Source organism: Sphaerodactylus townsendi, linkage group LG11 (genome assembly GCF_021028975.2).
Source record: "Sphaerodactylus townsendi isolate TG3544 linkage group LG11, MPM_Stown_v2.3, whole genome shotgun sequence".
NCBI lineage: Eukaryota > Metazoa > Chordata > Lepidosauria > Squamata > Sphaerodactylidae > Sphaerodactylus > Sphaerodactylus townsendi.
Window position 1 is genome coordinate 31350027 of NC_059435.1, and position 144179 is coordinate 31494205.

General features: G+C 42.4%; 4 protein-coding genes across 5 annotated transcripts; 1 reads left to right on the forward strand and 3 right to left on the reverse strand.

Moving 5' to 3' along the window:
* The first annotated feature begins 10748 nt into the window (after positions 1-10748).
* Positions 10749-32132, forward strand: CMTM6 (CKLF like MARVEL transmembrane domain containing 6). Its single transcript, XM_048511450.1, has 4 exons — positions 10749-11019; positions 27014-27190; positions 29382-29480; positions 31145-32132. The coding sequence occupies exons 1-4, from the start codon at positions 10885-10887 to the stop codon at positions 31295-31297; spliced, it is 564 nt and encodes a 187-aa protein (XP_048367407.1). The 5' UTR covers positions 10749-10884; the 3' UTR covers positions 31298-32132.
* A 7513-nt stretch (positions 32133-39645) lies between these two features.
* On the reverse strand, positions 39646-57961 carry CMTM7 (CKLF like MARVEL transmembrane domain containing 7). 2 transcript variants are annotated; one of them, XM_048511746.1, is made up of 5 exons: positions 57754-57961; positions 50117-50290; positions 47531-47629; positions 46421-46502; positions 39646-39919 (listed from the first exon to the last, which is right to left on the reverse strand). In XM_048511746.1, the coding sequence occupies exons 1-5, from the start codon at positions 57889-57891 to the stop codon at positions 39900-39902; spliced, it is 513 nt and encodes a 170-aa protein (XP_048367703.1). In that variant the 5' UTR covers positions 57892-57961; the 3' UTR covers positions 39646-39899. The 2 variants fall into 2 exon arrangements, with proteins under 2 accessions (XP_048367703.1, XP_048367704.1); XM_048511747.1 differs by having other exon boundaries at positions 39646-45119.
* A 3215-nt stretch (positions 57962-61176) lies between these two features.
* On the reverse strand, positions 61177-101147 carry CMTM8 (CKLF like MARVEL transmembrane domain containing 8). The gene is made up of 4 exons (XM_048511807.1): positions 100499-101147; positions 68109-68282; positions 65949-66065; positions 61177-63727 (listed from the first exon to the last, which is right to left on the reverse strand). The coding sequence occupies exons 1-4, from the start codon at positions 100703-100705 to the stop codon at positions 63632-63634; spliced, it is 594 nt and encodes a 197-aa protein (XP_048367764.1). The 5' UTR covers positions 100706-101147; the 3' UTR covers positions 61177-63631.
* An 18866-nt stretch (positions 101148-120013) lies between these two features.
* GPD1L (glycerol-3-phosphate dehydrogenase 1 like) lies at positions 120014-141173 on the reverse strand. Its single transcript, XM_048511260.1, has 8 exons — positions 141002-141173; positions 135048-135225; positions 133190-133330; positions 131596-131734; positions 130362-130474; positions 126281-126514; positions 124869-124975; positions 120014-123088 (listed from the first exon to the last, which is right to left on the reverse strand). The coding sequence occupies exons 1-8, from the start codon at positions 141046-141048 to the stop codon at positions 122992-122994; spliced, it is 1056 nt and encodes a 351-aa protein (XP_048367217.1). The 5' UTR covers positions 141049-141173; the 3' UTR covers positions 120014-122991.
* Between the last annotated feature and the right edge of the window lie 3006 nt (positions 141174-144179).

A 144179-nucleotide genomic window follows, 5' to 3' on the forward strand; every position in this document is an offset into this window, starting at 1 on the left:
GTATATATAACGTTTTGCCTCTGACCAAGATAGCATTGGTTTCACTCACACTTTTTAAATAAGTTTCTTTTGGGCCAGTTCAGCAAACTTACCATTCCTAAAACAGTATTAACAATTTCTTGTAGACATATGTGTGAAAAACTGTACATTCATTTAGGCTAAATCCTGCTTATATTTAGTGCAGTGTCTTACGCAATATCTCATGCCTTTTATAATGAACAGTTTTAAGCAGGAAGATATTGTTGCTTTTCTTGGACAAGTACTTTTGACTGGGTTTTACAAATCACGGTTTTGAGGTTTTATTCTTTACCACAGCAGAATGTACATCAGTGTGTGTGCGGGGGTATCTCCACAAGTCTTTTGTATAACACATGAAAATGGTTTTATTCTCTTTGAACAACTGGCATGTTACCATGCATGTGTCTTTATTTTTGAAACTTGTGTTTGTTTTAAAAGCAGCTTGGCAAGTGGGACATGGATTTTTAGATCCTGGCAAGTAAGCAAACTGATGCTATGCAATAGAAAGTGCCATCAAGTTGCAGCTAACAGATAGCTACCACATAGGGTATTCAAGGAAAAAGATGAACAGAGGTGGTTTGCCATTGCTCACATCTGCATAGCTACTCTGAACTTCCTTGCTAGTCTCAACCAGGGTCAATCCTGCTTAGCTTCCAAGATCAGGCTAGACTGGGCGATTGAGGTCAGGGCAAAGTGGTGCTATAATGTACTTGAAATGTTGCATTAAACTTTTTCAATACAGGTTAGACTTCTCTGTAGTTCAGAATTTCTGTGCTTTCAGACTGACATAGTGCTTGAAAAACTCATGGTGTGCTTTAGACTTTTTCTTTTGGCTTTACATTTCAGATAGTTTTTTAGACATAATTGGTCAATGTTAAATTCTCCATGTTAAATTTCAACAGAACACTCAAATGTTACTTTTGGGGAGACTGTAGGGGATTTTATAACAATGTGATAGAGAAGAAAACTGAAATAATGTTTTTTAAATGTTCATGAACAAACGCATCACCTGACCAGGAGCAATTTCAGGGAAGACTGATCCAATAAAGACGTTTCTAATCAAATGCATAACACAAATTGTACCTTTGAACAGATTACTAATTGGTCAACACAGTGATCATTTTGATGTGCATTTAAGGTGTGCATGAGTTTATACCACAAATATGGTAAGTAGTATATATCTACTATCTTAATTCCAGTCATAATTCATAGGTATCATTTAACAAACTGTGTCGGTGTTTAAAATCATGTATTTGTGTACTCATTATGCTAGTGCAAGGAGGGTTTTTGGTATCTAACCTCTGTATTCTGATAGAAGATGTTCTATCGAAATACAAGGTCTAAATAAATGGCTTTCATCATGTCCATTACATACTGTGGAGTTCATTAGAATTTGTGTCTTTCTAAAATAGAAAACAAAAATGAAGATAATTTTTCTCTCGACTGGTGTGAAAATTCAGTAAATATTGAATACCGTATATACTCGTGTATAAGCCGAGATTTCCAGCCGCTTGTTGCTGCCCTCCTCGGAGGGTGAAAGGGAACCCTGGCTGGCTGGGCTTCCTCAAACCCCTGGAGGCAGAGGGAGCTCCTTATTTGGGCAGTGACTCCCCCTGATGTCATTGCCCAAATAAGGAGCTCCCTCCACTTCCTGGTTGCCTGGGCTTCCTCAAACCCAGGCTGGAGGTGGGGGGAGCTCCTTATTTGGGCAATGACATCAGGGGGAGTCACTGCCCAAATAAGGAGCTCCCTCTGCCTCCCAGCTTCCCACCTTTGGCTTATACGCGAGTCAATACGTTTCCCCAGGTTTTGGTAGTAAAATTAGGTGCCTCGGCTTATACATGAGTCGGCTTATACACGAGTTTATACGGTAAGCGTTTTTTTTAACATGAAGACGTTTTATTGTAAAATAGTTGTTTGATTTCCAATTAAGCTGTACAGCTAATCTTATAAAAGCAGCTGGAAGGAAGGACAGTAGAAGAAGCAACTTAGTAAAATGGGAAAAGCATAAAGATAAAACCTCTAAAGTTTTAAAAAGCTTACTAATGTAAAGTGCGTTGAGCTTAACACTAACCCCGCAGCTGGTCAAAGAGAAGAAAACATAGTATAGGCTTTAGAATGTGTTCTTTCTCCCTTCCAGGGAAAGGGAGTGTTGAGGAGCCACCATTAAGAAAGCTGTTCTCCATTCCTTCACTCAGACATTGCAAGTGGTTGGTGTCTAATAGATCAGGATCAAGGATTACTATGAGATATAAGGACACAAGCATCTTTTCAGGTAGGTCAGGCCCTAGTTGTTGTTTCAGTGTTTCAGAGCAGATAGTGGCATTTTGGAATATTGATTGTCGCTCTGCCTGTATCTTAGAAAACTTAAAGCCCTCACATGTAATGGAAGGAAAGCTTACTGAAAGGAGGCACTTTATTTTATTATCAACAAGTACAAATCTTGTGAGCTGTGCAAAAAATACTGTTGGTCTAATCTTGCTGTGTAAACATTAGAAAGTGTGTAAAGGTTAGAAAGTGTGACATTAGGAAAACAAAAAAAATGGAGTTTCTTGACTACTTTGGTTGAGATCACGATTAACTGCTTATTCTCCCTCCCCCAATGTATTCTGTTGTCAAATTGTAGGATTTCTTTTTTAAAAGGTGTACCTATAGAACCCAAAACTAGTGAATGTTAACCAGTCAACTGTGTAAATCTATATGATTGATGAAGAAGTCATTGCTACAAAAAGATGCTGTGAAAATTATTTAAAATCAGTTTTAGTAACTGACAGATCAAATAACTCCACATGTAAATGTCATATAGTGAACATGATTCTCAAAACGTTGGCGCTTGAAACGAGCGCTCACTTGAAGAAATCTTGGCTCCAGAACATGCAAATTAACAGTGCATCTGAGCATCTGTAGAATTCCTTCACCATTGAATAATCTCAGCCATCCTTTGCAGACCTAAGAGGGTTTTTTTTGGGGGGGGGGGGGGGAGGCTAGTGTGGTTGCCAGGCTTCTCAGCTTTGGTTTTTCTACCTTAGTAACTAGAGAAGGGATCCTGTTTGCCAGACTTTGAAATCTTCAGACTACTATATATAATGTGAATAAGAATATGTATAGTTGAGGTTTGCAAAGTGGAATCAATACACTTGCATCAAGAAAATCCACTTTTTATCTTATTCTTACTCCTGAATTGATTGTCTGTATCTGTCAAGCATATGGAAACAAAATTGCTGTCTTGATTTAAAGTTGGTGTGGCATTTCTTGGCCTGCATGCCTCATGCATATCTTCCTAATCTTTTTATTTTACCTGTTAATAGAACCTGTCATCTTAGTTGCAGCATAAATAACCCCATTTTATGGTTTCTGATTCTACACAGCACAGTCTAGATTAAATGGTTTTTGAATTCATCTTTTTTTTAAAAAAAACCCCACAGTATTCTCTTCTGTAGTACAACTTGATTATCCATGTATTAATTGTATTCAGCTCTTTTATAGCATTCCTCTTTCCTTAAGAAATGTAATTTCATCAATTGACAGAATCTCCAAAATATAACTTGACGCTTACTTATGGGTTGCACATTACCATTTCCTCAAGTCATCCAGTGAGCTTCCTCAGCAGAGTGCAGTTTCAACCCTGGGTCTCCCAGATCCTAATCTGAAACTCTAACCTTTACACAGCACTGAGTTTCACAGGGTGGCTGCTGTTGAACAGTAGCAAGCAACTGGGCCTGGGCAGATCATGCAAGTTGCCCATGGTTAGTGCTTGGCCTGACCCTGATGAGTTCTCCCTCAAAGGCCAAAAACAGTCCTGGAAAGGGCCCCATTTGTCCCCTACCTTTTACTGACAGAAACCAAGGCTTGAAGGCTGGCAATACTGTTGTAGTTGTCTAGCAATAACTGCTGAGAAAATTATTCTTGTGGGTCCCCCACTTGTACCAACTATAGTATGAAGTCTTCCTTGATGTTACAGCTGTAGTAGCAATTTGCATTTCTTTTGGCTGGATTCCAAATGGCCCACACTGAGACAACAACTACAGCTTCCTACATTTGCTCCAGTAAAGTAAACACGTACTTTGAGATTGGCAAGGGTGTAGTACATTTAAAAAGCTATCCAAATGTAAACAGGAAAAGTCAAATAAGCCTATGAACAAAATACTTGATTTTTTCAAAGATGAAGAATTTCTCCTTTAATGAATTCAGACTTTAGTAACTTGTGTCTATCTAATTGGTACCATGGGGCCTCAGTTAACTTTCAGGGTGGAACCCAATAGAAATTACACAAAAAAAGCTTGCATCAATTGCCGTCTACTTTCAAATGAATTCTTGTTATAAGTATAATACGTGTCCAAAACTACAAACATTACAAAAATTCCACAAGGTATCTGAAAAACAGACCCTAATAACACAGATAAAAATCCTGTGCAGTACAAAACATCCACTAAGCTAACTGGAACCTGGATGTGCACCAGTCTCAAACAAGCTTCAAGGCTAGTGGAACATAAATTCATATTTCTGTGCTTCCAAAATGTAAAAAAGTTTGTTAGAATGGCAGTGATTTGAAACAGTCAGGGACTGCACTCTGCTCTGAAAACTCTGCCTGATGGTTTCAAATCATTGCTGTTCTAACAAACTTTTGTACATTTTGAAAGCACAGACATATGAATTTATGTTCCATTAACCTTGATGCTTGTCTGATACTGGTGCACATCTGAGATGTTTTGTACTACACGGGATTTTTATCTGTGTTGTTAGGGTCTGTGTGGTACTTTTGTAATATTAGTGTACACCTTGTGGTACTTTTGTAATGTTTGTGGTTTTGGACATGCATTATACTTATAACAAGACTTCATTTGAAAGTAGACAGCATTTGCTGCGAGCCTATTTCAGTAGAATTGAAAAATTATACTGTGTGCACTGATCCCCACAATTCAAATGGTGGATTCACTTTCAGGGTGGGGCAGATATTTTAATAAAAGTAGGCACACCTTTTTAACAAAATTTGACTAATAAGTACCTGAAGACTTCAGGAACTTGGTTGCTGGCAAAAGGAAGTGTTATAAACAGCTGAATGGCAGAATAGAGAGAATTTTGTGAAATGTACATGCTGAACTACAGTTCTATAGTCCCTATGCATCCTATAGTCTCTGCCTGTCTAACCTACTTGCGTTGGTTATTTAGAATAGTGGCATGTAAAAGGTGGGGTAGGTGTTTGCATGGAACAGTTGAAGCCAATTATTGGAATTCCACTTAACACTCATTAACAAATAGTGGAAAATGCTGCCATCCAGTATGGCTTAGGTTGAAATGGCTCAAGTCAGGGTTTGTTTAAGATTTCAACCCATTGTTTTCCAGTTAGGATCATAATATGAAGAAAGCTGTTTTAAAACTGGAGTATAGTATTTACTATGTCAGTTCCCAAGTTTGAAAAAAAAAGAAAAGAAATGACGGTGGAAAAGAAGAGGTTATTATACTTTACACCTGATCTAGTGTAAGGTTATATGTTCCCTCAAGATTTATAAATCTTTAAAACTCACATGTGTTGTAACTGTTTTGACAGTTTGAATTTTCACTCAAAAGTACTAACATTTAGGATTAATTCATCACAGAAAGCTTTGAAAGTATAGTGGTACGTTGAACTTACATCCACATTGCAGGTGGTTTCTCAGACACAATTGGGTATTTAAAAGCCTGTTTATAGAAAGCTTTACTCGACTAATGATAAATCCCACTAAATGTATTAGTTCCAAATAAATATAAGATTCTAGTGTTGGGGTCTTTGTATGGAATTTTTAAAAATACAGGTCAGACCTCTAGAAATCCAAACGCTAGTGTGGTTTAATAACAAGGTTTGGCTGTAGTTTCTCCATATGCACCTATAGTGTCCTTCACAAGAATAATACTATAGAAAAAGTGGGTTTGCAAAAATAAGCCCTCCCACATACACACTTTTGGCACAGATTTTCTAAATACACAAGGGCAGGGACTGGCCTCCAGTGATCTGCGTTGCAGTTCGCTTGTGGCAGTGAAGCATCCAGCACTAATTAGCTGCACTGGTGTGAACATAATCAGTGTTCCAGCTTCACAGGAAACAAAAGCTATCAAGCTGCTTGCAGTCCAGATTCTTTGTAGGAAAGGAAAATTGTCAGTTCTGCTCGTTTGGGAGTGAAAGGCAGCACCTTGCACAGTGCTGGAGTAGCTTTGTGGGAGAATGAGCTGAGGGCTGGGGCAGTAGGGGGAGCTAAGGTGGAAAGTCCTAGGGCAGGGGTAGGGAACCTGCGGCTCTCCAGATGTTCAGGAACTACAATTCCCATCAGCCCCTTTCAGCATGGCCAATTGGCCATGTTCCTGAACATCTGGAGAGCCGCAGGTTCCCTACCCCTGTCCTAGGGCAAGGGGGCTGAAGGCAGACTGCTTGGGCATGCAGAAAGAAAGAGAAACCTAAGGAATGAATTAATAGGGAGGAAGCTTTAGGGAAGGGGGGTGCTATTGCAAAGAGAGCCTTTCAAGGAACCTCACAATGTTTGATGGTAAAAAAGCATTGTTTGATATTAGGGCGGAATGCTAGGAAGCAAAGTGACAGTGTGACGAAACATCATGAGATAAAGGGACTGAGCTGAAAAGAAGGCACCTGAGGAAGGTATGGCTGGATGAGCTGTGATGTTGTAGAAAGAGAGAGCCAAGGAAACAGTAGCACTTCACACAGGCCCTCAGCGGGGAGTATGCATCATTGGTCGGAAAGAACAGCTGCAGCTAGTTTGAAGGGGCTGGAGGGCATTCAGCTGCTAAGTCTATCTTAATTTGAAGAGTGCAAACCATCCTATAAACATAGTCTGCCTAGTAATCGTTATGATGTTACATCACCCCATGGGTCAGTAATGACCCAGCACTTATTCAGAGGACTACTTTTACCTTTATAAAACGAAAGAATCCAGGAATGGTAGACTGTCACCAAGGCTACAACCTGAAAATGCTGGGGAGACAGAAGGCAATAAAAGGCCAAAAAGCACAGGCCGTTTCCGCACGGCCAGGATGCGCCCCCACGCCGCCAAGAGTTCTGGCGGCGTGGGGGCGGAAGCCCGTTCGCATGCAAGCATGCAAACGGGCGAAGCGGAGGCCGGCAGACGGCAGAGCCGCCTCTTCTCCCTTCTGCGCCCCACTCACGGTGTCCTCGTCGTCGCCTGCTGGGCGTCGCAGCCCCGCCCACGCTGCCCTCCGACCCCTGGAGGTCGGAGGACAGTGGGCGGCGAGAACTCGGCGCCTAACGGCAACAGCCGTGACAAATAGTGAAGGGAGACAGCGTCTTCCCGGCGGCGCGGAAGACGCTTCCTCCCCAACAACAACCCTCCTTTAAAGGGTTGTTGTTTAGGGCGGCCTGAGGCCGCCCTGGGGGAGGGAAGCGGAGTCAGGTCGCCGCTGCTGCGATCAGAGCTAATCATCCCATTCCTTGGCTACAGTCTTTTCATATACATCCAGTATTCTGGAGCTGCTTCCTACTATATTTGTAGCCAGATTATTCCAGTGTAGAATTTAGGGGTCTGACAAAAACAATTATTGAAAGGGAGAAGTTGATGCAGGAAAAAATACAAGAGTTTCAGATTATACTAAGGAAAAGACTTAGAAGCTTAGAAAGACTTAGAATCATAATTTGGGGATGGATAAAGAGGGAGAGTATAAGTATGTTAATTTAAAAAACTATCCATTATTATAGGACTACGTAAGTTACCCAAGATAACTTTGAAGTAATTGTAGGCTTGTTTGATCAAGTTTTCTAGTTTGTGCTGCTTGTTTTTACTTGGAGGTAAATTCTGAAGCACCTGACCTTGAAGAAAGTCAACTCACTGGCTGGCTAGAAATTGGTAATATGGTGCAATCCTAAACAGTTATACGCCTGTAAGTATACTGATTTCAGTGGACTTAGAAGGGTACAACTCTGCTTAGGATGGCACTGTTAAAAAAATACTATGGAGATTTCAGCTTTACATTTGTACATCATTGGCCTGTCTCTGTGTTTCCTGGGCTTGATGTTGGCTCAGGGAAAGCATGGGGAATTCATTTTGTTTAACAGACACTGCTCTCTAGACCAACTTCCCATTTAGTGTTTCTAGTTTTGAACCTGGAGACAGTCCTTCTGTATGGCTGTATGTGGACTATTCTTGGACTCCTTTGTACACAGATATATACGTAAAAGCAACTGTTTCCTCTATTTTCATCAATTAATTTTATTGATTCCTTTTGACTGAAGAGTCCAATAATATGACAGTTGTCCATTACAGCAGAAAAAGTAGCTAGCAGAAGGTTACCTTTTGTCATTTACTTCCATCTTTTCATATGCAGGATCTGCACTATCCTATACATTTTGGTCAACTGGTACAGTACACCCTATATTACTTGCAAGACCTACTAGAGATTATAACAAAGAAAAAAGTCAATTTACTTTCCTTACACATCCACAAGAGGGAGACCACAAACTTTTGATAGGATTTAAAGAAATCAATTGCTAGTCAGTTCTCAAGTTCCTTTCACATTCATCCACCTTGTATGTATGTTGAGACATTCTCTCAACCATGTGCAATGTGTGTGCTGGATTTTTCAAAGTGTTTGTCCCTAGATACAAAATAGAATAAATGAGTTAAGGTATATGCAAAGCTGTGCCCAACTATAGTGTGTGTGCTTACATCTACATAGCCATGTCCAAAAAGCTGTCTAGGATGCCTATAAAAATCTGTGATGCAGATTATAGAGAAACTAATGTGGTTTGGGCCCTCCTACATAACTGCTGCATTGGATCCCAAGTAGAGGTCACTATTGCAATGATTTTCCAATGTATCTTGGGGCGGGATGCACTACTTATCACTGACTTCTTCCAATTGCAGTTTCTGGAGGTCCTCCAAGCCGCAGGGGTAATTTTTCTGGTAGTACAGGGAGCTGCAGCAGGTGATAAGGCAGGAAAAACCTGTTCTGTGAGTGGAGCTCTGCTTGAAGGTTTTTTTTGGATACACACATATTTAAAAAGTGTTGGACTGGAGCATTGCCCAACTCTTTCAGAGCATAATCATTAATTATATGAAGCTTGTTGTATGATATTGCACACAATCTTTATTTTACCTCCTCTATGCAGTAATGGTTAAAGTACCCCAGGTTTGAATCCTGGATTACCTTGGGCTAGTCGCACACTCTCAGCCTTGACCCTGGCAAGTATTTGGAAGGGAGACCCCCCACAACCCCCCCCCCCGGAATACAAGAGCTGTGACATGGAAGCAGGAAATGGCAAACCACCTCTGAATGCCTCTTGCCTTGAAAACCCCCTGCGGTCACCCTAAATGAGCTGTGACTTGATGGTAAAATGATACAGTAGGTTACTAATCTTCCTATTGTACAATTCTATGCATACTTCCAAGTAAACAAGTTGCATTGAAATTAACAAGAGTGTTTCAGAGCAGGCTACAAGGGAGCGCTTACCCAAGAGCAACTAGCAAAGGTGCAATGTAAATCCAACTCATATTTGTTTTTGCAATAATCATAAAGTATACCCTTTTTTCCCCCAGTGGGGACACCAAGTGACTTACAACATCTTCCTCTCCTCTATCTTATCCTAACAACCTCCTGGAATTACTACTAGAAAATTGTAATGAGCAAAAAAATTAAATGGTCCGCAAAATTAAGCACCTAACAAAATAAGCATTTGGTAAATCCTATGCTTTCATAATCTTTACAATCTATTCCATGCTAGACCACATTCTTACTGCTGTTAATGAAAAGTAATTTAAAGTCTAATGTGCTTTCTGACACATTCCGCTTGTATTATATTTTGTCAAAGATTTTCTTCTGCTCTAACATGTACTGCTACAAGCATTCATTCTAGATGCCACCGCAGAGGTTGTTTTTTTGGCGACACGGTGCTGAACTGGTTCTTCCCCTCCACCCCATTTTCCATGGCTATACTTGGAAAGTAAAACCTATACTGGGACTGGCTCAAATGGCACCATAAACCTGAAAGTATGTAGCCATTTACATGTGAGTGTGACTGGTACTGAAACCACTGAAAAGTGCAGAGTAGGTATCGATATGAGTTTAACAGCTGTAGTTCTGGCAGACCCTACCCCAAGTTCAGCTCTTAGGATGCACATTGCTTCTTTAATAGTAGTGATGGAATGACACACTGAACATGCTCAGAAGAACTCGTCTCACCTTGCACGCTGCTACCATTCAAACAGGTTCCCTGAGGCCCAGTGTAAGCCATTGGTTGCCTTTATAAGCAATGACACAATATATTTACTTACGGAAGGAAAGATTTATATTTTGCCTTTCTCCAATCTCTATCCAAAGTGGCTCACAAAAATCACGAGCAAATGACAAGGAACACATATAACAAAAGTGTAAAACGGGTGTTAAAACAGATCAACTGTAAAGAACAAAACAGCACAAAACAGAACAAAACCATGATTAGCTACAAAAACCTAAAATAACTCCACATTGACTGTATTCATTAACAGTGGCAAGAATGTGGTCTAGCATAGATTGCAAAGATGATGAAAGCATGGGATTTGCCCAATGCTCATGTTGTTGTGTGCTTAATTTTGCAGCCCTCGATGGCTACAAGGCCCAGATGTTTTGCTGAGGGAGCTAGGCGGGCGACGCCCCACCCTCGGCGGGCTGATTACCTTCGCCGGGCGGCCACTGCAATGGGGGAGGCGGGCCGGAAAGTCCCGCCACTTCTCGACTCCGCCTTCTCTGGCTCCTCCTGGAGGAGGTCTCCCCGCTGGAGCAACTCCGCCCGCGGAGGCGAGGCGGGGCCTTCTCTTTTCGCCCCTCTTTCGTTTTCTCGCAGAACTTTTCACCTTCGCGGCGGCTCCTCCGAGCCGTTCCTGGCCGGCCATGGAGAACGGCGGGCGGGTGTACGAAGAAACGACGAGCCCCGCCGAGTCGTCGCCCCAGAAGGGACTCCGCAACTGCGGCTGCACCGCCGCCCACCTGGAGCGGCCCCGCCTCGTCCTCAAGGCTTTGCAGCTGGTAAGGGAGAAGGAGAAGGGCGGGAGGGGGAGCTGATGGCGCCTGGCCCGGATGTGGTTTCCTGGTGGGTCTTACCTGAGCGGGAGAGGAGTAAGGACTAGTGGTCATTCTGGCCGGCACCAGTGGGCCCTTTAAGTCCCGAGTTGGGCAGGAATGAACAGTCGCGTTCTGAGTAACTAGTAACAGAGTAACCCTGGGGAGACGGAAAGGTTTTCTTTTGCCGCATGAAACCCGGGAGTCCAGAGATGAGGAAGCCAGCAGTGCAGCGGCACCGTCTGTTGTTGCATTTGCATAGGCGGCCTCGGCTACCCTGAATGTGAATCCAGTCATTGCCCACCTGCTGCGCCCTGATGCTCTCCTCGTTAAAGACGAAACCAGAAAGCAAAACCACCACCCCCCCCACCCCCAACGCCTTTGCTTTGTGGCTGAAAATGCTCCTTTTGTGCATGGGGAGAGCATGGCTGCAAGGTACAGGAAATCAGCCCCTCAGATGAGTGCCTGGAAGTTCTGTTTCAGCATACAGCCCCTTTTGGGAAGGAGGATGAGATTGGGGGGGGGGGGGGGATGGCAGGAGATGAGGGAGTTGAGGGCAGCTTTAGAGAGAGAAAGTAGTGACAGCTCAGGTCTGGCTCTGGAAAAATAAAAGTAGGGGGGCACTGCAGTTTGATCTCAGTAGTTAGGTCTATATCTGATGATGAGCAGACCTTGTACCATTTAGTCTGACTCTGGGGAAGGGGCAGGTTGGTGTGTCTGCAATCCTGTGTGTGAAAGAGGATCCAACCTAGTGGCTAGTCAGTAACAATCTCCTTGTGCCTGAAGACATTGTGGGAAAGTCTTACTGCTCTGTGTCATAGTTTACATTTCTGTGCCTCTACCAGGTTTCTGCTTTATCTACCTGGAGACCTGCGCTGCTGGTTTGTCGTTTAAAACCAACCTGTAAATAAATGAATCATCTTAGTTGTTTATATATTAATCCCGCCTCAGTGATCTCAATAATCTCCTTGTGCACCACAACACTTACCTCACAGCAGCAAACCCAAAACCTATACACTTGGTTAAGAGTGGTTAAGAGCAGGTGGATTCTAATCTGGAGAACCGGGTTTGATTCCCCATTCCTCCACCTGAGTGGCAGAGGCGTATCTGGTGAACCAGATGTGTTTCCGCCCTCCTACATTCCTGCTGGCTGACCTTGGGCTAGTCACAGCTCTTCGAACTCTCTTAGCCCCATCTACCTCACAAGGTGTCTGTTGGGAGAGGAAAAGAAAGAAGTTTGTTAGCCACCTTGAGTCTCCTTACAGGAGAGAAAGGTGGGGTATCAATCCAAACTCTTCTTTTTCTTCTACCTGTAGAGCACCTGGAAACTGAGGGCAAGATTGATAGTTCAAAATGAACCTTGATCCCAAAAATCTATGGAGGATGTTTGTGTCACCTCAGTAAGAAAAAAAAAAGGCTTGTCGCAAAGGCTTTCTTTGCAGGCATCCTGAAGCTTCACTGTCTCCCTTTGTATAGCAGGTATGCATAGTAGAATAAACATACCACCCATCAAACAGCATGATCCCTTGAGGGATCTTTGCATGGCATATGAGGTTGCTGTGGATTCTTTACTGCACTACAAGTGCAAGCATCTTTACAAAAACCATTCCTGGAAACTTGTATTAGACTTGGTCTCCTGGATATGGGTACGTGCATGTTTAAAATCAAATGTTTATTGGCGTGGCAGAAACATTGGTATGCCTGGTTGCAATTATTCTCTGTGGGAGTGTGGAACCATCTTTGATTTGGGGATGGTGTCCCACTAAAAGCCTTTTAATGGCCTGGCAGGATAATGGATTTAAATTTACCTTTCAGAGACTTGCCACTGAAGCCTGCTTTTTTTCTGTCCCTGGAAAAAATATGTTTGATTGGAATTCTATGGCAGTTTTTAATTCTTGGCAATGAAAGTGAAAGAATATTTTGCCAGAACTGGGGAAACGTTTGTAATCCGTGCCTGCTTGCACCGCCAGCCTCCATGCATAATGTTTACGAATTTAGCAGTGAAGATTGACGAACCGTATATACTCGTGTATATGTCGACCCGCATATAAGTCAAGGCACCTAATTTTACCACAAAAAACTGGGAAAACGTATTGACTCGCGTATAAGTCGAGGGTGGGAAATGCAGCAGCTACCGGTAAATTTCAAAAATAAAAATAGATACCAATAAAATTACATTAATTGAGGCATCAGCAGGTTAAATGTTTTTGAATATTTATTTCAAAGAAAAACAATAAACTTGCTTTGTAAGTGGAAAAGAGGGTCAACAAGAACAATATGGTTTCAACAATAACTGTTTATGTTAGCAGTACCAACATTTCAGTATCTTTAGGAGACCCTCCTGATGATACCACCCAGGTTTGGCGAAGTTTGGTTCAGGGGGTCCAAAGTTATGGACCCTCAAAATGTAGCCCCATCTACTATTAGCTCCCATTGGAAACAATGGGGGATGGGGCACCCCCTTTGGGGGTCCATAACTTTGGACCCCCTGAACCAAACTTTACCAAAACCTGGCTGGTATCATCAGGAGTGTCATCTGATGATACCCTGAAATTTTGGTGCCACTAGCCTAAAAACTGCGCTCCCTAGCGGCCGACAAAGTAAAAACCCTAAAATATTTTTTTAAATACAGCTGACTCGTGGATAAGTCGAGGAGGGCTTTTTCAGCATCAAAAATGTGCTGAAAAACTCGACTTATACATGAGTATATACGGTATTTGTCAGCCTATGCAAGCGAGGTCCTGGCCTCTCCTTCTGTAGCTGAAGGGAGTGGGGGACTATGGTTTCTAGTGGAAACAAGCCTCACGTGAACTGCAGTAAATTGGGTCAGCTGGAGCAGTGCTAAGGCTCACCAAGATTTGCCTTCATGAAAATGTTTTTGAAATTCCTTGTGAAAATACTTTTTATCATCTTAGCAACTGTGCCAGTTTTCCTGAATGGAAAAACAGTGAATGATATACTTTCATTGGGTGTGATGTTGCTGAAGATGTGGATGTAGAAAGTGCTGTTAAGTCACAGTGCCCGATGGCGACCCAGTAGGATTTTCAAGGCGTGAGACGTTCAGAGGAAGTTCACCATTGCCTGCCTCCGTATGGGCTGAGAAACTCCTGAGAGAACTGTGGTTATCCCAAGGTCACCCAGCAGGCCTCGTGTGGAGGAGTGGGGATGTGAACTCAGTTCTCCAGATTAGAGACCTCAGCTCTTAACCACTACACCATGCTGCCTCTTACTGAAGATGCTGAATGTCTTATCTCCATGTTGTTCTCAAGTTTAGCCTGAGGTGAAATTATTTCATCCAGAGCAAAGAGAACCCCAGCCCTTCTTGTTATGAGATGGGGTGAAAAGATCACGTGTAGTGTTTTTTTTTTTTTCCTTTTTGAACTTTGTTTCAAATCTATTTGCATGATTCTCATTTGGTACATGGGGAGCATAATTTGCATGAACTATATCAGTTTACTGCATTACAAAAGGAAAGCATATGTGTTACTTTGTATGGGGTACAACTGTTGGCAGGAGTGGTAGGACTCATCCTGTTGATTATTTCTGAAGTGGATGAGAACAACACTGAAACACAGCATAAATGGGAAGCTAATCCCCACCACCCACGCTTTTCCATCCCGTTTTGTTTTGATTGTTCTTTATGTAGGGTGGGGATTTCTACTTCAAGGCTTTTGTATCGTGCATGCTCATGTATCTGAAGAGTAGCTCAAACCCTTTGTAATCCAGGCATCTAGGACCTGTGTTAGTGCTTGTTTACACAGAGCCATGATGGTGAATGATGTGTACAATCTGCAGAGTTTGCAGGTGGCATACAGGAATGATCTGGTTTCATTTTAAGGCATGTTGGGTGGCTTTCCCCACCTAGCTCGATTTGTGGGTTTGTGCTGCTCGGGGCTCAGAGACTCCTGTGAGTAACATTGCTGATTATGTGTCAACTGAACAGGGTTAACACTGTCACCATTTGCTGATGTGTAGCCCTTGGCTTTCTACATTTCCTCCTCCCACCCTCTGCTTTAAAAACCTATCCATGCCCTGGCAAATAAAACACTGCACTGGAAATCTGTCCCAGAGTCTCGCTTGTGCTCTGTCTCATACCTGATTTTGTGTCTATTGCCTTTGCAGTGAACCCACTTAACCCTGCTTCAGATATTATCACACTTCAATTTTCTTCCCACTAGGTAAGATGGCAAAGCTAGCAAATAGATGTGTGGTGGTGTTCTGAGATCACCAGCCCTAAGACTGGGCTGTGGCTCAAGAGTTGTTGCCTATGCACGGTAATCCCCAGCGTGATGCAAATGACGACAGGGACTCTTTATCTGAAGCAGTGTAGTGTATCAGCCTCACACATAACATGTACAGTGGCAAGCCCCCTTGCAACCTTTCCTGACAATGAGATTTAAATGCTGCCACCATCTCTGCTAGCATCCAGCTTTTCAACCTCTTTTACCCCCTCACCCCAAACTGCTTGCAGATTGACTCCTTTCGAATACCTGCTGTCTGGGAAGCCAGGCAATATTCCAGTCCAGGACCTTCAACTGAGCAAGTTCCTAGTTTGAGAACCACAAATGGCAAGAAGAATTGTTCACAGGAATGTCATGATTCGCAGGTGTCCCCAAGCAGATAAATGGTGAAAAGGCTGATGGTTTCAATGTTGCTTGAGAACTATAAAATATCAAGAGTTCAGTAGGAAAAAACATCCCAGGAATTCTCACCTTTTCAGTTGAGGGTTCAGCAAGATGAGCATCAATCCTCTTGGGCACTGTTTACCCTCTACACAGCCTTGACCACAGATATGAGACGTTACCAGGTGCCTGGGCTACTTGGCACCTAGAAATCTGATGTCACTGCTTATACATTTTGCAGTGCTTATTTTGCCCTGCACAAGGCTGATAAGCTGCATTTGCATATTGTCTTACCAAACAAGTTGTTGGCAAGGAATGTTAAATATTTTTCAGGTTTGCTGAAGCCAACATTATTTAGAGATAAAGAGTATTGCCCTGACCTGGACAGCCTCAGCTAGCCCGATCTTGTCAAATCTCAGAAGCTAAGCAAGGTTACCCCTGCTTAGTATTTGGATAGGAGACCACCAACAAAGTCCAGTGTTGCTACACAAAGGCAGGTCATGGCACATCACCTCTGAACATCTCTTGCTTTGAAAACCTTATGGAGTCACCTTAAATCAGCTGTGAATCGAATGCAAAAAAACAAACAGAAAACCGCATCAGTCCATAAATTGCTTATGAACTACAAGATAAAGCTTGCTAGGCTGGAAAACGCTAAAATGACCTCAGATTTATCCTTTCCTACCTTCCTCGTTTCTGCTTAAGATGTTAGCCATCATGCTTCTGCATTTATTCTTTCTTGGACTTCATGAACAGCTTTACAAAAGAAATCACAACACTGACATTTCACTGAATATTCTGGATAGGAATGTCCAAATACCCTTCTCATTGTTAGTAAGTATAGGCAGAGGACTTGCAAGTAAGAGAAGGGGGAAATAATGAGGAAAATCCCACCTTTGAAAACCTTCACCTCAAGGATTCTTTAAACATTTATGCTTCAGCAGGCTGATTTCTCTATCCCCCACACACCCCTTTTCCTTCCATTGATACTCAACTGCTGTCGATATTCTGTGTCTTCTGAGGCATGTTTAGTCCTCCTCAATCTGTTTTAAAGGTTTTTTTAAATCCTCAGATGCAGTCAAAATTTTCTACACTTGGGGGAGTCCCCTGAGTGCATAGGGAGCCTTTACTCTTTTGTGTTGTGAGTGACCCATTTACAGCCCATTTTCACTTAGATAAAGTGGTTACTGCGGTATTTTCCAGATCTTCCATGACCAAAGCTGCTTGTATGCGGACAGTAGCAATATGCCAAGTAGTTTTGTGACCATCTCTGTTATGATCAGGATTCTGAGGCACTTTTATCATCAGCCTTTAAGTCAGGAAAACATGCAGCGTCCCACATGTCCTTGGAGGTGATTCTCTGAGGAAACTAGAGGATGGGCCTGGTTCCCCTTGTAGGAGAACATAGGCAAAGATTGCCCCTATGCAAACACCAGATCACTTCTGTCCCAAGGAGTGATGTCACATCACAGCATTTACTAGGCAGGCTGTGTTTACAGGGTAGTTTTCCCATTTCCTTCCCCAGTCATCTACACTTTGTCCCAACAAGCTGGTTACTCATTTTACCAACTTCAGAAGGATGGAAGGCAGAGTCAATTTTGAGTTGGCTGCTTGAAACTGACTTTTGTCAGGATCAAACTCCAGTTTTGAGCAGAACTTTGACTTCAGTACTGTATCTTACCACTCTTCAACATGAGAATTTACAGTGTAATTCAGTGGCCAGTCATTGTTGGAAAAGAAAGTAATCTTCCTTTTACATTGCTTTTGGGTGTCTGGAATATCCACTGTCACGGTAAATTAATGTACTAGAACCAAAAAGAATTTCAGAAAACGCATTCTGATGTCATCAGCGGTGTTGCCAAGAAAGTTGTTCATAACCGTTTTCTTAGTGATAGAAAGCAATAAGTTGGCTACGATTTGATGTCACTTGACACATAAAGAAGGAAAGTCCTAGAGTTCTTGTCTTGTAATGAACACTATATGGCAATTTTGAATACAAAATGGAAGCAAGAAGTCACTGTTGTTAGTTCTATATTCTTCTTGTGTGTTATCTGTCACAGAATTTCTCATTACTGCTCTTGCATTCATTCTTGCGCTCTACAGCTCCTTGTTTCGTGTGAGTTGAACTCCATCTAATAGCGTCCCTCTGTCTGGTAGAGGGTTCATGTGTTAACACGAATTGCTGAGTCAATTCTGTAGCCACGTTAGTTGTGGTAAAATAAACAGGCACAGTGGCACCTTAAAGGTGTTTTAGTGCCACTGAACTCCTCTGTTTTATTAATTGTTTTATTCTCCAAGTCACAGTGAATGCATATACCATCCATGTACAGTGTATGCTTGATTTTCCTTTCTACACGCGTTGAGTAATTCTCATGATACAGTGAATGAATGTATAGCTGAACGTGCAATTTAAGTCCCATATCTACGTCCTGGTTTCAGTTGTAAAGTAAATGCTTGCTGTTTCCTACAAACATATATATTCATGTACATTCAGGATGTGTGTGTGTGTGTGTGTGTGTGTGTGTGTGTGTTCCTTGTACCATGTGAATTGGGCTAATGTGCTTAGCCATCAGCTTCCCAAACAACTGCTAGTATAAATATGAGCTAAGACAAGAAATTTTAATATCTTTAATATTTTAAATTATTTTAATGTTGTTAAAATGTATTTATATTTATTATTTGTATGATGATTTTGATCATGTATTATGGAAATGCTGTGAGCTGCTCTGGCATACAAGACCAATAAATAAACAAACAAACAGGGTTTGCATTTAGCGTGTAAACAGGAAGGACATAACTTGTGGCATCTTAAGTGGAATACATTAAGTTTCCTGCTAAGGAAATTAATTTCTGAGATACTGGTGAGATTCCTTTTAGAAGGAGAAATGAAAACTAAATGGGCAAGGAATCCACTTGTGAATTTCTGTAGTTGCACTCTTGCTTCCACCCAGTATTTGGATAACTTGTTCGCCTCTGAAACTTGTCTTAACGCAAGTAATTACCTGTAATTTCCCAGAACTGGTCCACTGAATCATAAACTGTCTGAGACAGCATCTGTCTTTGACCCAGGAACCAGTCTGTGGTTCGGTTGTGCATGCTCACAAGCAACGGCAACAACGCTGACAGAATAATAAAACAACAAAGAGATGGGTTTTGTGTGCTTGGGGGGGTCTCCTTTTTTAAAAAAAGTGTTTAAGCAGGGACACTTCAACCTGTCTCAGCCACAGTGCCAAAGCTGAAAGAACCAGGGTTTGTTTATTGTTTGCATGCTTAGTGGTGCTGTTGTCTCATTATTGCTATGACGACTTTGGTGAATTTTGTGTATGTGTGTAATCATTATCATATTTATATAGTCATTATCATATATGGTCATATATATATTATAACTTTAATGATAATCTGTTAAGTTGTTATGCGGTACATCTGATATTATGGCTCTGCACTTACAGTTTGACAAGGTACCTATATTTATTGCAGAGTTTTTCTTGTGAAATTAGTACATCTGGTGGATGCAACAGAGGAGTGCTGTAGAACAGAGTTCAATCAGTCTCAGGTTCTCTGATGAAGAAGAAGAGTTTGGATTTATATCCCTCCTTTCTCTCCTATAGGAGACTCAAAGGGGCTTACAAACTCCTTTCCCTTCCCCCTCACAACAAACACCCTGTGAGGTAAATGGGGCTGAGAGAGCTCAGAAGAACTGTGGCTAGTCCAAGGTCACCCAGCTGGCGTGTGTTGGAATGTACAGGCTAATCTGAATTCCCCAGATAAGTCTCCACATCTCAAGTGGCAGAGCAGGGAATCAAACCCAGTTCCTCCAGATTAGAGTGCACCTGCTCTTAAACCACTACACCACTGCTGCTCATTATTATTCTGTCAGCATTGTTGCTGTTGCTTGTGTACAAAAACAGCTTTAACTCTGAAAAGCTCATACCGAGAAAATCTTGTTGGTTTCTAAGGTGCTGGTGGATTCGTATCTAGCTGTTCTATTGTAGACCAGCATGGCCATCTCTGAAACTATCCATATAGATTTATATACTACAACAATTGTATTGTGACATCGACACAAATACAAAGGACAATGATCAAGTTTTGTGGGAGAAATCATTAGAAAATGTGAGCGTTAAAATATGAAAAAAGCTGAAAAATTAGTCTGCTTTCTAAATGTTGTGGCTGGCTCCAAATGGAAAGAAAATGTATTTAGGCCCCGATATAGAGCTGGTAAAGATGCTGTATTTCAGGCCTGCCTTGTACAAACAGCTGCTCACTCAGTAAGGTTGATTGACACAAGCAATGGACTTGCTCATAAAAGACTGCCACAGCTATTTGTGTGAACAGACCAAACTCAACAAGAAAGGTTGTTTTTTTCCCCTTTTCTGCAGAAATTTCTTAAGGTGAGTCTAAAAGTATCTGTGGGTGGGGGTGACTTACAAGATCCTTAGCAAATGGGTTATCTTGACAAGGAGCCCCTGGAGTACATTGCATGTGGAGTTCTGACGAGATGCTAATAGGAAGAGTGCAGAAAGGGAAACCTATCCAAACAGTATAACAAAAAAAATACAAATTCACCTTTGTCTTCCTCAACCAGAGCATGTGTTTTGTTAGCCTGCCATTTTATATGTCCCACGGGTTAAAGGGTGTGTGCCAGGGGTGTCCAACTCTGGTGCCCCAGATGGCGGCTGATGGGAATCATAGTCCATGAACATCTGGGGCACCAGAGTTAGACACCCCTGGTGTATGCTCTCTGCCCTCTTCTGCACATGCAGAATAATGCACTTTCAATGCACTTTGCAGTTGGATTTTACTGTGTGGAACAGCAAAATCCATTTGCAAACAATTGTGAAAGTGCATTATTCTGCCCATGTGTAAGGGGCCCCTGTCTCTCATGGAAATAGTCTGGAATCAGAATAAAAATGAAAACATCTTCTGACAAGAATGAGGAACTGGATGGCTGAAAGAAAAACCAAAATGCCCATGATTCAGTATGTTGGTGATAAAGAAGGGCCTGTGGTGACTTTTTTGAATAATGGTGGTAGTTTTGAAACGTTCACTTGTATAAGAAATGTTATTTCAAAGGTAAGGAGCATTAATAGTAACACAGCCTTTTTATCTGGTAGTAATCAAGTGTTGGTTATTAAAGTACTTTCTATGTATCCCTGTGTTATTAGTTATTACTGGTATCCTCCATGAGGCTTGGTTGTTGCCTGGAGACTTGGGCTTGTTTGTATTGAGGTGTCAGGATTTGAGGATTGAAGTATACAAAATGCTGCAGAACATCTGGCTAGCCATCTGTGCTCTCTGCTAATTTGCTTCAACCTGCTGATAGCAGTTAGGTTCTGTAGTGGTGCCTGTTCAAAGACCGATACCCCATCTTTTCAGCTTGCTTCCTCAGCAGCTGATCCAGAAAATTAGCAGAAATCTTAGCCCAGCCTTTCTACCAGTTTGACTGCTGTTCACTGCTTCTCAGAGGCTGTGGTGACTGCAGGCAAAAACTTCTCTCCACCCACCCCCCTCCAGATTGGCACTGAAGAGCCAGATGTTATTCCAGGGAGTGGGCTCTCCCAACCTAAGGCAACTATTTCCAATAGGAAATCTAGGAGGTTAAGGGTAACTCTGCAAAACAAATTAAATAGAATATATCTTTAATCCAGCTGTGCAGTTAAAAACAATACAGGCTTCTTGGCTATAAAGTCACAAAATACGCAATGCACTGTATACCTATTGTGGTTCTTTAAAGTACCACAGATTAATCCAGGAAAACAATATACATGGACCAGATATGGTTCAACCAAAAAAGCCTTCCTCGGTGGTACAGTCTACTAGAACATAAGAACATAAGAACAAGCCAGCTGGATCAGACCAAAGTCCATCTAGTCCAGCTCTCTGCTACTCGCAGTGGCCCACCAGGTGCCTTTGGGAGCTCACATGTAGGATGTGAACGCAATGGCCTTCTGCGGCTGTTGCTCCCGATCACCTGGTCTGTTAAGGCATTTGCAATCTAAGATCAAAGAGGATCAAGATTGGTAGCCATAAATCGACTTCTCCTCCATAAATCTGTCCAAGCCCCTTTTAAAGCTATAAAGGTTTGTGGCCATCACCACCTCCTGTGGCAGCATATTCCAAACACCAATCACACGTTGCGTGAAGAAGTGTTTCCTTTTATTAGTCCTAATTCTTCCCCCCAGCATTTTCAATGAATGCCCCCTGGTTCTAGTATTGTGAGAAAGAGAGAAAAATTTCTCTCTGTCAACATTTTCTACCCCATGCATAATTTTGTAGACTTCAATCATATCCCCCCTCAGCCGCCTTCCAAACTAAAGAGTCCCAAACGCTGCAGCCTCTCCTCATAGGGAAGGTGCTCCAGTCCCTCAATCATCCTTGTTGCCCTTTCTCTGCACTTTTCTATCTCCTCAATATCCTTTTGAGATGCGCGTGACCAGAACTGGACACAGTACTCCAAATGCGGTCGCATTCACTGCTTTATATAAGGGCATGACAATCTTTGCAGTTTTATTATCAATTCCTTTTCTAATGATCCCCAGCATAGAGTTTGCCTTTTTTCACAGCTGCCATGCATTGAGTTGACATTCCCATGGAACTATCAACTAAGACGCCCAAATCCCTTTCCTGGTCTGTGACTGATAGCACTGACCCCTGTAGCGTGTGTGTGAAGTTTGGATTTTTTGCCCCTATGTGCATCACTTTACATTTTGCTACATTGAACTGCATTTGCCATTTCTGAGCCCACTCATCTAATTTATCAAGGTCCGCTTGGAGCTCTTTGCAATCCTTTGTGGTTCTCACCACCCTACATAATTTGGTATCATCTGCAAACTTGGCCACCACGCTACCCACCCCTACTTCCAGGTCATTTATGAATAGGTTAAAGAGCACTGGTCCCGACATCTCTCCATTGTGAGAACTTCCCATTTACACCCACTCTTTGTTTCCTGTTTCTCAACCAGTTTTTAATCCATAGGAGGACTTCCCCTCTTATTCCTTCATTGCTGAGTTTTCTCAACAGTCTCTGGTGAGGAACTTTGTCAAAAGCCTTTTGGAAATCCAAGTAGACAATGTCCACCGGTTCACCCCTATCCACATGCCTGTTTACACCCTCAAAGAACTCTAGTAAGTTTGTAAGACAGGATTTGCCTCTGCAAAAGCCATGCTGACTCTTTCTCAGCAGGTCTTGCTTTTCTACATGTTTTATAATTTTATCTTTAATGATAGATTCTACTAATTTACCAGGAACAGATGTCAAACTGACTGGCCTGTAATTTCCTCGATCCCCCTTAGATCCTTTCTTAAAGATTGGTGTGACATTGGCCATCTTCCAGTCTTCAGGGATGGAGCCTGATTTCAGGGATAAGTTGCATATTAAAGTGAGAAGATCAGCAATTTCATGCTTGAGCTCTTTAAGAACTCTTGGGTGAATGCAATCTGGGCCAGGGGATTTGGTAACATTTAGTTTATCAATGGCTGCCAGAACTTCTTCCTTGTCTACCACTATCTTCGCTAGTTCCTCGGATTCGCCTCCTAAGAAGCTTGGTTCAGGTGCAGGAATGTTCCTCACCTCCTCTTGGGTGAAGACAGATGCAAAGAATTCATTCAGCTTCTCTGCAATCTCCCTGCCATCTTTTAGCACACCCTTTGTTCCTTTGTCATCTAACGGGCCTACCGCTTCTCTTGCTGGCTTCCTGCTTTTGATGTACTTGAAGAACTGTTTGTTGCTGGTCTTGATGTTCATAGCCATGCGTTCCTCATAATCTTTTTTTGCCTCCCTTACAGCTAACTTGCTTCTCTTTTGCCACCATTTGTGTTCCCTCTCATATTCTTCATCAGCCAAACTGGACTTCCATTTTCTAAAAGACATTTTCTTTTTTCTGATAATTTCCTCAACCTCTCTTGTTAACCATGGTGGCTTTCTTTTGGACTGGGTGCTGCCTTTTCTAACCTGTGGAACACATAAACACTAGATAAAGGATAAAATGGTGAAAATCATGCGAGGTCATATGGTTGTGTTTCCAATTGTATACTGAAGTCAAAATAACTTTCAGGATTTTACATTTGGCTCCCCTGAGGGTAACTTTAGACAACTAGGGAAGCCAGTGGCAAACATAGTCTGCCTAGTTAATGTCAGAACGTGATGTCATCCCATGAGTCAGTAAATGACCCAGTGCTTGCATAGGGGGCTGCCTTTACCATGTTCTTGACAGACATCTCAATGGGAAAGTAAAAGTGTGCTCATTCTGGACGCAGCACAGTTTGTGGCCGAGAAGCCTATTATTAAAATATGTTTTCAAGTGCATTGCTGGAATAAAGATATGTATTGACAAAGGCTTTCACAGCTGGATTCAACTGCTTGTTGTGGGTTTTCTGGGCTGTGTGGCCGTGGTCTGGTAGATCTTGTTCCTAACGTTTCAGCTGCATGTGTGTGGCATCTTCAGAGGTGTATCACAGAGGAAATCTGCTTACACACTGGACACAGCCTGAAAAACCCAAAACAACCAGTAAAGATATGTTTAATTCTTTTGTATGGTGTTACCCTCAACCTCCTAATTTTCCAGTTCAGTTTTGGGTTGGGTTTGCCCCTTTTGCTCTGTTGTTAGACTGTTTCCAATAGCCACAATGAGGTTGGTTGGAGCAGCGGGAATGAGATTATGAAGTTCTCCCTCCTCCTTTTGTCCTGGCCGCTGCTTACTGCTGTCTCAACTGCTCAGCTGCGGGAGATCTCATTCTTTCTCTTTCTGTGGGGGTTGTCTGCTGATAGACGACCAGGCTGGTCCACAGGAGAGGCTTCTTTCTCTCTCCCTCTCTGCTGTTTAGGAATTCTTGCTATGCTCGGTGTGGATTTGCTCCAAAAGCAGCATATCTAGCCAACTTCTAATAACACAATTGCACAACCAATTAAATATCCGCTGGCACGAGGAAGCCTGTCCACTTGCACAATGGCCTTTTGAGCACGTCACTAATTTTAAGTCCTTTGTCATCTTAATGTACAAGAATTGAGAGACTGGTCTTCTAAGAAGCAATAGACCAGTTGCTAGGAAGCATCCCTTAGGAGCCCTGCTTATTTGGGAGCATCTGTTGTAGTAGTGTCAGGCATTCTGTCACTAGTAAGTGTGCAACTAACGTTGAGGCATGTATCACATTCCTATCTGTGCATCACCATTGGCTGTGATGCACAGTGGGGCTTCAACAAGCAGTCTGTGAATTCCTATCATAGTAAAAATACCAAGATGGTGATCATCACATCTTCATGTACTGGGTTTTTGTTCTAGTAACAGTCAACAGATTTGTTTGGAAGCAGGTTGCTACAAATGGAAAAAAATTGTATAATTGTCCCGTTTGTTGTTATGCAGTGATGGTTACTAAAATGGGGACAAAGAATACAGGAACTGAAAGTAAAGCAAATGATGAGCTTAAATTGTCCAATGGAAAATCTTCTTTTGTTGCTGGAAGAATGTTTATGTGTCGCTCCGTTTGAGAGCAAATGTGGGAATACTGAAAATCAAAAGCAGCTCAGCCGTAGCTGTGCATATCCGGAAGTGCTTTTTTGTGGGATGGTATGCATTGGTACCAAGACCTTTTCTCAGACGTCTTCAAGTCCTGATCCTTGTGCACCAGCCTGCCCCGCTCAGCCAGAGAAAGAGAGTAGATCCTCAGGAATAGCCTGTACTATTTTCAACAGAAAGAACCAAGTAGAATTGTAATTGCATCCTCCACTTGCTGGACCATGTTTGTTTTAGGATGCTCCACTTGGGTCCTAGTGCCTGCCTAACAGAACTGGATAGGCACTAGGACCCAAGAGGAACAGCAGACCAGATGCTTGGGAGCAGCGGTAGCAGCAGCAGAAGGCCATTGCTTTCACATCCTGCCTGTGAGCTCCCAAAGGCACCTGGTGGGCCACTGCGAGTAGCAGAGTGCTGGACTAGATGGACTCTGGTCTGATTCAGCAGGCTCTTTCTTATGTTCTTATTCTGGGACAAAGATGATTCAGCACACAGCAGATTCTACTTAGTTGCTTTTGTTGAAGAGGGTATAGTGAAGATCTGTAGAGGGAGCAAAGAATTGGTGGAAATCGGCACAACCTTATGTATGAGAACTTGCAGCTATTTTCTTTTTTTTTTTAAATAAAGCTCTGGTATAAACCATATTTTCTTTAGACAGAGGAATTAATGTTAGGCACATTCCTCTAGTAATCATGTCAGTCGCAGGGAGGACATATGACTTGTGGCATGAATCTCCTGCGATAGAAACTGAAATTTGCAAGAATGTGTGTTGCGTAATTTGTCAGGAAATAACAGGCCGCCATACCTAGTTTTCTGCTCCTTTGCGATGTTTCCTGGTTAGCTGCTGCAGCAGTCGGGAAACTGATATCTCTGTGTGTTTCAGGCCAGAACTGCATCATTCTTTCCAGCTTGCTCTTAATTCCCCCCCCCCCCACTTTGCTTTCAATGTTATTTTTTTCCTCAGATTTATTATACTGTTTTTGGTTTCTTGCTGTTATGACCCATGTTACTGTACTGTACAGCCTCACCCATTGTCTTCTGCCCTTTTCATGATTCCATTGGTTGAAAAAGAAAAAAGCAATTGGTTAGCATTCTTAATGTTTCCCTTTCTCCAAGTCTTTCTCCAGTAAAGGAAGGGGTTTTTTAATGATGGAGAAAGGCTTGGCAGGAGAGCATAGTAGGATCCAGATTAATACACAAGTGCTGAATTGCAATGAATTCGCATAGTAAATAATATGGCAAATGTGTGAGTATGTTGTTTTGCAGAACTTTACTGGATGGCAAATGAATTTATATGAAATATAGGACAGCAAACTATTTGTGTAAGTACTCAGTCTGGGTGTCTGCCTGTGTTTCTGCCTCTCCTCTTTTTGCTGGAAGAAGAAAAGAGAAGTCTTTCCCCAAGCTCATTTGATTCCAGTCATGTGACTTCAGCAGTTAACTCTTGCTTGACTGAATGAAGCTGGCACTTTTAAAATCCTAACAAAAAGAGTCAGAGCCCCAGTGTGACAGCTGCAAATTCTTACCTGTTGCCTTGGGAAGTCTTGTTCCTCCAATCCAGAAAGCGTGATGGGACTGATGCACTCAGAAGAGGCAAGTTCAAATTCAGTCTTGGACTTTTTTGATGGGTCTGGACACTTTCTGATCTCTTAATCAAAGTTATGTGTCAGAGAAACGAGAACTTTTAAGCTTATGAGGCTGGGGAAGACGAGGTTTGCGTTGCAAACACTGAAAATACCTAGCGCTATAAACGAATCGCTTCAGCACAGATAACATCCTTCAGATTATTAATTGCACCCTTAAACTGATGCTCTTCTCCTTCCTCCACAGGTTCTGTCTTTCCTGGCCTTCGTATTGGAAGAAGTCATCGAAGTTTGCACCAACTGTAGTGGGCTTTACTTCTTCGAGTTCGTCAGTTGCAGTGCCTTCCTCTTGTGTATCCCAATCCTTGCCATGTATTGTACACCACTCTATGAGAAAGTAGAGAAGCGACAAGTCAAGAATCTGGTGAGGAAAGGTTCTTGTGCCTTTGGTATGGCTATGGTTTTGATAGCTGCTCTGCTCTTCTTTGTGTCTGCTCAAGATCATTCAGTATGGGAATTGCCGGGCAATTGATGCAAAATATGTTTTTGGCAACTGAAAGATTTCATGCCCAAGCATGCTTTAAGAGAATTTTAGTTGGGGACCATAGAACTAGCCAGACAAATACTGAAGGGTCTCTCTCTCTCTCCCCCCCCCCCCCCATTGGCTCTTTTGAAGGGCCAGGAGTATTTGCCTGTGTTCACTATCTCTGCTGTAGTTGGATATCCTAGTTCCTAATCATCATCAGTATGCTTAAAGAGTTGTGGTGTGTAGACCAGAGATGCTCACCAGGTAACATGGAGGTGATGCTTTAGCTTAATTGGCTTAGCATGCCTCTGCAGGAGGGGTTCCAATCTTATTGGGCCTGGGTGTACTTAGAGGATGGGCAGCAGGCATCACCACAAGATGGCTGTGATGGGGTGCTGGAGTCATACAATATCGGAAGCTTGCACACCAAGCTGTAGAGGCATCTATTTCCAAATTGACGCTCTCTGATGATGCCTCCTGGGTTCTTCTGAAGCACCTTCTGCTCGTGTGAAGTGGAGGAAAGCCAGGGCAGGTTCTTTGCTTTTGGGAAAATATACTTTTGTCAAAGAAGCAAATGGGCACAAAGAAACCCACTGCTTCACCCACAGCCTCCATGCTTGGGATCACAGCTCTAAAGTATGTCAAGTGGATATCTATGAAGTAACATAGGCTGGTTAATGATGTGGGGGTGTACTGATCTGAGAAGAAAGGGGGGGAAATCACGGCCTTACGTATCTTGCTGTTTATTTCGTATGGTATTGAATTAAAAAGAACTGCATCTATTAGTACATTTTTTGGATCCCTGGTACAACTTTCCCACACTGAAACTCCTCAGTAATGTATTTATGGATACGTTGGCTTTGATTATAAATGAAGGTTTGCTGCCCTGACCTGGATCGCGCAAGCTATCTGGATCTCGACAGATCTCAGAAGCTAAGCAGGATCAATCCTAGCAAATATTTGGATGGGAGACCAGATCATGATGTGGAGGCAGGCAATGGCAAACCACCTCTGAACATGGCTTGCTTTGAAAATGCCACCAGGAGTCTCCATAAATCAGATGTGACAACAACAAAAAAGTTGCTCATTATGTCAGCTTCCTTTTAATATCTGTAAAAACTTGTGCTGTGGACAAAGAATATATTGCTAAGCGCATAACCCAACCGTTAAAATTGTTGAGTTTAGATGGCTGGTTAAGACTTTTATTTTGGAGGGCATTTGGTATGGTTGATAAGTGAGCAACATTAACAGCCCAATGGGGGACAGATGGGCAAAGAGACTAGGGGAATCAGCATGGGTTTTCACCAACACAGGTGAAACATCTTGCCAGCACAAGTGGCAAATGCGCCGGTGGAAAGGGAAAAGGGGGCAGCAGGCGGGCACTGCTCAGCTCTGTGGCATCCAGCCCAGAAGTAGGCTGAGGCCTCAGAGCTGGGCCAGCCTAAATCTGGTTGTCGTTACGGGAGGGCTAGGGGTGTTTCCCGGGGGCAGAACCAACTACAGTTGGCTTCCATCGGGCCTTTAGTCCAGCAACACTCCCAGCATAGCCCTCGGACTTACGCCACTTAGCCCAAGTTTGTTTTGGGTATGGAAGGATGTCAATTGACCAGGGTTTTTCCTTTTTTGCACTGCCTCCCCACGCCACTTGGAGGCCCTCTGGAGGTGGTGCATCCAGTCGCTGCAATCTCTGGATTATGCTGTAATTCTGTTCTGGCTTTTCTGTAATGTTGTGACTGCCAATGAATGGAACAGAGTGTGGGGGGGGGGGGGAGAGATAAAACTTTTTAATGAATACAGTAGTCAAAAGGAAAGGAGGCTATACTTTGAAAGCCACTGTGACGAAGCAGGTGCAGTGACAGAACGCGTTCTGAGAAAACTGAGTTTCCAGTTTTGCTGATGTTGTGCTCGGCTTCACTTTCTCCATTTGTGAAATGGACTCACCAGCAAGGGGAAAAAAAGGTTGTACAAAAGAAATTCCACTTATTCATATATAATAATGAGACCGATATTTGACTAATGCAATAGGGATGGAATTTTTGAAATGACATTTCTAACGCAAGCTTTAAACTTTTTTTTTTATTATTTGAAGGATTTCGGCATCGTTTCATTAGTGGGGCTCTTTTTCTGGATAGCTTCAATTGTGTTTTCTTCAACCTATGACAAGACGCCAATTGAAATTGCTGCTGTTGTAAGTAGATGGCTCTATAGCGCGTACTTGACTTTCCCAAAAACATCAGTGCAATGCCCTCCCAAACAGGACAGCTTTATAGCTCATCATTGGAGCTGGGACTCTGTGGATCTCTTTGAGGAACCCATTCCACTGTGACTGCAGAAGCTGAAACTTTGGTAGAAAAAGATCTCTCGTTTCTAGGAGGGGGTAGAACTAGCAGGAGCCAGTAAAACCAGTGAAAGGTGTATGGCTGCCTCTCAGATTGGTGGGGCCCACTTATATGGTATGTCCGCCTCCTCCCTTATTTAAAATAATGTCACGTTCTTCAGAAGTTTTTGCATTCTTTAAGATAGGTTGCCCAGCTGGCTTTGACACCTTGTGTGAAAATAGCCTGCCCTCCCAAATTGCACAGAACAGCCAGTTTTTCTGAGAAGAGGCTTTGTATGTATACTGCCGGTAGGATGCAGCCCTGCATAGCTCTTGATGAATGCTGCACAGGTGTAAAGAAAGGAAATGTTCAGTGGTTTTAAGAGACAGGTACATGTGAGTCAATAAACACAGCTGCTGAGCTGGTATAGCGGTTAAGAGCAGGTGGACTCTAATCTGGAGAATGGGGTTTGATTCCCCACTCCTGCACCTGAGTGGCGGAGGCTTATCTGGTGAACCAGATGCGTTTCTGCTCTCCTACATGCCTGCTGGGTGACCTTGAGCTAGTCACAGTTCGTTCAGAACTATCTCAGCCCCACCCACTTCACATGTTATGGGGAGAGGAAAGGAAAGGAGTTTGTAAGCCGCCTTGAGTTTCCTTACAGGAGAAAAAGATGGGGTATGAATCCAAACTCTTCTCTTCTCCTTCTGGTGGCCGATAGGATTCTCAATGCAGTTGGAGCAACTAACAACAGAAAAGCACATTGAGCATGTGTTTGTGGGTTCAAGTCCTGGCATGTGCGTAAAGAAGAGATTCTGATTAAAGAACCAGTGTCTTCCAGCCACGGGTGTACCTGCCAGAAGGACAGGGGGTATCGCTGACCATGGGCGCCACCCATCAGGTCACGGGGGGGCGGGGAATTGCCCCCCACACAATAAAGCCTGCTGTGGGTCCACCAGGCACCCCTCGATTTGAGGAGCACTTCGGCAGACTTGTGGCAGGCTGCCGGCCCGGGACTGGCTTCTGCCGGCCTCCCCACCTTTATCAGAGGCCGGCCTGTCAGCAGGGAGGTCGGAGAATGCAGGAGCCGGCATCAGGCACCCACTGAGGCACTCACCACCTCCCTGCAGGCTTGCAAAGGTAAGTGGCCTGCTGGGGGGGGGGCACCCGAAACTAGTGTTGTCCCCGAGCGCTATTTCCCCCCGATATGCCTCTGCTTCCAGCACATGGTGGCATTCTGACAACCTGGCAATGTCATGCTGATCATTTTTGGCAGCCAGTGCTGCACGGCGTAATGTGGCACAAAGCCAGAGCTACCAGCTGTGGATGACTTTGGCTACAAGTTTTGCTGGAACCCCTTCTCCTGCCCCCCCCACCTCCATTTCTTTTATTGCAGTCCTTATTTGGCAGCAGCACCAAAAGGGTTCTTCAGCACTGGCCATTGACAAATTGTAGACTAATAGAAAGAACAACCATTACAGAATCTGTGCGTGGTTTTTAATGCCTAAATTCCTCCTCTCTTTTTTTTTAACAGACATTTGGATACTTCGCCAGCATAGCGTTTACTGTGGATTTTGTCATGATTCTCTACAAGAGGTGTCATGCCAGAAAAGAGACACCTCCAGAAAACACAGCCAGGCTACCGAATCTAGCAGAGAACCAGCCACTGAATAACCCTCCAGCTTAAGCTCTAACGTGCCGTTTTATTGCCCTGAATCCTAAGTGAAGCTTCCTCAATGGAAGACTTTAATGCAACACTGAATGCTCATAATTGCACCCATTCAACTTTATACTTCTACTCCATTAATAAACATAATGTGGTGTGCTAGGGGATTGCCGGGGCGGGGGGGGGGGGGGGGGGGGGGGGGGGAGATGGGATTACAAAGGAGCCAGGCTTTGTTTCTACTAAAAATGTAGAGAATAGGTTCACAGGTGGAAAAAAGGTAAATGATGAAAAAAATTAAGGGGAAAAAAACTTCCAGTGATCAGGAGGGGATGAAATAGTGGCTGAAATGGGGGTTCATTGAAGGACATCTTTCTAGGCAAACAGGGAAAAATTAAATTTGCACACTTTCATTCGGGAAAAACTAGGAAATAGAATGTCAAAAACAGGAATGAATTATGTATGCTACAACACAAACAATCGTAGCAAATCCCCTCCAATCTAGTCTCTTTCCCTCTTATACCATCAGCCATTTCACCTTATCACAAACAGGAACCAACCCTCTGTATTTTTATTGGCATTAATCTTGAGCAATAAGGATTCTGTAAGTATTTGTGTAGATGGAAATGGCTTATGAAATCAGTGGTTTATGAATTACACTTTTCTAAAATAACATTATGTGCAGATTACCATTGTGTGTGCACTTTTTTTTTTTAAAAAAGTCAGATTTAAATAAAATTAAGTAATTTTCTTTTTTCAAATATCTGTATAAACTAGGAATCTGTGTTGATGTGTTCAACATTCTGGAAAAGCTGTAAAATTTTAGGAAGTGAAAAAAATAAAGGGACTGCAGAGAAAAGATTGAGAAACCATCATTTTCTGTCAAGAGTTTTAAAAAATGGTACAAAAGAGGGGATATGTATATAGAAGTAACAGCACAATCCAGATGGGGAGTGTGTGTGCTGTGGCAGTTGGAAGTGGTGTGGCAAAGGTGGCGCTGTTCCACCTCCAAAGGGGCTTTGGGCAGCACAGAATGGAGAGAAAACAATCCTCCTTCCTGCTGCCCTAGCCGTCCCATAGGCAGCCCTGGAGGGTGGCATTCCTGGCTGTGCACCCAGCCTGCCCCCTCCCACCCCCAATGCTGGCATCTGTTGGGATGTCAGTATAGCTCCTCAGCAGCTCTCATTTCCTGGTCGGTCCGCTGCAGAGCTGGGAGGCAGCCGGTTGCCGAAATGTTTGTTGCCTGTATCAACAAGGTGACCCTTATGCCAGAACAGGGGACAAATGCATCAGCCTGACTCTCTGCTGCTTCCTAAGGCCATTCAGGCCCCTCCATCTGGATGGGACTGCCAGATCGGTTAAGATTAAGAGTATATAAATAGGTGGTCCTGATTTTCCCCAAATCTTCATCAGTAAATATTAGGTTTGGTAGTCATGTACTATCAATTCTGTTGTCTAGTTACCCTCAAACTTAAGAACCTGTACAACTGAGATGTTAAGGGTTGCAGTTTATGAGGTTGTACTAAAAAATTAGGACTGAAGTGTGGATCTTTGCTGTTTCTGGTAATAAATTAGCCAACAAATGCATAAACTCCTGAGTCCAGCAATGGATAGACAAATAAGGGATGAAGCTGGGAAGTAGAAACAGCATAACCAGAAAACGGAACTTTCCATATAGAAAGTTGCAAAAAATAACACCTCCACCAATACACACTTTGGGTATATTTTACAGGTGGGGAAAATGTACATACTACAGCAAGGTAGGCAAAACAGCTCTCCTCAGTCTTGGATGATTCCTCCTGTAGTGTGAAATTGCAACATGCAATTTTCCTCACATTTATCAGGAGAAATTTGTGCATCCTGAAAACTACTGAGGCAAAACCGATTTTAGAAAAGGGGGGTTGCAACTACTAACTAATGAGAAGGGGAAACACATTCAACCCTGACTCAGTGTACGCTATTCACAAGAGTTACATTACAAAATTAAAATCAAATATTTATTACGAGGTATACACAAATAGGCAAATAAAACCTCTTGGTCTGGAATACAAACTGCTAGTGTTACAACAGCTGTAACAACACGATGTACATCGTTGATGTCAATATCAAGTGACCAGCTAAGTCCATGCGTGTTTCAGCTTCAAAAGCCTTCCTCAGTGGTTAAAGGTAAACTACTGTCTACCACACAGAGTTACAGAAAATAATAGAGCAAAAGACTTTATCATATTCTCTGTCTCTCAAATACACAGGGTGCATTTACAAATTTTGTGGCTATTCGTGTGTGTATATAACATAACCTGCTGACCAACTAGAGTCCCTCACACAGCAGCAGCAACATAGCAGCAACACAGTGCCTTCCAACAGCAGCAGCGCCATAGTACCTTCCAAGTGCCTAGGCAGGGAAGGTGTTAAAATTGGAGGCATTTTGCCTTTTCTTTCAAGCTGTCACTGCGCTATAAATTATTAACATGGTATGTATGCATAGGTGAGTTAGTGAAAGTTTTTGCGAGCTGTTTGTTTGCCCGGCTGTCTTTAGAGAGCCAGCGTGGTGTAGTGGTTAAGAGCAGGTGGATTCTAATCTGGAGAACCGGGTTTGATTCCCCACTCCTCCACCTGAGTGGCAAAGGCTTATCTGGTGAACCAGATGTGTTTTCACACTCCTGCATTCCTGCTGGGTGACCTTGGGCTAGTCACAGTTCTTCGGAACTCTCTCAGCCCCTTCTACCTCACAAGATGTCTGTTGTGGAGAGAGGAAGGGAAAGGAGCTTGTAAGTCACCTTGAGTCTCCTTACAGAAGAGAAAAACAGGATATAAATACAAAATCCTCTTCTACATTTTCATCAGCAAAATTTTTAATTGTCAGTAATCAATAAAACATCTATTTTTCAAATGATCTCCCTCTCAGACATGTACATTTATCTTAATTTTTGCTTGCTTAATTCAACTTGTGTGATTGATTCAAACATAATAGCCTGTAGAAATTCCACTGACTATGGTAAAGGCAGTGGAGCTTATTTTTAAATAAGCACAAACTGCCAGGTGGTTTTTAGAGGCAAGACAAGGGATTGGATCCATCAGTGAATTTCCACTAATAGGAAAGGGGTGTTTTTTGTATAATAATTCCTGCAGACTCACTGGTTACCACTTGAGATACCTTGGGTTCCCCGGTCCTTTCAGAGCAAAATTTTGTGGTTTGGGATGTGGGAGGTGGGGAGAGATCATGTTCTGCTGATGGAAATCACCACAAGATCCAACCAAGGCCTTTCAAAATCAGGCTTTCAGATAAACTGGATAGCAGTAATCATCTTGTAAATGCTATCCATACTGTAGAAAAAATTCAGTAACCTTCAGATTTCAAAGGGATGAGACACTTGGAGGAGTTTTTTTGTAGAATTTATAATGAGATTTAAAATAGCCAGAGATGAAATACTTAAAAAATTAATCGTGTATGTTTTGTACTAAAAATATTAGGTAACTTTCAACTATTATAAATGGAATGTGTCTTTAAAGATTTTTGGAGGTCTACAGTGACTTTTTAAAAGACCTCAGCCCTTCCATAAACTGTTTAGTTTGTGTTAGTTTAATTACCATTGATGTGTGCATTGTATATTCTGGCCTGGCCTTTTAAGTATCAATTGTTATTGTGTCTTTGGATTTACTTAATCTTTTTGTAATTACACTTTTAATAAAAGTTGTAGAAAACACTTTGCAGTATTTCTCTTCTTTTTGCTAATCTGAGAGCAAGAAGTCCTTTATGCATGAGGAAGTGTGCAGAAATTGCTTCATCTTTCATCCTCCAGTAGAAAGCGATGATTTTGTGAGCCAGGGAGGGATTTTTTTCCCTTTACACTGAGCATTAGCCATGTGCTCCGTTCTACTGATGTCCTTTTCATCCCAAAGTTTCATGACGTTTCCGTTCAATGTTCCACATTCCTCACATGATGAATATTGCTTTAGGTGGTGGATTCTGTACATTCAATTGTTCTCGCAGTTCCTCAAAAATATAATAGGATTGTTCTGGAAGATATCTTAAAAATGTAAGTTCTTAAGCAACTCAGTGTGACAATGGGTAAATTCTTAAGCAACTTAGTCACAAACTGCCAGGCATACACAATACAGATTTTCTTTTATGGTTAGACACCTGCCCACAAGGTGTAGTTTGAGCCGTTTCCATGACAAATTGGCACCAGTGAATTACTTCCTGTTTCTCTTGATCTCTATCGGATATGTATGCCACATTTTTGTGGTTGAATTTGTGTGATGTCAGACCCACTGTGAAAGATGGCTTCACTTCTAGCAATGAGCTGTGAGTGTGGTGTAAAGACATTTCTTTCTGACCATCATGGCCATAGTACTGCACAACTAAAGTAATGTGTGAAATGAGCACTCTATAGAAAGATACACATAGGCCTAATTTCCCCTCCCTCCCCTGAGATTTTATTTATCAAAGCCTTCCTACAAGAAGCTCAAGGCCGTGTGCACAATTCTCCCCTCAATTCTCCTCACAGCAGCACAGTGAGGTAGGCTAGGCTGAATCGCTATGCCAAGGTAATCTAGTCAACTTCATGACAGTGGGAAATTTGAACCTGGGTCTCCTAGACCCCTCTCTGTTTATAATGATCTCATGAGTGACAAGACTAATGTATGCATGACATACTAAAGTACACATTGGAAAGTGTAACAGAAGAGAGCAGTGTGCATCTATTCAACTCTTGGCACCCAAATCTAAGATACCTGGGTTAGAGCAAGGCCTACAACCATATAACTCTATATGTACTGATCTAATACCATTTCCACTGAAGAGGAAATATTTGAGGTTGGAGACTGACTCTTGTTTTGGTATAAAGACTCCAGGTAAATTGCAATATAGATTCCACAGGATGAGGTGGGAGGATGTATGTGTGAGTGTGTGAAGTGCTGTCAAGTCGTGGCTGACTTATGGCAACTCCATACGGTTTTCAAGGCAAGAGACACTCAGGAGGTTTGCCTGCCTCTTCATAGCAACCCTTGTATTCTGTGGGGGCCTCCCATCCAAATACTAACCAGGACTGACCCTGCTTGGGTTCTTAGATCTGATGAGACCAGACTAGTCTGCTCTCGCTATTACTGGCAGCACTCTCTCACACACACACACACACACACTCACTCACGCTCTCACACACACACTCTTTCACACACACTCTCTCTCACACACACACTCTCTTTCACACACACACACTCACTCACTCTCTCATGTTTTAGTAAGTATTGGTATAGAGTAGTGTGACCATTAGTCCCGTTTTCGGCGGGACCTTCACGCTTTTTAACAATTAGTCCCTCCTCCCGAGGGGTTTTAGAAAAGTCCCGCTTTTTGGAGGCTGCAGCAATCATTTGTTGTTACATTTTCTTCAGTTCGGGAACCGGTTGTTAAAGATTAACTTCAACACCTTTGATGACTCTCCCTTAGTTCTGCAAACTGCCGGTTAATGATTAACTTCACCTTCAACTGACCCAGCATGTCTGTTAATGATTAATCCCCCTCCCCCTCCATGGGAGTTAGTGTTGAGAGGCTGTTTTAAAAAGTGTCGAAGGAAGTAGCCGCTGGAAGAGCGCCCACCTCGCAACCAGCGAGGCGGGCAGGAGACAAAGCCCGTGGCACGGCCTGGCAGGCTGCGGGCGAGGGATGCGCCCGCCCTGCTGCTTGCAGGGCGGGCGAAGATGGGTCCGGCGGCTCGGCCTGGCCGGCCGCCGGGAAAGCGCCCGCCTCGCAACCAGCGAGGCGGGCAGGAGGCAAAGCCCGTGGCACGGCCAGGCCGGCTGCGGGCAAGGGATACGCCCGCCCTGCTGCTTGCAGGGCGGGTGAAGATGGGTCCGGCGGCTCGGCCTGGCCGGCCGCCGGGGAGCGCCCGCCTCGCAACCAGCAAGGCGGGCAGGAGGCTGGGCCCGCGGCGCGGCCAGGCCGGCTGCGGGCAAGGGATACGCCCGCCCTGCTGCTTGCAGGGCGGGCGAAGATGGGTCCGGCGGCTCGGCCTGGCCGGCCGCCGGGAAAGCGCCCGCCTCGCAACCAGCAAGGTGGGCAGGAGGCTGGAAGCCATACGCGGGCGCTGGTGGCCAGGCCGGCTGCGGGCAGGATACGCCACGCCCTGCTGCTTGCAAGGCGGGCAAAGATGGGTCCGGCGGCTTGGCCTGGCCGGCCGCCGTGAAAGCGCCCGCCTCGCAACCAGCAAGGCGGGCAGGAGGCTGGGCCCGCGGTGCGGCCTGGCCGGCCGCGGGCAAGGGATGCACCCGCCCTGCTGCTTGCAGGGCGGGCAAAGATGGGTCCGGCGGCTCGGCCTGGCCGGCCGCCGGGAAAGCACCCGCCTCGCAACCAGCAAGGTGGGCAGGGGGCAAAGCCGCCAGGAAAGCGCCCACCTTAGTAGGAAAGGAGAGGGTCATGGCAGAAACACCAGGAGATTATTGAGCTTGTTCCTCCTGGCTATTAAAGTAAGTGACTGAGTTTTGTTAAACGTTCTGCCCTGGTGGCATGGGGATGGAGAGGGCACAGTTTGCCCATGCCTGGTTTCTGCTGGCAAAACTTTCTGCCCTGGTGGCATGGGGATGGAGAGGGCACAGTTTGCCCATGCCTGGTTTCTGCTGGCAAAACTTTCTGCACTGGTGCCATGGGGATGGGAGGGCAGAGTTTGGCCAGTGCCTGGTTTCTGCTGGCAAAACTTTCTACCCTGGTGGCATGGGGACAGAGAGGGCACAGTTTGCCCATGCCCGGTTTCTGGTGGCAAAACTTTCTGCCCTGGTGCCATGGGGATGGGAGGGCAGAGTTTGGCCAGCGCCTGGTTTCTGCTGGCAAAACTTTCTGCCCTGGTGCCATGGGGATGGGAGGGCAGAGTTTGGCCAGTGCCTGGGTTCTATTGCCAAAACTTTCTATCCTAGTGCCATGGGGAGGGGAGATTTTGCTATAATCTGGCAGAAAAATAGTGAGGATCTGTAATTTGGAACTCCATTTTTGTACTGTAGTGGCACCAAAAAGCATAGGATCCATATTTGGGGTGGGGGTGGGGGGTGGTAGTCTGTGCATATGAACATAATGTGTGATGTGAAGGTGAATTTGGGGTTACCCAGTGCAAAAATCCTGAGAGTCCATGAGGATCTGACTTTGAACCTACCATGGTGCCATGGAGCATGGCATGCAGGATTATTATGTTCAGACATGTGTCTAGGGTATGAGCTGTGATGTTCTGGTGATTTTGGGGTGACCAAGTGGAAGAATCATGAGGATCCATGTTTTTCAAGCAGATTTTTGCGCCACTGCGGCACCACGGAGCATGGGATATGTGATTGTTGTGTTCAAGCATGTGACTAAAGGCTGGAGTTGTGATGTGCTGGCAATTTTGGGATAACTTAGTGCAAAAATCATAAGGATCCATGTTTTTCAAGCAGGTTTTGTGCCACTGCAGCACCACAGAGCATGGGATGCGTGATTGTTTTGGTGCTTCCTGCAGAATAAGACATGTTCTATAATTTTATGGTGATTTCATTTCATTCCAGTGTAAAAATCATATGAATTCATGATGATCTGTTTAAAATCATCTGCATCTGGTTTTTACCCAGATTTGTGAGTTTGGGCATGTTCTATAATGTGATGGCCACTTTGAGATGACCTGGTGCAAAAAAACTTTTTTTTGTCATGGTGGAGGAGGGCGGTTGCCGGGGGCGGGACACTTATATTTTGCCCCAGGCTCAATTTTCCCCAGCTACGCCTCTGGCAGTGCGGCAGCCTCCTGCGCTGCGGCACTGCCTTCTGGGGCACTCCCCTGTTTCCCGCCCTGTGCTCTTTGGCGCAACCCGGTCAATGGTGTCCCACTTTACCAATGTTAAAATCTGGTCACCTTAGTATAGAGGTACACTGTATCTTCCCGCAGTATAATTGCCTACCTGAAAAATGGATTTCCAGAGAAAGCTATTTACCCAGAGTCAGTTAAGAAAATCTTGGTTTTAATTTTACAATACTAGATTACCATTAAGACAAGTAGAGGTATTGTTGATGTTGAGTTTGGCATGCTGTGGCATGTCCTCCCCTCTTCACTTCCATCCTCTTTTGTTATCTGCAATGGGTCGGAATGGTGGTTGTTAATGTGGCATCCAGAGGTGCCCATGTGCCCACTGGAGCTTCTCTTGGCCACCTTCCTATGGGTTCGAGGAAAGTGAATGGGGCCTTTTCATAACAGGCCCTGCACCAACAAAGCTCTTCCTGCCTCACCCACTGCCAATCAACCTGCTGCCACCCAGTTGATGATGCCACCCCCCCCACCCTCGCTAGAGGCTCACCAAGGTTGAGAACCCTGAGGTTAAATGTTCACTTCACCAGTACTGAAAGCATTACCCTGGGAGAGCCCAAAACAGGAACCATATAATATCTTTTATTAGGATCGACCAAAAATTATACAAAACAGTCTGCAAGCTTTTAGCTTCCGTGGATTTATTCATTAGGCTGAATGTTTGTTTCCTAAAAGCCTGATAAACAGCATGAGAGAACTCAGAAGCTTGTGCACAGTTTTGGTTGAGTGAGCTTAATGAAAGATACTGTGTTGTTTCTGGTTTTGCACTTTGCTTTTGCCGATGTAGCAGTCTGCAGCTCCTTGTGACCAGGCTCTTAGAACCTGCGATCTAAGACTAACCAAAAGAAAGCATGATTGATGACAGCAAAGACCCTTGAAAAACAAGATACAGCTTTAAGAACATAAGAAAGAGCCTGCTGGATCAGACCAGAGTCCATCTAGTCCAGCACTCTGCTACTCGCAATGGCCCACCAGATACCTTTGGGAGCTCACATGCAGGATGTGAAAGCAATGGCCTTTACCTGCTAATCAATTGTTCCATTAACTGTGTGCAGCTATTGACTGCCATTGCTACTGCTGGAGCAAAAAGAGAACATCTTTAAAGCAGTGATACACACTCAGAAACAATCTCTGACTCATCTGCATACCATTCTCAAATGTAGCCCACCCACGCATACCAGGAAAGTGATCAAGGTCACTGCACAGCAGAGCTCTTGGTTGGCAGGTGGTTCCTACCTTGAAACAGATGGTGTTCAAACTGGAGGATGGGTAAGCTGTGAACTTCCCAGAGCTGTGAACTTTGGACCAGGGATACACATAAAGGCCTCACTGTTCTCACGCTTATCTCAGCACCCAGGTAATTGCCAGGAAGAGAGCAAGCTGGCAAACATGGGAGGTAGAGCTTTTACTTCCCTTTCTCCACGGCCAACTTTTTCCCTTCAGTCTGGACTCCTTGACCATACATCACATTCTTGCCTGAGCCACTAAGCTCAAGCTGGGGAGAGAGCAGAGGAAATAAGTCCTTCCTTTCACTCCAGAGCCTGGCTCAGGCTCAGCAATGGTGGCGAGTCAGACAATCTTAGGCCCCTTCCGCACACGCAAAATAATGCATTTTCAAACCACTTTCACAACTGTTTGCAAGTGGATTTGGCCATTCCGCACAGCTTCAAAGAGCACTGAAAGCAGTTTGAAAGTGCTTTATTCTGCATGTGCGGAATGAGCCTTACATCCTCAGAGGCACTCTGGTAAATCAAAAGATTATAGCTCAATACTTTGTGTTAATATAGTTGTATCTTGCTGTGTGTATCCGGTAGGGCACTTACTAGTCATGTGGCTTTTTTGGTTGAAGGTGACGTGTACCACAGCTTTAGACCATCTGATGTAAACACATTATAATGTCGCTGCTAAGTTTATGTAACCTTATCTGAAATTAATACTAGTAATAAATCACCTTGCTTCTGGCGTTTTCTGTCACAAGCCATGGAACTTGCAGGTGTAGAAGACAGGTCACTACAGTGCATGTATATTTCCACAGCTGCCCCACGCAGGTGTCCTCCTAGTTATGTGGCCCAGAGTTTTCTTATGCCTCCATGAAACAACAGAATCTCCTAGAAATCTGATTCCAGCATCCCAGAAAAGCGTAATAACCTCTAAACATGCACTGACTATTCATGTGTTTTCAGGGCATAATGCCAAAATAAAAGGCTCCATGTGTATGCTTTCTTCCTTCAATAGTACTGGAACAGGTCATATGTCTGCTTAGATGTTCTGGCTGTGGTTTTTTTCTGGGGGTGTGTGTGTTTGTAATCAAAAGCAGTCAAATTCAGTCTCAATCTCTTATCTACTCAATTGCCACAAAAATGCAAGTATGAAGCCAGACTGTGGAGTCCCGCTGATTCACATGGCAAAACATGCGTGAAAACCTCTGAGAGAAGAAGCAGCAGAACCATAAGGGCATGAACAAGGACCTGGTTAATTGAGGGCCCCCCTATATTCTTCATGATTATAAGAATTTGCTTCCCAGAGGACAAAAATTTCCATGCCTCTATGTAATATGGGGGTTGGAAGAGTTCACAGAACATTCGTGCCTACTGTGTGCACTGCTGAATCCTGCCAAAAGTCTAATTACTTTGCTGTCATGCATGATGAACTGCTGCTGGTGAGATATTAATGGAGGCTTTTGCTTAGCCCCAGAGCGCTAATAGTCTTATGTTCCCAAGTGCTTCACCTAGCCTCTGATCATGCAAACGTAGGTAATCAACAAGGGGTTGATCATGTGAACAAGCTCTGGTTCAAACTTTTTTAAAAAGGTGTCTACTTTGTCTTGTAATGTTTGGTTTTGCTAACTAACGGTGCCAGAATGATAGTCTGACAGGGCGAGTTAAAGCTTAAGCGGCTTGACTGGTCAAGCTTTATCCTGAATATCTTTAAAACCTGCAATGTTAGATGTGTTTGGTCCATACTATTAGGTTCAAGTGCTAAGTCACTCTGGCCATAATTATCCAAGCTCTAGGTCAGACTACTGAAATTCACACTATGTGAGGGGCTGACTTGAAGCGGCTCACAGCCTTCAGTTAGTGCAAAGACTGTAGGCTAGTGCCAGTTCCAGGGAATCTTGACAGAACCACAGAGGATGTGTTTGCTTGTTTACGACCTTAAAAGCTTCTGAAGTAACTGGGGAGCAAGACCTTAAAAGAACATCTGTTACCCTAAATAAAGTAGGAAGCTCTGCTTATCCTTCAGGTAAAGTTAAGTAGGAAGCTGTGCTGTGCATCACCTTGAGAGATGAGTGACTTGTCACTGTGGAACCTATCCTCTGAAACTACTCTGTCTGGCTCCAAGGCAGTTTCTTTCCCCCCATTTTTACTGGTTCCTCCCTGGCCATTCCTCTCCAAGTACTTAAGCTGTTTTAAGTATTTTAATGCTGCTGTTCATTAGAGCACCATTTCATTGCTTCTTCGGAGGTACTGGAAACAGCCTTAATCACTAACATAGCCAACAGTGCAGTGTACAAAGATTTTTAAAGTTGTTTGGAAGAAGGAAGTAAACTGTTTGTAAACTTGTTCAGATAGCTGGTGCAGGTGCAGGGGATCCATCAAGCAAGCCTGTCTATCTTCTCTGCATCTGTCAGCTTCTAGTTACAGCGAACACAGTGTGCCCTCATACTCTTAAGAGCCTTTCCAGAAAGCAAGCCCCAAGCCCTTTTAATATTCCTGTTCGAGTTACTGTTGATCCACCCTTCATTTCTGTTTGAAGGACAACATCAGTAGTTCAGGTGTTACAATCTGACCCATGATATTTAAGTCTCCATTGTATGGGCATCTGTTTTTTCTTCCCTTCATCTTGGACACATGACCATCCAGTCTTATGGCATACTTGCAAGCTACTCGCCAGTCTAGTGTCAGGACTGTGTAGAACAACAGGAGACAAGTTATACCCTGTTCAGCATAAAGATGAGAGCGCAGTCCTGAGTTGCGCACAGGAAGTGACAACAACTTTGGAGCTTGGTGAAGAGAACTGCTGTGGCTCCGGGTGGATTGGGGCTTTTCCAGTTGTCCCGGAGGCTACCAAGGACAGCCACTACTTGCAAGAACTACTTGCAAGAACAAACCCCAAGAGAATTCAGACACTTGCCCAAAAGTTAAATCACTACTGTATGCAAAAGATGCTTTCACATACACAAGGTCAGTGAAAGACATTACATTTTTAATGCATTTTACTGGGAGGGGGGAGGGGGAAACTGGACAAGGTAGGCACTAGGACTGCAGTGGAGCTAAGAAGATCCATGAAGGAGGAGTGGATTGAACTATGATCCAGCTATCATCTTTATCCTGGACAGGGTATAGTAGCAGAATATTTTTATTTTTATTTATTTATTTATTAAACTTTTATACCGCCCCATCCTCTAGGGGCTCTGGGCGGTATAATATGCCCAGACACTGGCCATTTCTCAAGACAACTTGCCGTTTAGATGACTTTATATAATATTTTGTTATTCTTGAGTTTACACATTGCACCAGCATGGGCCTCTGAAATATTTATCTTACAATGCATACTTTAGAAGCTGGTGATACATGTAGGTCTGATATTTTTTCTAACTGCATGGAGGTATTTTATTTCCTACACAGATTCTGTTTTTCTATATTCCAACTCTCTGTGATTTTTCCGGACATGCCTAGGAGACTCATCTCTTTGAAGAACAATCCCTTGGACCTCTTGGTATGCCCTTCCCCTCCTCTTTAAGCCAGGTGTTCCTTCAGAACAGGAGCGAGAGCTAGTGGGAGAGATGGTTGGCTTCAGAGTGAATTAAGCAATGGGCGCATCCCAGCTGCATAAGGTAACAGTGTAGTTAATCAGTGATTATATAGGCACTGTTCAGCAGGGACTAGTGTCATCTTTACAACCCCACAGCACTGTTTAATTGGGGGGGGGGGTGAGAAGGAACAGAGAGAAATCACATTTTGCAGGAACAGAATTGAACACTGACAACTTGCCTGGAAAAGAAGCAGCTTCCAGAAGAGTACTCATTTTTGACACCACTGCTAATGATTCACTGATAAAGCAAAAGCAGACTAGCTGGATGAAGCCTGGTTCAATGGACTCCCTCGAGCTACTCTCCAGAGCAGTCCAAGAAGCTGTCCCAGAACGCCTTTACAGCACAACCATGAAAATGGTATTATAGGAAGTCAAAGGAGGCATATAATGGTATATGCAGTGAGGCTACTATCCCAAGAAATAGAAAGTCAAGTGGATTTTGAGTCAAAATAATGGGATTTAAAATTATTTGGTCATCAGTGAAATACTTAAATTAGACAAGAGAAGTCCAAGACTACAAAGCAAAGTCTGGTTCATTCACAGTAAGACACTCAAGCTGCAATTTATAAAATGCCTCTTCTGGCTACAAGCATCAAAAGCCAAAAAAGAGGCCAAGGTAGCAGAGAGGCTCTTCAGACTATCCACTGTTTACAGTTGCCAATTCATGGTACATCTGAAGCATTTGCCAACCATAACTGTAACTGGGAGAAGCAGATTACATTTTCTATCCAAAGGTTATACAGGTCCTCATTCAGCTGAACTTCCCAGGTGGTTTGAATACTGGTGATGCAAAAAAAAGTTAGGAGTGCACTCCTTGCAATAGCAATAGCATATTACCTAGGCAATGCAAGCTTTCACATTGGTACTTTGGAATCAAAGTACCAGGGGGAGGTGGGGGAAGGCAGAATGCATAAGTACAGCAGCTTCCTACTTGTGGGACTGAAGATCCTTGACAGATAGTCCACTAACTTTGCACAACAGCTGTCAGGAAAATGCAGCATATAGACTACTGGACCCACTTCTAGGTTGAGAACATGAGTGGAGTCAGAAGGTGGAATTCAGCTGGTCTTCCCTTTGATGTTTGGCAGCCATTGTGAAGAAGTCCCTTAAATACTACCAGTGTACTATTCCATCTTGCACAGGTTAGCTGCCTCTTCTTTGGGCTTAATGTAAACTCCCCTCTTTGGTCTAGCAGGGGCAGAAGACTCACACAGCAGCATCTTTAAAAAGACAAACAGAAGGAGGCTAGGCTCTATGTGACTTACACCATCAACACTGTATAAAAAGGTACTATGAATGTTCATATAAATGTTCATAGGCCCTTGGATCTTCTATATTACTTACTCAGAGAATGGCCAGACTTGAGCCATTAGACTAGTTAAATATAATCAGTTTGTGCTGATCAAAATGGACCTTGAAGCAGTTAGTCCTTCCTCCAGATAAATGCAATTTTATTACATGTTGCAACCACAACATTCATTACACTTTTCATACAAATATCAAGATGTGATTAAAAATCTTAAGCGTGAGGTGAAAAAAATGAGACAAAACCCCTAGAAAGATTCTCAGCCCATAGCTGTGAAAGATCACCTGTTATAACACTGCCTAGAATCTGAATGTGATTTTTAAAAGTATATTTAAAACATGTTGTGTCTTTCCTGCACTCAAAAATGCAGATGAGCAAACACATTCTGATTTTTAGCCTCCTGCATTATGTTTAAGGACAAACATACATAACCATATCTTGGTGGCAGAATATCCCAAGTCAGTTGCCACATATTGAGGATATGAGCATACATTGGTTGGCTAAGCATATTTTTCTTTTAAAAGGAATCAATGTACAGGACTATAAACGAGCCATCCTTGCGGCACACGGCATGGCTCTAACATATGGCTTGTAGTATAAATCTTCTGCAGTAGACTTACTTGCAAGAACATGCCTTCAGCAATTCATCAGAAAAAAGCCACCATATTTAGTTATCTACTTGTCTGAGATATTTCTTGGCTTGCCACTGTAACACTGAGGGAGTTGATGTCTGTGTGCACATAAACGCTTCCAAATACATGTTTTAGGACAGAGCTGCCTCATTCCTTCTGGCTTGCTCTTTTTTATATTTTCCTCTATCAGGGCTGTTTTTTCCCAAAAATTATACTTGGGGATTTTTTTGTTGAAATATTTTAGTTCCTGCACCTTGTTTGTCCCCTTACTGCTTCCTGCCTGTTTGGTCTCCCCTTCTCATGATTCCTTGGGCTGAAAGAGGAAAAACACTGTGTTGCATCCCTATGATTCTGTGAAACTGGTTGAAAGTTGAAGCACTTTGGCTCACATGCCATCTCCCCTGCCCTAATGGATTCCAGGCCTGGATGCATCACCATCAATGTGTTCTGGATTCTGGGCAATAATGCAATTAGGCGAACTTCCAACTGGCCATCCTGTGTTTAGCTAACACATTTAAGCCATGTAGATGTAAAGTGGGTAGTGTGCAGTGCTAGACTGCAATGTAGTTGGCTAGATGCTTACCTGTTGACTGAGTCACACATGAAACTTTGTATGATAGCCATATACTTAAGAAGCACAGGAATGTAGCTAAAAATCCAAAGGTCTGTTTAAAAAAAAGAGAGAACAATCCATTCAGTAATCTGTCTGCCTTAGACAATTATAATCATATATAGATATAGATATATACAGTCTGAAAGTTGCACTTAAAAACACTTTGATTTTAATCTATTTTATAAAGCCTCTCCTAAATAAATATTTATCTACCCAAGATTCTGTGCATGCCAACAAACTGATCCAGACTAGACTTTTTGTTTGCTGATTCTGCTGTTACAGAATCTATTGATGTACTGATGATTGTGGAGGCAAAGAGAGGTAATCATAAGAAGGTGTAGTCCCAAACCCTTAAAATACAGGTGATGGAACCATGCTACAGCCAACTTGTACAGACTGACCTTACCAGCAGGGTCTAATTTAAGATTGAGTTTATAGCTATCCTGCTCTGTAAGAAAAAGGAGTGACCATGGCCACAGTCCAAGACTAATGTTTCCTGTATAGATTCCAAAGACTTCGTTGTTTAAGAGATATTTATTATACAACTTCCCTTTTTAGCCATGTTCTTGTGCTCCACTTGCATCACACAGTCATTTGGACTGTGTGAGCTAATCAACAAAAAGTGATTTCACACAATAAGTGGATTCATAATTGGAGAATCAAAATGACCACAAGACAAGGCAGAGTTCAAGACTTGTGTCTCAACCAGCTGCACATCCTTAAACAAACCCCACCTTGTGCCTTTGAATAAACAAGGACAAGGTTTTGTGCAATATCTCTCTGTCAGAAACACTTACAACACCAGGATATGAAGCACACAGTGATAAAACCCAAGCTGTACCATGGATTTGACACTTCACTTCCTTCTGGCAAACATATCAGTAGCCAATTATATTATTTTATTTAATTGGACTTAATATGCCACCACTCCCCTTTTGGGGAAATTAGGGAAAAATCTTGCAAGCACTCTTAGATTTAGGAAAATCTTGCAAGCACTCTTAGATCACATTCCATCAGGCAAAGCCACATAAGAAATTCAGGCAGTGGATTCTTTATACTACTTAAGTCAAACAGCCTCACCGCTCCAGCCACAAGTCCACCTGTGTTGTAACTTTTTGTTGCCGCCACAAAAGATGCAATGAGAAGCAGGCTGGTACCTATCAGGTAATGGAGAAACTCCTTTAAAAAAAGAAAGTGCAATCTAGTTACAAAGAAAATCTTTTCAAATTAACGTTCCGTTATGATACATCTCAAGTAGTTCAATGCTTGTCAAAGAATTCTTGTGGTTGAAAGTAACTGTGAAAAAGTAAAGGTGCAATTGAAAGTGCTCTGTTCATTCTTCCTGGTCTAAGTGATATCTCCCAAATGAAAGGCAGATAGATATATGCTGCTCTGCTGAAACTAATAAGATTATTAGACACATTTTCCAAGCAGTAGAGTCACTTCAGGGGGGTCATGTTGCTCTGCCTGGTTTTGGATTCCTGTGCCGGTCCCTGACATGTCAACACAGCTACCAAGGGCCAAATTATCCTCACGGTATAGCTCCGTGGTGGCGAACCTATGGCACTCCAGATGTTCATAGACTGCAATTCCCATCAGTCCCTGCCAATTGGCCATGCTGGCAGGGGCTGATGGGAATTGTAGTTCATGAACATCTGGAGTGCCATAGGTTCACCATCACTGGATAGCTGGTCTCAGATGGTGACAGCAAGGATGCCCATGACAGACCTTTTCCTGGGACCCCTTCTGCACTCTCTATTTCAGCACCCAACCAGTTGCTCAGGAAGATATAATCTGGGAAATGCCTAATTAATTTCCCAGAGTTTTCTAGGGTGGGAAAGGGAATGAATGCCTAGAACACTTAGCAAGAAAAAATGGACAGAGCTGAGAAGTATGTTAGGTTAGATGAATTAGGGATGAGTTTGAATTTCACATGCTTACTGGTTTGATTTTAATACCGCATTTCAATTTAATTTTGTTTTTGTGCAGACAAGGTATTTTCACACTATTTTATGTTCCCCCATGCCAATTGCTTACCAGTAAAATTTCCCCCATTGTTATTGATGCATCAAAGACATAAAAATGCCATAAAAACAAAGAAAGAAATAACCATCAGCAGCAACAGTCAGGTACAGCACATTGTACATCCACCATTGAAGCACAAACTGCAGTTTGCATGTGAGGAAATGATGCACCTTAATGCCACTGAAGGAAATTCTCCACCCCAGGGAGAGATAATCAAGACGAGCTTTCTCTCCAGCATGCAAAGAGTATGTGATTTTTTCTTTTTTGTTACGGTGATGATGTTTTCTGAAGCAGCGTGGTCTCAAGAACATTTATGTGATGTCGATGGTTCTGAAATATAGTTGTGCTCTGAGTGCCTTGGGGGCTTCACATTTCCATTAGCCACAGAAGACAGGCAATAATGAAGTCAATATCATATAAACAGGAGGAGGCTGAGTGGTAGAGCTCATGAGTGGCATGCAGAAGGTCCCAGGTTCCCAGTTCCAGGCATCTCCAGTTAAAGAATCTAGCAGTAGGTGACAAGAAAAGGTCTCTGTCTGAGACCCTGGAGATCTGTTGCTAGTCTGAGAAGGCAATGTTGTTTCAATGGTCTGTTTCAGAATAGTCAACTTCATGTGTGTTCATCCATATCTTACCAAGACCCACATTTAAAGGGAAATAACAACCACCACCTCACTGGTATAGGTTTTTGCACTGGTACAGATTTTTTTCCCTTGAAATTGAGAAATCCTCTCAGAGTCTGTTCTACACGGTGGCTGAATTATTCTCCATGTTTCCAGGGCAAGTTTAGCTTTTTGTTTTCTCAAAGGGCAACATTTTGCTCTTGCGGCTGAGCAATATCACAGAGCAGGAAACAGCCACATCCTGGCAGACACCAACATGGTAAGTCAAGTTGAGGTAGAAATGGTAGGCAACGTTGCTTTATGTGTGCTAAGCAAGCAATGATATCTGATGAGGAGTCTAGTTCCAACTCTGGCTGAGCAGAGCAGCCCACACCAACCCTATACATGCTGTCAACCGGTACAGTTTCTAGAGCAATATCAAGCTGGCTGAATATGGGAGGTTGCACAGTACTTCTAATCAGAGTTTCTAAGGTGATCTGTACTTGTGTGGAATGCTGTCTCTGCAAAAACCTTCATGTTACAGAAAAAGTTGGAACATAGCACTTGTGAGGAGGCATAATGGAAACATTACTATTTCTAGAGGGATAGTTGCTAAGACTATTTTTGTATTAATAGCACCTGAAAGACTAACAAATGCATTATGGAACAAGCAAAACCTTCACCAGTAGTTTCTGGAAACCTTTACGACATAATTAATCATTTAGTCCCTACAAGTCTTTGTTGTTTTGACTGGAGGAGATTAACCTGACTACCCCACTCTGGCCTTAAACTGAATTAATATATTAAGTAATTGTTCCTTTGTGGGTACAAATATGATCTTTTGTCCAAATTCATTAACAGCAGCTATTTGGAATGGACTAGTGTGACTGAATATTGTATGCTTTGGTGCTGTTCATACAAACATGATATGCCTACACTCATATTGTGTGGCTTTTTATTTACACAGATTTATTTTTTATGGAGTTCTGTTAGTGTGTAGTAATAAACATAATTACTTTAGTTGTGAGCAGGAACTTACCGCAAGCGGCCAGTTGATGCAAGTCAGCATTCGGTAAACTCGGAAAAGGTAAACAATGTAGAAGACAAGGATCATCACAAAGTCACACATGGTGACAATTTCGAAGTAACTGTATGCAGTGTAATCTGTCCATACCGAGCTTGTTATGCAGATGAATGCAATCAGCAACAACACCTGAAAGGCAAGACCCACAAAGGGAGCAAAGTGAACTTAAAACAAGTTGAAGTAGAATAAAGTGAACAATTTAAAAATGTGGGATTGTACTCGAACATGCAGTTCCAAAAACTCCAGATCACTTAAGTGTTTTTAAAAGGTGATTTCCAACTATTTCCCTTGGCCACGGCTATTCCTGAAGGTCTGCTGACACCACAGGAAGAAAATTTCAGGGGGCTCAGTGTGAGCTCCACCAGGAAAAGCAAATAAAAATCACCCCCTCTCTTAAAAAAAAATCTGAAGCACGCTGAATTCTTCAGAACTGTGCAGATGAATACAGATTAAGAAACAACAGCTTCACCTGAACAATGAAATCAGTTAAGCTCATGGGAAAATTATTGCATGTTCTCAGACACAAGCAAATTTTACTACAAGGAAAGCTTCTTTGAGATTAGTGCTGTGTGTTAAAGAGTTCTGAGGGGTCTTTTTTTTTTTGAAAGGCAGACATGGTTGTAGCTGCTTTTCTAACAGGAAACCTATGCAGCCCACAAGTACACCCCACAGTTCTCTCTCCCACTATGCTCTATGTTTAACAGCCAGTATGGTATATAGAGGTTAGAATGTCAGACTGTGATCCAGGAGACCCAGATTCAATCCTCACTTTGCCACAAAGCTTGATGAGTGACCTTGGGTCAGTCACACATTCTTAGTCTAACCTACCTCCCAGGGTTATTGTGAGGCCGAAAAGGAGGAGATGAGAGACCTTCTCATCTTTGGAGAAAAAGCAGCATTGGATTGAAGAAGTTGGACCTCATATTCAAAAATTAGTTTAAAAATGGATTACATTTATGAAACATCCAAAATGTAAAAAATGAGGAAGCATAACAGGTTTCTAAGTATTAACAAGCACTGGTACAAAACTACATTCATTCAGTATAGCCTATTAATGGTTCTTGAGCATTTTACTATGAGGACCAAACAACAAACAAAATAAATTCAGGGAGCAGGGCCCAAGGTATAGGTGTAGGTTATATGGAGCAGCTGCAATTATTTGAGACATCAAAGCCAATTTGTGTACAAAGGAGTTTTCCTTTTACACTGAAAGATAAACAATAGTTGAATTTTCCTTAGTCAAAACAGATAACAAAAAGGACTGTCCATTTAAAAAGATTCAGGAATGATAAATGGAATCTGCTGCCTCTGCGTTTACAGTTCCATAAAGCACTAAGCTGTACATTAGCCTAGTTTATTGCTCTCAGACAACTGTGCTGGGCAGGGTTTTTCCCATTTCTGACAGCACTTCATTCCATGTTTATGAAATTCTTAACGCTTTACAACCACTTGAAAAGACTTTATTAAAACAGTAGGTGAAGAAGGTAGAAGAATTATTAAAGCCTTTTAAAATTCAGATCCAATGGTTACTGAAAACCAATAAAGCATCAATAAAATGACATTGCCACAATAAATCACCAATAAAATCATGTAGACTTTTTGCCACAAATCTGGTTCCTGCTGAATGCAGAAATTGGAATGGAGAGGAACTCAGTACAGGCTGAATCATAACCCTGCCTGCTTGGGACACATCAGTCAAAGCAAGATGAGATGCTCCTGGGTGAAGGGGTATCGGCAGCTAGAAGGTTTGCAGTGAAGAACAGGAGCAGTTTCTGTTTTCTGGGAACTGTCTGGCACACTGTAATATGCCCAGCACAGCAGTGGATAGAATGGGGCAGGAAAGATAGTTGACAGGGAACATTAAACTGCAGCCCTGTGGTGAGCCTCTTGCCCTCTGCTTGGCAGGAGAAGAATTGCAGCCTCTGTTCACTATCAGTCAACCAAGCACTCACCCAGATGACAAATGACAGGTACGCACATGGAGGTACAAAGAAAGAGAAGAGGAAAGGACACAATCCATTGAATGGGCTGATGGTCAAATAAAGCTACAGTTGGGAGCTTTTGAAGAGGGGGTCCATAACCAACCACACACAAACATATATACAAAAACAAGAAAAGCAGAGCAAGGTTTTGAATAGGAAAATGGCCCGAGGATAAAAGGATGAGCAACCCAGACAGCATCACTGCTCTGATCAGATTTGTACACCTGTAGCAAAACATCTGGTTGAAGAAGAGCTTAGATTTATTACTTGGCCTTTCTCTCCTGTAAGAAGACTCAAAGGGGCTTACAAACTCCTTACCCTTTGTCTCCCCACAATAGACATTTTGTGAGGAAGTGGGGCTGAGAGAATGCTGAAGAACTGTGACTAGCCCAAAATCAACCTCCAGGAATGTAGGAGTGGGAAACAAATCTGGTTCACCAGATAAGAGTCCATTGCTCATGTGGAAGAGTGGGGGATCAAACCCGGTTCTCCAGATTAGACTCTACATGCACTTAACCACGACACCATGCTGGAAATTGAACAATTAAATACACAGATTATATTTTTAAATGGCTGTGTTCTGATTAGTCACCGACAAAACCGTGACATATCAATTCATACTGGGTATCAGTGGAACTGTCCATGATTGAATATCCCAAATGTAGACACACTACAATACAATTCTGAATTTTTATACTGGGCGCCTATCATGAAAACAGCAAGAGCAGGCCACCCATGACAAGACATTGGCTTCTATAAACTCAGGGGATCCCTAAAGTATGAAGAAAAATATGACTTTGCAAATTATTGAAAAGAAAAAAATATGCACACAAACAACCCACTCTGATGCAGAATAACGGCATCCAAGAAAACACAGAATGATGACAGCCAACTAAAGCGAGGAGCAGGGTAGAGGAAATCAGCCTGAGAACATAAGAATTCTGGAGGGGGGAGATTTCCCAAATTGTTTCCTTCTTACTCTTTCCCTCATAGCTTGTCTGGATGGTTTGCAAAGTCACGGCATGCGTCCATTTTCATATTCAAACATGAATACAACACACAGGAATCAGTAGATATGGATTGCAGAGAACGCTAGAGAATCCCCTTAATTTAAATATATATAGTATATATATTATATATATATAGTATATATATTATAGTATATATATATATATTATAGTATAGTATATATATATATATATTATAGTATAGTATATATATATTAATATATATATATATATTAATAGAAATATATATATATATTAATAGAAAAGTCACTGGGAAATTTTGCAGCTCCCTGTCAGTGAAAGTGTCTATGCTCTTTCACTCTTCACAACAGCTTACATATGGCAGTCCCAGATCTATAAAAAGAACTTTACTGTTAGTTTGGGTGGATGTTAGCTCTGTAGTCACAAAGCAAAGTCACAATTCCAGAAGTCCACCAGGGTTCTAGATTGTGAAGTATTTTTAAGGTAAAATATAAATGATCCTACCAGGTCAAAAATCTTCAGAACCAGGATTTTCTTAGAAGGCAAAAAGTCAACATGTTATAGGAAATTTCAAAAGAAAAAAAGGGGGAAATCCTTATTTTCCAAGAGAAAGCTGAGTTCCAGCCCTCACCAAGGTTCACAGCAACATGAATTTGCAAGGTAAGAGACTCCGTATAATAGGAAACAGCCTGATCATTATGCATTTGAGAAAAACATCATTTTAAATCTCTCAGCATTTAGGTTCCCATGTACTACAATTGCTTTAATTTGCTCTTTGTTATTCTTTTGCAAGCTCAGAGGAACTAGCTGACAGCAAACCCTCCCTCCCTACTTTTCCAACCTGCTTTTAGACAGGAAACATACTTCTGAGGCTTCCTGTTTTAACCGAGATGATTCCCATCACTACTGCAATAGGCTGTTTTGGATTTTGCAACTCAAATTACAACTTGTTTAAATACCAGAATTGCAGTTTTTGTCTTTTAATTAATTTGCAAATTCATATTTTTCTGCTTACTTGGGAACCCGCTGAGTACCTAGACACCAGTCTTGGCACAGGTGGCCTGCTTCTACTTTTTCATGATTGGTGCCCAATGTAACAATGATACACACTCCTTTTGATGTTACAATTAAACCCATATTCCATTTTATGTGTGAATGGGCCAAGCAGAAACAATACATGCTTTGTGCATGAACAAACAAAGCTTTGGGAACAAACACAACTGACCCAATCACACTATGAAAACACAACAACCAGCCTCAGTATAATGTTTGAAATGGCCAAGGCAGACAGCTCCCTGTTCCTTTTCTTATGACTGTCAAGAAGGCAACAAATAATTTTCAAGAGTCACATTACTGCTAAAAGAAGAGATCGGCTGATATGGATTCCTGTCTGGACTATTTTGACTGTTTCTTATTACAAGCACTGAAAAAAAAAGTCTTAACCTCTCTGTGCTCCCATTGGCACAAAACAGTTATTACAGTAATCGTCTCTCACCATATCTGTTTCTTGAAACAGACTTTTCTCTGTGATACACCTCTGAAGATGCCAGCCACAGATGCAGGCGAAACGTTAGGAACAAGATCTACCAGACCACAGCCACGCAGCCCGGAAAACCCACCACAACCAGTTGAATCCGGCCGTGAAAGCCTTCGACAATACATTACAGTGATCGTCTCTCACCATGACTGCCATCTCCTCATGGCCTTGCTACAATAAGCAGAGAGAAAGAAGACAGATGGTCGTTGAGATGTGCAAACTTTCACACATGTGAATGTGCTACAATGTTCCTAAAACAGTTGCTGATTACAACTTCATTACAGAAAGTAGCACAGTTGTAGTGAGGGGGGCCGGAGCAGGGTCAAGCCCTGGGTGCAACTTCCTTGCATCATTTGGGGGGGCATGTTCGGCTGCCAGCCCTCCTCCCTCTCCACCTCTGCAAGGAACTGGAGCATTGCACTCCCTGTCAAATCTTCCTCCTGTGCCCTCTGCCACCCGCCCTTCGCCTCTGCTGCCACCGCTACCAGCACCCACCCTCTGCTCAGGCTTCTGTTGCCCAGGTTGATGCCTTTCCAGAATTGCAGATCCTGTCTTTCCCAGAACATCATAACATTATTACCAATATTATTAAATCTCAAGAAAGTTCCTCCCTCATACACAATTTTAGCCTTCACAGGCTTTTCTTTTCCAATAAGGGGATACAATTATGAGAACTGTTTCCTTTTGGAAGGGAAAAGGATATAGACAGGGAGATGATCAATAATTGAAAAACATTTCTTGGAGTAGAGATGTCTACTGTACAAGTGGTATTTATTTTATGCCTATGCTGCATATGGATGGAGACACGTGTATGTGTGGAAGTATTTCAGGGAACGGGGGAGTTGCTTTGATACAGTTATCTAAAAATGGATGCCTGATGTTTTTTGGGGAGTGCAATTTTAGTTCTTGCCCTGGGTGCCATTTTCTATAGATACGTCGCTGGAAAGCAGGAAATACAGCTTGCGTCACAATAAAGCACCCACATGGCAGGTTTCCACGTGATTTCCTTCTTCAGCCACTAACCCCCCCCCCCACACACACACACACAATTAAGGACTTTTGGTGTTTCATTTTTTTAAAGTAATTGCTGCTTCGTCGCTACAGCTGTATGTTCAAGCAGTGCAACTGTGCTAGGGCACTCTGGCCCACTGTAGCTTTAATTTGCAAATTAAAACGCAAGCAGGCCAAATTCCAGAGGGATAGCCATGTCAGTCTGCTGCAGCCAGAACAACCAAATGTCCTGTGACACCTTAAAGACTAAATGTTACCAGAGGTCAACGCCTAGTAAATGTATTAACATTTAACCTGCAAAAATGTAGTAGTAGCCAGGATTTTGAAAATAAGCCATTTTTGAATAGGGCAATGATAATTTAGTGTATACTCAGATTGTAGGTATTATATTATCGGTAATTCCAAGTAGATTTTAGAACAAATGATAGTTCATCAGGGCACATATTAGATATAGAAGGATTAATCTAGACTGTTTTGGGACTTTAAAGTATAGTATAAAACTATTCATTCAGGCTAAGGATTAAAACATTGGTCTCTGTCTCAGCATTAAGGCACCAAATAGCTCTTCACACCCGCTCTTCTGCTAGCCTTTCTTGCAAACGGGAAACTAAGCTTCAAAGATAACATTTACTCAGCTAAGGGAATGTTCTCTAAAGTTATCTCCATATGTAACAAAGAGCGGGCTCTCTTTGATAGAAAAACATTCTGAACAAGTGTGAATGACTATTAAAATGTCAACTGACTATCTTTCCTGCCTCAGGAAACCTTGAGACTAAGAGGCTGCCCAGATAAATGGTTGTAAGAAACATGAATTGTTATTCTAAGACCCATACTATTTTGTACAATAGATAAGCAATACCTAAAGTAAAGGCTTTCAAAGTAAACAGCTGCATTTATTATCTTGACCAAAAGGACTCATAGATCTGTCAATAAGCAGTCACATTGTAATTTAGTATGTTGGGACCGGAATGGTTGTACTCTATGCCAGATAACAACAAGGGATGGTTTACTTTAAAGTGTTAATGAAAGGTGGCAATCTTTTGAAATGTATGTATTCTTTATCATTTTATCATGCTTTGAGGGAGATTTCTTCCCAAGCCTTTTCCCCATAACAGAAGCTCACTTTTTGTACTCAGCACGCCTCTCCGGACACTCTGTCAGATTGAATAAAATTATTTTTATAGATATAGACAGATATTGCCTCCTGGTTCTTTCCCTGCCCCCTCCGGGGAGCCGCTCTGTTACTGCTTGTGGTAACAGACATGTGTATCAAACCATCACCTATTTAAATCCAAGTTGGAAATGGATTATTGAAAACAGAAGCCAGTGTAGTGTAGTGTAGCAGATTCAATGTTATATAAACCTCAGTTTAACCACTCTACTGTTTGCTCTGTGATATATCAGACTTGCTGCTCACTTGAGATCCACCTTCTTTACAAAGTAGTTCAAAGTACAAAGTGGGATAACGTATCCATCAGCTGTCCTCTCTTCGGCACAAGGTTGGGATATCATCAGTGACAGAAATTCTAACATCAGCCTTCCATGGAGGAAAGTCGTAAGATTCAAAGCAACCCCAAATATTAGTCACAGCAGGACTGAAAAGAGAACCAACTACTAATTTCCAGACAAAGGCGTGTTGCGGTCCAGGTTGGTCTGAGGTTTTACAGACATCTCTTCGGAAGAGTTCAAAACGTGTTTTGTCTCCGAACTTCAGTGGGGCGGGAAGGCAAAGCTATTCTGCATAAACATTCTGCATACTCTCACCCTTTTAAGTGAATTAAAGGGCACCCTTTGCAGTCAATTTCTGGGAGGAGCCAGAGGAGGCGCCCGGAGGCCGAAGCTGGCGCCTGCCACAAGTCGAGGCGCGACCCAGCCCCAACTAGGAGCGGCGGAAAGTTTAGCTAACTCACGCGCGTGAGTTTTTGCCGCGCTTTAAGGGGGCAGGAGCGCACGCAGGGACGGGGCCTCATACTTTCTTTTGCAAGAAGGGCAGCAGCGGGTGCCGGAGCCGAGCCGAGCCCCCTCCCCCCGCCCCCGCTTCCCCAGGAGTCTCCTGCCCCGCCTCGCCCTTACCATCTGAACCACCTTCAGCATGGCGGTGCAAGAGCGGGCGTAGGCTCGGTCCAGGCAGCCGGGGTCCGGAGGCGGGGAAGAGATCGAGGCGCCCCCGCTGCTGACATCGGTGCGGATCACCCGCGGCCCGCGAGACATTGCACCGCTAGGAGGGAGCCCGGCCGCTGCTGCTGTTGCCGCCGCCTGTGGCTCCGGAGGCGGGACAGGGCGGGACCGGCCGAGAGAGCGCTGTGGCGCACAGCTGGAAAGGAGGGGGAAGGCAAACCGCGGCCGGCCGGGCAGCCCCCTGCAGATTTAAGGGACCCGTCCAGTGTAGCCTAAAAGGATGCAGTCCTACTCAGAAGTAAGATTCAGGTGGGTCACCGGGTTGATCTGCAGCAGCCGAAAAAAAGTTTGACTCCAGAGGTGCTTTTAAGATCAACCACGTGTTATTGGTGATTAAAACACACGTCCTCAGATGCACGGGAAGCGTAACTTTATCTTGCTCACCCGTCGGTCGGGTGCTCTGTGTAGATCACCGTGTATAAAATTTAAGTAATTATATTGTAAAACTGTGTCGCTCTGTCCTTATAATCCTTTTGATTTCTCATTCGTCAAGCGGGGTAGGTTTTTCAGTTTGCGCTGCAAGACAAGAGCACGTCTGAGCATGCCAACTCCTTTATCCGGACGTTCTTGCAAGCGTCCTTCGCAGTTTTGTCGTCTACTGCAGCTGCTTGACTTATTATTATTGGATTAGTAAAGCCACATCTATCCGGGGCATACAGTGATAGGGAAAGCTCTGTACAGTTTTCAAAAGCACAGTACTCTTGGCAACCTCATTCATCTCCGTCCCTGTTGCTATTAAACAAATATATGGAATGTTTTGCACCAGTCCCTGTGTGGGTGAGGCTTAGCCTGGGATCCAGCCCAGCCTTCTTGCTCATTGTTATCAACGACTGTATTGGGAGAAGGCTAAAATCTTCCCCACCTAAAGGGGAGGGCTACAGTCTGCAGGGTTCACAAGGCTCCCCGTCAATGTTGGAGTGAAAACCCACACAAGCTGGAGCTGAAAGGAACTGGAGAACAAGGGTTACCAAGATGACTAACTGCTGACCTGAATCCTGGGAACCAGGGCCCTGAGTGAAAATGGATAGTCTTAAAATATTGAAATCCGGGACACAAAACTGGCTTGTGTTGGCCAGCCCCCGGCAGTGAGGTAGAATGGTGCAAAGTGCCCCATGTAGAGGATCCCTTTCTGTTACTTCCTGAGAACTAGCCACAGGCAAGGCTTGCAACTGGGACTGCTGGCCAAGGAGAACACTCTGCCTCTACAGACTTTCTGGCCTTACTGCTTTGTCACCAGAGCCAATGGAGGATGCCAAATTCCCCATGATGTCTCCTTCTTTGGCTGGGAGAACATGAAGTGTGGGCTCTAGCCCTTCCTTCTCCTCCTGCTATTGAGGAGTTTGCTGCTGACCAAAATGTTTTACCTTATTTCTACTTATGTTTCTGAGGGAAAAAGCAAAGTCCCGCCTGCTATTTCCTACCCCCTTGCTTCAGGGGCGTAACGAGGCAGCCCTGGGCAAACTGTAGCCCTGGGCAAAACCCATGGGCGGCCACTCCACCACGACCAAATTTTTTTGCACCAGGACATTGGTGCCTGCAGGGGGCACATTTTTGGATGTATCGGCACCAATATTTCAGGGTATCATCTGGAAACTGTTCTTATGGTACTCCTGAAGTTTGAATTTGCAGATTTGGTTTAGGAGGAGTCCCAAAGGTTATGGACCCATCCAAATGGGAGTACCCATCCCACATTCTTTGCTAAGGAGATGGGGGGCTACCCTTTTTTGAGGAGTCCATAACTTTGGACCCCCTGAACCAAACTGCACGCAAACAGAAGAGACTACCATCATGAGGCAGTCTCAAGATGATACCCTGAAATTTTGGTGCTGAAATCTGACAAGAATGCTACCACCTCCCTGCAAGAACATCCCAAAATTTGCTTAAAGAGATCTTTGTTCTGCATTGGAGTTTTTTCTGCATTGCTGTTATCCAATGGGGGTTTTGCAGGCTGGGGGGGGGGGGCAGCACATTTTTTGAGGCACAGTCCTCAAAGGAAACTTTCAGGGAGTCTCATCAGGGAGACTGCCTAATGATTCCCCTCAGAAGTTTGGTGCAGTTTGGTTCAGGGGGGGCCAAAGTTATGGACCCTCAAAACTGTAGCCCCCATCTCCTATTAGCTCCCTTTGGAAACAATGGGGGTTAGGGGCACCCCCTTTGGGAGTCCATAACTTTGGACTCCCTGAACCAAACCTCACCAAACTTGTGGGGTCGCATAAGGACAGTCTCTTGATGATACGCTGAAATTTTGGTGCCGCTAGCCTAAAAACTGCGCCCCCTGCAGGCCGAAAATGGAAAACCACTAAAATACCTAAAAACGAACCCAGCATTTTGATGCCCCCCACAAGGTGATGCCCTGGGCAGCTGCCCACCTTGCCCAATGGGCATTACGCCAGTGCCTTGCTTTCTTCCAGTGAGCTACTGGTGAGATGGTCCGGATGCCTTCTGTGAATATGAAGTTGTTTGTCATACTGCCTCAATTACCTTTATCTTGTCTGGAAGATGTCACATGTTCTCCCCACACCCAGGGGAGGGCTCTTGAATAAGGCATGAAGTAGCTGGGTAATGCGTCATTCTTTCCTTCCCTGAGTATCCTGCCCGCAGATGAAGATTCAAGCCTGCATTAGTAGGGTGTTGTAGGGAGCCTATGGGATGTACCATAGTCCTTCATATAGTTGTTTCTTCCATGCTGTGTGGGTGGGTCACAGAGCATGGAGTTGTTAGCATTGGCTTTTTCCATGTATGCCTAGCAGGAGGTCATCAACAATATGCCACACAATGATTGGCAGAGGGACTCCACTGTTTTTGCTATGTTCTGATCTCTATAGAGTGATAACCGTTTCTGTTATTTTTCTGCAAGGGCAGCATATTGAATATTCTAAGGCCACCAGTGTAGCAGGACTTTACAATTGGGCTGTTAAGAGATCTTCCTGTATTCTGTTAGCGTGTATGGGAACCCTTCTGGCACATACAGCAAGATTTGAGTCCAGTAGCACCGTAAAGACCAACTAGATCTGACCCAATGAGTTGTGGGTCTCAAAAGCTTATACCATGGAAATCTGGTGGGTCTTTAAGGTGCTGTTGGACTTGAATCCTGTCCTGCAAGAATATCTTCTACTACAGATCCACATGGCTGCCCATCTAAAGCTAGCTTCTGGTACAGAGTTTGTTTAATTTGCCTGTGCCCTTTTCAGTTCAGTATATGACATTTTCTTCAGAGATGACATTCCATATCCTTTTGATGCATGTCCTGATAATTCAGTTTTCTTTTTCCTACCCCTCTAGAACTTCTGGGAGGAATTTGGGCCATCTGCACTCAAATAAGAGTCACAGTAAATCCACATTTATTGAAACTGCATCACTGATTAGCAAATAAAGTAAGAACAACACCACAATAATGTAACCAGATTTTTTTTTCATTTCCATGTACAAAGATCAGTTTACAGAAAATACAAATCCAGTTCCCTACTAAATATCCAGTGGAGGAAAATTAGTATACTTTTTAGAAGTTAGGCTTGCTAGTCTTAATACACAGGCATAAGGTCATAAGAGATAATTAAAACCAATTCACTTTGACTTCTCCAGTTATATTATAAATCAGTTGCTGGTATCTTACCTAGAATTTCCACAGGCATCAGAAGGATGATTTTTACCTATTATTCCTTGGGGTCTCCCATTTCCCAGCAGTGAGAGGAGAAATCAGGCCCCTTCTTGAGCCAGTGGAAGTTTTAGGTTGAATTCTAACCACTGCTTTTTTCTTTTCTCAGCTTCTAGATCATGAGGCCAGTTTTATGAAGTGAGCTAATTGCTGGTATTTTACATGTTTTGAATAAGAAAGACTTAGCACATCACTGTATCATTACCATTATATCCAGTGGTGGGATTCAAATAATTTAACAACCGGTTCTGGTTGTTTACAAGCACCATTTCAACAACTGGTTCTGCTGAAGTGGTGCGAACCTGCCAACTCCCACCACTGACTATATCACATTTTCAATTTGTTCTTCTTGTTTAAATTTAGGTTTTCCTGCTGCAACAGCTTGCGTTGTTGGGTTCTGGCAGAACTAGGAGGGTCGTTTTGTATAAATTGTTGTGAGTCTGCATTCTATTCATTTGGATAGCAGAGACTTAATATTTCCCCCACATGTTAACTGGGGGGGGGGGGTGCATTAGAGTTGGCATGTTGGCCAGTTGACCAACTACAATTTGTTAATTGGCTACTTATTATTTGATTGCAGTTGATAATCCATGAATGCTGTTGTGCAGACAGCAATTTACCTTTAAAGCTTTAAGCAGAGGAGAATGGAAGCCCTCTTGGCACTCAGCCCTGCAGCTGTAAAAGGCAAGCCAAACAAGTCCAGTAAAGCAGAATCAACTAATTTGTGTTTGTAATTAACCTGTTTGCCATTCTAACAGTTAATGCTGTAATACTAGACTGTTACTTGACGCTACTTGAAAATCTCTCACCAGTCAATTACCTAGAATCCTATGATGCATGATTAGAGTGCTCCAAGAGGAACCTCGTTCAGCTTTCTAAGGGGTTGGATCCAGCCTAAATTTTCCCAACTCTTCTCTCCCATTGCAGCCCACTGTTCTCCACACATGATGACCTTGAGGGGCATCAGGGGGTCATGAGTGAGGTTTGCAGTAAAAAGGGAACATAAGTGAAATTTACCAGTTTGGTCTGGATCCAGCTCTAAATCTGTATACATTGGCTCTAAACTAAGAACATTTTCCTGATTACAGAAAATGTTCTAGTACATATAAAATATTATAAATTATGCTTGCCTGTATCTCAGTGTTTTTGAGATTGTGGCACTTAATACAGAAGTTTTAATAGTTACATTTATGAAATAAGAAAAAATATGTATACTTAGCTGCATTGACAGTTGTTACAATAGAATACATATTGCTTAGGGAAACAAGTGTCTATCACATATAGCATAAAATCTTCCACACATAATACTTCATCATACAGAGAAGAAAGTTGCTTCCCTGCTACAAAAACAGCATGTTTTAAATACATTCCTGTTTCAATTATGCTTATAAAAACACCGTTCATGAGATCTAGAGCTGAAATCATGACACGGCCGAAGTAGCATGGCTGATGCCCACACATTGATGGCTCTCCTCTTTATAGAGTGAATGCCGATCCTATGCAGTCCTGCAGAGGAAAGGACCTACCGTTTGCCATGACATTCAAATTAACCACACCATGGTTATACCTAGCCATGGGCTGTATTCAACCAACTTTTTCTGCTGGTGAAAATGGAAGATGTCCTCTTAAGACTACCCAAAATGGCAATTCTGAGACTCATAAGACTTACATGTACAAAAGCCATGTGGGGCAGGGTTGTAGGATGGAGAGGGATTGGGTGAGAGTCAGTGAAAAACTGTCCATATCCAGCCCCATGGTTTGCTTCCTAACTAGAATCAGAATCCCATGTAGATTGTAGTTATGATTATGATTGTAGTTTAGCAACAAGCTTCAGTTAGCAATAACTATAGTTTGCCAATTTGGATGTCACACCAAATTATGATTATTGTGAACCAAGGAGAGGAAGAAGGCATTGGTATGTCCAGTGGAGGGAGAAAAGGAAACCCGCAATATGTTCTTACTGACCAAATCCTAGTTTGAATGAAAGCATCGTGGCTGTCTTCTGAACATGCAGCACTAGCTACACATATGCTGTTTTCAAAACAAAACAAACTTCAGTAACAAAGTGTAGAGCGTCTTGACACATATTACACCTATGCATGTGTTCTTCTTTCTATTTCAAGAGAATGTTTGTTGCAAGGTCCGCGATCTCCAAGATATAAAACTAAAATAGGTATTTCCAGCATAGCAGAATGTGACAGCAAAGGCAAAGAACTATACAGAGGAGGAAAAGAGAAAAAAAACCTGTTAGAAAACAGCAGGAATCACTTAGCTATTTGTACTCAACAATAATTTACAAAGAGACAATGGAAAGTTTCTGCAATTCACCGTTGTGTGGTCTTACAGGACCCCCAAGAACTGCAATCATTGTAAAAATGCTGACTTTGGCACATAGGCTATTTCTAATGCCACCATCCCACTGACATTTAAGTAGAATCATTGTTGGTCTTTTTTAATTTAGTTCTTAAGTGCATTTTTTAAGTAATGCTGCTTCTGGGTATTCTGTGGTTTGCAAGCTTTGGTCCACAATGCCCAATTCTGCCAACATGAATCATACTGAGATAGTACATTCAACATTCCCAGGTAATATTTTTACATGTTATATTTACATAAACACTGCATTCTTAGACAGCCGTGTGGTTATGAGCTGTGGTTATGAGCTCTGATCTGGAGAACCATGTTTGACTCCTCACTCCTCTACAAGAAGTCTCAGAACTCTCTCAGCCCCACCTACCTCACAAGGTGTCTGTTGTGGGGAGAGGGAGGGAATGCAGTTACCGATATAAGCCACTTTGAGACTCCTCAAGGTAGAGAAAGTGCGGTATAAAAACCTACTCTCCTTCTTAAATCCCGACACTATTCTTGTCCAGTGGAATGCTCCTCTTCCATTGTCTGAACTTTCTCGGCATACTACTAATCTTATGCAACAAAAGATGTATTATTCACTTATTATTTATTTACTTCAATTATACTCTGCTTTCCTCCTTAATAGGGACCCAAAGCAGCTAGCCTTGTTCCCCTTTCCTCCATTTTATTTTCAGAACCACCCTGTGGGTTACTTCGGGCTGAAAGAGTATATCTGACTCAAGCTTGCTCACCATGTTTCAAGGGCAGTGTGGGTATTGGAACCTGGGTCTCCTAAATCCCAGTCTGACGTTCTATCCACCACACCATGCCGGCTGTCAGGGGCATTACATAGGAATGTTGTGCACTTATGCAGTCAGCCTGAAGTTCTGCAGTCAGCCTGAAGTTCTGTCAAGTCCACCATTATTCAACAACTGGGTCTCCATATCTCAGTACATTAAACAGCACCAAGATAATCAACAATAAAAAAGCACATTGAAAGCAGGATGCTCATCCAAGTGATGTCCTCATGGTATAAATATTTCATCCTGAGAGCAAATAACTTTATCCTTGAAACATACTGAGCAAGCTTCAGTCAGATATACTTTTTCAGCCTGAAGTATCAATAGTCATCTTCAGTGTTTATATGACAAAAATTACCAGCCACTTTCATTGTTTTTGCAACTGTAAAGGACTACAGACTATGCTTTCCTGTATGAAATAAAAACTGATTATCGGGATTATACAATATTATATATTCAGAATCAAATATTGCATATATGATTCCATGCACTCATCATACAATGTAAGCCTGGTCCTAGTTTCTATCTCCCAGTTTTAACCTTGGCCCTACATCCAAGGAGTTCTGAATGCTTTCCCTTTCCTCTGGTTTTATCCTCATACAACCTTGTGAGATTGTGTGATTAGGACGAGAGAGAGTGACTAGCCAGAAGTCATTTAGTGAACACCATGGCTGAGGGCGGACTTGGAACCAGCAGTCCACAGTCATGGCCCAACAACTACATTAAGCCAGCATGAGGTCCCAAGGGGGAAAAAACCCCAAGATTTTAGATGGGGAAAAACATTTTTCTGACCATACTTATAATCAGCTATTCTCACAAAAAGACTCAAGGTGGACATCAGATAAAAGGAGTCTGGAAATATAATTATTAGATTAGATTAAAAAGACCCATCAAGGGTCTAACTACTATCATCCCATGACCTGATTGTATGCATCAAAACAGACAAGTGAATTCCACAGATACTCGTTATTCTTCAAGTGGTTGACTCATGTTGCACTCATGTCTTTTTGCATAGTTCTTCTTAATAATGTTAATTTTGATTCCCGATCATACTGTTATATCTATGCATATACACACAACCCCATCTCTCTCACACACATACAACAGCCTGTATCCTGCCACTCCAATTCATCCAAGTTCTAAGCTCCTCCAGCCTGCCTCTAACTTAAATGGCTCCTCCAGTGAAGAAAGAAGGCTCCTTAGGTTGGAGGAAGTGTTCAGACTTTGCTGAGCAGAGAGGAAGCATACAGGCGACTGAATGCTATGAATTAATTTACAATTTAACTTACTGAAGAAGCTGCCCAGCTGTTGTAGTTGTGGCTGTCCAGATCCTCGGTGACTGCACATGCTTCTACAATGGCAGCAATGAGGTACAAAACAAAGGCACTCCCATTAAAGCACAAACCCTACACACAGGCAAAAAAGAGACACTTTTTAATATACATCATTTTATGCACGCTTCTTGCATAAGTGGAAGTCACATGCACAATACAATATTAGAACCTGCAGATATGCTTATAGTCTGTCAGACTGGTCAGTCTCACCTTGGCTGAAAATCCACCTTAGCAGTTCACATCTGACTAAAGCTACACTTTAGGATCTTTTTCCATGTATGCTGTATGAAAAGGCCTCTAGCAACAGTCTGCAGCAGGGGCAGAGCAAGGGGGAATGGTGCCTGGAGCACGCATGCCCCCCCTAACCCCTGCCACACCCCTGGAATGCCCCCCCCAGCCCCATTGGTGCTATGCCACTGGTCTGCAGCTATGACCCTTCCTTGAGCAGATGGGAGCCTTTCCTCCAGTGGGTATATTAAAGACTAGACCAGACTGCTACTTCACAGGCTGTGCTGGGTGGTGCTTTCTCACAAGTAATACTCTGCTAGCAGAGGTGCCTCCCTTTGGTAGAAAGTGCCTCTCATAGTGAAACAGATTTCCAAGATCTAACCTGTTGCCTTATTCCTTACAATACACAACACAATACTCCTCAATTGTGCATGTATAACTTTTCTATATAAACTGGATTTCCTAGTCACTTCAATTGATAGCTATATGTACAAATCATCTTGCAAGCTTAAAGAGTGTCAGAATGCCAGGTCTCAGTCTAAGATGGTCTGAGATAAGGCCAAAAGCAGGGCCCATCTGCTTTTCTAAGAGATCAGGTAAGGTACAGAGAACTGAGATCAAAAGCAGGTATGAATCAGCAATTAGGGAGGGACAAATTTAAATTCATTTTGGGCTAGGTTTTATTTCAGTTGACAAACTGTCCAGATTAGAAGATCATTTCTCCAGTCAGAGACTGAAGTATCCTGATTGGCCTCCTGCTATCATGTGCTGAAGCCCAACCAAGTGATGCTTGAAACTGAACTGGATGAAGCCCAGATGGCACTGTTGGGCTGCACAGACTTCACTTTAAACAACAAACCTGAAGATCTCTGTGTGGTTTAAGTTGTAAAGGGCTGAGGCCTAGTTAGCGGAAGGCCTGATTTCAGTTCTACTTTACCTGACAATGATGCCTGTGGGACAAATCATCAGATTTTTAGAATTTACTCTACTTCTTTAAGACATTTTAAGCCTGCCTTCTCTAATGAATGAACTCAAAGTAACCTTAACCCAACCAACTCCAATTCCTGTAAATCCCCCTTCCCTATTTGCAAGCAGCCTGCCTGCGAGCGTACATGCATATTTCATTCCCTTTGTGAGTTACCAATCCATCAATCCACTGAGCAGCTTTAAAAAATGTTTCCCCTCGTTTCTGTCGAGACTGATTTTAATGCAGTGCTGGTGAGGCAAGACGCAGTTGCCTGTGGGATTTTGCACTCACACCGTGTCTCGTATAACTAGGTTACCATCTGTGCAAGGCGCCCTTTCCCAGCTAATTCCCTTTTTTTTTTCACTTGTCCTGGCCAGTAATTTGTGGCTTGCTTAAAATGTAAACCACCTGAAGAACTTTTTGTTGGAAGGTGACAGAAATATTTTAAATAAGTAAAATACTGATAAGCAGATACTGAAGAGATTTTTTAAAAATAAACTGGGACTTACACACTTATTATACTAGTGGCAAAACAACTACCTTTTGTGATTATGTTGGATCTGTTTAAAACTTGCCTTGGAATTTATGGTAGGGTAGGTTTACTTGCGATCCCATGATAATGAGGCCCTCCATTGATGAATGAGGAAACAACTAATGAATGAGAGTTTGCCTCCCATTGTGATGATAGTATACCTATTTAATTGAAGCAAATATGAACAGCTAAGTCTACTGTCAGTTAAGCCAGAAGACTGAGAACGTGTAGATTCATTTGAGTTATGCTTTCTATATAAATAAACCCCTGTTGATGAAGTGCATTACAGAGTCTAAAGGTTTAAAAGATAACTCACAGCATACATGGCACTGTAGTATCAGAATAATCAAACAAACCATTAACATGGATGGAAAGGTAGTATACGCACCACAGTGGTCCATGGGACCTGCGGAATCCTGGTGTAAGTCATTGTCATGTAGATGATTAAAAAGAAGAGTGTAAGAACCCAATAAAATACAGCCACAAACATCACCCAGCCAAAGGCAGGATACAGGAAATATTCTGTTCCAGCAATCAGTGTCCATACCAGCAACCCCAGAACCTGCAGAAACAAATGAAGAAACATATTGTTATCTAGACTAAAATTAGCACATGTACCAATCCCAAAGATGTGTCTTCAAGGTTTTTTCTCCCCAGATAATATAATCCTATTGTAAAGAGCTGTACTTTGTTACTGCTCCTCAGTACGTGGTAGGACCACAGCCTTCATTCCTGCCGTAATGGAGGATGCTGCCAAACCTATTGACCATTTCCAGGACTGGTGCAAGGCTATTAGTACAGAGAATTACTGCAGAAGTATATGCAAACACTGGGGCTGAAGGGGTTGGGAATCACTTTCCAGAGTCCTATTTCAGTAGCATACTGTTGTGACAACTATAAAGGCACATGCACTGCAATTCTAATCTTCATGATACTACTTTGATTTGTGAAACTAACCACTCAATCCCAAATAGATACGCCCTTCTATGACCCTTTAAATCAATGGGTTTAGAAGGGTGTAACTCTGCTTAGGAGCGTAATGTGGGTCACTGAAATATTGAACAGCTGTTTACTTTTAATCCACAATGTATACCGTGGCCTATCAGATGAGCTTTGAGTGTCCATTCCATGCAATTTTCATTTGCTACCCGTTTTAGAATTTCTTGCGGCAACGCAGAAAGTGTCAATCTAGAAAGACTGGAATGAGCCCTGCGTGTTTCTACTATTTCAGTGAGTTTTTCCTTAGAGGGTGCTTCCCAAGTTAACACTACTGCTCTGGCTGGCAGATGGCTGATGCTTTAAGCAATTTTCTTTGGAGTTGGAGAGTGCTGTGTTCAGACTATGCTGTGTTTGTTTTTTAATGGTGTCATGTGCCTTGTGGATATTTTTTGTAAACTGCTATGAGTTACATGACAAGTGTGAGGGTTTTTTTTGCTGTCGTTGCAGACGACTTATGACGACCCCACAGGGGGGTTTCAAAGCGAGAGGCAAATAAAGCTACAGATACCCACACACAATGTAGATTATAAAGCATGACTGTCTACATTTTTTTCAAAAGCTACCTCTTGCAAAATATTCAGCGTTATAGGAGTACTCTGAATCTCATATATGCATTATCTTTTCTTAGCTTTGCTCTTTAGAAGAAAAAGAGTAGTGTTCCAATCATCCATTCATTTTAATCTTCCATTTTTGTGTGCTAGGTGACACAACATTTTATAGGTAAATTATATAAATGTAAGACATGAAATTATTTGCTTAATTCAGCAGTCAACACAAATAGTCTTTGTTCTTCTTTTCTATAAGATACCTGTCACATAGTTGTTTTTTTACATGTACAGAAAATACACTTCAGCCACTTGAGGTCACTATTGTTCTGCAGAAAATGTTCCATTCATCTGCCGTGTTAAGAAAGCAGTTTTAAAATTGCATTTGATGCAGCTCGTCTACAGTTTTAAGACTTGATATAATCTACATTTCTGAGAAAGATGAGTTCCATATATTCCATGTTGATCACATCTCTAATTGTTTTTTATAATTTCTAATTTGATAAGGTCTGATCAATGGCATTATCTAACACGTACAATCACAAGAAAACACTGCATCCAATACTTGTTTTATCACTACCAACATGTCTTGCAAGGAGTTACCTTTCCTTTGATCCAAGTGCAAATGTATTGGTAGTTTGCAATAAACACAACTACTGTTTGCAAATGGGGAGCTAGATTAAGGAAAGTACCCTCTACATTGTTGAAGACTTTAATGGAATCCACTGGCTGTTGTGGGTTTTCTGGGCTGTGTGGCCATTGTCTGGTAGGTTTTGCTCCTAATGTTTTGCCTGCATCTATGACTGGCATCTTCAGGGGCATGTCACAATGAGATGCACCATGGAGAGAAATATATGTTACAGAAAGTATCCTCTCTTCTCCCCCCCCCCCCCCCCCACATCTGCCACAGCTCCTCACCTTATTTATCCATGGTGCATTTGCTTATGTAATTATTATTGTTTAAGAAAAAGGCTACAGATGTTAATTTGGGCTCTTGCCATTATCACTTGCTGGAGTGCATTTCACAGGATTAATAGTATTCTATGCAACTTTCAATACTTTCCTTCATCGGCAATTTAAATCGGTCTTTTAATTAAAATATCTTTTCTGAGGAATGGCAATTTGGGTTACAGTTTCCAAGTGGGTTCTATGCAGTTCAGCTTGAATTGTCTAATCCACATCACTGGTAAAGCCAATTTTTTGTTTCAGTTAATGCTTTCCTAGGCACCTGGTACACTTTGAAGCACATATTTATTTTCCCTGCAGCTTTGAGATATAATGGATTAAGCAATGTCTTGATATTTTCAGCTGTTCCAGGGAGACTAAATGCTGTATTTTGTCAAGTTCAGACTCCAAAATAATAGTGCATATTTCTTGATTAGAATGTAAAAGGTCAGAACAGCTTTTGGCTTATACTGAATCCACATCTATTCATAAGTAAAAGAAAATACAGCAAGTGGATTTCAAGAGTGTCTCAATGTCTCCTGCAACTTGCTGGGATATTCACAGGCCTGCACAGCTAAGAAAACATATCAGACTCTAATCACATCGAGGACACACACTAGAACAATCTATTCATTATTAGTCAGTTCTCTCAGAACATTTGGTATGCTGCATAGTTGACTAACTGCACAGTTGACTAATGATGTAAATGTGCCTAAGTATATGTAAATGTGCCTAAATAAATATATCCACTTATACTTCAAGCAATTGTTTCTTTGGGGGCTTGAAGAAACAGTGTGGTTTCTTGCTGTTGTACTCAAGAAAAAAACCCAGTGTAGTGTAGTAGTTAGAGTGTTAGAATAGGATCTGACAAATCCCGACTCTGCCATGGAAGCTCGTTGGGTGACCTTGGCCCAATCAGCGACCTTCAGGGGTGGAGCTTGTGAGGGGGGAGTGGAGCCAGTCAGATTGAGTGCTCAATTGAGTCAAGCTTTAAACTGCAGGCCCAAAATCTGCAATGTAAAGCTGGACTTGGCCAAGCGCAATGTTGAACAGTCATATCCCGCTCCTAAATTCCACATGAGGTTTGAGAGTGTGGCGAGCTACAGTGTTTGCCCAGGCACCATCTGAAACAGATACCCCCCTGCCAACCATACACATTCAGCCTAACCTACCTCACAGGGTTGTTGTGAGGATAACATGGAAAAAAAGAAAACAATGTAAGTTTCTTTTGGTCCCTATTGGGGAGTATGGCATGGTATAAATGAAGTACATAAATAAATAGTCATGCCTGCTGATTATACTAGCAAGGAGGAAATAAGCTTGCTCATGCATATGCAGCCTAATTTGGAAATACTATATGAAGTTCTGTCCCCATATGTTAAAATGGCCATTGCAGATCTGGAAAAAGTACAGAAGAGAGCAACTAAGATGATTAAGGGGCTGGAAGACCTTTCCTATACAGAAAGGTTGAACAGTTTGGGACTTTTCAGTTTAGAAAAAAAGATGACTATGATAGAGGTTTATAAGATTATGCACAGGGTGGAGAGAGTGGACAGAGAAATTGATCCCACTCTCACAAAATACTAGACCTCAAGAGCATCCAATGAAGCTGATAGGCCAGTGATGGCGAACCTTTTTGAGACCGAGTGCCCAAATTGCAACCCAAACCCCACTTATTTATCGCAAAGTGCCAACCCGGCAATTTAACCTGAATGCTGAGGTTTTAGTTTAGAAAAAATTGGTTGGCTCCCTCTTCCTACGCCCCACCCGCTTGAGCAGGGGCCAGCCTGCTCTAGTCTCTAGCAAGTCCTGCGCACACTGCTCTGTGCCTCTCTAGCATCTCTGCCTCCTCTGCACCCCCACCCCCCTTGGGCAGCAGTCACCCGGAGCACAGGCACCAGGCCCACCAGCCGAATCCTCCCTGCTCACCGCGGTGAGTGCACATTGTGCTCAGTGGCCCAGGCCAGCCTAGATGTGTGTGTGTGGGGGGGGGGGAGTGATTTTTCGCCCCCCACATGATGAACTCTGTGTGTGTGCCCACAGAGAGGTCTCCAAGTGCCACCTCTGGCACCCGTGCCATAGGTTCACCATCACTGTGATAGGCAGTAGATTGAGGACCGACAAAGGGAAATAATTCTTTGCACAGTGAAGTGATTAAAATGTCGAATTTGCTGCCAGAAGATGTAGTGATGGCCACATGGATAGAGGATTAAAAGGGGATGAGGTAGATTCATGGAGGATTGGTCTATCAGAGCCTACTAGCCAGGTGAACTAAAAAGAACCTCCATGTTCAGAGACCGTAAACCTCTGTATATCAGTGCCAGAAGGCAACATCAGGAAAAGTCTTGGCCTCTGTGCCCTGTTGGTCCTCTAGAGAAACTGACTAGCCACTGTGTGAGGCAGGATGCTGGACTAGATGAACTAGCGGCATGATCCAGCAGGGCTCTTCTTACATTCTTATGGCGTGTGGCCTAGAAAACAGGAACAGGTCTTTGAAAAGACACCACTGTGATATGAACTGAAAATAACTATGACAAACTATCACTATGACAAATAACATAGTACCAGACAGCACCTTTTAAAAAAAATATTATTTATTCGGTTTTACAGTGTAAGTACAATAGTTGACATTTCTGAACAAAAAAACCCCAGTAGAAATATAGTGTAGTGAAATAAAAAAAAATAGAAGGGTAAAAAAAAAGAAAGATAGACAGCACCTTTGAGAAGCTGACCTAAGGTGATCAAATGCAAAAGCAGAGAGAAATCCTGTGTTGTTAATAACTGTGGGGAAGGGAAGCTTTTCATGCCATTCTCATACTAGGACTTGGCACGCTGAATGAGCCGAAGCTCCCGGGAAGCGGAAAAAAACCCACTTCCTTTTTTTGGCTTTCCATTATTTACCTTCTTGTCCATTAACAAGCTTTGCAATCTGGGTATCCAATTCTACAGGATGTTTTTATAGCAGGCCCCAAGGTCAGATGCCACTTTTGATTTGGAGGTTGGAAGGTCAACTTTTAGAAATGCTTTAAAGGAAAAATATGAGGTGACTGAAACAGGAGGCAGGTGATTCTAAAAGGCTCCCCTTTCCCTTGTGTATGAATTAATCTCTTCCTCCACCAGACTGTCCATATTTATTCTTAATCTATTAGCCTACAGAATGCTTAATGGAGTTCGCGCTTGACCTTCCAAACAGGAATTGTTTCAAAGGTTTCTTTCTAATGGGCTCCAAATTACTTGTCACATCTGTAATACTGTTCCGTACATTGATGGTGACGTGTTTCAAATACTATGGATATTTCCCAAAAGGCAAAATATGGATTCTTGACTAATGAGCTGTTTGCTTATACTCACAGTAGTAAAGCAAGGAGGCAGCGTAGTCTGTGGTCTGATGGTTAGTTTTAAACAAGGGCTGGGGATGTAAGTACTGACCCATGGGGTAAGGTCACATCACGGCTTTCATTAGGCAGTTTATATTTACGGAGTGGTTTGGCATTGCCTCCCCCCACTCTGCTAGTAAGCTTGTTGATTGGCTCTGATCTGACCTGGCTACTCTTGTCTTCTTCTCTCACACTAAATGTAACTGGAAGTGTTGTTTTGAGAATAAAATGTGGGCAGGAAAAAAACAAAGGCTGCCCTCAACATTTTTTTGGGGGGGGGGGGGAGGAAGCATGGGATAAACATGTGATTTAAACATGCAGAGGTGGTCTCATTCACAAAATGTGTGTGTTGTGTGACAAGAGCAAAATTCAAGTCCAGTAGCATCTTAAAGACCAATAAGATTTCCAGGGTATAAATGTTGATAGTCATCACTCTCTTTATCAGATAAAAGCAGTAATCAGGATCCCTGAGATGTTATATCCCAATCAAAACTTGGGAGGAGAGTTGCACAGAAGCGAGGCAGAGTGCAAAGATGTAATGCAAAATGTTATCAGCTTGATCAGAATGGAGAAATGCTTAGAGGCCAAAAATTAGCATCTGTAGTATGATAAGAAAGAATCCTATGTCCCCTATTCAGCCCGGGGGTGGAGGGTGTTCTGAATTTGTGAAATAACTTCAGCAACCTCAAGTCAATCTCAGTCACAATTTGACATCATACCTCTGCATCCTGACTCCCTTCTTCATAACACCTCCCCCATCTTCTCTCTGGGACTTTTCTGACTCTCAAAAGTTTACACTCTGGAAATCTTGTTGGTCTTGAAAGTGCTACTGTGTTTGAATTTTGCTCTGCTTCTTTTAACCAACACTGCTACCCACCTGAAAAGGTTGTGCAACAAGAAACTACTCAAGCTCAAAGTGTAAATTACTTTATGCCAAAGCAGATGGAATACTGCGGTCACAGCTATGGAAATTAACACGTTATTGGAATTTAGAAGATTTACAAAGGCCTCTGATTGCAGGAAGCAGATTTCTGAAGCAGGATAGTTGTGGAACTGCAAAGCCAGTGGAGCTAGGTTAAGCATACAGAATACACCTGTCATCACTCCATCCATTACTGATGTCACTAGATTCAATTCAGGGCACAGGTTCTTACTTACAAAGCCTGTTAGATTATGTTAGGTTATTACCTACAAAGCCACATACATGCAGTACTACCTCTCCTAATATGCTCCATCCTGACAGCTTCCTTCATCTGAGCAAACCTTTTTGAAGTGTCTGAATGAGAACCTGCTGTGAACGGGCACTCTCTGCTGTGGATCCCACACTGTGGAATAGCCTGTCTAAAGAGATTAGGATTTGTTTCCACTGTTCGAACATTCCACAGAATGTTCAAAATAGAAATGTCCAGGAGGGCATTTTTATAAAGACCATAAAGGCAGCATAATGGAACAGTCCCAGAGGGTGATTTTACACCAAAACAGGATAGCAGTCTATTACAGCATTTATTGTATCTATTATCTTGCTTTTACAGCATTGTCTTCTACCTTCGTAATCCACTCTCTGCATTGTTTATGGTATGACATGTCTTAATACAGTTTTCTGTTTGCACTGTTTCTACAATGCTAGTGCAACTGCACAGATTTCTGGATGTTTTATGCTGTCTTTTTTATATAATCCACCTTGAGTCTGATGGAGAAAAGCAGGCTATGAACACTGTATGTGATGGGTCACTCGTTTAACCAAATACAAGTATATATTTCTTTACATGGGAAGTTTTCATAGAACACTGTTATTGTTATGGTACTGTACATTTCCTTCACAAGAAGGGAATGTACAGTACCAAATTTATTGTGGAGAAAAGTCTCTGACCTTCCATATTTAGCCATCCTGTTACCCCACCCTCAACCCTACCAGTGCTCCTGTTTGAACACCAAAATCCAAATATCAACCCTTGCTGGTTTCTCTTCTTGATTTTACTATGAAGAGTTTATATGAAGTAGGCAGATAAAATCCAGAAGCTGCAGCCCCTGACTCCTGCCTTTGAATAGAGTTCAGGATGCCAAATCTTGGTAGAAACAGCCATCAAGTCAAAGTTGGCTTATGGCAACCCGGTAGGGTTTTCAAGGCAAGAGACATTCAGAGGTGGTTTGCCGTTGCCCACCTTCATATCACAACCCTGGCGTTTCTTTAAGGTCTCCCATCTAAATAGTAGTCAGGGCTGACCTGATGAAATTGGGCTGTCCTGGGCTATCCAGGTCAGGGCTGAGAAATCTTAGTCCGCCCTGCAGCCTCCTAAAAGGAGAAGCAAAGAGAGCTATCATTAGATGTAGGTCAGATAGGCTCTACTCCTACAGTCATGGGACATGCAAATAAAAGAAATTAAGCTAATTTCAATCTCTTCCATGATGTTCCCCATACGAAGGGCTTCTCCCATATAGTCTTCACCTACAGTTTCACACTGATTGGCTATGTTCTCTCTTGGGCAGGGACATGGCTATTATCACAGATACTTTGATGACTTCTTATTCAGGCAACTGCATAGTTCTCTAGCTAGGTACATAGAATATCAGAATAGTTATTCAATTTATGAGCATATAACATCAAATTTGACAATAACTGCTCTACTTCCTAATTAGTTTTCAATCCTGCCTACCGTATATACCGGCGTACAAGACGACTGGGGGTATAAGACGACCCCCCCACTTTTCCAGTTAAAATATAGATTTCTGCACATACTCGCCATATAAGACTACCCCGTGGCAGAGGCAGCGGCGACACCCTGTGTGGCCTCGGCCTCAGGAGAGGCAGGCCGATCGTCGCAGGGGCGGGACAGAGCCCTGGCGGCAGCGGCACCCTGGATGGCCTTCCTTGGCCTCGGCGGAGGCTGGCTGATTGTCCTGGAGCTCCTCTCTTGCACGGAGGCTGCCTGGCTGGCTGGGGAAGAGGGGAGATCTCCCGCCAGTCTCTTCCCGGCTCTGAATTTCTTAAAGGGGCAATTCCCCAAAGATTGCTTAAAGGGGAAACTTTCACCTTTAAGCAGTCTTTGGGGAATTGCCCTTTTAAGAAAATCATAGACAGAGGCTCAGGCTGACTGCCTGAAGGGCAACCTGGAGCCAGCCTGAGCCGAGGGGGATGTGTGGGGCCGGTGGCGGCGGCGGCGGTGGCGGCAGGCAGGTGGGCAAGAGCCGCACAGCAAGCAGGAAAAAGCCTTGGGCTAGGCAGTGGCAAGTCCGAGCAGGGGGTGGGGGGTGCCCGGCCTATAAGACGACCCCCGGCTTTTGTTAAGATTTTCCTGCGTTAAAAAGTTGTCTTATAGGCCGGTATATACGGTAACCAAGGAAGGTTTTCTAAGTAGTCAAGCATCAAATTAGTTTCTGTACCGAGTTCTTCAGGGTTGGGTCCTGCTAGCTCTAGTTAAAATATTGGGGGGGGGGGGGAGTTAAGCTGCAAATTGTGACAATATAGAGGCAGAAGTCACATGGGACTGGACTGGAGCTTTAATAAGGGTGGGGAATTAGATGAAACTGAGTGAAAAAATTGGTAGGTTCTAATCCCTACTCTTAAAAATGCTGGCAAGTATGAGGATCAGTTTTAGTTTTAGTGGTTCCCTTTCTTTGGAATATGTTGCTCTGGACAGCCCTGGCATACTTGCTTGAGAAAAATAGCAAATCGTTTTGTTTTAAAGAATGTTAGCAGGAAATGGCTAGTAGGTTTTAATCTCTCTCTCTCTCTCTCTCTCTCTCTCTCTCTCTCTCTCTCTTGCTATTTTGGTAGGGTTGGGGCAGTGTTGATATTTGACACCTCTAGTATTATGGGAGAGGGAGAAAAAGATTCCTCTATTTCCTTTCTACACCAAAATCATAATTGTACAAATCTCTATCATGCCTCCTTAGCTGCTGTTTTTCTGGACTGTCTCTGTCTCCAGGCTACAATCTCCTTTTTGAGATATGGTGACAGAACTACACATAATATTCAAAATAAGGCCACACCATAGCTTTATACAAGGCGTTTACCTTTTTCACTGCTACCACACAGTGAGTTGACAGTTTTCCACAACAGCCCCAAGATATTTTTCAGTCTCAGTTTCAGCTAGTTCAGATCACATCAGCATATACTGAAAATAAGGATTTTTATGTTCCAATGTGCATCATCTTCCTTTTATTCACATTGAACATAATTTGCCACATGATTGCCTACTCACCCAACGCTGATAAATGTTTGAAAAATAAAAATAAGATCAATTATATGTCTAATTTTTTTAAAAAATGTATTCTTAATTTGTTTCCACAAAGGCATTAAAGCTAGGACAAAAACAACACTTCCTATATAAAGTTATCTTTATTGTTAAAATTCTTTTCATGCTCCAATGTCCCATTTGTATAATTTATTGAGAAAGACAGGAGGGGGTTTTCTCAGTGCATTAGGCCCGATTCACATGCCCAAGGGGGTTTTACTGAAACAACTAAGCATGGCCTTTAAAGTGCATATTCTGATGCCACTGCTTTCAAAGAGAAGTGGGAATGTCTACACTTGGTTAGATTGCACCCATTATGTTTAACCGATCCCATGCAGAAACACTAATCTCAGTATGCATGATTTATCTGATGCTAAAATGTTTAGCTTTCCTTGGTATGTCACAACGCATAATAATGAAGCAAGGTAGGGGGGCGGGGAGACGCCTAATCAAAAAGTATGTTGGAAACAACCACTTATAGAATTAAATATCTGGTGGGGAAAAAATCTACCAACAGATTAACAGATTAAAAGGTCAGGGTGTGCTAGAGCCCCATCCAAAGGAAAGGGGAAACCAACTCTTTGGAATGGTGTGCCACTGCTCTGGGGGACTTGCCCTCCCTGGCACACTTACCCTGGTGGAGGGGCGATCCCGTCAATGTGCAGCTACCCTCCCAAACTGGAACATGGCACTGGATCTTGCACCAGGGTCCCATCCACTGCCAGCATAGCAAGGGCCAGGGTGTGTTGCCAGGGGAGGAACCGATCTTAATCTGCTGCCTCCCAGCCTTTGCCAATGTTATGCTGGCGGGCTGCAGGTGGGACTTAGGCCATCCTGTTGGGCACCATAGATCCATTGCAACCATTGAAGCTTCTGGACGGTGGGGAGACTTTTGCAGTTTGCCCGCCCCCCCCCCCCCCCCCCCGCCTTTGGGAAGCCTCTGTGGAAGCGGTGGAGCAGCGCCGCATAGACACCACAGCCTGCTGCCTCCTATTTGGACAGGGCTGCCTGACTTCCTTTGAAGCTTGTCTCTGAGTGCGATTACTCTGTTTAACTGGAAGTGAATCAATCTCTTGGAGCAGAATGAAATTTACTTCCAAGTAAACATAGTAAAGATTAGGTGGCTTAGCTGTAAATATTTTGGATATGTTAAAAAGAAAAAACAACATATAGGATGTAAAAAATGATCTAATTATTTAGAATGTTTCACAGATTATTCCCCTTGGGAAAAAATCAAGAAGAGTTTCTCGAATCTTTAGCCATGCTCCTTTGGATGCATTGATATGTGCCATTTATGCGTGGTTAAAAATTTGCACAAACCCAGCTTGTGCCAGGCTTGCATAGGTGCTGGCTCTTTCCCCCTTCCTTCATGCGCAAGCATAATCGAAGGAAGGTGGCTTAAGACTAATTCCAGTTACTCGTTACATATAAGTGCAAAGACACAGCTTAACCAGAGTTATGGTTTCCTCCCGCAAGCCAGGACATTAATCCAAGTTTGGTCCTGGTTTAGGATCCCGGTTCGCAGACAGAAGCTGCAAACCGGTATTTGTTAGATTCGACTCCAGTTAAACCTTATAGACCAACAGGAGTTTCAGAATATGAGCTCTCAAGATACAAAGCTCTTTTCATCAGATACTAACCTTACTGCAGTCCAAAACAACCCTGTGAAACATATATTTGTATAATACTGATAGTCGGCATTATTCTGAAACCACAATCCTTTCTTCATGCTTCATACAAGGGTGGACTGAGAAGAGGAAAAGGGAGATACCAGACATGCACACAAATCTGGCATAAATAGAATCTGTCCATATTTTTACTGACCTATGTTTAAGGTGATTGTCTGAATGCAGTCTTATTGCTAAGACATTTTACACTCTTTCTAACATTTTGCAAACGATTCTTAGGAATGTTCAATGTACTGTCGAAGGCTTTCACGGCTGGATTCAACTGGTTGTTGTGGGTTTTCCAGGCTGTTGTGGGTTTTCCAGGCCATGGTCTGGTAGATCTTGTTCCTAACATTTCGCCTGCATCTGTAGGTGGCATCTTCAGAGGTGTATCACAGAGGGAACCCGGGCCACACAGCCCGGAAAACCCACAACAACCAGATTCGTAGGAGTCTAAGGCTGACCATGTATTTCTTTGAAAGAGTTATATCCCATAATATATTCCCAACCAAGCCTTAGCTATTCAACCTGTGCTACACCTGAGAAACACTTAAAGCATTCTTTTTAGGCAAGGAATGCTGAACAGAGACTACTAACAACTCCTCACCAAAGCTTTATTTACACAGTCTGGTTTGTTTAAACAGTTTCGAACTGCTTCAAAAGAACAATGCTGTATGCATCTGCTTCATTAATAGCATCAGTCTTCTTTGTTGTTTTTAAATCTCCATCTTCCTGTTAGACAACATAAAAGCTCCTATATATAGCTGGCACCAGTATTGTTCAGTGAAATCTGTTTTTAACACAGGAAAATATTTACAGATGCTTATTAGAAAAGACATTTTAAATCACTGCTATTGTAGTAAAGCTTAGTAGCTCAGAGAGAAAGCTGAAATATACTTTATCTAAAAAAAACAAATGCATTTAGAAATAAATATATTCTTTCTGTGGGACCATTCATATTTTTATCAGAAGATCTGGGCTTTCACATGCAAAGTGCTTACAGATATTAAAATACAAAAAAAAATACCTAGACAGGCAAATCCCTTGCTAGATAGTTTGCAGCAGCAAAGTAAGATTCAAAGTAAATCAAGCATCTCTTATGGTCATGATCAAGAATCTCTCATAGTCATGATCAAGCCTAAGAGTCTCCAACATGGTGTCCACTGGCACCATGGCACCCGCCAACAAATTTCCTTGTGCCCACTGAGTGCTTTTAGAAAGTGAGCAGGACTACATAGGGCTTTTGCCCAGCAAGGCTTCTGATTAGCCACAGAAGATTTCATTGGTTGTGAAGATTTTTTTAAAATACTCCCATGGCAGCAGCTGCTGTTATGGTACTGTGTGACTGAAGGTAAGCTGCAGCAGCCATTTTGTGGCTGCACCCACCATACTGTGTCAGGTTTCAAAAGGTGCCTTCAGGTTCAAAAAGGTTGGACTCCACTGATCCAGCCTTTTCAGAAACAAAGCAGAAGCACAAACGTGCGAATGGTTATGCAAAGGAAGAAAAAAAAATCACAAGACCCTGGAATCTGAGGCTTATTTTATTTGATTGGCTTTCAAAAACTGTCAGGAGATCACACTTTGGGGGCACACTTTGGGCCCCCGCCCCGGCCCAGCCGAACTCCTTGCCCCCTGAACTCCCCCTGCCCCCCCGCGGAAAAAAAGTACAGCTCCAGAGTCCACCACAGTAAAGCCGCCATGTGCATGTGAGGGCGGTGCGTGCTGCGCTTTGGCCAGGTGGGTGGGGTGGAGAGGGCAAGGTTGGGCTGGGCCTGGCCTGTTGCCCTTGCAGGGCAGGCTTCCTGGGCATGCAGCCATCCTCTCCTCTCTCTGCCATCTTCCTCCTCCTATGGGGACAAGGCCCTGAGTGACTTGGAGCCAAGGGCGCCTCTGGGCCACAGCCAAATAAGAGGGCAGGGCTGCAGCACAAAGACGGCTCCCTTCCACTGAGATGCCACCACTGCATGCCTGGCTGCTGCTGGCCCTGGCCTGGGTCCAGGAGATGCCCCCAGAGAACCTTTGCCTCTGACTACAACTGGTGTTGCTTGGATGGAAGAAAAGGTTTGGGGTTTGGGTTTTTTTCTGTGGTTGCAGTAGCAGGGGAATGGGGAATGGAAAAATTCGGCAGGGGCTAGGCACAGCACCCATGGCTTGACCCAAGCACCACTTTGTGGTGGTATGCCACTGATCACATGTGTTGCCTTCCTGAAATGTTATCTAGTCACATAAGCAAAAACAAGCGGAAGTTCTAATGGTTCAAGAAGCTTCCTACGATGTCAGCCACAATGCAGCAAACCTGGATCCTCTGTACAAAAGCTCTTTCTTACTCATATGAAGAGAAATTGATTGCACAGAACTGGCCTGACAATAAGCTCTTCATGGGATTCTGTATAAGTTCAGGACTCCGGGTCATGTACTCACAGTGTAAGACTGAGTCACAGACGGGATTGCTGATCTCCAAGTTGGGCCTAGAGATTTCCTGGGATTACAAATGATCTCCCAACTTTAGAGCTCAGTTCCCCTGGATAAAAAGGCTGCTTTGGAGGGTGGACTATATGGAATATAACCTGCTAAGGACCCTCCCCTGACTCCACCCCCAAATCTCCAGGAATCCCCCAAATTCAGCAACCCCAGCCCCACAGTATGAAAAACTGTGGCTGTACCCCCTCCCCCAGTAGTACGTTACTCATTCAAGTTCAAATGCAACTGAAGCGGACAAGTTGCTAATGACAATAACAGCCTGAGCCAGCTTCAGTTCTAACAAGGAAAAACACCATACATTAATAATGTGTTTGTGTTGTAATACTTGGTAAGCACTCCAGCAGGCCTTTGTGGAAGGGAGAATTAAAGAACTGCAACTTTCCAGTGCCAAGTTAGGAAGCTCATCTAGCAGGAAAGGAAAACAAATGAGCACATTTAAAATCAATGGTATTGACTACTGGACCTACAAACCTCATTTTGGCACTTAAAAGCTGCAATGTCAAGAACAATATTGTAAGGCACAGTCCACGATGCTGAGCCCAAACCTATCTTCTCTCTTCCCAAAGTTTGTTATCCTTAATCCACTTTTGCAGTAGAAGCAAGGATCCTAGTGTGAGGCTGGCCTGCCTTGTGGAGACAGAATGCAAGGGAAGGTGAGTGATCTTTCATGACTCTCCCTCCCAAAGGGGATTTGGAATATGACTTGAAAAGACCTCAAGGAACAAGATTCTCACTTCCCTTCCAGTTACTTTAACACCAATCCTTGTGTGTGCTATACTTTCCCACAATGCTTGTGCCACTCCATAGTCTCATAGCAATTGTGGTGGGGGATTTGTCTGGTTTACTGGAAACTAAAAACACACCGTGTTCCATCCCTTTCTCATTATAATCCATTTGAAAATCTACATCAATGTTTTTTGTTTACTTTGTTTAGCCATCACCTTTCTCACTAGTGGAATCCAAAGTGGCTTACATCATTTCCCTTTCCTCCATTTTATGCCTGATGAAGTAAGCTTTAACTAGTCACGTTGGATGACAGAACTTGGACTAATGAATATAAATGACAACAGAGGAGATTTCATCTGAATTTGAAGAACTTCCTGAGGTTGAGGTATGTTCAACACTGGAACAGTCTCCTTCGTGAGGTGGTAAATTCTTTGTGGTTGGAGGTTTTTAAGTATTGATGGGACTCCTACTTGTCAGGGATATTATAGCTGTAGTTCATGCATTGACAGGTTTGGACTAGCTGAGATGACCATGGTGGTTCCTTTCAACTCTTAGATTAAATAAATAAGTATCTTATATCCAGGAATACTGGTCTTCGGAGCACTGCCAGGCTCAAATTTTGTTCTACCATCAATACAGTTGATAGGAAAGCTGGGGTATGGCTGTCTGGTGGACTTCAAGAGAAAGGTGCTGTCATGACGTTCCTACATAACAATCCATCCAGCACGCTTCAATACATTTCCCTTTGGAATTTCTTTCCTCACTACAGATGATAACAACATTCCCCATGTTAATTAGTTCTGCTTATCAGTGGCTCACACCCACCTTGTCTGATTACATCTGATGTTATGTTTATCCTACTCTAACCATCTATCTGCAGTTGGGAGTGTTCCTAATCTACTCTCAATGGATCTTGACTGACTGTTGTTTTGATTGACCTCTCTTTGTAACCTTTTCCTGCTCCTACTTTTCTGTAGTCTGTAAGTTTGATAAATATCTCTTAAGGATTTACAGCTCATGCATCTGATGAAGTGAGCTCAAGAGCATCTATGCTGAAATAAATTATTACTCTCTTAAGTGTCACTGGACTACTGTTTTGTTTTTCCCCTCAAGAATTAGTTTATCTTCAGAATCTCGTGCCTGGCAGGGGAACTGAAGATGGAAAGAATGTGTGCCTCATCCATGCTAATTCCTTCCCACAAGATGCAGCCTGATTTTCCCTTTGACCTGTATGTTTGCCTCAAGCAAGGCAGATATGAAGAGAAACAGTCAACAAATCATGCTAAGAGAAGAAGCTGCTGCCTTCTTGCCAGTCAAGGTAGCCACTCCCTTCCCCATCTGACGTGAGGAGCCACCCTCCCCAGTGCAGATCTGGGTTGGTGAGCCCACTGTGGGCTTACTGAGGCAAGCCCCCCCCCCCCCACAGTGCTCATCTAGGCTGGCGAGCCTGCTGGGGGCTCACCTGCCAAGGCAGCTATGCTCCCCCTCCTCACAGGGGCCCAGTTTGATCAAACTCACATTTATGTCATTTCCAGCCTTCATAAAAATGATACCCCTGCTCTAAATTTTGTAGGCAATGATTATAGCTATTTTTTCACTGCTTTGATGAAATCAGTTGGCCTAGACTACAGTTACCAATTTACTATACACAGGATTGCAGTGTGCATGCTAACAGTACATTTCAAGGGGAATTTTTTTTCTAATTCCCCCCTAATTTTGGGACAATAAGGGAATAAAATCTCCATTCATCTGCTTTTCCAATGAAATCGGTGGGCCTTAAATATGTTCAGTTTTTATTGTGTTCCAAAAAATGTGTGTGTAGTTTCCTGGAAACTTCCAGGAAACTAAAATTATTCTGTAATTTTATTATGTTGCCTGTTATATTCAGCTCCTTCTACCCCTTGGAAGTGGCAAATAACTATACAAGCACTCTGAAACCCAGCCCTCCTAATTACTAGGGACTTTGTTCAGGAGCTTTCCCTACTTCAGCCGTCAAAATGAAAGTTAACCTACAGTCACATAAATTCTGAGACTATTGCTTTTTCCACACAGTCTTATAAAAAGAATGCAAACACCAATATGCAGCTAACTTGAAGAATTCAGCTTCAACTATCACTTGGGTGGGAAGATGCAATCTTCAACTGGCCCCAATAATGACATTTCTAAAGCACACCATCACCTTTTAGGAGATTACATTCCTCTGCAAATATTTGCCCCCAAAGCCTAGCTCTGTTGGATCAAAAGAAAAGTCAATTGGTTTAAGCACAATATGTCTGGTCACTTCTGATGGTGACCAGATTCTAGAGAGAAATCCCCAAAACCACTCATTAAAGGATTTTGTCTGATCAGATTATTATAGAAGACAATACATGAATTCCTGATTTAATATATACTTGCTGTTATCAGATGGGGGGGGGGGGGGATCTTGATATTACTTTTGTAAAGACTCTCCAACCCTTTGATGTTAATATGTTGCAGCAATCTCATGAAAATAGAAGTGTTAAAGAATATTGTAAGAAAGAATTGAAGACTATACACAAATTGAAAAGATGGAGTAATTATAATAGAGCTGCAATATATGCAAATAAAAAGGTGGATAATTTTGCAAATATTCTTTTAGATTTTATCCTACTTCATGGGTACAAAGAATGCCCAAAGATATCCTTGATATTTTAGAGGGGAACCAAAATGTGTGTGGTTTATATCATGCGTTCTGGACAGATCTAACAGAAAAATAACTGTGCTCTACTGGACTCACCTACATCTCCCAGCTAAAGCCTCTTCACATAATCAAGGATATATAGTAGGGGTGGCCAACCTATGGTGCTCCAGGTGTTCATGGACTACAATTCCCATCAGCCCCTGCCAGCATGGCCAAGGTTGGCCACCCCTGATCTACAGTCTATTTGTGATTCCTCCTTCTCACAGATTTTGGGTAGAAGGCCTGACTTTAATTAAAGACAACACTCTTCCAACAAGAAGGGACTCACAAGCAACTAGGAATCGTCCAGTGAAGATATAAACCCTTGACAAAGCCTTTGTACTAAGACCCTTATGCCAACTCTATTCCTAGTATCAATTCAACCAAAACATTTGTGTTACTTATACTAATATGACACAAGTATCTCTGGCTGGGCCTTTTTATTATCAAATTTCCCTGCTCCTGTGAATCTACCAACTGCTTGTATCTGATCAAATAAACTATAGCCTGTGAAAGTTTATGCCACAATAAAAATATTTTAAAACTGCTGCCATAGGCAGGGGTATTACCCTTCTACGGCCACTGAATTCTACAGACATAGAACCGTAACTCTGCAGAGGATTGCACTTTTAGGTGCCACAAGATTGTTTGTTGGTTTTGCTGCAACAACTAGAGGTTGCAACCTAAGCATGCTTGCTAGGGAGGAAAACCCCACTGACCTCAATAGGACTAATTGCTGAGTGAATGTACTGCACATAAGGGCAACACCTCCGGAATAATGACATTATATAACCTGTGTGCAAAATTCCGAAGACAAATTGAGCAGCTATGCAGTTCTCTTGACTGAGCTGTAAGAAGTCAATATACTTTAAGGTTACCCAGCCTTTAATAATTAAACTAATTGCTCACAGTGATATGAGAGTAACTGTTAAATCAGAATGGTTTTTGACTTGTCATTTTGAAGAAGTTGTTGCTGGTTCATAGCTTGATTCCCAATGTACTAAGAAAAAATCTGCATTTGTCTATACCTTCCATTTCTCTATGGTATCCAAGTCATGGTTATCCAAAATGGATTCTCTTCAATTTACTTTATTTTGGCTTCAGTGGTTTTTACTAGGTAGAAAGTGAAACCTGAAGAGAATTTTTTTAGCTACATTAATTTAAATGGAGGACTTAAACTAGTGCTTAATTCTTTCCCATTAAAACTGATGGTTTGAATGGCTTGGAGCATGAACAAGAACTGGATATTTGGAGCTAGGGTGGCCTGAAATGGATGGACAACCATTGACTCATCTACCATAATCTGGTCTTAGTTGTACCCAGGGACTCAAACAAAACCATAGTCTCTTAATTACATGTGCATATATTTGAGATTTCACAAGACTAATCCTTGTATGAAAATTATCCCACAGACATCAGTCTCAAGGATTGCAGAATATTATTGCAGGGCAAAAATACCTTTACTACTGTTTAATTTTAATGTTGATTTTAGTCCCCTCCCTACATTGATCTGTTCCAGAACAGCTAATGCAATTTTCACCACATTGCTGGTGGACTTAGGCTTGTTGTAGAGAATTTGATGGCCTCATCACAGTAATACTAATTTGTCTGCAGTTTCAGACAAGCAGTCAAGTTAGTCTGTTGTCCCAGAAATAAAACACAAGCCTTGTAGCTTTTCTAACTAACAACCATATACTCTAGCACAAACTTTTTTGTAGACTAAGGTCTGCTTCACCTGAGGAAAGAGATAGGTCTTTCTCTGGCAGACAGATATATGAAGTTTTGAGGAAAAATATTGTAAACCTCAGGGTCAGCGGCCATGAAATGTAGGAAGGGTACAGGTGAGATGTGATTATCTAAGATGAAAATGTAATCAAGGAGAATTCAGAGGCCATTCACAATATCAGTAAATTATAATAATGCAATACCCGTGTTCCATTGCTAAGTTAATTAAGACTAACAATGGCTAAGGAACCACAGTTCCTTATTAAAACCTCACGAAAGGCAATAAATTCTACTCTAGAAGTTTCATGATAGAATTTCCCTTGAAAGTTCTCTTCTTGACTTTCAAACCAGCAACAGGGTCCTGGAAGACTGAAGTGTTCTCCCATGATTTTCTGACTGCTTTGGTCACATTTGTTTTCATTTTGTTGTTTTGTATGCAAAATTGACCTGTCTGTCCAGTACAAACAGCAAAATGACATTTTTGATACATGATGCTGTACATCGCTCTGGAGGAAGCAGGTGAGCCCAAGATGGTGTGGCTGATGATCCTGCAATAATGCTACCTGAGTGGGGAGAGAGTTATCTTGGCTTGTTGCAAAGTCTAGCCCCCAGATATGTCTCTGTTAGATAGCCCTTCGTTGTTTATAAGAAGCAATTTTAGGTTGTGGATGGTTGTCTGGAAGCAAGGAAATACCTAAGCACCATTGTTCAGGATGGTGAGAAGTTAACCACTGATGCATTGGACTGAATTGATCTGGGAACTCTTAAGTGATACCCACAACATTCTGTTATAATCTTTTTGGAGCCTATCTTGTAGTAGGCTATTTCTAGGTACCAGTCTGGGACATAATAATATTTCCTCACTTCCTAGTGTGGGGACTGTAATTTCAAGAATGTCTGGTATAAATCCTTCAAGTGTAAGTCTGTTCAAAGAACTGGAACAAATGCAGCTGAAACAAAGGGCTTGGGTGTAAATAACAGATTGTGAGGTATGCTATCAGTAGTAGCTAGGAACATGCAGATCTATGTTATGGTCAGAGGTTTTCTGACATGGTGTGGTGCTTCTAGGTCCATTGTGTCTAGTGAAATCCAGAAAGTGGACAGTGATTGGCTCAAATTGATTGTAGGGTAAAAGTTGTGGGAAATTCTGGTGGAATCTCTTGAGAGTTTCCTTCTCCTCATTCCAGATAATTAAGCTGTAACTGATAAAGGTGTTTAGGAATTGAGGAAGCACTATAACGTCAATATTTCTGCATACATACGAATCATGCAGGTGCCAGTGGTGATGCAATTAATCTGGAGGTACAGATAGTCACCAGATCTGAACTAATTATGAGCAATGACGAAGTGGCTAAGCTTGGTGTTTAAGTGTGCCATGGTATTGTCTGGGATAATGTTCTTGATGACTGATACGTTGTCTTTGTGCAGGATATTGGTGTATAGGACTTCAACACCCAATTTAGCTAGAAGAGTATTCTCTAGGAGACTGCCAATAGATACTTGTAAAACAATAGTATCTCATGACTGACTGAGATGTTGATAGATAGCATCCATACAGCCAAAAATAGCAATTGTGATTTTGCCAATAACCTAAACAATGAGGCATCCTGGGCTGACAGGTTTGAATGTTTTTGGCTAAAGACAACAGGTTCCTTGCTGAAGCTCCTGGAGTATATCCATGTAGCTTTGTTCCTCTTATTAAGTAGGAAGTTCCTTCATTAGTTTACTTAAATTTCATCATTTTTAGGCCACTATTCTCAGGCCCCACTGTGGTGCTGAGAGAGCCTGCCACCTGTCCTCCAATAGGCTACCATGCTTGCTCATAATGAAAAACAGCCTCTCCCCCCCTTTGTCAGGATCTTTGATGATGTCAGAATTTTTTTTCAGAAATCTGAAATTGTGTCGCATGCACTTTGTCTGCACACTGTTTCCCAAAAGCTGGGTGCTTGAAATGATATCCTGGAGTACTTACCCAAATAGCAGTAGATGCATATCTGCAAATAAACTGATCAGGGATTAGAGGAAGCATGCTGCTCCCTGCATGAATTCTTATAAACAGGATTTTCCCACTCCTTACAAGCATCCACCAATGAACTGGAGCAGGGGTGGGGAAACACTGAATATGATGTCACATTTGTATGACTTCTACATTTTACTAGGGAGATCCAGGTCAGTGACAACTATGCATAACACATAACGCCTAGTTAGGCGTTCATTCCCAGGCTTACTAATAAGCATGCTTAAAATGGTGAGCGCAGAGTGATTAATTCAGAATTTCTATGTTGTTCTTGTGCTCGCAGACTGCAAATGCTGCAGAGAAAGAAACTCAGATAAGGAGGGAAAAACAGGGGAAAAGGAAATGAAGAAGAAATTCAACTGCTACCCCAAAAGCTTTATATTTCCCAGGGCTTCATTGAAAGAAGGTGGGACAGAACATTTTCCAGTGCTTTAGTTTTCTGCTGAAAATGTCTAAGGATCCACTGTTTCATAAAACGATTAAACAATAAACAGACACCTTTGCTGATACCATATTATTCTACCATGACAATTTAGAAGCTGCAATTAATGCTTTTCAAGTGATTATCCACAAGAATTGTATGAGAGAATATACACATGACTTACTGATTTGTAAACAAGGGAGCAGGTTAGAAGCCACAAGTTCATATAGCAAGCCAAAAATTTTAAAAAATCACTATGAATGCATTCGCTTAGCTATGGCTGTTAAACCAAAACCAGAGCAAAAAACTTTTTGCATAAAAAGGACAAACCATGTTGTGTTTTCTTCCCCACCTCTGGAGGCTCTTCACTCAATTTAAAAGTATGAACTCTTCATCATCTCCCTGTCAATCCCTCCATTGTTTTCGTTGTGCTCAGGGCACATTCCAAGGCTTACCTTTCATGATTTCTGCATCCCCCAACTGCAGTCCTCATCCCCACCCCTTAAACACACATACAAACAAAATTAAGCATTGAGAAACATTTTCTCAGGAAACATGCCCAGGAAACTGTAGGTCGAACAGGAAGCACAGTTTAAAAGAATTATGTGTTTTTAAAGCAAATTTGGTACCTCTCTGTTCTGTTCTGTGTAGTGTTTGTGTGTGTGTGTGTGTATCAAACACAGCACACACAAATGATTTCTGATTAAAGACACACCGAAACATGAAATTTTACTTCAGCTAAAGTACAGTCTGAACACAGGGGATTTAGATGAGTCTGGAATTCATAAAAATAGGAGTTTGACCAAATGGGCTCAAATTCATGAAAGACTATGCAAGAAAAAAGTTTTTAAAGGCATTGACTTATGAGTCTTCCAGGCTGTGGGGCCATGAACTGGTTGTTTTGCCTGCATCTATGGCTGGCATCTTCAGAGGCATGTCAGGAGCAAAAACTTACAGTTTATGGTTACACATCCCAGAAAACCCACAGCAGCCAGTTCATTTTGGATGTGAAAGTTTCGACAATACATTTATAAGGACAATTATTATAAATATGGAATTTTTTAGTGTATAGGAAACAAAGATTTCTAAATTTATTTAATGTGTCAGATCTTAAGTGTAAGTAACATCTGTAGCCAAAACAACAATGTTACCAACACTACAAACCCAGATGTGCTTGGGTAGAATAGTCTCTTGTTGGATTTTAGTTGTTCAGTTTTGGTGTGAACTTCACCATTGCAGCTAATTCTACTAGCAGCCGTGACAGATGTTAGATGACCTCATGTTTATAGTTTGTTGACATTTGGAGTAGGCGGGGAACCAGATCATGTGCACACATTATACACTGTGACCTCAATCCAACAGTATACATACCCAAAGAAGCCAGGACTACTCATGTCAACCAATCAGCAATTGTGCAGCTCACCTGTCTGGCAGGGAAAGGGTCTGAGGAATTAAAAGTAGATCTCTCCTTCCTAATAGCTGATTAATCTTTTTAGAAGTGTCATTTATACACAGGAAAAAGAGTTAGGATTTTATAAACATCACTATGCAAACAAATACCTATATAATTAATACCCTTTGTTATATTTGGGTATGACCGAACATTTAATTGTGTGTTCCTAATCCATACATAGATCCATCAACTGTGATTTGGCTTGGTTAATTTAAAACCGGAAACCCTACCAAACTGATACTCTTGAGATGTCATCGATATGTTGAGATTCTTTGATGGTGTAAAGATAACATAATCATACATAGGTTTTATTATTTCACTATTGCTGTTTTCAGCCTATACAAAGTGAAATGTTTATCTGATCTGATCTTAATGGCTAAAATCTAAATGCACGTACTAAACAAGAAAGGAAGAAGAGGAGGAGTTTAGATTTTCTCAACCACGAGTCTCAAAGTAGCTTATAAACTCTTTCCCTGCCTCTCCCCACATTAGACACCTTGTGAGGTAGGTGGGGCTGAGACTTGTGAAAAAAACTGTGACTAGCTGAAGGTCACCGAGCAGGATTCATGTGTAGGAGTGGGGAAACAAACCTGGTTCACTAGATTAGAATCTGCTGCCCCTAACATTGCACCTTAAAGGACATCTTGCATCTTTGAAATTAGTTTGTTTAGAAATACAAGGGTTCTTTGCAATTCAGACTGAAGGTGTATCACACATTAAGATGCCCATGTTTAGAATTTCTGTCCTATACCAAAATCACTCAACACTTATTTTAGAAAAGGCCGCTCTAATAAATGACACTTTTTCTGCACCAACAAAAACTATCCTGTTTGGTGTGCCGCCAATGTTCTAATTCAGTGGTTCCCAACCTTTTCTACGCTCCACACCCGTAGGAAACATTTGATTGATGTTTGCACCCTTACAAAAGTAATATCATATTAGAAGATGAAGAAGTCTTATTTTCTAATTTTTGAACCACAAACTGCACAACGTACAATACTGTGGGTGAACAAATTGAACTTAAAAATCAGCTTTTAACTTAGTGCATAAAATACAAATATAAATTGAGCTATTAGATTCCAATTTATTTAGAAAAAACTGTAAAACATGAAATCCTTCCCAATTATGAACATAAAATTAAATGACTTCTTTGCTCCTGCTTCTCATTAGTGATTTTGTCAAAATGTGAAACTTTGCTGACTGCCATCTGCAGGTCTGTCTCTGGATACAGGTGATATCCTAGATTTTGTCTTGACTGACAAAAGAGAACTGAATCCAGATTCACGCAAGTATGTTGTTCCAAATGGAATGAGGACATGCAGTGCTTCTCCACAAAATCTTGGGAACATATTGAGTGCTGCACACCAAAACTCCTCCAAAGTCTTGCTTTCAAATTGAATTTCAAGAGTTCAATTTGTCTGCAAACCAGTAAGATCTTTCTTCAGTTCTTCACCATCTGATTTTTCATCAAATTGTAGGAATATGGATTCATGATCCATTCTTCTGAAATGTTCAGGTCTCCAGGAGCAAAATATCCATCAAACGATTCTGATAGCATTTCCAATTGAGCCACAATTTCTTCATGCACAACAGAGCTTATGGATCCAGCATCATCAACCATCTTTTCTATACTCTGGCTCACTCCGCACATGCAGAATAATGCACTTTCAAACTGCTTTCAGTGCTCTTTGAAGCTGTGCAGAATAGCAAAATCCACTTGCAAATAGTAGTGAAAGTGGTTTGAAAATGCATTATTTTGCGTGTGGGGAAGGGGCCTCTGTCTCAGAAAAACATGTTAGTACGGTAAGTTGAGACGCAGCGTTGAGAAAATTGTATGCTTCCGCATTAGAATATAGTCCCAAACGAAATGAGAATTAGCATTCATTTTTATGTGCTGCCTTTGTCAAAGTCATTGTTTTGTGCATTATTGAATGTGGTACTTTGAATGCCAAAATGTATTTTTACTTTCAAACTGATTTTGGGGGGTGGGGGAGAGAAGGGCTTTGAAGGCACTAGGAGCCAGGCAGAGCATTCCACAACAAAGAAGGTCCAGCATGTTGAGTATATAAAACCCTACTAGCATCTTTTTCTCAGACTATAGTGAAGGAAAATTTGAGAGACTGCCTCTTTCGATCCTTCAACACCAAAGACATAATTTTGCTTTGAAGGCATTCAACTTTACACAAGGCTTCAATATGTTTACCGTATCCCTTTTCCTTGAAGAGGAACACTCAGGTCATTCATACGAGTAAAAATGTCAGCTAAGTAAGCCGGCATTTGGGTGAATGCCTGTGATTCCAATGCTTCAATCAGATCTCATTCATGATCCTCCAGAGAAATTTTGATTTCTTCCCACAGTTCAAAGCTTGTCCTCAGGACAATCAACAGACTTCTGTGTGGAAAAGCAAAACTGAATGCTCACTTTCCAGGTCCTCGCAAAATGATTTGAAGATGTGATGGTTCGAAGCACATTCCCTGATTCAGTTGATGATATTAACACAAATGTCAAGAACTGTCTTTAAATTTGGAGGTAATGTTTTTGATGCCAAGCATGCCAATGAAAAAAACAATGGGTAACTTGCAAGTTCATAATCTCCTTTTTCATCAATGTGGAAACCTGGATTTATTTCCAAGTACTGCAAGGTGCCCCATCAATGCACACAGAACCAATGACTTTGACATCTAAATCATGTTTGGCAAAGAAGAATTTCTCCAGCTGCATCACATCCTTTCCAGTTGTGCTTGTTTTCAGATATTTACAAAACAGAACTCTTCCTTTACAGCACCATCATTGACATACCTCATTAACATTATGAATAGACTACAGTTGGATACATCAGTTGACTCTTACAACTGAATAGAGATTTTAAGAGAACTAGCTCTGACATCTGAGATGCTTTGGTCCAAAATATCTTCACTCAAATCACTGATTCGGTTAAAAATTATATTATTTGATAGGGGCACTTGTTCAATTTTTTTTCTTGCTTCTTTGCCCAGGACAATTGTTGCCATTTCCAGTGCACATGGCTTGAAGAGATCTTCTGCAATTGTATGGGGCTTTTTGGATTCGGTCACTTTATATGCTGCTTAGTATGAAGCAAGAAGTGGTGGTTTTTCAACAGAAATGAAACCTAATTTTGGAAGAGTTCCTTGTGAATCAAAACAAGCTCTTTTGATTTTCAGTGACCCAACATCATGTCCTTTAGATCAGCTCTGCCATGTTTGTCCTTGAAGTGCTCTTGAAACTTGGATGGCTTCAGATTTGAGTTGGAAAACACAACACTACAAATAATACCCTGCCATCTTTTCCTGTTGTGCAAGTGATGGAGGGAGACATGGTGCGTGTGAGCAGAAGCGGCAGGTAAGATGAGAAGCCTCGAGGCGTGAAAGAACTCTCACAATTGTGAATTTATGAGTGAAACAATATACAATGATTAGATGTTGTGTTAAAATGATTTTAAAAGCAATACTCTGACAATCACTTACTTTACTTGTATGTTAATTCTGTTACTCTCCACTTTTGATTAAATAAAAGAGATACTATCAACACAACACAACCACATACTACTACTGCTCAAGGCACACAAGCAACTGCCTTTCTCTCCTGTAAAGAGTCTCGAAGTGGCTTACAAACTTCTTCCCTTCCTCTTCACATAACAAGCACCTTGTGTGGTAGGTGGTACTGAGAAAGTTCTGAGAGAACTGTGGCTAGTCCAAGGTCACCCAGTAGGTTTCATGTGGAAGGGTGGGGAAACAAACCCAGTTCACAAGATTAAAGTCCACTGTTGTTAACCCCTACACTGGAATATTTCACCTGTACAGTCCCATGTTTTGTCCAGCTGTTAAAAGTGCACAGTCTTTACAGAGGAAAAGTAGTGGGAGCTCTGTGTATTAGTAAGCTATCAGCTTGGCTTTTCTCTGGACAACCTAAAGAACAATTGTCTAACATTCAGCACTAAAGCCAAACAACAAAATTCCAGTGTAATAGCTGGTAAGAATTGTCAGGCTGTGATAGGTGCTTTTTCCGGAATAATAAAATAGTTGAAAAGCCGGACTTCCGTAGCCTCTTGGCTTACTAATAATTTACAGTCTCTTCAAATATACCCTAGCTGAAGCCCTCTCCTATTGACAAAAGTAAACACTTTGATGACACCATCCTTGGCAACCTGAACATTCAGCAAAAGGATCTGTAACAGCTTGAAAGCGTATCATGGCACAAAATTGCAGCAGAGACAGACACAGGTATTATTAAGAGTTGCTACCAGTGTTAACAGGCAGAAATCAGCAAGTGAAGCTGTTTCTGGCATGGAGATGCTGCTAATAGGGAAAGTTCTACCTGTGCATTCCTACCTTTCACGAGCCTTTCATGAACCTTATATATTAGCAAGCTAGCATCCAGAAGAATATCTTCAAATGGATGGATGCCATTTTTTGAGCACTGTACTGCCTTCTACTAAAAACAAAGCCAACTTAAATAGATTAAGTTTTCTAGTAGGTATTGAAAACCTTATTGCAAATTGGGACCAGAAAATCATCATGAAGGAAAGTGCATTCATGGAATTCAAAAAGAGCAATGAAGCTTGATGTCATAAGGTTGCAATCCTAAGAATGCTTTCTTGGGAGCAAGCCCCATGGAATAAAGTAGGATTTACTTCTGAGTAGGCCTGTTTAGGATTGCTACCTAAATATTTGATAGAGCTAATTTCAGAACATCCTCAATATTTTGTGAACATAAACCTACGGGCACTGAAAGGGCTTGAGAACCCTTCCTCCTCTATGTAATTTACAATGTGATCACATATAGGCACACACCCAACTTGGAAATGAACAAAAAGACGACTGCAACTCCTTGCAAATTATACTCTGCTTCATATGGACTCATGCAACTTCGTATTTTGTAACTGAATTCTTCTTTTCATTCTGGAGCTGTCCCAATATTTCTTAGATGATCCTATGCATTATTTCTCAGGATTTGTTCGAAAACAACAGGAAAGGGAATGAAGTCACTCTGCTGTTTATCTCCAATGAAAAAGCACAGTAGATGTACACTCTCAAAGAATCAAAGTACACACAGTCAAAACGGCCTGACCTGGATGGTCCAAGCTAGCCGGATCTTGTTAGATCTCAGAAGCTAACAAGTATTCTTCCTGGCTGTACTTGGATGGGAGATCACCAAGGAAGTATAGGATTATCACACAGAAGCTGGCAATGGCAAATCATCTCCAAATGTCTCTTGCCTTCAAAACCCTACTGGGTCGCCCTAAATCAGCTGTGGCTTGATGGCGCTTTCTACCACTACCACCATCATCAAAACAAATGGTTGTTACCTCACCATCAAAGCCACGCAATCAAGCAGAACAATACACAAAAGGTAGAGACAAGCAATTTCATACAGAAGTGGAACAAAGTGTTTTAGCTACCCTAATCATTAACTACTTAGCGTTTCTTTGTACTGGAAAACAAAACATTACCACTGTGTATGATGATTTGCAGCAGCCATATTCTGGATCATAGAGGTAATATGTCCGGCTTTATACATTAGTATCAATTATTGGATCACTAGTGGCACATTTAAAAAGTCACTTAAAGTATTTTAATGTTTATGTTCTGAGATGTCAGAAATCTATATTTACAACACCACAAACTCTCCTTCTTCTCTGTTGTGTATGTTAAATTGCCCTTGGTGGATTTACACTCCTGTGCTTCTGATGAAGTGAGCTCTGGCTCACCAAAGTTTATACTTGAATAAATTTGTTGTTCTTTAAGGTGCCACTGGACTGCTGTTTTATTTTGCCTGAGTTTTTAGAGGCTAGACTCCCGAATGTGCAAATAACTTGGTTTCTGAGATGCCCTGAAGAAAGAGAGCTTTATAAACATTTTAAATAGCAAAATAAATAAAACTTGTTCAACAAAGGCTCAGGAAACATAAATGTTCCAGTTACAGATGGATCTCAGTTGATAGATTTTTACAGTCACATAGAATTCCAAACAAAATAAAAGTTTTTCTCTAGATGCAAGTTGGGTGAAGACATATATTTTGCATATGGAAGCTGTTTGAACATACATAATCTCCATTAAAAATAAAGGCCTTGGAACACATCAAATGTGAGTCAAAGTCACATTCCCTAGTACTTTTAACACATGCCTTTCACCCTCCACTGTACTTATGGCAAAAACAAATTGGGTTTTGAACAGCCATTACTTTGAGTGGTTGCTCTGGCAGGCTAAAACTGAGCCAGCATTCTACATTCAGTGCTGCTATCCAAGAAGACACTGTATTCAATTATTGGTATATGAAATAAAACCACACTTGATTAGGGTTTTTTCCTTAAAGAGCTGGCATAACAATAAATGAGATTAGTGCTAACACACTGCATGCATTTGAAATGCTTGTGGTGAACAATTAACTACTACTAAAATGACAACAATGAGGTTTAATTGATTTGGTGTAATCAAAAGTTCAATTGTGGGTTCAACTTAGTCTACTATTTAATTGATGAGGTTTGCAAATGCAACAGTTTTGGGGTATGAGTACCCACAACCATATCAGACTCAGATTTGATAACAAAGATGCCTAAAGATGGTGTTTTCTTTCTGTCAATATCCAAAGTTAGTACACAACCTTCTGCACCAAGGAAAATTATAATGGTTGTCTTCCAAATAGTAAGAGACACGAGCTATATAAGCTAATAATGCTCAGCTGGAATCAGAATGCATATATCTTTCATACTGGATCTGCCACAGTATTGATGGGCCTTGAATATACTGAAGCTTCGAAAACATTTGGTGTGGTCCCATATTATGCTACCCTATGTTATCGCTCTTTGTGCTAGTTTAGTAAATTACCTTCAGCTAAGAGAAACTACTCTTATTTCTTTCTAGAACCCCTAAAAAGGCACTTGCAATGTGTAAATATATTGAAATGCAATCAAGTCACTGGTTCAAAGACAGAAAATTCATATTTAAGTTTAATCTTTTAAAATGTGTAATCAGTTTACAATCTCAAATATAGTAATAGGATAGTATTACACAGTGTATACCTCCTATTCAAATCAATTAAAATCCCATGGATTTTATTTTGATCAGTCTGTAATTCATCCAGAAGTTCCCAAGATTGACATGGAAAGCTGTTAGGACATCAACATCTAAATCCCCCCTCCCATCTTAATTGGTAACCATTATGTCTAGATCTGTTACACTTAATTCACGTGCAGCATACTTATGCTGGGAAGCTACAGCCAGATGCAACTTCCTCATGTATGAGTTTGGGGAGTGAAACACATGGACGGCTATCCCATATCATACCTCCCACGCAGGTTTCACCCTATCTCATATATGGAAGGAAATTCAAATGGAATTATTCTGGAGGCAAGGGGAAAAGATATGCATGCACAAATTGTGAGGTAATATTGCTAAAAATAAAGATGTAGACTGATGAACCGTATAAATATCTGAATCTCCCAAAAAGCAGAGCATGGCATATTGGGTTCTGCCTTCCTGCCAGCTCATTCTCACAACAACACTGTGAAGTGGGCTAAGCTGAAAGAGAACAGGAACAGTTTCCCAGATTCTGCATCAACACCGTCACCCATTATTCCGTTCTGGCTCTGCAGTACAAGTCTGAAGACTTACCACATTTTACCACATAGCCTTATCATGAGTTATTGAGATATCTCCACACTCTCTATTTTCTTCGCAGCTGTCTCTCAGCAGACATTCTGAGAATGGATTCCTGTGCCTGTTAGCTGCATTCCAGAGCGGCTTTCTTCACTACCAAAGGCCTAAGGGAATGAGATTCTCACCCACAGTTCCACAAGTGTTTGTCAAAGATAAAAGTATGATGTGATTGCACCAAGTTACACTGTACTTCAGTTATCCACTTGACACCTGGACTCAGGCAGTGCTGCCAGGGATTCATTGTTGACAACAAGAATCTGTTCATACTAGATCAACATTTACTATAGCTCTTCTATTCTGACAAAGCCACTGAAGACAAGCCTAAGGTACTTGCCAAGGGCTTGCATTCCAATAACTGGGAAAAAGGAGCCCAGGGGTCAGTCTCGGGAGCACATTCTTTGTGTGAAATCTCTGTGGCCCAAGATGTCTGCCAGGCTTCAATGAATTCACAACAAATTGGGTGACAATGAGCTCAGCAAGAGGCAAACCCTGAACAAAATCAGTGAGGAGAAAAGGAGAAATAACCTTACTACTAAAGGGGTAGGGGAAGTTTTCTTGGGCCAAAACAGAGTCAAGAGATTGGACTACACCTCTGCGATCCAAATCACACAGAACATTCAGAGATATCCCTCCCCTTTATCAATGGTGGGATCTTCAATGTGTTTTCTTTCTGTATTTTCCACTTGACCCAGGGCTCTACAACACATAGTTACCTCACACCTCCATTGATACTTATTCATGTTGCCACCCAGAGGAAACAGATCCTGCTGCCTCACCTCACATCTCCCTATAAACATTGCACATTCCTCTATGATGATGTGGGGCCTGCCTTTCCATGCCAAGATTCAGTCTTGATACATATGAAGTAATATGAGGAGGGAAAGTAACACTGTGCGCGTGCAGACTGTTCTTTCTTTACTACAGGTAAAGTGATGTAGTCCATGCATATGACAGAATGACATATTTATAATTTATTCAGATATTTACACTCTGTTTTGTCCCCAGTGGAGAGCCAAGGTGGCTTCCAAAGGTCTTCTCCCTTCCTCTACTTTATCCTCACAACTATAACATTGTGAGGTGGGTTAGGCTAAGAGACTGATGGGCCCAAAGTCACCCAGTGAGCTTTCACGGAAGAGCAGGGATTTGAATTCAGAGCTCCCAGAACTCAAAGCCACACATTTAACCACTACATTACACTGGACTCCTGCGCCCACTGACAACTTCACTTTGGAAAGAAGCCAAGAAAGGCTCCCTGGCTTAAAGCACACCCCTCCCCCATTTTACAACCACCTAGTGCCAATTCCCTGCGGAAGGGTTTTATTTTCAAAGTTAATCCATTATTTCCTCAGACCTCTAACAATGCGGAACAACCCAAAGTTGCAAAAGGTGAAACTTGCTGATTTAGATCAACCGAAAGGCTGACATAAAATAATAAAACAGTGGATAGGAAAAGCGATCAAAAATCCCAAGGAGCTGAGAAGGTGCTCAGGGCAATGTACACTTATAGGACGAACACCGGTCTCAGCATATGATGAAGTGAGCTAACTCTGGAGCACCTTTGTTAGTTCTCAAGGTGCCCGCTGCAACTTAAGAAGATCTGGCCAGTTCAGCCAATAAAGTTATCATCCTATGCTTGCTATCAATAAAACAAGAATCCTACTTCTAAGGTACTGATCCCTAATTGTTGAGCAAAGCTGGGGCTATGACACCCTGTCTGCGTTCCGCGGCTACAGTTGGAGAGGGCCACCCCATCTGGCATCTGCCTCTCCACCCAGCAAAGCCAGACGAGGATTTCATCTTAGCACTTACAATCTCCGCCACCATAAGGATCCCGGGCAGCGTCCTCAGGAACTCCCTGTCGTAAGCGAGGGTCCTGGAACTGGGGGAGAAGCTGACCGCGAAAGAGCTGGCGGTGGTGGTGACGGTCTGGGAGCGAACGCGCTGCGGCTGCTGCGGCTGCAAGGACGGCGGGGGCAGCGGCTGCTGGTGGTGCTGTTGCAGGTGGTGGGGCTCCATCTCCAGTCAGGCGCGAACCACAACTCCCAGGGGGCCCCCGCCGCGCCCCTCCTTAAGAGCCGAGGCAGCGTCGCTCCTTGGACCGGCCCAGCAACCAGCAACGCGCGCGGCGCGGCGTGGCCGGGGGCAGTCCCGTTGGGGAGGCGCGTTGCGCGCGGGGCTGCTCGGGAACGGCCAGGGCCAGGGCGAGGCAGAGGCAGAGGCGGCTTTGTGTGCGGCGCCGCCCGCCAGGACGCCTCGTCCAGCTGCAGGGGGCAAAGCTCCCGAGGGGGCGGGGGGCCGGGCCCGCAACCCAGTTCGGAAGGGGAGCAGCGAGGCAGCCAGTCACGCCCCCTCACATGGCTTTGTTGTGGTTTCCAGGGCGAAGAAAGGGTTCCCCTCCACGTGTTCTCCTCCTTTTCGGAATCGTTCTGTGAAGCGCTGGAGGTTTCTTGCAGTGAGTGAACAGCCGCCTCCATAGCTGAAAAGCTGAAAAGGGATTATAAAGCAGCCTGCGGGGACTAGTTGTGCGCATACCACGCAGGAGCTTGTGGGGTTTCATTGGCAAAATGTATCCCGTGATATGTGCAAAACAACCGATTTGGGTAACATCTATAAAATACGCTACTGGGGGCGGGGGCCTGTTACTTTGAAGCTTGATTTCGTTGTGTACACTTTATCATTTATACATTTGTATTGCTCTTTTTACTTATCTTGAGTTAATGCATTTTTAGAAGAAGAAGTTTGGATTTATATCCCCCCTTTCTCTCCTGTAAGGAGACTCAAGGTGGCTAACAAGCTCCTTTCCCTTCTTTTCCCCAGAACAGACACCTTGTGAGGGAGGTGGGGCTGAGAGAGTTCTGAAGAAATGTGACCAGCCCAAGGTCATCCAGCAGGAATGTAGGGGTGCAGAAACACATCTGGTTCACCAGATAAGCCCCCTGCCACTCAGGTGGAGGAGTGGAGAACCAAACCCAGTTCTCCAGATTATAATTCACCTGCTCTTAACCACAACACCATGCTGGCGTGGTTGGGGACTTCTTGGCTCAGGTTGCTCCTGGCTTTCAGTGGCCCTCCAGGGCTGCAGCCCACCAGAAAGGAAGGGTGATAGATGCGAATACAAATAAAGTGTACTTCTGGCCTTTTAAATGTACATTTATGTGTGGGATGGAGATCATTGAACATTCAAAACAGTAACCTTGCCTTGGACTTCATCCCTTCCAGCATACAAAGGCTGCATCAGCTGCCCTGAATCTGGGCCAAATGTCAGGTCCCATTGCTACTCTGAGAAGTGGTGATTTTTTGCAAGTGCTTGCCTTTGGGGGAAAAATGAGTACGGAAGGTCATCCAAAGCAATCCCTGTCACAAGGCTGTCATGACAAATAGCCCAGGCTTCTCTCTGTTTTAGTAAATATATGCCATGGGGTAATTTCCATGTGGGGAAGAATACCCCTGTATGTGAAAACTGAAGTACTTTATGGATTTCATGACTTTACTTCCATATCTCAAGGCCAAAGCCACACTTTTTTTTAAAAAAAAAGCACAGAACAATAACTTTTAGTTTCAGAATGCAGACAGAAGTTTGGCTAAGAGTGGATGATTCAACACACCACTCCACCTTGCTCATCAAAAGCAAAAGAGATGAGTTCTATACTCTTTCCCACCAAAATATGTAAGTGGAATTGTGAATTCATCCACTGCCACTTCCTCCCCTTCCAATCCTCCCCCACACCAAACACCAAACTGGGCCTTGCAGGGCAGTGGTGGCAATCCTCCCAAGACCCCTCGAACCTGCCCCAAACACCAAGGGACTATTTTTAACAGCGGAAGCACTATCTACCACACTTAGATCTTTCAGTGGGAAAGGGTAGTATAGTCCTCTCCTTTCCAGTTTGTTTTCTACGTGTCTGCATATTTCTACATGTCTGCAAATTTGTTTCCTTTGCACAAGGAATAGATACCTATCTATATGGACTTTCCTTTCAACAAGTAGACAGAATGGTTTACAGATAGGTGTATGTACAGAATCACCTTAATGATGGTGCAAAGATGTTTTTAAAAGTCTTGTTAGAAATAGATGGCACATGGTAAATCCAGCTTCTCTCCACTGTTCTTTCTCCAGGACAAGGAACAGGCTTAATGGCATACTGAGATATTGAAACAGCTCTAGGGAAAGCTGAGCCAAATGGCATTCAAGCTGTGGGCAAACCTGTTCTTATCACAGTGGCCTGGGTCTTTGGGAAGCAGCTTCTATGGTTCTGTCATTCCCTTGGGGACTGCTTGGCTCAGGTTGCCCCTGGCTTTCAGTGGCCCTCCAGGGCTGCAGCCTACCAGGAATTTTCCCAGGAGGTTCATAGGCCAATCTGCCCTTGGGCAGTCTCACTTCTCCACAGCTGCTAAAGCAAGCCCCGAGTTCAAGCCCTGAGAAGATCTTCTTCAAAACCCCTGAGGCTGAACATGTACTTTGGATTGTCTGCATAAAATGCAGTGCCTGCAGTCAAAGGAGAACAGCATCCTGTATTTTCTTCCTGAATAAGAAGAGATTTTAAATTGTCCTCCTAAGTTCTAGTGCATAATAGTCCTACAGACATTCTCAGGTGCGTGGAGAGGAGTGGGGGGTAGAACATGAGCTCCTGTGCCATTGTGCATTGTGCTAGACTGCCTTTCCTGCCCTTTTAGTCAATACATCAGTCTTGAGTGGTGATTAGTTAATCACTTATCATCCCATAGACAAAAGGAGTAAAACTTTTTTGCAGCCACTGAAGTTCTTTTTGGCCCCTTGTCAGCAAGTACATATGTAACTAGGTGATAAAGGTACGCATTAGAATGACCTGGCAAACACAGTGAAATATAGTGCTTCTTGAGATTAGCATACAAAGGACACTTCAAAAGAATAGGTGCAATCGGGTTGATCTTGCCTGAGGCACAGGGGCAGGTTTATTCTGAATATGATAAACGTACGCACCTTCCCCTCATAACTGCTGAGGTGTGGGCATTTAGCTTGGCCAGAATGAGTGCATTTAAAAGGCTCTGGTGGTTCAGCTGATAGGTATAGGAGGGAAGAGACTTTGGAGAGGAAATACCAAAAAATTGGGATGAACAGGTGCAGTATGCTGTACAAGCAGAGCATTGGTGATCAATTAATTTTACATGGTTTCTCACCAAAGCAAATGCTACAGGAAGGCCCGGCATCCAGGTTAACGCTGAAAACGAAGCTCTTCTCAAAGACAGTCTCAAACTCTATTGACCTATAAGAGTTCTTTTTCAAGAATGCCATATAGCCCTTAAAAAAGTATAGGTAGGCCTTGGGCAAGCACTGGGTCATTACTAACCTGTGATGTTACGTCACATCATGACATTTCCTAGGTAGACATGTTTATGGGTGGTTTGCAATTGCCTTCCCCGGGTACTCATTTTACTGATCAGGGAACAATGGAAGCCTGTGTCAGCCTTCAGCCAACTACCTGAAACCACTTTCATTCAGATCAAACTCAGATTTCAAGCAGATATTTGACTGCAGTACTGCAGTTTACCACTCTGCACCACGGGGCTCCTAGATGAGGGGTGCTGAACTAATTTTGATAGCGGTGTCAGAAATAAAGAAATTCATTTCTGATCTTTGTTTACAAATAAAATGAAACTGTATTTTATTTTTCTGTAATTATAGATAGAAATAATGTTTGTATTATGTAGAAGATAGGATTTGTTCTGAATTTGTGCACACTCCCCTCCCTCAAAGCAGAAATGCTGTCGAAAGCCCTGCCCTGCCCCACCTTAGTAATCCCCTTTTCATTTACAAACTGAGACCAGTTCTGCAACAAAGGAAACCTTGGAAGACGGACAACAGCCTGCCCTGATCTCATCACCTAGCAGATAAGGGGTGCTGCACCCTTAGGTTTCGTTTTCCTGATCGCTTCACCCAGCTAATCCTTTGTGTCTTTCCCGCCTTGGATTTGACCGCGGCTACGTCAGTCCCTCGCTCTGGATCTGCCACGAAATTCAAGAAGGGACTGTCCTCTGGAATGTGATTGGTTCTTTTTGTTAATGAATGGTGGTGGGTTCTACTGTGGTCTCCCGGTTTTCCCTGTGGGAGAAAAGTGTTTAAAATGCCTTGTAAAGCTGCTAGGCAGCGCAGTTGCTGTGAAACAGAGGTGCTGACACTTAGGTCGGCATCTCAATAAAGAATTTTGCTATTTTACTATACTCGCTGTGTCTGAGCCCCGGTCATTTCCCTGCGCTATCGAGAGCTGGAGCAGGAGCTGAAATAACTGAAAAGTTACCTGGTAGCGCAGTAACAATTTGTTATAAGGGTCAGATATGATATAAAGGTGACTTGGTTGGACCAGGCCTGGGAGTGTGGAGTTGTGGTTCACCAGGACTGATGAAGAATGGGGTGGGTGCCTGGCCTGGCCTGGCCTGGCCTGGCAATGCTGCAGCAAGTTTGCCAGGTCAGATCGAGTGTGGGGGTGAGGTGGGGGTGGTATCATGACTGACAGTAGGTTCACCAGGCCAGATTAGGAGTGAGGGGGGATTGCCTTTGTTGGCTCATTGGCTCATGGACCTGATAAGTCCTCTCAAGGGGTCGAGTCTGGCCTCCAAGCCACATGTTTTATACCCTTGTGGCAAACCACCACTGCTCAAATATAACTTGATGAACAGTCTTAATGTTTGTAACCAAGCCCTTGTCTCAAGGGAAGGTTGGCCTAGTTTGGAGCAGAGAGCCAGTTACTCGACGAGGAATGTTTAATAATTTTTCTAAAATGCATAAAAGAAGATGGTCAATGTTTTCATTAGCTGAAACAATCCTTCTGGCTACTCCATAAAATATAATTGGGACAACTTATAAGTTAAAAATTTGAACAGCACCTGGAACATAGTTCTCACCACGGAATCAGAAAACATTTAATATGCTGTTGGCACAGATTTTTGCTCTATTTGTTATCAGTGACTGATGTGGTCCCATCTTAGATTAGATGAAAAACAATACCCAAATACGAAAATTCATTCATGTGTTGGATTTCTTTATTCAGAGTCCATCTAAACACTGAAGGATTTCTTTTTTCTTTTCTTTTCTTTTCTTTTCTTTTCTTTTCTTTTCTTTTCTTTGGAGAAGGCATCTACTTTAGATTTCTGGTAGTTTATTTTCAGGCTTTGCTTAAGGCAACATTCAGAGAACAAAATTATCTCTGCAGACCAATTTGTACCAGACTTTCACACTTTGAACTTTGTACATACACAGAGAGCCCAGTAGGGGACAGCTTTAAAATGTAGGCCCTCTTTGAGTATATGTAGGTTGAGATAATGTGATCAGTGTACTGCAAAAATGAAAGGTATGAATTTCATGGTGCTCACTTATTGTTTTCTGGTTTCTAAACACAGGCATCTACAGACTTGATACCCAATATATGGACATGGAGCATGTCAAGGGGCTGGCAGGCACTGCTAGGTTCCCCTTCTCCCTACAGGTAGAGAAGACTTGTCTTCACCAGGCTTATGACTCCATGGAAATCTTCACATTATTTACTTTGATTGCTGTGACTTTCTGTGCATGAGAGCCACTTGAAGAAATACAATGGTATGCCCAGCATATGAGATCAGGGAGCTGGGATGTACTTGTGGTGCTCATAAATGACAGAATGAATTCCACTGTACAGCACTCCCTTGACGTTCCTATCGCTCAAGAATTTCATAGGAGAAATAACTTCTTTTCCACAGTCTGCACTGAGTACTCCTCACTTTTAGACAACAGAAATAAATTACTTTCAGAATAGAACACTTCTTTGTTTACTCCCAGCAGGATATTTTGCGTATATTTCATAAGCTGGAAAGAGTTAACGTACCTTCCTAAACACATCAAAGCAATTATCCCACCAGGAAACGTTTCCTACCTGACTACCATGCTGCATTTGAGTCCCACTGACTGAAATTCAGCTAGAATTAGATGTCTAGTGTTTCTTGCAATTCTTTTAAATGGTACCCCTGGGTAGCCATCTGGCATTCTTAATTTGCAGGTTTTCTTCCAGCAGACAGATCCTTGTAAAAAATAAGTTCCAGCCAATGTAACACATCACCAGAGTTCACTTAACAGCCACACATCTAAAACAATAATTTTTACCACTTAGCTTGCTGTACCTGAAAAAGACCTGGAGTCTTCAAGAGTCTTTTTTATTCTGTGTCTTGTTATCCTTAAGAGCAAAAAAGTAAATTGCTGAGACACCCACTGAGTGAGGCTATATTTTCTTACATGTAGATAGCATCAAAGACAAAATAATTGAATACTGCAGCTTGAACAATCGCCCTTTTATTGCTGTGCAGTCAGAACGAAAGAACAGGCCCATTTACCTTATTTTCATAATGAACCTTTCAAGGAAGAGAGCAGCAGGGTCACTGGAACACAAGGGAATGCTTAACCTATATTTACCTGAAACTACGTCACCAGACCCTGAAATTATAAGAACGTGTCCCAGTTCTAATTCAGAGTTCATCTATATGAACCATCACATGCTAGTGTAATGTAGGGGCCGCCATCTGGAAAAAAGACCATCCGACAGTCAACAAAGCTCTTGGCTCACTTCCAGAGAACATGGTGGAAATCAGCATAGGTTGCCTAGAAAAAACTGCAATAAACATATGCTCCAAGACAGCCACAGGAAGCAGTGGCTAGATGGGACTACCATTTAAATAATCCAGAATGCAGATGAATTGCCATGAATCATGGATTATGCAATTGGTGACAGTGGAAAGTATTATCTAGTTGCAACTGACATGGTGACCCTGTAGGTTTTTCAAAGTAGAACACAGACAGAGGTGGTTTTCCATTACTTGCCTATGCGTAGCAACCCTGAATTTCTTTGGTAATCTCCCATCCAAGTACTACAACCTTGGGCCAACCTTGTTCACCTTCTGCAATCTGGCAAGATTGGGTTTGCTTGGGCCATCCGGATGAAGGTGTGCAATTGGTAGGCAATGTTACATATTCTGGATGCACCTGTGACAATGGTCACATGAATAAAGAATGGAATATTAAAACAACTGGAAATGCAGGTAAGAATTGGTGGAAAATGGTGTTAAGTCATAGCTGATTTATAGTGATCCTGTAGGGTTTTCAAGGCAAGAGACGTGGTTTGCCATTGGCTGCCTTTGCATGGGCTGAGAGAATTCTGAGAGAACTGTGACTGGCCCAAGGTCACCCAGCAGGCTTCATGTGGAAGGGTGGGGAATTGAACCCAGTCCTCCAGATTAGAGTCCACCACTCTTTACCACTGCACCACATTAGAAAGTATTACTATTGTGCAAAATTCTTTAGGATCACTTTGTAAATTCAGATTTTGAAAGTACAGATGAAGTAACTGAAGCAGAGTAATTTGCTCACTTGCGGGTCAGGAATTTGTCTCCCAATCCAAAGCCCAGCAACAATACTAATGCAAGGACACACAAACAAAAGCTCCACCCTTGTCTGAAACCTGATTTTGTTCTGATAATTACTCATCAACAAAGTGTTGTCATCTTTTGGTTAAATCCCATGTGGTATGAACAGAAGTTATACAAAGGAAAATGTACTGGGAATCAAGCAGCAGGAAAATGGAGGATGAGCCCATCTAAGCATATGACAAGTGTACATGTGTATGTTAAAAATATACTATGAGAATGTTGAGTCACAACTGACTTATGGCGATCCCGATGGGGTTTTCAAGGCAAGAGCGGTTCTGAGGTGGTTTGCCATTGCCTACCTCCTCCCCATGACCCTGGTATACTTTGGAGGTCTCCTATCCAAATTCTCGTTAGGGTTGATCCTGTTTAGCTTATGCAATATGACAAGATTAGGCTAGCCTGGACTATCCAGACCAGGCCATGAGAATCTTGTTGTATTTAAAATATTGGCCATTACTTGGGCTCAGAATGGCAAACTAGGGGTTCCTCAATGGGTATGAATAGTTAGGAGCCAGTCCCCTGAAAGTTCTGTTGGGTATCCATGACAGTTTGCAGGATGTGTCCCCTCCCAGTTGGCAGGAGAAAGAGTGAATGAGTGTGATGGGCAGAGCAAGAGAGAAAGAATGAGGGAGAGGGAGAAGGAACAGCAGGTTTTCAGTTAAGAACTGACATAGAGAAGCTGACAGTGAGTTGGCTGAAGCACCTTGGAGATGTCTTGATCTTTCTCTCTGGAGAAATAATGTGGGCAGGAAATCTGTTGCCTTTTAGGGATGAGTCTTTTCTTCCATTTTATTTGTCTATCAGCAGTAAAGCCCACTTTATGTAGTAATAAAATGGACTCTAGAAAAGGGGGTGAGCAAGCCTTTCCCTTTGCAATGGGCTTGACCTGCCCCCTCCCCCCCAGCAGCTCACTTGCTCACCCACTAATCCTCTCACTTGCTGTCCGCTGCCCCTCCTCCACACAAATAAAAATGAACAAACCTTCCCAGTGATTGGAGAAGGGGGGTGGGAGATGCCTGCCTTAGTGGCTTTCTCCCACAGACGCTGGTGGCTGCAGTTGGCCTCTGTGCTTGAGGAATCATAGAATCATAGAGTTGGAAGAAATCACAAAGGCCATAAAGTCCAACCCCCTGCCATGCAGGAACAAACAATCAAAGCACTCATGAGATATGATTATCCAGCCTCTGTTTAAAAACTTCTGAAGATGGAGACTGTACCACTCTCTGAGGCAGTGAATTCCACTGTCGAACAGCCCTGACAGTCATAAAGTTCATTCTAATGTTTAGGTGGAATCTGTGCTGTAGGCAGGCAGGGTGTGGTCAGGTCCACACTTGACGGCCAGAACAGGTGGCAAACAAGGGTGTAGTCAGAAGACAATCCAATGGGTCAAGGCAGGTGGCAGGCAAAAGGTCAGTTACACAGGTCACGGCACAGGAGATCAGGTAAACAGACTAGGAATCAGCAGTAAACCAGGCACACGGAGGCAACAGTAAACACACTTGTTGCACCCAGGCAGAAGCAAGCTCACACCAAGGCTTATATAGAGAGCCTTGTCCAATGGGGTTGGGATTCTGCAAGGAGTTAAATCTTCATCAGATGCAAACATTTCTATCTTCCCACATCTTGCTGCAATACGAGGTTTCCTCCTTTGCTTCTGTAGCAGCTGCCTCTGCTTCTGCCTCCTGTGCATAGCTGACTCATTACTGGGTTCCCTAGGCGGATCTGCAGGCTGCTCCACCTGATGTCATCAGGCAGGGAAGGGCTGGCCCGGCTGGGAGTTGGCTTTGCTGCCTGGTCTTCCTCAGGAGCAACCAACTCTGGCTTAACTGTGTTGTCAGGTTCTGCCTCAGAGTCCTCTGTATCCTGGTAAGTACCCAGGGGCTGGCTCAGACAGAATCTCTTTTCCTGCACCTTGAATCCATTACTCCATGTCTTAGTCTCTGAGGCAGCAGAAAACAAGCTTTCTCCCTCTTTGACATGACATCCATTCAAATATTTGAACATAGCTATCATGTCCCCTCCTAAACCTTTGTTTCTCCAGACTAAAAATCCCCAGCTCCCTAAATCTCTCTTCGTAGGGCATGGATTCCAGACCTTTTACCATTTTGGTTGCCCTATTTGTCCCAGTTTGTCAATATCCTTCTTAAATTGCAGTGCCCAGAACCGGAAACATTACTCTAGGTGAGGTCTGACCAATGCAGAGTGGAGTGGTACAATTACTTCCCTTGATCTAGAACTATACTCTCATTAATGCATCACAGAATTGCATTGGCTTTCTTGGCTGCTATCATGCCGATTCATGTTCAGTTTGTGGTCTATTCCCAGATCCCTTTCGTATGTATTATTGTCAAGCCAAGTGTCACCCATCCTATATCTGTTCATTTCATTTTTTCTGCCTGTGTGTAGAATCTTACATTTATCTCTGTTGAAATTCATGTTGTTAGTTTTGGCCCAGCTCTCTGATCTGTCCAGATCATTTTGAATCCTGCTCCTGTCCTCCTGGGTATTAGCTACCCCTTCAAATTTGGTATCATCTGTTAATTAGATTAGCATGACCTTTATTTCATTATCTAAGTCATTGATAAAAATATTGAATAGCACTAGGCCCAGGACAGAACCCTGTGGCACTCCACTACTCGCTTCTCTCCAGGATGAAAATGAGCCATTGATGACCACTCTGTGTTCGGCCAGTCAACCAATTACAAATCCATCTAGCAGTTGCATTGTCTAGTAGTCCACATCTTTACAGCTTACTTGCAAGAATATCATGGGGCACTAAAATCTTACTAAAATCAAGGTATGCTACATCCACAGCATTCTCTTCATCTACCAAGTCTGCCACTCTATCAAAAAAAGAGATAAGATTAGGAGGCCCCTCTGAAGCAAGATTTGTTGATGGAGGGGGATTGCGGAGGCTGTTGCCAGGAGGGCGGCTTGTCACCCATGCTCTGCCAGACCTGTCTTATTGTGGGGGGGGGGTGTGTGTGTATGTGAGGGCAGGCAGGTGGAGGAATGGGGAGTGTGGTAGTGGGGCCAGTGGGGCAATGCTGCCAGTGCCCCAGCAGGCTCAGACTTGGTGTTTGGGGCAGGGGGAGACCAGACAGGGGACTTGCAGTGGTCCAATCACTGCACAGGACTCAGTTCTGAGTTCCACACATGGCTGAGTCCTGCATGGTGATTTGCTAGGAGTTTTCATTTTCCTCCAAAGGGTTTCTATCCAATGTATCTTCTCAGAAAAGGTGAAGGGATGAGTAGGGGAAACATACCAAAATGTCTGGTAAAAGAACCCTACGCACTAGCTGCTGAGTATTTGCCAAAACAAAGCCCTTGTTGTCTGCTAGCTGACCCTGATACATCACTGCCCACCTTTCATTTTTTTTCTGGAGATCTGGGGGATGTCTTCCTCAAGTGTGCCCATGTGTGGCTAGAGTTGTCATTCTTCATGAAGGACAACAACCTGCCATTTTGTGCTGCAGCTGGTGAGGTTCATTTTAAATATTAGAACATGTTATAAGACAATTACTCTTCCCTTTAAGCAGAGAAACACACAAACTGACTGCAAGCAGATATAATCATGAAAGAGTCTGGGACAGCGGTTCTCAACTTGTGGGCCATGACCCCTTTAGGGGTTGAATGACCCTTTCACAGGGGTTGCCTAAGACTCTCTGCATCAGTGTTCTCCATCTGTAAAATGGATAAATGTTGGGGTTGGGGGTCACCACAACATGAGGAACTGTATTAAAGGGTCACGGCATGAGGAAGGTTGAGAACCACTGGTCAAGGAGTTTGCCTCAATTCTGGACTTTTCCTCCCTGCTCCAAAAATGTGACATTTCCTCCTCACATATCACAACTAGGAAGGATTTCTCCAAAGGATCATTTGTATATTATAGCCACAAATATTGTCATGTGTGGCTGTGCATTTATGAAGAAACTCTAGCTTTTTTTTTTTTTTTTGGAATTCATCTATGTATGCACACAATGAGAAACATGCTCATATATATCCAGTGCCAGTTGCTACAGAGAAATCCAGATGAGGCTACCACCAGGCATTGGAAATGGATGACCAAAGCAACTTGCTTTCTGAAAACTTGCACTTGTATAAACAGAGAATGTATTTATTATCCACTTACCAAATTCTGGTTCAGCAGCTGAAGTTGCACAACAGAAAGTATATTTGTTTATGGATAAATACTCTGTGGCCAAAGAGGTCGAGATCTTCCTCCTTTGATTATTGCAGTACAGCAAAAGGGCTGAGTTTTCAAATAACCTTCAAAACTTTGAAGCTAGTCTAAGGCAGCTGATTGACAATATATAGTTGACCTTGGGTTCTATTCTTTGCTGTTCAATAGTGCAGGCAATGAGAATTCTTTTGGTTAAAGATAGACTGTAAAAACATCCTTGTCCTTTTAATGTTATCAAAATATACTTCAGTATTTGAAGTACATGGAAGGGAAAGCTGTGTACTGCCTTGTTGCATGCCTTGGTCTAATGCACATGCATATATGCCTGAATGCACTCAGAGATGAACAGGACAGCCCTGTGTAATTACTCCAACCTGAGGTAACTGGTTTAAATTGGTTTAGGCTGGACTAACTTTGCATAGGATTGCATTGACAATACATCAGCCCATCCATTGCATCCTAAAGGTTTTTAGACACCATGGGGAGATCTCTAGACAACAAGGTGCTTGTGTGTGTAAAGTACCATCAAGTTGCAGTCAGCTTATGACCTGTAGCATTTTCAAGGTGAGATATGTTTGGATTGTTTGCCATTGCCTTCCTCTGGATAGTGACCCTGGTTTTCTTGGTGGTCTCCCATCCAAATACTAGCCAGGATAAACCCGGCTTAGCTTCTGAAATCTGATGAAATCAGGCTACCCTGGACCATCTAGGACAGGGGAACAAGACGTTTACACTAGCAAGATTTTAACAAGGCATCCCAAAATCCAAAGTAGGAACTGTGAATAGCAGGGAAAAATACAAGAAAATAGGGACTTGTTGGAGAATACACGGTTGCTTTTATGTAAGTACAGAAGAAAAGCCCTGCTGGATCAGAGCAGTGGTCCATCTAGTCCAGCATTCTTTGTCACACAGTGGCCAACCTATTCCTCTGGACCTCCAGCAACAGGGCATAGAAGCTGAGAGCTTCCACTGATGTTGCTCCGCCCTGGCACTGGTGTTCAGAGACTTACTGCCTATGAATGTGGAGGTTCCCTTGGCTTGCAGCTACTGATAGACCAGTCCTCCATGAATCTGCCTAACCCCCTTTAAAGCTGGCTACGTCTGTGGCCATCACTACGTCCTTTGGCAGTGAATTTCACATTTTAATCACCCATTGTGCAAAGTCTTTCCTTTTGCCCATCTTGAATTTGCAGCCCTTCAGCTTCATTGGCTCCTCTTCAGTTCTAGTATTTTGGAAGAGGCAGAAGAAATTCTCTTTGTCAACATTCCCCACCCTGTGCGTAACTGTATAAACTCTATTCTGTCTCTCTCAGCCATCTCTTTTTTAAACTGAAAAAATCTAGACTCTTCAGCCTTTCCACATCGGGAAGGTGTTCTAACCCCCAATCCTTTTTTCAGTTCTGCATTGTCCTCTTTGAGATATGGTGACCAGAACTGCACACAGAATTCCAAATGAGGCTGCACCATAGATTTATACAAGGGCGCCATTATCATATTGGTTGGGACTTTTTTTCAATCCTTTTCCTAATAGTTCCAAACATGGAGTTTGCCTTTTTCACTGCTGCAGCGCACTGGGCTGACATTTTCATTGAGCGATCTCTATGACCACAAGATCTTCTTCCTTCTCAGTCAGGAAGCTGAGGCCCCTTCCGCACACGCAAAATAATGCGTTTTCAAACCACTTTCACAACTGTTTGCAAGTGGATTTTGCTATTCCGCACAGCTTCAAAGAGCACTGAAAGCAGTTTGAAAGTGCATTATTCTGCATGTGCGGAATGAGCCTCTATCAGCCTATATTTGAAGATGGGATTTTTTGTTCCCCCTTACACTTGCTAACTTTAAAGTTTGTTTGCCTAATTATTGCTCACACCCAATTTGTGGAGATCCTCCATGTGAGAACCACTTCTGTGGATTTCGTAAACAGACTTTTTCAGTGGTAAAAACACTTTGGAATCCCATTCTGAGGAAAGCTTGCTGGAATAGAAGCTTAGATAAGTGGAGAAAATAGTTGCCCTGACAGCATGATTATGGTATCATGAAGCTGGTTTTAGGCTCTTTTGGTTTTGTTTCTCATCTGATTTCTGATGAGTGAATGATTGATGAGTGAATGATGCATAGTTATGTCAGCATAAATACCAACAAATACCTGACAGAATATCATCTGTTTTCTCTCTCTTTTTATTAATGCACAGAAACATTTACTATTGTAAAGGTTGCAGGTGGCACAGAAGGGGATGCTTGAATTTTATATATTTCTATCAAAAGCACTGTACGGCTTCCCCTCCTGTGAAGAGTTATCATGCAGCATTTTCTGGCTTCTAACTTCCACTAACACCACCCCAGAATGTGTTTAACTTTCCACAGTGATATTAATGCATCTGTTCAGGGTTTGTTTATTTGTTTTAAAAATGTCAGTGGGGTAATTCAGATTAAATAGGTGAATAATTTTTTTTTAAGTTTGAGAATGGTTGCATTAATAGGAAACATGTCCTCTGCGTCAGCCAGAAAAATTTAGAAAGGCATGAATATCTTAATTTTTCCAGCACTCAACCTTTAGATAAACATAAAACAAACTGATATTATGTTTGGAAAGGAAATATTTTTTGAAATACATGAGTGAATCTTGTGTTTGTGTATATGTAAATTAGATATTATTCTGTATTACAGTTCCTCTTCCCCTGTTTTGTAATGTTTGGTTCCAATAAAAATATTTTTTTCTTTGGAAAATGTGCCTTTGGTGCAAAATGGCTATTTGCGACTTTGTAATTCACTAGATATTTCTTACCTCTGTACATCTGTTTCTTTGAAAACATGTCAGCACATCTGTATTACGGATTAATATTTGAACAATAGGGCCATACAGAGGATTGATGAATGGGGGAGGGTACAGTAATTCATTTGTTCAGGGAAAGCAAACAGTAATCCATTTGGAATATCATCACTAAGAACAATGGATACAACTGCGTAAGATGAGATTTGTAGCCCAAATCAACATTGCGTAACGGCTCTTAGCAACAGTGCTAATATGAAGAGAGAAGTACTGTATGATGCCAAAATAAACTCCCCTGTCAAGAACACATGTGACTTCTGACGGCCTGTTTGAGGTCTGAGCTATAGCAACAGAAGAGCTGTAATCTGTTAAGAGTTTGCCCCAGTTTTTTTTCACTTGTTTCTCTTTTTAGTGTAGTTTGAAGAATTTACTTAGGAAAACATCAAATAAATCATTTCTACTTTTTGAGTGCACTTTCCAAGTCTCTTATATTCATTTCAGGATGTAGAATTTGCTCTTCGACTCAAATGAGTTCTCAAAAACAAAACCCTACACATTAATATAATGAGCAATGGAAATAATACCAGCCCAATTGCCCTTGATCACATTTGGAAATTAAAAGCCTGCTTACAGTCTTAAGAACTCTTAAAATGGGCCACTCAACTATATATGACTATTTAATAATTATGCATACACATTAAAATTTAGACTGTGATGAACTTCTAGATTTTACTTTTGAAAATATAATCTGTGATGGTTAACGACTAAGGGACAGCAAATGAAAATACTTTTTTAATGTCATGAGGACTAGTCTCTTGCTATCTGGACTGTCAAAAGGAAACATCTTTTTGATAAATATCTCTTCAGGCTGTAGGAGGATAGCCTCACTAGGAAAGACCTCTGCATGGGTCTAAAAATGTAGGCTTTAGAGCATAATTCAGATGATTTGGAGGGATGGCTAAATTCCTCTATGAACATTAGAACCAAAAGTAAAATGAAGGTTTTCCTGTATTTGTGCCCTGGTGCTTTTGATCTGGGTTTGGAAATACCCGGAGATTTGCAGGTGGAACCTGGAAGCCTGGGGTTTAGGGAGGGGAGGGAAGGGACAGTGGTAGGATATAATGGCATGCAATGCACATTCCAAAATAGGCATTTTCTCCAGGAAAAGTGGAAATGAATGTTTTAAATGAACAAATAATGTAGTCTGGAAATCCACATTGTAATCTGGAAATCCACATGTAGTCTGGAAATCCACATTGTAATGCCAGGAAATCTCCAGCCTTCACCTGTAGGTTGGCAAACCTAGTTGCTTGGCCTCTCTCTTGCCTGAATTTTCAGGTTTTTTAAAAAAATATTTTTCAATTTGTAGCAGTTTGAGGGGAAGAAAGATATGGAGTATTCTAGGCCATTGCCCAGTAAACAGGAAGGTTTCTAAAAAATGTGGCCAACAAGGTAGTAAGAGAAATTAAGTGCCACTGGGTAACCCAGTTCATAAAATTGAATTTAATGAAACAACTGTCTGGCTTGCTGGATTCAGGTTCTGGACATTCTGCATTAATTTTCCCCACCCCCATTACCTAGCAGGTTCCCACAACTCAATGTTTCTGTCTTCAAGATTGTTTGCTGTTGGGTTAGGTTATGACAGCAGTTCCTCATTCTTTACACATTAAGAAATATCAAGTGACAAACATGATATCTTTTGTACACTCTGTAACAGTTCTAAACCTGATACAATCTCTGAATAATTTGAGGGTACCTTCTGTCTCAAAGCAGTTTCAGCTATGATGCATGGGTCCGTATTAAAGCTGCCCTCTGAAATGCTTGAAAATCTCCCTTGGCAAAATCTTTGCCAGGCCCTTCTATGCCCAATGAATACGTAAGGAAGACGAGTCACCTGGCTTCATTCCATTACATAGGTAGCATCTCCTTGTAAACTTTTGTTGGGCGGTGGGGGTAATTTCTGAATCCAAGGGAAAGGAATTTTCCACTAAGGCCTAGACTACTATCACTTTAACAGAGAACATGCTAGTTATGAGTTTCATGCATAAGTGACTTTGGTAACATTTTTTTCTTATGCCATGAACACAAACAAGAGCCCTTTATAACAAAGTCAAGATTTTGCAGTTTCCTTTTACTTGAGAAGCTATTGTAGTATTTGAGTTTCTCATATTACAGGGCTCTACATATCACTTTAGTACACAGGTTATTCCTAACAGTTTTAACACAAAGATTTAAACTGTACACTGACCAGGAACAGAAGATACTATTGACACCTATGGCATCTATTGTGTTATACCTGAAAGCTTTTAGCCTATAGTGGAAAGAACAAGGTGGCAGTTTCTGCAATCATTTTTTTAATGTTTTGTCAGTATCCCTGAATAGCCTTGATTAGCCTGAGCTCATCAGAACTTGGATGCCAAGTCAGGGTCTGCCCTGAATAGTACTTGGATGGGAAACCACCAAAGAAAACAGGCACTGCTATGCAGAGACAGGCAATGGCAAACCACTTCTACTTATCTTTTCCTAGCAAACCAGAAAAAAAGCCAATTCCCAATATCAGTTTTTTGGGGTTATTTGAAAATTAAAAACCTGAAAAAATCCTGCTCACTCCCAGCTCCACATAGGCCCCTTCTGCACATGCAAAATAATGCATTTTCAATCCACTTTCACAATTGTTCGCAAGAGGATTTTGCTATTCCACACAGTAAAATCAAGCTGCAAAGTGCATTGAAAGTGCATTATTCTGCATGTGCAGAAGGGGCCATAGAGCTAGAAGGCAGCCGGCAGGCATAGAGCTGAACATTAGGCTCTGGAGCACAGCATTTTGCTCTGCTTCTGCTGCTCCCAGTTCCATTGGTAGAAGCATTGGTGGTGGATCCAAAGCAGCCTAAATCATGCTACATGTTTTGGCATGATTTGGGATTTGCTTTTTGGATCCCTTTAAACTGCTGCCTTTTGGGGGGTGGCAAAACCCACAAAATTCTGAAAAGGGTTTTTTTTTCTGTTTGGCTTTAGCTAAATACCCGCACCTAATTGTGTTGTCATAATGTATAGGGGACAGAGTTGGTATCATGGTTTATTGCAGGCCCTGGTCCCAGAGCCCATGTTCAGAAATGCCTTACTGCGGGTGATAAGTTGTTTAAGGTTAGGAGGCTGTCTCTGAGCAAGTAAAGGTTTATCTCTCAATGGAAATTGCCTTTCCCTGAAAAAATAACTTGTAGAAATAATAAATGTGTTATTTTGAGCCCTGAAGAATTTGGGATAAATAGCAGTTCCAAATACAGAAAGGTAGAGCTAAGATAAAGACCTGAATTATCATCCAAGTTGCAGAAAAAATACCATCCTCTCTACTACAGGTTGTAAAACATGATTTGCAAAGCAGTGACCTCTAGTGGAACTAAGACTCAAAATACTGATGACGTTTATTTTTGAAAAAGGACAGTTGTCACTGTGCCTTTGGTTCAGTACTTGATGAAAGACAGGGATTGTATTGATTGACTTCATTCCTACTCCACTCAGAGATCTTCCTGAAACCTAGTAAAATCTCTAACCTAACTAAATATAAACAACACCTCTGTCAACACCTAGGTCTTCTATCGCCACCAATTACATTCTCCTCCCTTTCATTTTGCTAAATAAAAGGTATTAATTACCTTGCTATTGCTAAAGGAATACTGTATTTATATAACAAGATGGGAAAGAGTTATATTAAATCAACAAGGAATGCTGTCGTTCAGCCATTTTTAGCTAAATATGCTGATCACTAGAAAGGTTAAGGGCTTGGCACCTCAGGTTCCACAGCCTGGGTAAATGTCAAACAAAGCTCAGGGTGTCTCATTCCACGACCATGGTGCCAGTTAGATACCAATGCGGATGTTCTAATGCAAGTGTGGAGCTATTTCACCAATATGGATTGACTCGTTGACAAATTAACAAGGCACTCAGGGAGCAGCAGTGGCATAGTGGTTAAGAGCAGGTGCATTCTAATCTGGAGGAACCGGGTTTGATTCCCGCTCTGCCATTTGAGCTGTGGAGGCTTATCTGGGGAATTCAGATTAGCCTGTGCACTCCCACACAAGCCAGCTGGGTGACCTTGAGCTAGTCACAACTTTTCGGAGCTCTCCCAGCCCCACCCACCTCACAGGGTGTTTGTTGTGAGGGGGGAAGGGCAAGGAGATTGTAAGCCCCTTTGAGTCTCCTACAGGAGAGAAAGGGGGGATATAAATCCAAACTCCTCTTCTTCATTTTCTGAGCCTTCTGTTCACATAAAATGGAACCTTGTATCACAAAACTGTTTATGCACTTTTCTGCTAGTGGTGCATGGGGGAAAGATGTAAGATAGTTGCTGATTTTTCAGTCTGACTGCAGACTCCCTACTTCACCCCATGGGCTGATTTGGCAGGAAAGTTATTTTTGGTCGGCAGAAGTGCTTTTTGTGGAGGAAACATCAATTTTTAGTAAGTGTTTTTAGTAAGTGCAGGGCCAGATGAGGCCATCTCCCAGAAGAACGTCTGACTGGCTGTGCAGATTTTGAAAAATGTTGCATTGGTAGCAGCTACCACCACAGAACAAGGATGTTCACCTTGAGACTACAGGTAAGCCGCAGCAGCTATTCTGTGGCTTACTTTGCCTCCTGCAGTGGCCATTTTGTGGCTGAGCCCCCCCATATTGTATCAGAATTCCAAAGGTGCCCACAGGCTCAAAAAGGTTGGGAACCCATGAGTTAGAGGCATATCTTGATATGTGTCATAGGTGGCACAATATTTCCAGTTGTGTTATTAGGCTAAGAACTGCTAAGAAGAGAAAATGAACCCTCATCAAACTTTTGTTCTCAGAGAATGCTGCAAAATAAAATACAATAAAAAGAAGCAAATCAAAAGAGATATCTTGTGATATAGGAATATTTCAGTCTAGCAGACCAAATAAAATAATTTCCAGGAACTGATACAGGATAATCACACAATCTTAGCTTTTATTGAAAAAATAAAATGAGCAGAGTTTGATTAAATACATCATTAAAGCTTGCATCAGATTTCATTGTCAAAGGGTTTTCTAGAAAAAAAAAACAGGTCTTCATTTTATAAGTGGAGTAAGTAATTCAGCTGTATGCTTAATTCATTACATTCAGCTCACATAGCCCTTTACTTATTATACAAAACATGGATGGTTAATACATATTGTAGGTTACAAATACAAGACAAAGCCATCATTAAATTAGATGGTTAAATATTAAAAAATTGATAAATGTTTTATATAGATTTATACCACAAAAAGGAGTGTGTATTCTCAAGCTGCCTGATGCATGGCCAGATCACCTAATTCTCAGATATACCCTTCAGTATTTACCCTGCCACATTACACCTGAAGCAGTCTACATCTTCATTAGTGAATACAACAGATGGATTAAAAGAATAAGGCAAACTGCTGTGTGTTCACATTCTTCCATTGTGCAGAGCACTATAATTAGTTTGACGTTTTTGAAACTCTGTTGCAATGATGAAGCAAACTGCCATTTCTAAGGACTGCTTTGTGTTGTTTTCTCTACACACTTATGTTTTGGGGCAGGGTGTACAGAAAGTCACATAAACAGCAAATGCATGCAACACGATTACTACACACAAGATCTCCATGTTTCCACCTTTAGTATATTTTGTATGGGAAGCAGCCCTCATTCCCATGTTTACCCAAGCAGAGAAATGTATCTGGGACGCTCATTTCTAGACATCTGAATAGGGACAGCCTCAAAGGTTGCAACCCACAACAAGCCTATGCAGGACACTTGCTGTCGACTTTAAGCAGGATTGGCCTCCAATAAAATTCATTATGAGCTGCACCAAGTCAGAAGGAGTGTAATGCCGAACTGTCAGCAACAAAAAGTGTAGTAATCATACCAAATCCCTTCAAGGCTAGGAGTGTATGCAATAGACAACCAGAGTTTCTTTCTGAACACAGAATTAACTTCTGGGACTTGATCCAGTAGCACTACTTCTCAGGTCATGCATTTGACTCTTTATAAACAAGCTTTTCAAAAGGTGTAAATGTCTTTCACCCCACATAAACAGGTAAGCCAATTCACTGATGTCCCAGTTTCACCAAACCAAGACTAGGCCGTCTCAAGCTTTCATTTGTTAAGACAACAGGAAGTCAAGGCTGTTTAGACTATGAACAACTTCCAGAAACTTCTCATATTTGAAAGCAATGGGGAACTGGTCAACGAATTTCTAAAAGGTAAAACACAGTGTAATAAACAGGCACTTAAATAAAAGCCACTATAATTTATCAGAGTTCAAGGAATGACACTATTATGCACCCCAAAGAATTCTCATCCCATTTTTGGTGAGCAGCTACTGTAGCTGGTGGATTAGCATGGCAATGTGAATGTTAGGAGTGCTGATGCTACAAAAGAACAACTGGGGAACAGAATTTCATGTACAATTAGCACAACATTTAGGAATCTATTTGCAGGAAGGGTTTGAGAGGAAGAACTGGGGAACTGGTCTATTAGAGAAGGATGGCAAAGATACAGAATGCCAGATGAAGATGAACCTTTGGGATTTAACAACAATGGCAAAAATAATTTGTAGCAAAAAAATTCACATCTCACCAACTCTTGGAAATGTGTTGGTAAAGTAGGTTAATCCACGTAGCAACAAACTATGTCACCATTTATGAGTGCCATAATCAGATAATTGTACAAATGGTCATAATCCTTCCCCATCATCACCTCAACAGTCTCTGATAAGAGCCAATTGTACATACACATACTTGAGTCCAAAGCCATACTGGGTTGAACGAGTGCTGCGACATATCAACACTGTGTCCATATTTACTCTTATGTGATACAGGAAGAGAAAGGAAAAAACAAAAAAAATGAAGGAAAGAAGGCCAGGAAAAATTTCTGTTTGCAAGCATGCTCCTTTTGAAAAAGATTAGCACCCACATAAACACGCATCTGAATTTTTTGTTCCTAAAATATTGTTAAAATCTGTTTAAAAGCTCAAGTGCCCTCCTCCTTAACAAGTAAGTGCTACCCAATTGATTCTCTACTAAAATGGTTTTGTGCTTCTGTTAAGCGGCGTGCAAACCTGACTAAAGGTCAAAACTGTCCTACAGAACTCAAGTGCATTTCAGTGAATCACCCCGAAACAAAAGGCATTTTCAGGCTGCATTTAATTCCAGGGCTCTTTGAGTAAAGGAAGAATCAGAACGAAGTAGACAAAAATGATCAAGCTTTCTCCACTGTGCTAAGACACATTAATTTAGAGAGCAACTGGGCAAAATGTGAAAGAGCCATGACTGACAGTGCAGTCTTAAACAGAGTTATGCTTTTCTAAATCCACTGAAGTCAATAGAAGGATATAACTCTACTTAGGATGGCACTGCAGCCGAAAAGTAAACAGAGGACTCCCAATGTGGATTGGGATTTTGTGCGTATGTGTGGGCAGAAGAATAGAAATCTGCCCCCTAAGTGGTAGATAGCCCTGCTAGAGAAACAAAAGACAAGTCTGAAATGGACATTTTTCTCATGCAGCTAATGGCAGTTCAGAAAAATTGCATGAGAATAAAAGGTTAACCTTTCCCTCCTTTCACAAACTGTGGCCCTGATCTAAACCTAGGCAGGAAGGGAAATTAGCAGTTTTTAAAATGCATGTTGAGAGCTCTGACCTCCCCGAGTCCTACTGGGTTTAGAATAGGAATGTAAGTGCTGCATTAGAATAGCGGGAAAACACTCGAACTTCAGCTGGTAAAAAAATAACAAATCCAAGAGTTGTGTAATTTTATGACAAGTGCAGAAATCTAGAAACGTTCAAGTGTTGCCCTGATTGCTTAATGGAGTGGCTTCTTGTGAGGCTTAATTACATCTATCCAGACTCACACATGAAGAGGAAAAGCAGGAGTTGTGACAATGGAAAAAAGGATGCTTTATATGTGCTCTGGATGACTCTGAAGGCAGGAGATAATCTCTTGGACAGGTCTCCCTTCGTAGCAGATTTGATAGACAGCAGCAAAAAGTGGAAACCTGAAAAGACAACATAGAAAGGCAATGTCTTAGGGCAGTGATGGCAAACCTATGGCACGGGTTCCAGAGGTGGCACTCAGAGCCCTCTCTGTGGGCATGCGAACACAGAGTTCATCACACACACACACACTCCACACACACACTTAGACTGGCCTGGGCCACTGAGCATGACGTGCGTGCACCGCGGTGAGCAGGGAGGCCTCGGCTGGCGGGCCTGGTGCCTGTGCTCTGGGTGGCTGCTGCCGGGGGGGGGGGGGGTGGCGGCACAGAGGAGGCAGAGATGCTAGAGAGGTGCACACGGGACTTGCTGGAGGCTAGAGCAGGCTGGCCCCTGTTCAAGCGGGGGGGGGGTGGGGTGGAGGAAGAGGGAGCCAACCGTTTTTTTCTAAACTAAAACTAAAACCTCAGCATTCAGGTTAAATTGCCGGGTTGGCACTTTGCAATAAATAAGTGGGGTTTGGGTTGCAATTTGGGCACTCGGTCTCAAAAAGGTTCGCCATCACTGTCTTAGAGCCTAACTATGTGAAACACTGTCCACACATCAGTCAGTTTGTTCTGCACTGCAATGCCCCACTGACAAGACATGAACTTGGAGTTCCATGTTTACAACTTAATTCCCAGGCATGCCAGGAGAAGACCATTTTCTTGACCTGAACCAATCCAAGGGGGGCAGTATTTGCCCCTGGATGATCAGAGGGTAGCAGTGTTGATCTCCAGTGGAATAGTTAGATTCAAGCCCCCATCTTCCACTGGAGTTTTCAACTGCTCCCAAAGAAAGATGGGACAATCCCTTTGAGGGCCCATAAAAGTTCATCAAACTTGGGGGTTCTTCTAAGGCTCAGGTCAAGAAATTGGTTGGTTCAGGTCAAGAAATTGTAGTTCCTGAACATCTGGAGAGCCACAGGTTCCCTACCCCTGTTCTAAGGAGAATCACCTGCAGCTATGCTGCAAATTTGGTGCCTCTAACTTGAAAAACACCCCCTCCCCCGCTTCAAATAAAATTCCCCACAGCCTTTAATAGAGCCAAACATTTTCAGATTTCCAGAAAAAAAGCCAGAAAAACCCATTTACTGGTATGTGTATTTGTTTATTTTTGTTTGGCTTTACCAAACATTTTCCAGCTCAATAAACCCAAATCCAAAAACACCAGAAAAAGTGGTATGCACCCCTAATCAGCATGCCATCAGTATGGCATGGGTGGGCTGCTATACATGCTGGCCTTGTGGCACACACAGGGCAACAATAGTGGCAGCACAGATTGAGGATGAAGGATCTTCTTCTTGTCTTTGTTGCAGCTGCTCAGCTCCAGGACTGGCACCAGAGGGAGGTACACCCCCACCCCCACCCTTGCCACCTCAGAAATGGCACCCTGGACCTGAGCATAAGGGGCAAGGAGCTCCCACTTCCAACTTATCCACGCCAAGAAACCAGGAGGCCACGGGGTCAAAAATGTTGCTCCCTCCATCACCACACCACTCCATGTAGATGCCTGGGCCATCAGCCAGCCCTGATGGAAAGTGAACAGCTCATTAGGGGGAGGTATATTTCCAGTCCCCCGAATCAAATCGGATCATGCTTTGGACAATCCTCTGATGAAGCCTCTGTCTTGCTGATCTCAAACCCACAATATATGGTTTCAGCTTAGGGTACAGTTCATTGCAGTTTGTTACACAGTCACCCCCCCACCCAAATAACTATCAGAAGCTAGTAGCAGCAAATTCTAGAAGAAAAACATTTTTTGCCACATGGGTTCAGCAAATACCACCATTTTCTTACTTACTTCTCCGTCAATCCTTTCTGTTTAAGGATGCGATACACCTCTGCAGAAGTCTGTGGCCCTTGGAGCTTTTGCCCATTCAGCATTTCTTGCTCTAGTTCTTCAATTGTCTGAATATATATTTTTAAAAGATGATAAAAGTAGATGCCCATTTCAAAACAAGAGAGTGATTTTTCTAACTATTAGAAGAACTTCACAGAGAATCTTCAAAAATGTGCTTGGCCAAAAATAGCTGGGCCAATAAAGTACATAAGGTACAAAGCCTATTTCTGGCAGAGGGTTTTTTCCTCTTTTTTGGCTTTTTCTGCCTCCCTGCACTGCCAGAAAGTCTTCTGAAGACAGTGGGACAGTGCCATCCCTGGCTACTGGGATCTCTGGATTGGGCTGTAGAACTTTCGTCTATGGAATTCCATCTATCAAAGGTAAGAGTTGCCTTGCTGAATCAGATTAAAGGATCCCATAGTTCACACTCGTTCTTAAACACACTAGGTAGCCAGATGCCCCCAGGAAGCTTCCCAGGTAGGGCACTACCAAGATGACTCAATTGCTTGTTACTTGCGAACAGTGAATGTGCAAATGGCATTCACAGCTTCTATGTTTTACAGCCGTTCATAGACTTCTCCTCTCCAAAGATCTCTCCCACCCTATGACACAAAGGCATTCCTCGTCCTCCCTCTTCTGTTTTTGCAACTCTGCTTTCCTATTCTGAGTGACAGTCCATAAGGCAGCATCCTAGGCTCCGCGTTCACCTTTCTAGTGGTCAAAGAGGGATACCAGGTACGTAACCCACAGAGTCTACTGAAATATCCCCAATGGTCATTTGGGTTCGCAAGAAAGGCCACTCCAGGCTGATGCAACTGATATTAGCTGCACTATGAGTCTTGTAGTACGACACTCTGTTGCCCCCTTCTAAGACCACTGACTTCAATGGAGTTGGAAAGGTGCAACTGTGTGGATGTGCCAACAGTGTGGACCTGTTCTGAATTCACAGCCATACCTACTGGAACAACTGAACATAGAAATGTTTCAAGGAAATGAAAATCCCCAGGAAAATTAACAATAGGCACTGTTTTGCCTCTTCTACAGCCGATTGCATTAATCTATATTTCCACAAAACACAAGATCATCCCAAGCAAGGATGATTGAATCTAAACAGTATGAGGATCCCTTTTAAACATCAAAATATTACAATGATAGTAGTTGTATTATCGGTATCCTGATAATGACTGAAAAAATACATAATGATAAAAAGATCCAAATGAAGGTGCTTAGCACATATGTGGATTTGTGTCCCCTTTGCAACAGCTTCACAGCCACCCACAGGGGCTCCCATCCTCTAAGGCGACCACTGATCTAGAGTAACTCTCAAGCCACGAGAAAACGCTAAACAGAAATGCAGGCATCAGATACTATACCTTTCCTGTTTTCACAAATGCTTCGGCCACTCTCCGGTTGCGTCCACCATAACAGGTGGTGATGAGATCTGCCACCCCACAGCTCTCCAGGAAAGTGGCAGTTGACACCTGCCCCTTGCAGAAGATTTTTGCGAAGGCGATCATTTCCATTAATCCGAGCCTGATGACAGCAGCTTTGGTATTATCCCCACAGCGAAGGCCATCACAAAAGCCAGCTCCAACTGCCACTATGTTCTATTGAAGAAAGGGGGGAGGGGGGAGAGACTGGTGCTGAAACAAATGCATGGTTTGAAGTCTTTGAAATTACAATTAAATCTTTAAGGCTTACTTATGTCTATTTATGTTGTGGTCCGATTGAGCCACAGAGGGACCTCCACCTCCCCCGACCCTGAACAAAATCCGCAAAAAACTAAAGTGGAATCCAGTGGACAGAAAGCCAGTCCTACTCAGAGCCCCAAGGTAAGCATTCCATAGGTAACGGGGCATTGCAAGCTCACTGAAATCAGTAGGCTTAGGCTAGAGTAACTTTGAAGTAACTTTGTATAAAACTGCAGTCAGTGTGTATGATCTCCAGTTAAAGCAAAGTTAGCATTGGGGTAAAACCTTCATCTGAGTTTATGGATAAAGCAATTTCATATACTCGAATGGTGAATGCTATGAGATATCTACCAATGTACAAACCAGTTTTTCTACATTCAGACTATGCACAGCATTGAGACAGGCAATAGATCACAAGGTTGAGTTCAGATTCAGTGAACTGCAGAGAACTTTGCCAGAGCAGATACAATTCAGGATAGACTGCCAAGTGCATCTTGCCAAGTTTAGCACCAAGCCAAGATAAATAACAGAACTTCTCTTGCATTTCCTCCTGCCTTGGACAAGGAGCTGCCAAAATGAAGCTACGCCACATTAGAGAAAGCACTGGAGACATATGGAACACTACTAAATTATTTTCAGGATGATCGAGGAACAGCAACAATTCTGGGATACGCAATGTGGCTAATATATCATAATGAACAATGGATCTGTGCAGGGGGAGTGCAAAACAATGCCTGCAGGAGTGTAGGAAAGGCAGGACCAGAGGCATTCATGAAGGTAGCAGCGATTCTGGCTTCCCTCAAAGCGACTCTAAAGCTATCTGAAAGAATATGTAATAGCAACATGCAAAGAATAAAACAAATAGCCATTCAGATATCGCAAGTGGTGAACTGCCTCATATAACTTACTGGGAGCTTTCCCAGAGGGTTGCTGACAACCACGCAAGCAGAGATCAGCGACTCTGAGTACCGCAGAGCTTGGGTTGGATCCCTCATAGTAAAAACCCTGATCTGTTTCAGCTCACCAACTCCCTCCTCCTGCACTGCTGCCAATTTGTGGGAAGAGGCACCAGGTGAGACAATTCCCCACTGTTGGCATCACAGGGTCCAAACCCTTTGGCTGGCTCTTAGGCCACTGTAACTTCTCCGTCCACCCCAGATCTCATGTTGAACATTTAAACAGGATTCACACAAATTGACTGGTAATGGCTTTAGGTATTTGAAGCTTGGCACGTCTCCATCTTCTTACAGGAAGGCATTCTCATTTAAAAGCATTTACATACTTTTCATTAGACTTGACCTTACGGAGGGAAAGCTGTCAAGCGGCCAATGCAGACAGGAAATTTCTGCTGACAGGCAGCTGTTCCTAGCCCTGTTTCTATGGCACCTTTGGATTGTTGATAACTATATCATGCATCCGTCATTTAAAGCAAAGATTAACACTTCCAGTGTTATTCGCGTATCACAATTCATCAGCCTTTTTGTCATACAATGAAAAGGGAAAATCTGAAGTGGATGTGCAGAAATGTGTGCATCTGAACAACAGATTTTTTTTGTAATAACCATGGAAAATAGGAAAGCTGCATTTTGCATGCAGTCTTACTTCAGCAGCTAACATTGTCACTGTTCGCAGCAGAATGCCAATAATTCTCCCTTTCCCTCTGTAGCATGTGGGTTGCCTTCAACCCTGAGGTTGGGATCAAAAGAAGAATCCTGCCAGATCAAACCAAGGTGCCATCTTATCCAGCCGCCTATTTCCCCTGGTGGCTTGCCTACAAGCAGGGTGTTGCTGACACCCAGCAAACAGTATTCCAAGGCAAACCACTTCTGAAGATGGAGATGTCATTTCATCATTGCAGCTAATAGACATTAACAGATGGTTCTTCCTAGAATTTGTATAATAATTCCTCTTTAAAACCGTCTAAACCAATGGCCATGCTCGATAGTGCAATCATAAGAAGAGTTGCTCCCTTTTAAGTCTACTGAAGTAAATGGGTTTAAAAGGACATAATTCTGCTCAGGACTGCATAGTGTACCTGAGGATTCCCTGGTTTATAATTCTGTAATTCTCCTTGGACATCACTGAATATGGTAGATGATAAACCAAATAAGTAAAGCAAACCTCATTAGTCACTTTTGCAGTGCATAAAAGAAGACTTTTTTTTGGTCCTGAATCTACTGCTGAGCCATTTCAGTAGATGACTCAGAAATTTCAGTACTATAGAACAAGTGGGCCAGAACTTTGATGCACAGAACATTTTATCCACATTACTCATAATTTTGTAATCTTCTATCATGTCCCCTTTTAGTTGACTGTCTAAAGTAAAAAGCAGTGGATGCAATAATCTTTGTGGGAATCTTTCTATTTAGATGGCTGAAGGAAAAAGAAACACAAAGTTTTAAAGAAGATAAAGGTTTACTTTGCAGTGGACATTTTTACCATGTTATGCTGCCAGATACTTAGGCTGGGGGCTGACATTTATAGGCAGCAATCCTCGCTTCTCTTTTAGCACAGGGTCTTGGCTTTTGTCTCATGCAGCACAAAGCTAAAAACATGTTTCTATAAATTAGACATTAGGGCCTTGCTGAAGTATGTCTTTTCTTTTTTTAACTAGAGGACCTTATGTTTTTTGCTGCCTTTTTCTCAGAAGGCAAGTGCTGTAAATGAACACCCACAGCAATCAAACTGCCAGCATCTAACACCAAAGGCTGGAATGACAGAGTCTTAAGATTGGGACCAGGAAAATTTGCTTTTTTCCTCCTTCATTTTTCAATTCATCTGCCTAATGAAAGTCTATAGAACCCAAAAGCTTGCACAATATTTTACATCCTATGGGTGAGCATCAAAGTTAGGACACAATTTTGTTTCTTTGGTTTTTGTATGAGCTCACCTGGCCGTCGATATCTTTCCCCCTATAGAGTAGGACTTGGTTCGCGCTCCTTAGTTTTAAACAGATGAATTACAACAGGGCTATAATTGCTTTTTTCCTGGCAATTTCTAAACACAACAAGGAGGAGGGTAGGAGCAGTGATGGGCATTGCCTGCCTCTTCAGTCACATAGTTAAGAAATATCACAGTGCTTTCCCTTAGTTGTCAAGGAAGAAAAAGCTTCTTGAAAGAAGACAGGCTGAGGGGAGGTCCAGCAATCCCTTTACCTTTGCTTGAGGTTACAGAGGAAGCAAGCATTAACAACATAAGTAGAGCCTTGCAGGATCAGACCGATCATGCATCCAGTACAGCATCCTTTTTCTTGTGGCAGTCAAGGAGCCGGCCTGATTGAGGCCAGTGGCGTAGCTACCACGGGGCGGGGTGGAGACAGGTGCCCCAGGCGGATGCCGTTGGGGGAGGTCACATGGGGGCGTAAAATCACCCCCACACCCCTCCTCCTTCCCCCCTTGCCCTGCCCCATCAGGCCCAGCAGAGGCTGCTGCCAGGTGCCCCTGCCTAGTCATACTCCACCAGGACCAGTGGAGCTGCTGCATGTACCCCTGCCTGGCTAAGATAAGTGGGGTGCAGGGGGTGTGGTGAGGAGGTGGCATGTGGGGGGTGGCATGTGGGCCAATGGGGGAAGAATGGAAAACTCAGAGTCTGCCCTGGGCTCCATTTTTCCAAGCTACGCCCCTGGTTGAGGCTGAGACTTTTCCCTCATGTTAACTCCTTGCATCAGAGTTAGGCCTGGTCCTGAGTTCTCAGAGCATACTGCTCTCTAATTTTAGGGGAAGAAAGTTCAGTAAACTTTTTTCCTGCCCTGAACTAATCTTACCTTAAGAGCACCACAAAGCTCAACTGTATCGGCATCATCCACCACAGTAATGCGAAAATTTGGCGTCTGGAGGAGTTCTTTGAAGAGGAAGCCATTCTCCAAAATTTTACAGCCTTTTTGGATGGAAGACAATAAGAATGGCTAACTTTATTTGAGGAACCATTTTCAAACAGACCAGAGATCAACAAAATACAAGCGGCTCTGCTTTGAAACCTGCATGTATAATTCAAATCCATTGAGTACATTGTGCCATATTTAAATTCTGCCTTTCCTCTAATGAATTTATGGTGAGATCATCCCATTTATCTTCACAGGGTCCCTGTAGGGCAAACTAAGAGTTAGTGACACAGGGTCAGCCAAAGCGTTCATGGCTGAACTGTGATTTCTGCCTGATTCTCCTTGACCTGAACAAGAGACTGACTATCATACAGCCCTCAGTAAACATGTTTGGATGAACTGGGGCTCACTAAGGCCACAAGTGTCACATATTATAAGAAATTACTAATCCAGACACCCTCCCTTAATAAGGTTGACTCCTGTTCTGGGTTAATAAAACTATGGGTGCGACCAGTGACAAATTAACGAAGCAGAACTGTGTATTCGAATGGATGGTGCCCTCCGTAAAAAAAGCCATCTTCCACCTAGAAAGGATCCAATTCAGGATGGGTGACAACTGGCTATTGTGGGTTTTCAGGGCTGTGGTCTGGTAATTTTTACTCCTAACGTTTTCCCCACATCTATGGCTTGTATCTTCAAAAGCATGCCACAGTAAGATGTTTTTCTCTCTGTGGAATGCCTCGGAAGATGCCAGCCACAGATGCGAGCAAAATATTCAGAACAAAACCTACCAGACCACTGCCACACAGCCTGGCAAACCCACAACAGCCAGCTGATTCAAATCCACAACAGCCAGTTGATTCAACAGCTGTTGATTTCTGGCTGTGAAAGCCTTTGACTGTACAGTGGGAAGTTCTCCTTCATGAGTATTCTAGGAAAGCTGGGTAACTGTCCTTGGGACTAGGACGAATGTATCTAAAAAACCAATCAGCAGTCAAGACACAAATTGTTCCAGTTGTTAATCTCTCTCTCTTTCTTACCACAATATTTTCCTGTTTGTATCTTTGAAAGGCAGAGGAGTTTGGCAAGTAAAATATGAAAGAAAAGAGAACTGCCTGATGATCACTTAACAGCGGGAGTATTTTTATTCAAGGGATCAATTATTCCTCAAGGTTACCTATTGTGGTTTCACAGAACTTCTCTGCGGCAACCTCATTGGCTATGTTTGCTCCCATCAGCACACTGATGTCTATTCCCATTTTCTCACGGATGATGTCAGAAATGAGTTTGAGTCCTTCTGGCCCTTCGTCTATTCCCTGTAGCAAATGTTGAAAGGAAATTGCTAAAAGTCAGTAATCATAACAGGAAGTTCAACTGGGGAAATTATTCTTGCCAGTGCGTGGAATCTGCAATAGTTTACATATTATTTGCATCTGACTCAAATCTCATTTCTACAGGAACTGCTATGCCACCCTTCACTTGTGGACTATGTTACCATCAAATTTTTTTGGCACAATTTTTTTGGCACCTTTTTAGAAGTCTGACCCAATCAGAAGATTTTTATATTGGGTTGGATCCAACCAGCTATTCTGAAAAGGGTGGGTTCCCTTTGACCAGTCAAAAATGCTACTCTAGGGATCACAGAATCTTCATTAAAATGAAGAAGAGAATCATGCATGCCTCTTTGGGTCCCCACTGAGGAAAAAGGCAGGGTATAAATGTACTTTACATGAAATATATATATTTTTCATGTAAAGTTCATTTATACCCTAACTTTCTCCTCAGTGGGGACTACATAGATATCTCATGTGGGACAGGGGCTGAGAATGGAGAACTGGGTGAGACTGAGTGAAGAAGCTGGCTGGATCTAACCCACTAATCAAATCAAAGCATTCGTCAGCTCTTGATTGCACTATCCTCCAAGAGAGATGGTAATTACCTCTGTCCACAAGCAAAGCAGAATATCTCCACACATCACTAGCACACAGTATTTCTAGACGTGCCTAATTCCCCAGTGTGTGCAGTCACAACACATTTGGCGATAAGTAAATAAATGATTCAAATGGTGGGGGGGAGGTTTTTTATTTTACTATTTCTCCTGAATTTATACGTTAAGGTAACTGATTCAGGCTTTTAAATCAGAGTGATGCAGGAAGCACTTGTGTGCATGCACAGAATGAAGATAAAGAGTTTGGACTGGTTTTCTTCTTCTGTAGCATCCCTGCACATCTCAAGCAGTGCTGTTTAGGAAGATCCCCCTTCCATTTGTGAGGGCTTTGAGAGCAGTGGGGACCACTGCATGAATAGGAGCTGAAAAAATCCCATGTACAATCAGAGCACAGATCACAATGCTTGGGATGTCAGCCAAAGATTCTTGGAAGCTATTTCTACATGCATTTTCTCTACCCCTGAAAGTTATCCAAGGTTTATCCAAGCTGTAGTTCTGTCACTGTAAAACAGCACCAGGTGTGACCAAGTATAAGGACAGAACTGAGACTGGAGCTTTACTGAAGCAGCTATAAGTTCTTGAGAAGCTATATACCAAATAAACAAGAATCTAGGAAGGATGGTCTCAATAACAACAAAAGGAAAAGTAGTCAAGAAAATATAAGACTTTTTCCTTTAACTGAAGCCTTCAGATACGGAAAACAAGAACTCTCTCTCTCTCTCTCTCTCTCTCTCTCTCACACACACACACACACACACACACGAACTGTTTTAGAGATTTTTTTTTATATGTTCAAAACCAGTTTATACTGTTTCTTATATACCTTAATGAGCGTTATGCCAATAGCTTTCTTGGCTACATGGCCTATCATCTCATCACAGATTTTGTGAATGAACTGGTGGGGAATGACAAAAACCAACATGTCAGCATCTTTAACGGCTTCTTTCAAGCTTGGGATGGCAACCTGTACAAAACAAAAAGAAGAGGAAGGAGAGAGAGAGAGGAGATGTGAAACAAGGATTCCCCCCTTCCTTTCTTTAAAAAAACAACAATGTCAAGCGTGCCCATGGGCACTATGGCACATATCAACACCTTCCCTGGTGCCCAAAACAGGTTTTTGGAAAGTTAAAGGGACTAGGTGGGGTGGGTGCCCAGAAGGGCTTCTGATTGGCTGTGCAGATTAAAAGGCTTCCTGTGGAAACAGACTTCTGTCTGAGATGTTGAAGAGTTACTACCAAAGTTATATGTAACCTTGCTCCCTGACATTTTGTGGTTGACTCCACCTCCTGCAGCAGCCATTTTCTGTTTGTGCCCAGTGGTCTGTGTCAGAATTCCAAAGGTGCCCACAGACTCAAAAAGGCTAGGGACCCCCAAGCTATGTTAATCCCTGGCAGTTCACTGTAAATGAAACTTTTTGTTATTCCCACCTTCAGTAGAAATGATAATTACTACAGTTGTCAAAGAAAGTAAGAGATTGCCAAGCTAAGCAAATGCTGGCTTCTTCAAGGACATAGGCCTTCAGCTGGAAAGGCAAAAACCTGAATGTGCATAGTGCTTAATTTATACAGGTAGAAAATTAACTGCTGTAAGGAAGAGCAGATTTGGGACATTTCTCTGACTAATCTAACCTAGTAAAATAATATTGCTGGTAGTTCTACTCCTAAGTGGGAGACTGTTGTTGTTTTTAAGTGGGTTAACCAGGAAGGTAGAAGAATACTTGCATTTAATGAAACACTTCATTTGTGAAAAAGCACATAGTAACTCTGCCCCAGATCGAATTGTTAACAATCTAAGCCTGTTGACATCAATGGATTTACACTAGAGTAACTTTGCCTAGGATATTTAGTGGTATTCACTCCCAGAAAATAATTCTTAGGATTGTACTCCGTAAGTACTTCACTATTTTCAGTAATATACTTACTTCTACTATCTTGGTACTATCCTATCCAGTGTAACTACTATTTATCTACCCAATTGCTCTAGGTAGTTGTTTTTATGTCCCCCACCCACATACTATTCACAGCTTCTCCAATAAAAACGTAACAGCAAGCAATATTATTGGCAAGCAATACCAAAAACAATACTCCATGGAAGAATTGTACAACAGTGTACACCCATGCATTGGCCACAAGGGATAATTAAGGGATAATTATGACTACCTGATCAAGAATGAAAGTAAGGGGTGAGGAGCTAAGATTTCTAAGAAAGAAAAAGAATTATTTTGTGAGTGTCTTAAATGCAGGGGAAATTAGCAATTCCCAGACTTCACCAAAAGTTTGTTAATATCCAGGTATTCTTTTCTCTCAGTGCATAAACATGTTTGTTAAGCTATTAAATAGCCCAGAGCACAGCATGAGTTCAAAAACACATATAGAGCTCCTGGCTTTTCCATTATCTTCAGAGAAGATAGTTCCAGAACAAGGAATCCAATGTGCATGTAGATACCCCCAGACTGAAGGCAGTGCTTTGAAAACCTCAACAAATCACTGGCTAAGAATATTCCCAGATGACATGTGAATTTGTCATTTGAATGTTCATTTGACTTAATACACTAACCCCACTTCATACTGCCTCATTGAAGATATCAACTGGTCTATGCCTGCATGTAACATCTCCTATTGTGACCATAGACTAACACACACACAACAACTTTGGCCAAACCAAGCTATTCTAAGGCTTACCACATTCTCTGGCAGCTTGTATCCAGGAAGATATTTTACATTCTCATGATCATTATTTATGATATCAGTCAGCTTTCTTCCATTAACATTTTCTTCAAAGACCCACATTTTTACAGTGGAAGCAAACTTCTTTACTGCTTTTACATTATTGCCTATTATTTTGGCTACAGCAGATCCCCTGTAATAAAGAGGGAAATAAATCTTAGTTGCTTAATTCTGAGGAAGAAATGTCAATATGCAAGGTAATGGTCCATTTCCTAATCAAACATTCTCCAATGAAGGATATCAGGGAGTAAGAAATGCAAAGAAGGGCACGCACACTGTCTGCATTCTGTCAATCTGCATGAAGCTTAAATTCTGTTGAGCCAAATGAAAGGTAGGGTGTAAATACTATTTTAAAAAATGAAAACTGCCCAGTGTCAGGGGTACGATCTATTCAGTTGGAATTTGGTAATTGTCAACCAATTCAGACGTCTTATACTTAATGATTCTTTGATTGCATGAAAGACATTTCTAATGTTAGATTTAATTAATCAAGCTTCACTGTGTCATTCTGTTTTATTGCACTTTGTTGAATGCATTTTATTGTTTAAAATAAATTTATTATACTGAAAGGGAGGTGTCATGGTTCTATTCTTGATTTGAAGCAGAGTATGTAGTAGCTAATATATATTGTTTTACTGAATTGTTTTTGAGCTTTTGTATCCACCTTGAGTGCCAGAAATAAATGAATTATATTAATTAATTAATTAATTAATTAATTAATTAGTTTTATATACCGCCCTCCCCCTGAGGGCTCAGGGCAGTTTACAACCAGATTAAAACATACAGTAAAACGTAATTTAAATATTAATTACATAAAAAACAGAATCCATTTAAAAATGTGGATGGCGTCTGGCTATCCCCCTCCAAGTACTTTCCAGTGGGCTTGGCCGTTTCAAGATGTTTAAGATGTACAGAAATGCTTTGAATGAAGGGGGAAAACACACACACACACACACACACATTTTGTCCTATTCACTAGCATAAAATTGCTAATGTGCAAATTACGGAAGAAAAGACATCACTGTGTTTTCACCAATGACTTGAAAAAGGAGGTCAGTGGTAGAATGCATGAAAGCTAGCAACATATAAGAATATCTCCCGAAGCAGGGTAGTTTAACAAATAAGCAGCATAATTGGAAACCAAATGCAGCATAATTGGAAACCAAAAGCTCCCTGGAAAAGAAACAACTCACTATTCATGTGGAGAATAAAGACATTAAACATCTGCCTATCAGAACCAAATTTAAACTTGCTCAGTGTGATTGCCAGCTGCTTTGCAACATCTTGCAGGATTTATACTTAGGCATGGATCCAGCGGAGCCTTTTTGAGGACTGTGATTTTCTTGCCTCTCCACTTCCTGCTGCAGCCAAAATTCTTCCCTCTTGAAATGCTTCTCAGCTGCAGCAGGAGGGGATGGTGAGAAAGGGACAGTCCAAGTTGAAATGTTTCCATCCACATGAACACTTTGTTGAATCTAACCCAGAGGTCCCCAGTGTGATTCCCATGAACCCTGTGGTGCCTGCTGATACTTTCCCCAGTACCTGCCAAGTGTTTTTAGAAAGTGGGCAGTGCCAGGTGGGGTTTTTGCCCAGTAAGGTTTCTGATTGGCCATTGGAGATTTGATTGACTCTGCAGTTGTTGTTTTTAATGTTGCAACTGTCTGGCACCACCACAGCCCAAGGAAGCAAAACTGACAACTGGGGGAAAGAAACTCTGCAAGTTATTCCTTGACATTCATTAAAACTACCTCTCCTTTGAAGCTCAGTGCTAGAAAGGGGACCTCGGTGATCGACAGGAACTATTTCATAATTTGTCTTGCACAGTTTCATTCCCTCTCAGATTGTGAAACTGAATGAAAAGTCAGGCAATTTCCCAAGAATAGCAGTCCATCAAAACTGTCAAAAGCTCACCCTACGCTCCCATTCCCATTCACCTTTCCACAAACCCACACTCAGAAAAACATTAGCTATGACACCAGTGTCCTTGATTTTGGCTTGCAGAGTTGTTTAATACACAAAAAGCAAAATTAGGCTGGTAGTTAAGTTCCAGCTAAGAGGATTTTTCTGCAATTTGGATTAGTTTGCAAAATGCTGAGCCTGCAGCAGTCTAATTACAAAAGTAAATTACACAGCAGGCCCTTGTTGCTTCAAATTGTGAGGTCAGCACCTTCCAGGAGAAGGTTAAATTTCTATAACTAAACAAAACAAGAAAATTGAGAAACAGCCATAGCATCCAATGGATGCCGTCCAAACAACGGAGATCTTCCCTAGAGATGCCAAATAATACTTTGCCTGAAGCTTTTCATCATGAGCCAAAACATGTTTCTTTTCACAATATGTGCTTGGTAGAAAACACATGCGCGCACACACACCCACAATATAAAGTGGGGGAGGGGGGAACAAAATAAATAATGGCAAAATAAATAATGGCAAAATCTGGCCCGGTAGCATGGCATAAATAGGCATTTCATTTTTATAAGTCGTTCTTTTTCACACACATCTCTTTTCTATGACAATACATATAGACAGTAATAAAACTGGACAGAAGCATTTCACATCACATCACTGGGGCAAGAGTCTTTTGGGTCAGGCCTCTCAGCAGTGGGAGTGAACTTTAGTCAGTCCCAAGCTAAATGGTCTATCAAGCAAAAAACAAAACACTAACATAACCAGAAAATAACTTATCATGTATCTCTACACATACAGAATTTTAACCACTTACATTTAACCATTTACATGTGCTGATAAAGAGTATGGAAAGTAGCTTGATGACTCTGTATCTCACCTTAATTGCTTTTACAGTCTAGATGCTTACCAAAGGTCAGCATCTTTTGACATCAGTTACAGGTGATATCTGTGACAGAATACATCAGGATGGATTTGACTGAAATCTCCATTTAAATCACTGGTCAGTAAGACTTGATCATTTAAATCATGGTTTGACCAAATTTTATTTAATCTTTATTTCAACGCTTTTCAAAGCCTATCTAGCAATACGCTACTATGAGAAACATATTCAATTAGCATCCTTACAAACAACAAGAACCAGTACAATTAGATCTCAGCTGTTGTTTTGCAATCTGTAGAGATACCAAGGTATCCATATTAACAAAATGGTTGCATTTCTAATCACATGTTGGACCAATTCAGCCACATCTCCCAGTTCGATGTTGACAGGATTCTGGGCACTATGAAGTCTACCTCTTGCTCCTTATATCCATGCTCATCTTTGCTGGTAAAGGAGGTGCTGGGCAGGCCTCAAGTGATACTATTAATCTCTTCCTGAGTTCAGAGGTCTTTCTGGGGGGACTGAAAGAGGCAGTGGTCAGGCCACTCTTGAAGAACCCATCCTTGCATTGATGCTTTCAACTACTCCCTTGTGTCACACCTTCTGTTCCTGGGCAAGGCAGCTGAAAGAGTGACTCAAGAACAGCTCAAGGCTTTCCTGGAGGATAAATAGCCTCTGAATCTATTTCAGTCTGGTTTCTGACCTGGCCATGGCTCAGAGGCAACTTTGGTTGCACAGCCAGATGTGTTTTATATGGAAATTGTTGTTTTTAATATGCTGGATAAACAGTCGTAAGCCACCCTGAACCTGTAATGGGGAAGGGCAGCCAATAAGCGTAAACAGACAAGTAAATAAATAAATGCCGATGTAAAAACATCTTACTTCAGGGTATGCCTTAAGAAATGAAAAAGAACAGAGCAGCTAAGGAGCAGGTTTTCTTTCGATGCGTACAACCAACCAAAGTTAGGTTCAGAACTGAAGGAGTGAATGGGACCAGTCTCATGTGCTGAATTATAATTTTTTGCTTCCATATCATTAACAGATATATAATATAAATTAGAGGCATCATGAAGAACAGTGTGTGTATGCATGCATGTGGGTAAAAAATTGGAAATCCCATCTCACAACCTCTCTCATCCTTCTCCTGTTTTATTATCTAGCAGAAAACTGGTTTAAATGCAGTCAGAGCAGTGGGGAAAACTTGCATAGTTTAAACAGGACTGCTATCCATGCAAACCAGTTATGGGTCCCTCATTAGAATACAAAACCTGGCTACCGGATATCTGGTGTGTTAATCAATCGCTAAGAGGTGTCCAGAGGTGCTACTAGACAGGACTTTGGGATGGCGGTTCAGGGCTAAGTGAGGAGGCCGCAACTTTGCACTTGGCCTATACATTAATATATAAAAGGGGGTGGCATAAGACCACTCAATCTGGAGTCTAAACTTATTATAACGACTGCCTGAAATCGCTTTGCATGGGGTGCAGCTAGGGATGCTATCCACTAGGTGGTGGCTAGAGACCTTTTCTAGGTGACAAAGATCAGCTCACCTGGGAAAATGGCCACTTTGGAAGGTGGACTGTATGGCCACTTAAGTCACTTCCCATCCCTATCCAAACCCCACCCTTCTCAGGCTCCACCCCACAAATTTCCAGGTGTTTTCCAACCTGAAGCTGGCAACTCTAGTTGCAGCACAGTTAAAACAATACAGGGTGCCCATGCAAAGTTTAAATCAGGCCTGACACATAACTTTTCTCAATATGCCATCCCTTCTGGAGCATATTCAGTACCAGGGGTGCCATGAGGGCCAATATTTGAAGTGAAAGTCCAGCCAATGGTCCATATTTACTCCTCATCAGGCCACACATTTTTCAGGGTTTTTTGTTTTGTTTCGGTCAACTTACAGAGTCCCCTGTAAGAGGCCCCATTGAAGTCCCCTGTAGAATCTCCTGTAGAGGCCCCATTGAGCGGTCTCATTTTGTAGCTATTATCATCCACAGAAGGGTTAACCACCAGTTTAATGTTAGGTATAGTGATCATTTATACTGAGACACTTTTCAGAAGCAAGTTCTAATCTTCAAAGAAAGACAGTAAAATCAAATGCAGATAACTTTTGCCAGGCAGAACCTCTGCGGATAGAAGATTTGGCATTTCTTTACAAAAAACAAGCTTCTAACAGTGAGCCGTTCTCAAGTTAAAATAATCTCAGAACCACATACAAATCTTGTTTATGAGGACTATAAAGTAGAAGAGTTGATGTTTAAAAACTATTTTAAATCAAATATAAGCCTAACCAACTTAGATTTCCCACTCAAGTTACAGAGCCAAGAAACAGGAATACTTATGAAAACCGTCTTTTGGGGAGAGCACACAGCATTTTGGGGAGAAATGTCTAGTAATTTGCAACTGGACTTTGTGCTATTTTCTATATGTTTGTGAAACTCAAGCCCCTACCCTACAGAAGTCAAAGAAAGACAGACCTTGGTGTACATGCAAGAGTGTATTCATTTGACATACTTCCTGCACATATGAACTCAAAGCACTGGACACCATCCTGGAAAAATGGGGGGTGGGGAAGAGTCCATGCTGTATGAACCCTTGTGGATCATTCTCCAGTTTGTATTATATCACCTTTACAAACTGGGCAACCTCTCCCCACCATATACAGAATACTATCATTGCAGCTAGCAAACCATCCAAACCACCAAAACAACAACAACAACAACAACAACAACAACATTAAAAAGCAAATCAACTCAGGCCCAGTATCCCAAAGACTCTCACAGGGTAAACTTATTTCCATGCAAAAACAGCAACGCACAACTATTGCAAAGCCACTGCACGTTGAAGCAAATTAATGCTGTGCCACCCTCTACCCACCCCATAAGGAAGTAGAGAAGAAATTTGCCAGAAATGAGACGTCAATGTTGCAACCATTTCTTGTGCCTCCCATAATGTGCCTATGGAAGGGGTTCCGTGAAAGTCCTTAAGAACATAAATGACAGCAGGTATTAAAAGGGGAGGGGGCGGACTGAATCTTCTTCCTTCTCTTCGGGACTCAACAGCACCCAGAGCAGAAGGTGCGGTTTCCTTGCCACTTGGATCGTGCGCTGCTACTCACCAGTTTCCTGATCCCACGATGCAGACTTTCAAGGGCGATGAAGCCATTGCAACTGCCCGCCCTCTACTACTTCCAAAGGCAGGTCGCAGTCCGGGCAGGAGCTACACTCCCAAGGCGACCGGCCATGCAGAAGCAACACAGGCCAGACAACCCCCTCCTTTGGAGAGCTGCCCGGGACCGCCCCTCACTCACCCGGCGCTTGCTGGGAATTGTAGTCCTCCTTTATTTGCAAAGGACATTGAGGCAGTCTGAAGCGTAGCAAAGCAACTTTTTTGTACAGTTTGCAGAGGGGAAGAACGGGCTTGGCTTTCTCGCTTCTTTTAAAGGTTCTGAAAGGATCAGAGAATCAAAATGCTGCTTGAAGGAGGCTGAGATGCTTTTGCGCAAGCAATCAGCGGTACAACGTACGTACTGCCAGGAAATTGGAAGAATTGCTGCGAGAGACTCGCCGAAGCTTTTTTTTTTTTGCTAGATGCCCGAGGGATGTTTAAGAAACCTGGCCTTTCCTTCTTTGCGAATTGTCCAAAATGCTTTAAACTAACGCCTGTGTAACCTGATCCAATGTGATCCCATCCCAGAAGTGACATTTCATACAAATCACTATGGTGAATTTTTTAAAAAATAAAAGTTAGATTTGGAGCCAGTCAATCAATCCTACCAGTTCCCTAGTATGAAGCAGAGCCCACAATGAAGCTGTTAAGAAAAATTATGGGCTGTTTTTCAGGGGCTGAACTTTTGGTTAGTCCCAAAATAGGGAGCAGAGTTTGCTTCTGGCTGGCTGACCCCTTTACAGTCTTCTTAATGTGAATGGTTGCTGTGTCCTATCATATTGAAAGAAATGGAAAAAAGACACCATCACCAACCATTTCAGTCTCACATGGTATTTGCACAGTGCAACCACTTTCTTCATGCACATCTTATGTCTCAGTGTGGTAGAATGGTTAAAATGTTGGATTAAAATTGGGAAGAGCCAGGTTGAAACCCCTATTTTGTCATGAAGTTCATTAGCAGTGCAATCCTAAACAAAGTTACACCTTTCTAAGCCCATTGACTGATTAGGATTGTTCTGCACGTGGTCTTGAAATCATCAGTCTCTCACCCCAACATATTTTACAGAGCTGCTATGAGAGAAAATGAGGCAGTGGCATGTGGCATCTTTGGGGGAAAGGATGAGATAAAAATATGGTAAACAATTTAAAGTGACTGTCACAGTGCTAGGAATTAATATAGCTTAACTGACTGTAGAAACAGTTAGAATATTGTTTGATGAAGGTTGTCTTCCCATGACCACTTCCCTGGGTATAAGCCCCAATGAACATGGTGGGATTCAACTGGTTCTGGTGGGTTTTCTGGGCTGTGTGGCCGTGGTCTGGTGGATTTTGTTCCTAATGTTTCACCTGAATCTGTGGCTGGCATCTTCAGAGGTGTATCACAGAGAAAAGTCTGTTGCACACTGTGTCCAGTGAGAAGGGAATGTTTTAGTGGGGTATAAATTGTCATGTCCCCAGTTAGGGAACCAATCAGTAAGTGTTTGGGTGGCACTTGCTATGCAAAGATATGGTTGATAGTATAGTATTGCAGGTGGGGTTTTTCAGTCCAGGGAGTGATTCACATTTGAATTCCCTGCAGCAGCAGCAGTATTGGTGAAAGCAAATCCTGTGTTTGGGGGGAGTCAATTGTCCATGAATTTAGCATGCCCTTGGCCTTTGCTTCTGGTGTTTTTAAGTACTGGTAGCTAAGCTTTGTTAATTCTCAGAGTCTCTTCTTTCTTGTTGAAGTTGTCTTGGTGTTTGTGAATTTCTATGGCCTCTCTGTGCAGTCTGACATGGTAACCTTCTGAATTGTCCAGAATTTCAGTGTTTTCAAATAAAATGTTATGTCCAGTTTTAGACATGTTCTGCTACTGCAGATTTTTCAGAATGGTTAAGCTGACAGTGTCTTTTGTTATCCTTAATATGAGTCTGAATGCTGCGTTTTGTGATTTCACTTCAGAGTAAAAATTCATAGTATTCCAGTAACAATCTTACACACTCCTGGTAGAGAGAAAGTTCTGTTTCTCAGTTGAATTTCAGAAGAGACATGTCTAGGCGCACACTGTATAATTTTTGCAGTTGACATTAGCAGCCTTAACTGAGAAGTTTTGCTGACAAGTTGCAGCCAACTTATGGTGACCTTGAGATGGCAGAGGTGGTTTGCAATTTCCTGCCTCTGTTTAGCAACTCTGAATCTTTTTGATGGTCTCCCATCCAAGTATTAACCAGGACTGACCTTGCTGAGCTTCTGAGAACTGATGCGATCAGGCTAGCCTGGACTATCAACAAAAGCTAAAAACAAGGAAAAAGAATTTGTTTGTCTGGCTTGAATATAATAGTGAAAAACATTATTCTTTTGCATTCCAATATTGAGGAAAATACCCTCCAATAACAGCTGTGAAATAATGGACAATCAAAGAAAAAATATATATTATAACTTTGTATAATGGTTAAAGTGTTGACCCAGGATCTCAGTGACCCAGGGTCAAATCCCCACCCTATGGGTTCTGGGCCCATAACCAGATGTTGGAGTTTTTACCACACAGAGAAGTGGTTAATACACTGATTCAAAGGGGGAAAAATAAATGTTTATCAGGAATTACATTTAGGATTGGAAAGAGGGAAAGATAGCATGCTAGTGTAACCTCAGCTTGTGGGTTCTATGGGGCAGAACTTGGAAGGAGTTTGCAACAACTAAATTTTAAACAAAATGGTTTACTTTCTATAACATATGACAATTATCAAACATTAACATTTAACAGTCCAAGGTCCTGTAATTAGTCCTTCTAATTACAGTCTGATAATGCCAAGTCCATTCTTCCTGCTGGTGGTTGGCTCATGAACACTCCAGAGACTTGATGAACTGGATTCAAGATGATGAAGGTCCCCAAAATAACTTTCACCATTTACATACACAAAAACCCTGAAACAATACATTCTAACATTTACAATATAGCAAAAAACTAAACAACTTCCTTCCCACTAGTTCCCAACAACATTGCAGTTACCTTAAACAAGGTGTTAAGGGCTTATAAAAATCAATCAAGGTCCCAGCCTGGTAGCCTTGCTTCCTCCAATTTCATGAGCTTTGCAGCTTTCAGCTGCTTTCAGTCTCCACCTCTTTCTGGGTCATCCCATTCTGAACA

Excerpts from the sequence above, each read along its gene's own strand:
- CMTM8 (XM_048511807.1), bottom strand. The coding sequence starts at position 100,705 with ATGGAGCCCCACCACCTGCAACAGCACCACCAGCAGCCGCTGCCCCCG. Across the intron at positions 68,283-100,498 it reads TCCTTATGGTGGCGGAGATT|GTTCTGGGGTTGCTGGTATG; the intron begins GTAAGTGCTAAG and ends TTGTTTCTGCAG. Across the intron at positions 66,066-68,108 it reads AGGTCCCATGGACCACTGTG|GGTTTGTGCTTTAATGGGAG; the intron begins GTGCGTATACTA and ends GCCTGTGTGTAG.
- CMTM6 (XM_048511450.1), top strand. The coding sequence starts at position 10,885 with ATGGAGAACGGCGGGCGGGTGTACGAAGAAACGACGAGCCCCGCCGAG. Across the intron at positions 27,191-29,381 it reads AGCGACAAGTCAAGAATCTG|GATTTCGGCATCGTTTCATT; the intron begins GTGAGGAAAGGT and ends TATTATTTGAAG. Across the intron at positions 29,481-31,144 it reads CAATTGAAATTGCTGCTGTT|ACATTTGGATACTTCGCCAG; the intron begins GTAAGTAGATGG and ends TTTTTTTAACAG.
- CMTM7 (XM_048511746.1), bottom strand. The coding sequence starts at position 57,891 with ATGTCTCGCGGGCCGCGGGTGATCCGCACCGATGTCAGCAGCGGGGGC. Across the intron at positions 50,291-57,753 it reads TGCTGAAGGTGGTTCAGATG|GTGTTGTTGCTGATTGCATT; the intron begins GTAAGGGCGAGG and ends CTTGCCTTTCAG. Across the intron at positions 39,920-46,420 it reads ATGTGTGACTCAGTCAACAG|TCTTAGATCGCAGGTTCTAA; the intron begins GTAAGCATCTAG and ends TCTTTTGGTTAG.
- GPD1L (XM_048511260.1), bottom strand. The coding sequence starts at position 141,048 with ATGGCTTCATCGCCCTTGAAAGTCTGCATCGTGGGATCAGGAAACTG. Across the intron at positions 133,331-135,047 it reads ACAAGCTGCCAGAGAATGTG|GTTGCCATCCCAAGCTTGAA; the intron begins GTAAGCCTTAGA and ends TGTTTTGTACAG. Across the intron at positions 130,475-131,595 it reads GTTCTGTGAAACCACAATAG|GCTGTAAAATTTTGGAGAAT; the intron begins GTAACCTTGAGG and ends CCATCCAAAAAG.